The sequence below is a fragment of the Macaca thibetana genome, chromosome 9, assembly GCF_024542745.1.
Source record: "Macaca thibetana thibetana isolate TM-01 chromosome 9, ASM2454274v1, whole genome shotgun sequence".
NCBI classification, from domain to species: domain Eukaryota; kingdom Metazoa; phylum Chordata; class Mammalia; order Primates; family Cercopithecidae; genus Macaca; species Macaca thibetana.
The window spans coordinates 53,185,928-53,307,823 of NC_065586.1; the positions used below are offsets into that span (position 1 = coordinate 53,185,928).

A 121,896-nucleotide genomic window follows, 5' to 3' on the forward strand; every position below is an offset into this window, starting at 1 on the left:
ACACAGAGACACACAGTCACAGGTACACAGACACACACAGACACAGACACACACACAGAGACACACAGACACACACACACGGAGTCACACAGATACAGAGACACACACACAGACACATACACAGACAGACACACAGACACACATACACAGAGACACACAGACACAGACACACACAGACACAGACACGCATAACAGAGACACACAGACACAGACACACACAGACACAGACATGCAGACACAGAGACACACAGACACAGACACACACACACGGAGACACACAGACACACACAGACACAGACACGCAGACACAGAGACACACAGACACAGGTACACAGACACACACAGACACAGACACACACACATGGAGACACATAGACATAAACACACAGACACACAAAGAGACACACAGACACAGATACACACAGACACACACACAAAGAGACACACAGACACAGACACACGGAGACACACAGACATAAACACACAGACACACAAAGAGACACACAGACACAGACACACACACGGAGACACACAGACATAAACACACAGACACACAAAGAGACACACAGACACAGATACACACACACAGACACACACAGACACAGCACACATACAGAAACACCCGCACAGACACAGACACACACAGAAATGCACACAGAGTTACAGACACACACAGAGAACACAGACACACACAGATATACAGAGACACACACAGATATACAGAGTCACACACAGCAGACACACAGATACAGAGACACACACATACACAGAGGCATATACACAGGCACAGACACCCAAACACATAAAGACACACAGACACACACACAGGCACAGACACACAGACCTACACACCGATACACACACATTGACACAGATACACACACAAACACATGTACAGACACACCTACACAGATACACACACAGGCACACACAGATACACACAAAGAACACACACTGACACACAGACACACAGATATACACAAAGAACACACACACACAGAGACACACACAGGCACAGATACACAAAAACATAGACACACAGACATACACACAGGCACAGATAGACACACAGAGAGACACACAAACAAATACACAAATACACAGACACAGACACACAGATATACAAACACACAGATACACAAACACAGAGATACACACACACAGATATACACAGACACAGATACAGACACACACAGACAGGCACACTGACACACACACATATACACACATACACACAGCCACAGATATGCACACAAGCACACATACACACAGCACACACACACGTATATACACACAGGCAGACAGACATAGATACACACAGAGATAGACACACACAGAGACACACAGACATGGAGACAAACAGAGACACACACAAATGCAAACACAGACACATGCATACTTCCTAATTTTTGCCTAAGACTCCCCCATTCAGAAATCTAGACATGAAGCACGCATCAGTAATGTTGTTACAAGGCAACAAGAGAACCTGTGGATCAAATTCTTAACCTTTTTGAAATTTTTCTCAAACTTTTTTTTTAACCATAGAAAATTTCTAACACATACACAAGTAGACTTAAGTGTCACGAACCCCCAAGTACACATCGCCGAGCTTCACAATTACCAATGCACAGTTGGGCTTTAAGGTCAAAGGCTTGTAGTCCAAGTGTAAACGACCTGTTTAGAAGACCACAAATTAGAAGAAACCAGTTCACCCTTGCCCACTGCAACTCTTGGGCTAGAAAGAGACCCTCCAAGTTGGCAAATGAAAAAGAACTGGAGAAGAGAACAAGATAGTTATATTCTGCTGTACAGAGCCAAAAGGAGCCTGCACCTGGAGCCCTGCAGGGTGAGCCCTGAGAAGGGCATGCACACCCAGCTTGGCTGGGGTTCTCAGGGTAGACAGCAAGCCCGCCCACATCCCCCACATCAAAGCAGAGGAGGGAAGCCCACGTGGAGGTACCCAAAGTACCTGTTCTCCCAAGGCAGTCCCCATACATCTGGATGGAGACAGTCCAGAAAGAAGACAAGCCCTTTCCTGGATGTCTTTGAAAGAGAGCATACCTGGAGGGTTTTGAAGCTGTGATGAGACTATGGGCTGGTACTGTGTGAATCCTATGGCTGAGAGCTATGAGGGGAAACCTCTGCCAGGGTCCATCAGGGAAGCAGGATAGAACCCAAGGATCAGTGGATGGTGAGTAGGATAGAGTATCTCCTGAAAGGAAGACACTTAGCCCCATCACATGCCAAGATAAGTCGTGAATCCCCCAGTGCAGTAAATCCACCTTAGGAAGAGGAGGGGATAACAAATTGGCTGATGTTAACCTGAAATAACCAAATTTTATTCTCAGCAAAATGGGAAATTGATATAAATCGGGTTCAAAAATCAAAGTTGCATTTTTTGCACAGCTTCCATAGTTTTGATGATTAAATGCCATAATCCTCACAAAGACATCACCCTATTCTCACTATCCAGTGCCCCACAGAAGAGGGCACTTAACCTTGGAAACATAGACACCCTATTTCCTTAAAATACACCAAGGCAGAGGCCCACCCCACATCAATGGTATCAGCATCTCTTGACTCAGAACACAGTTGTTTGTTTGTTTGGATTATTCTAATGTGAGTACAACTAGAAACTGCTTTAGATCTTCCTGTTCACACCTGGCATGTAATCCTGCAATGTACCAGCTACACAGACATAAGCAGACAACTGAAGATCTTTTACCTCTTTGCGAGATTGTGTTCCATCCTTCTGTTCTTGCAAAGGTTCAAATGTGGCCATATCAGACTCAGCCTGAAACCCCAACTATAGTTAAACTTCACCTCTCCCTTCTAATTTGCCAGAAATCACCTTAGGAGTTTCATCTCATGCTCCAATTAGCCAGTTAGGAAATGACAACAGTCATTTTGAATGGCTATCTCCTACTTCTGCAGAAACCATAAAACAACTACATGGAGAAACTGGACAGAGCTTTCTGGTAGGTGAAACCCAAAGTCTACATGTTCTCCTATCAGCAGAGCCCCAACTTCCAGCCTGGATGGACTCGGGCAGAGACCCAGAACTCCAGGTTCAGTTAAAGAACCACTAGGGAGGCCAAGACAAGAGAGCTCAGAGTGTGCTGACTTCAATTATGTCCTTTTCTGAGGAATCTCAAAAGTCTGTTGTTTACTTGGTCTCTGGAGACACCAAAAAGGAAAGAATCTACTCACTCCATAGGGAGAGTGGCGGAAGCTGGAAGAAATGGAATCAACCTTTAATTAGAGACTATTCAAATGATCACAGCTAGAACAGAAATGTACCAAGAATGAGTTCATTGCTAAAAATGAAACGAAGTGGGATACAAAGAAATGGATCAAAAGCAACATATCAAAGGGCGTCATAATGGATGAGGTAGCATGTCATCCCAGGGTTCAGTGACCACTGCCATGTCTGTCTCCCCAGGTATGGAGGGAAAGGTGAAGGTCACTTCCTGGTGGGGTCACGTAGACTCCACAGCAAAGTTTAGATGCTGGAGTTTGGTGTGAGCTATGGATTCTGCCTTAAAAGCAAGAGAAAGAGGCATATTAACTGATGTTCTGAGGAGAACTGGAAAGGTGACTGTGGTGGATGAAACAGGAGAATAGGCAGAGACACAACCTCTTGAGTATCTGAGAGTACTCAAGTTTGGCAAGACAAGTTGGGACGCTGTGATATTATGATATAATGAGAAATATATATTTGGTCTCTGCCCCCAGTTCCTGAGACAGTGCTCCTAAACCTTTGTAGACAGCGATGCTAGGAAGAATCTTTTATCTAATATTTGGTCTCTGATGAGGGTTCCTGACACAGAGCTCCAAAGACCTTTGTAATTTCCTGGATGATAGGAGTACCTTTTGTTCTAACTCTTGGTGGGTTCCTGAATAGCCTCAGCATGGGGGCTGGTTGCCAGCAGAACCCACCATGTGATTAGAGGGTTGGAAATTTCCGTCCTACCTCTCAACCTCTGGGGAGGGAGAGGGGTTAAATATTGAGCTGATCACCAATGGCCAACAATATAATCAATTCATGCCTATGTAATGAAGCCTCCATAAAAATCCAAAAGGACAAGGTTCAAAGAGCTCCTGGAGTGATGAACACATGGAGGTACCTGGAGGGTGGAACACCCAGAGAAAGCAGGGAATCTCCATGCCCCCTCCCACATGTCTTACTCTGTGCATCTCTTCTATCTGGCTGTTCATCAAGTAGTTTACGATAAACTAGTAAGGAAGTGTCTCCCTGAGGTCTATGAGCTCAACCCAAGGAGAGTGTCGTGGAAACCCTGATTTACAGCTGGTTGGTCTGAAGTACAGGCAACAACCTGGGGCCTTGTGACTGGCATCTCTGCAGTGGAGGCAGTATTGTGGGGCTGAGCCCTTAACCTGCAGAGTCTGACTCTAATTCCAGGCAGTGTCAGAACTGAATCAAATTATAGGATATCCAGCTGGTGTCTGCTGTAGAATTGGTTGTTGGTGGGGAAAAATATCCCACACCTTTTGGTGATGAGAGGTCAAGTGTTCAGTGCTATATGTTGTATGTGAGTAGGAACAACTGGGGATTTTTGCATTTCTTACAGAATCACCATAGGACTAAGCTCGCCCCCCCCTCCCCGCCCCCTGCCCGCCAACAAGATGTATTGTTCTTCTTTCTCTGCTTACCTGTATAGATTATGCCAAGAGTTCCTAACCCTATGGCCTTAGGCTGCTTCAGCCCATGAGAGCCCAGCAGAGATTAGAAGGAAGGAAGAAGGTGAGGTTTGGTACTTCTTTATTGCCTGGCTGCCTCACTGCAAGGTTGGCTCAGGCTGGCTTTGTCCCTGGACACAGTCCCGCCCTGCCCTTCCAAAATGGCCAACTCTGTGTGCGTCTCTCTTCTCATCTAAACTGTTTCCTCCTTTGTTGTTATGGGCCAGGTGGGTAAAGGCTGGGGTGCTACTAAGCCCTGGGTCACTAGGTTTCCCACTGTGACTCTCCTGTACCCCAACTTTCTAAATGAACCCTCCTTAAGCGACCCTTTTTTAGGCTCCCCCCTCTTTCCTATAAGGGCTGTAACTAGTACGGACACCAGCAGCTCTGGATCTTCTCTTCCCAGCCATCCTCAGGGGTCTGTGGAAAAAGACAAATTACTATTCAGTGGAACCGAAGAATGATTCCACCCGAAGAAAAGAAACAGTGACAAGAGAAGCAGCTTGCAAAGGTCTACGAAATGTGTCTCTAACTTCTCCTCTTTGAGTCACCATCGTACTTTTGAGTACAATTAGTTAAAAATTAATGTTCACGGGCTTTTTAAATTGTTTGGAGTAATGGTGTCTCCCTTAGACCAATAATTGAATTGCTTAATTGGGAACATAAATCTCCATTGTGAATACTGACATTTTCTCTTTAACAGCTATGTGCGTTCTATCCACTAGCCTGGGCCTCATTGTTTCTATATATGTGTCAGGTAAATGCTTTTAACACACAGCATTCCTCCCTTGGTAGGTACTAAGTAATAAAGGTTAAGTTGTTCTGAAAATGATTTTACATTTCTGTTTCAGCTATGAGTTAGTGTCTGCTTCTAAAATTAAGAATGATTCTAACGCAGAACATCATTAATTAGTTTTCCAATGGCCCATTTGCTCAGGGATTCCATGCCTCTTGAACAAATTGCTCAGTTGTTCACAGAAAATTATATCTTGTTAGGTAGACTCAGGGAGGTGTCTGATTAATTCCTAAAATAGTGTGCTAGAGGAAGACTCTGGGCTATTAGCTCACAGATTTTTTTTAAATGAATTTAGTTATATATTAGAATACTAATTTTTTAAATTGTGGTATAATATTTTGGTTGTTCTGTTTATTTTCTTTGCCATAAGTTTTTCCAACTTTCCATAAATTAGAAACTAGAAATAAGGGAAGAGGCATAATCATCCCAAATAACTTTCTGTGGTTCTATTCAACAACCAGCTACCAATTGAAATATGAAGCTGGGTCGGGCACAGTGGCTCACGCCTGTAATCCCAGCACTTTGGGAGGCCGAGGCAAGCAGATTGCTTGTGCTCACTCAGGAGTTCGACCCCAGCCTGGCAAACATGATGAAACCCGTCTCTACAAAAAATACAAAAATTAGGGGTCGTGGCGGTGCACACCTATAGTCTAAACTACTCAGGAGGCTGAGGTGGATCACTTAAGCCCGGGAGATCGAGGCTGCAGTGAGCTGAGATCACACCACTGCACTCAGCCTGGGTGACAGAGCTAGACCCTGTCTCAAAAAAAAAAAATAAAAATGCTTATGTTTTTAAAATATAAAGATATTTAAAAATTTTAAAAAGAAAATAAGAAATATGAGGCTGAAAAGCACACATGTGCCCAACATAAGGGGTTGGGTTCCCCCGCCTTATCAAATTGCCCAGCAGCTGCCCAAGAAAAAAAGAATTGTTAATGACAGAATGAAAAGCAATAATTGCAGCCAATCTGAATAAGCCAAATATAAAAACCCATGAAGATGTAAGAATAAGCGGGAAATTAACCAGAGGCTTGTGAGCATAAGGACATAAAAGGTAGTTAACAACATACAATAGTGATTAAAAGAGTCAGGGAAAGGCAGATGAGGAACAAATCAAGTTACGGAAGGTCTAGGCTAAATTTTTGGCCAATAACCAAGTTATTAGTACAAACTGCTCTTGCCCCATAGGTTGCAGAAGTGTCCAAAACCCTTGGCTCTTGCAGAAGTGTCCAAAACCCTTGGCTCCTGGCTGAGAATCTGGACAGAATGTCTCCCTTATGAAGAATTTGGTTGTGCAAATGTTTAGTTTCTGCAATCAGGGATGGGTATAGTGTATAAAAAGCCCATTTCAGGCCGGGCACAGTGGCTCACACTTGTAATCCCAGCACTTTGGGAGGCCGAGGCAATTGGATTACTTCAGGTCAGGAGTTCGAGACCAGCCTGTCTACCATAGTGAAACCCCATCTCTACTAAAAAATATAAAAAGTTAGCCAGGTGTGGTGGCAGGCGCCTGTAATCCCAGCTACTCAGGGGGCTGAGGCAGGAGAATCGCTTGAACATAGGAGGCAGAGGTTGCAGTGACCCAAGGTCGCAACCACTGTACTCCATCCTGGGCAATAGAGCGACACTCCGTCTCAAAAAAAAAAAAAAAAAAGCCCATTTCAGGCCTACATTCATACACACACACACAGTTTCATGACTCCAGATCTTTGCTAATCCCAATTGTTTCTTCTTCCTGGAAGCATCTTCCCTTCTTCCTCTGCCATTTAAATTCAGATTTATATTGATGACCCCCAAGAACTACTCTTCCTTCTATACTCTGTTGTCTACTCCTAACTGGGGGTGAGGAAGCAGCAGGAGATGTCCACAAATAGCAGAGGCCTCTTGGCGAACAGGTCATGGGTGCGCTATGAACAAGCTCTGCTAGCCTCCACATTCTACAGGGGATGAGTTCTCCCCCAGCCTCCTCCTCCTCAGCTTCTCTCCAGGGGGTACCTATGACTGAGTGACGTCTGACACTCGGTGCCTCCAGGGTAAGAAAGTTCCCTTCAGAAGAGCAGCTAGCACAGCCATTATTGAGTCTGTCTCTGCCTCTACCGCCTCACGCCACTTCAGTCTCCTGAGATGAGCTCATAAGCCCGGCAAGACCGTGAGCTCATCTTGAGATGAGGATATAAATGGACAGAAGACTCCACTCACAGCAGGGCTTTCACAGCTGCTATCCAGCACGGTCAGCCAAGAGAAGGCACGGAGTCTTACTGAGTGTCTCTTACGGACAGCATGCTTCACAGATAATGTCTGTCTTCTTAAAGCCTATCAGCTAACGCCTACTAGCAGTACACACACAGCCAAATTTAGGGTTATTAACTTGTTGCAGCAAGAGAGCACGTATGCAAGAGGAATCGTGGAACATGAAAAGGTGAAAGTTAGGAAAGCGTACTTACTAAGACGGGGGAGCTGGAGTTAAAGGTTCTTGGCAGGGATTGTTCAGAATCTGGAAACTAGGAAGTTGCTGGAACTGTCAGTCATTTTATCTACAGAACGCCAAAGTCATGAGATGTACACCCATGTTCATGGCCACACTATTCCTAATAGCCAAAAGGCAGAACCAATCCAAGTGTCCATTGACAGATGAATGGATAAATAACATGTGATGTATACATACTATGGAATATTATTCAGCCTTAAAAAGGCACGCATGCTACACATGAATGAATCTTGCAGACATTATGCTAAGCAAAATAAACCAGACACAAAAAAAGACAAATTCTGTATTATTCCACTTACGTGAGGTACCTAGAGTAGCCAAACTCATAGAGACAGAAAGTAGAATGGTGATTGCCAGGGGCTTGGAGGAGGGGAGAATGGGGAGTTATGTTTAATGGGTACAGAGTTTTGTTTTGGTAAGATGAAAAGTTTTCTGTGGATGGATAGCGGTGGCAGTTGAGTAACAATGTGAATGGACTCAGTGCCACTGAACCGTATACTTAAAAATGGTTAAAATGGTAAATTTCATGTTATGTATATTTTACTACAATTTTTTTTAAAAAGTCACGTGGAATGACTGTTAGATCAGTTTGTCTGATGTCCTCTAAAAAAAATGGGTCTGCATGTGCTGGTTAGTGTTTGAGTTTAGATACTTTCTCCTGTATGCTGTGGCTTGGCTTGGTTTAACTGTTTTGCAAGTCACAGAGCATATTTGCAATATGTGATTTGTGTTTTAATTCTCAGTTCCCCCATCTCAGACTAGCTGTCAGCAGAGCTGTTTTTCACTTTCTCAATCTCATTTAGTTGTTTGCTTGTTTGTTTATTCGTCTTAACAACTGAAAGCAGTACTAGATTCAAGATTCCAACCCAAAGCTGCCAGAATTCTCACCGTGGACTTTTCTATCATACGGGTCCTCTAAAGGTTAAAACGGCTCATTGAAATATGCACAATCTGTCTGTTCCTAACACATAACAGATTTAAATCCATATCAACTATGCCAGGAACCCTAAAATACTCAGATAAATATGGCATTGCCTGATTTCCAGGACCTCACAGACTGCAGGGCAAAACATAAATACATAGTTATGTGTAAGAAATATAATAAATCTAGAAGGTAAATGATCATATGCCCATGTTAAATATCTACATAATTGTGATACTACTCACTTACATTTGGTTAGAATCCTTTCACAAAGAAGAGAATCTCCTTTTTCTAGAGATGAGATTCAAAATTAAAATGGAACACTACTAGAAAATTTAACACATTCACTTAGATTTCTCTGAAGCATAAACGATGGTGTTAAAAGAGTAGATTTAGATAAAGCAGAGAAAGAAAGCAGAGTAATTCCTAACAGATGCATCATAATTTAAAGCAGGAATCGGCAATTTTTTTCTGTAAAGGGCCAGAAAGTAAATATTTAAGGCCTTACAGGCCATATGCGGCCAAAGACAATATGTAAACAAATGAGTATGGCTGAATTCCAATAAAACTTTATTTATGAAGCTGAAATTTGAATTTAATGTAATTTTCACAGGTCATAAAATATTCTTCTTTTTTCCAAACATTTAAAAATGTAAAAGCCATTTTTATCTCTCAGGCTGTAGAAACACGAGCAGCAGGCTGAATTTGGCCTGCAGCTATAATTTGCCAACTCCTGCTTTCAAGCCTGACTTCTCCAAGTGTAACCCAGTCTGGCAGCATCAGCAACACCCAGGAGCTTGTCAGAAATACAGAACCTCATGCCCAATCCCAGATCTGCTGAAGGAGAACTTACATTTTCAACAACCATCATGTGTTTGTTTACGCAGTTTAAGGTCCACTCAGGTTGATACATGACTGTGGTCAATCCCTGTGCTTCCCAAGGAAGTGACCTTACCTTGGGAATGTTCTGAACCTCTGTGCCTCAGTTTCCCCATGTACAAGATAAAGATGATAGCATTTCCTCCCTTAAGCATGGCTGTGAGAATTCGCACGCGCGTACACACACACGCACACACATGGCTTAAAACAATGTTTGTCATTACCATAACAAAATCTTCTGTTATTTTCATAGCCACTCTCTGAAACAGGCAATGTTGAACTAATTTGACAGAAGAAACTGTAGTCCAAAAAATACAGAAATTCACCTAGGATCACAATTTAGTCCTGAGAATAATGATCAAAGGGACAAAAGGGGGACAAATGCCCCAGGCTCCCAGGTCTTCAAGCCCATGTGCCCCTCTCGGGGAACACTCTCCATAACCTCTCAGCTCATGCCCCTTAGATGATCCCTAAAAATACTTCGGATCTCCCCAAATCTGTACCCCAAGTTACCCTTTCATTCCTTGAAATTTATTTTCCATTAAGTCGCATAGTGTTTTTTTTACAACTTCTCTTTCTAGTTATAGATTGTAAATTTTTCCTTTGCTGAGTCTTGGAACTGACCAACTGTTTTTTATTATATTTGTAGGGCTCAGGGGAAAAAAAAAGGCAATTCCTTTATTTGAGAATCCTGACATTTATTAGCATAATAAAACTCTCAAGATGAAATTGCAGTTTTCCAGACAGTAATTTCATTTGCAGGACAACTTACAAGGGATTTATTTTAAAGCCAGGTAAAAAGGTAAAACCTAAAATATATGAGACATGCAGAAATTGCAGGGCCCAAATAAAATGAAATAAATGTGTTAGGGATGGAAAACCCAGCTGTTGTCTCTCTCATATTAATTAGGGGTGACAGGAACAACAGCCCAGGGATTCAGGGCCTCAACCCATCTTGGTCTGCTTTCAAAGCTGCTGTTAGTTCTTGGAACAAAAGTTTCTTCCAACACCTTGAAAATCATCACATCATATCCCCCGACACATCATGGCTAAGGACTAAATTGTTGTTGTTATCGTGGTTGTTGTTAGAAATACCTTTTTCATTTGGACAGAGCTTTCATGTTTATCATTTAACTGACCTGCAAAAAAACCTAGTGACGGCCATACAGAAAATTCCCTTTTCAGTCATACTGAGGTTTACTGAAGTTAAATGACTTGGACAAAGTCACATAGTTGGTAAATCATCAGAGAGCCAAAACTAAAACATCATTCCTCTGCGTCCATAGAAATAAGGCAATTTTAATGATAATTTTAATGATAATCAATTAAGGCACATTAGAGTTCAGAAAGGAGGTTCCTTCCATCATTTCACTGTATGCATGCAGTGAGACAGGCAGACCTGGGAAAGCCACGGAGCTGAGTTGCAAAATTGATATTATTGAACACTTCTCTATGATGGGTTCTTATCCTGGATTCCCCAAAAGGTAGAGCCAGTGGCAAAAGCCTACAAGCTGCTACTTCATTCAGAAGTGCAATCCCAGAGCAACAGGAGAGAGCAGGGCAAGGCAGAGAAGAAGGAACAAACAGGAGCAGGGGGGTGTCATACTGATCCAGCCACCACTTGGTTTCATCGTGACTGGTTGCCCGATCTTGCAGGACCGTCTTCTAAAAGACCATTCAAACAGATGCCTCTCAGAATAGTTCCTCCAGGAGGAAGAACGGGGAAAAAGTGATCTACCAGCCTGTGACTCCCATTCATCCCAGATTCACCACATGGGGCATTCACTTCCCATCTCTTCTGTCTTATGCCTCTGCAGCAACGGGAGACAGGACATGTGGCAAGCTACCACTGGCTTATGCTCACATGACACTGATCAACATAGGGAGGAAGAGCAGAACTCATGCAAAACTGGTTACAGTGCTGGTGGCTTGTGGTAGAGAAGTGACCAAGAATCTAAGGAACAGGTGAGGCAAGAGAAGAAGAGGGGCATAGGAGATGTTTGATACAGCCATCAAGTAAAATAAATTGTTCCCTAACATCCCTAGGGTCCCTTCATTCGTTCCCTCTCACCAAACACAATGCTGCAAGCATTATAATGCTAATAAGTTCCAGGGTGAGGATCTGAACCCGAGTTTTCTTGACTGTAAAGACTGTAATCTTCTCTTCATAATATACTACCTCTGTGTATATGGCTATAACTGTGGAACACAAGTATGCACCAATAGACACCATCACTGAGAGTTACTGAGGAGTTATTGGGTGAGTCTTCTTGTTAATATAAGGAACATACTGAGATTAAGTTGACAAGGGAATTAAAAGGACAATGAGGACAGAGCTCATCATTGGAGTAACCTGCATAAAGAGGGCCATATCCCAGACAGCAGAGCCACATTAGATTTCTCAAAACCATTCTTGCATTTATAACTCACCCCAGGTCTTGAAGACATCTGTAGGATTACATAAAACCATTGCAAAACCAGGGCCAAGATATGATTCAAAGATAGAGGAGAGTGACAAAAGAAGAGGCCAAATAAGGAAGTCAGGACAGTGTCAATCAGCTGCCCTGGAAACTTGGGCTCGCCTTAGATAATTCCAATGATAACATCAATAAGGGTAATAATGGAGATTATGAAAGATGCAGCATTTATGTTCTCCATAGAAATCCTTCATAATCTTCCATTATCACCATGATTTTATAGAGCGGCAAGTAGGAAATAATTTACGAGAAACCACTGCTAATTTGTGTTGGAAAACTTTTAGAAGATGTGCATTCATTAACAAACATTTACTGAATGTCTACCATATGTTAAATTTAGGGTTCGGCACTGGAATTATTTTGGATTATTAAAACATGGTCCACACACTGTAAAAGCTCAGTTTCTGGAAGCCATAACAAACAGGCTTTGTCTTCTAAGGTCATATAGCTAAGCTCTTCATGAAAGAGTTGCATGAGCTATTAGCAATTTCTGTCCTGATCACTGGGATGAGACCAGTAGCCCTATGCCATAGATGTCATATCCCTTGAGACATATTAATCTACTTTTTCCTCTGGATAGTGGTGGATCTTCCAGAAGGCCATAGAATTCGAGTTGAGAAGTTCTTAAGCTCAGTTCAAAAACAGGATGCCCAAAGGAATCCAACTGATAAGGAAAAAAAATATTATTCAAACAATGGATGGTAGTCTGGTGGGCTGTCCCTCTGTCCACAGGGTTCCTGAAGTAACTCTCCTCCTGAAACAGTGATAATTTCCTCCTAAAAGAGAAAAAAAGGAAAATCCATTTATCATCAAGACAGGGAAATACACATCTATGAGAGAGAGAGTGTGGTTCAAGACAGAGAAACTAATATGCATCTGTCTCCCCTCATTCAGATTGCTAGAAATGACATTTAAAAAATCTGCCTTTAAAAAGAAATGAATTCATAAAAAGTACTGGAAAATTAAAAAATGCCATTGACAAAGTGAAACATATTGAAGAATCCTTGAAAAACAAAAGACATGCAGGAGGGGCTTGTCAGAGGAGTCAATGTGGGACACCAGTTACAGCAAGTTGAGGAAGGGTTGAGGGACTCCAGTAGGTGTTTGCCTCAAGCAGGTCGGGGAATGAGGAGATGCACACAGTTCCTTGGAAGCCCCAAGAGTTCCAAAAAGTTCAGACAGTCCCATGCCCAAAAGATGAGCCACTCACAGTCAGCTCCAACTCCTACAGCATGAAGACACTGGATTTGGGAAACAAAACTATATTCACTCATGATAGACAGAAAATTCAAAGTTGGACTATCACTTCATAGCCTAAAATTTATAGGCATTTAAGCAAAATTATAACCATAAAAGAAAGATGCTGAACTCAACAATAGAAATGATTTCCAGGAAAATATCAAGTCTATAAAGCAAACAGAAAAGGCTTTAAGAGATGTACATTAATCTCTCCTCAGCGGAATAAGAAATAAGTCATCCATGAAACGAGAATGGGCATTATAAAAAAAAAAAAAAGAACCAATTAAAGAACCTAGAAACCAAAAGCATGACCATTTAAATTAAAAGGAAAAAATTTCAGAAGAACTGAATAGCAGAACGCTCATAACTAAAGAGCAATTCAGCAGCTGAAAGAAATGTCACATCAAAAAGAAAGAGACATCCTAATAGAAAAATGGACAAAGGATATGAAAGGACGACTCACAGAAGAAATCTAAGTGGTCATGAAACGTGTGAAAAGATCCTCAGCATCAGTGGTAATCAGACAAATGCAAACTAAACCACAGTAGATTCAGTGTCTGCCCATCTGATGAGAAAAATGAAATGATTGATAGGCCCCAGTGTTGGCAGCAGTGCAGGGAAACAGCCTCACATAGTTTTGGCAGGAGACTGAACTGGCGCCACATTTTTGGAGGGCAATCTGGCAGATCTTTCCTAATTAAAATGTGCATACTCTTCTCTCCAGCAATTCCAGTTCCAAGACCCATCCTAGAGAAATACTGCACATGTATCCATAGTGACAAACACAGGGAAGTCTCTGCAGCACTGTTCAAGATCATGAAAAATCGGAAGCCAGATAAGAGTGGTCATCAAAAGGAGAATGGGTAATTAAACTGTAATATGCATCCATACCATGGAATACCACACAGCATTTACAAGGTTTGGTATACAGATTAACATAGGAAGAGCTCATAGAAATATTTGAATGACAGTCAGCATGTCCTGAAATTACAAGTGTTAGATATATTGTTTCAGCACTTCACAGAGTGATGTTTCATTAAAACTTTACAGTGACCTGAAGAGTTGAGTGCTACTATTAAACTCACTTCACTAAGATGGAAACTAAGGTGCAAAAGCTAAATAGTCGTCCAAAGTCAAACACATAAGTTAGAATTTAAAACTCAGCAGCCTCATTTTAGGGACCATGCTTTTTAAAACTGCATTCAATTATTTAGTAAGCATGTTAAAAAATCAAGTCACTCATTTATATGTAAGGAAATATGCAACTCGGGCTGGTGTGGTGGTGCATGCCTGTAGTCCCAGCTACTAGGGAAGCTGAGTGGGAGGATCACTTGAGCCCAGGATCTTGGGGTTACAGTGAGCTATGATCGCACCACTGCACTCCAGCCTAAGCAACAGAGTAAGACCTTGTCTCAAAAAAGGCTACACAACTTATGTGAAAAATAACAAAACTATATATTTCCTTATGTACATAAGTTTTTATGTTGCTGCTCAGGAGATATTTAGATAAGATACATGGCAAACTGATAAAGTGGAGGATGGAGACAGAGATTTGAAACGAATGAGGCTTTCACTTTGTATTGTGCTTAATTTTTCTTAGAATGTAATCATGAATTAATTGTATAATTAAAATTTTAATTTGTAGACGTTGGCCACCAGATCTCCACATTGGCATAAATGATATCTCTCCTTAGTGTTAGAAATGAAATTGTGAGTCTCAAAGGTTTTGATCTGGAAGAGAATAAAGATCTTCAGATATCTCTGGTTTAGCCTTTCTCTGGAACCTGAACTGAGTGAAGGGCATTTATCCTTTGCTTGAAACACTTCCAGGGACAAGGAACTCATCATTGCTAAAGCAGCTCCTATTATACAGGAAAAGCACACAATGTGGTTTAGTGGAAAAAGTACATTCTTTAGAGGCAAACAGTCTGAGGCTTAACTCTTGGTCCTAACCATGAAAACTTAGCCCTGGTTTCCTAATCTGTGGAATGGGGCTAAGATGCCTCCCTCAGGCGTCTGCCACTGCTGAGGCTTGAGTAGGTAAACAAAGTGGATGGGAAAGCTGGAACTGGGCAGAGCCCCCTGCAACTCAGCAAGGCCTGCTGCCTCTGTAGAGTCCACCTCTGCGGGCAGGGCATAGCTGAACAAAAAGCAGCAGAAACTTCTGGAGACTTAAACGTCCCTGTCTGACAGCTCTGAAGAGAGCAGTGGTTCTCCCAGCATGGTGCTTGAGCTCTGAGAATGGACAGACTGCCTCCTCAAGTGGAAGCCTGACCCCGTGTAGCCTAACTGGAAGATACCTCCCAGTAGGGGCTGACTGACACCTCATACAGGCGGGTGCGCCTCTGGGACAAAGCTTCCAGAGGAAGGATCATACAGCAATATTTACTGTTCTGCAGCCTCCGCTGGTGATATTCAGGTAAACAGGGTCTGGAGTGGACCTCCAGCAAACTCCAACAGACCTGCAACTGAGGGACCCGACTGTCAGAAGAAAAACTAACAAACAGAAAGGAATAGCATCAACATCAACAAAAAGGACATCCACACCAAAACCCCATCTGTAGGTCACCAATATCAAAGACCAAAGGTAGATAAAACCACAAAGATGGGGAGAAACCAGAGCAGAAAAGCTGAAAATTCTAAAAACCAGAGCACTTCTTCTCCTCCAAAGGATTGCAGCCCCTTACCAGCAACAGAACAAAGCTGGACAGAGAATGATTTTGACAATCTGACAGAAGTAGGCTTCAGAAGGTCGGTAATAACAAACTTCTCCAAGCTAAAGGAGGATGTTTGAACCCATCGCAAGGAAGCAAAAAACCTTGAAAAAAGATTATAGATGAATGGCTAAGTAGAATAGTGTAGAGAAAACCTTAAATGACCTGATGGAGCTGAAACCTATGGCAGGAGAACTATGTGACACATGCGCAAGCTTTCAATAGCCAATTTGATCAAGTGGAAGAAAGCGTATGAGTGATTGAGGATCAAATGAATGAAATGAAGCAAGAAGAGAAATCTAAAGAAAAAAGAAGAAAAAGAAATGAACAAAACCTGCAAGAAGTATGGGATTACGTAAAAAGACCAAATCTACGTCTGATTAGGGTGCCTGAAAGTGAGGGGGAAAATGGAACCAAGTTGGAAAACACTCTTCAGGATATCATCCAGGAGAACTTCCCCAACCTAGCAAGGCAGGCCAACATTCAAATTCAGGAAATACAGAGAATGCCACAAAGACACTCCTCATGAAGAGCAACACCAAGACACATAATTGTCAAATTCACCGAGGCTGAAATGAAGAAAAATGTTAAGGGCAGCCAGACAGAAAGGTCGGGTTACCCACAAAGGGAAGCCCATCAGACTAATAGCAGATCTCTCAGCAGAAACTCTACAAGCCAGAAGAGAGTGGGGGCCAATATTCAACATTCTTAAAGAAAAGAATTTTCAACCCAGAATCTCATATCCAGACAAACTAAGCTTCATAAGTGAAGAAGAAAAAAACTCCTTTACAGACAAGCAAATGCTGAGAGATTTTGTCACCACCAGGCCTGCCCTACAAGAGCTCCTGAAGGAAGCACTAAACATGGAAAGGAACAACCAGTACTAGTCACTGCAAAACCATGCCAAATTGTAAAGACCATCGATGCTAGGAAGAAACTGCATCAACTAATGAGCAAAATAACCAGCAAACATCATAATGACAGGATCAAATTCAAACATAACAGTATTAATCTTAAATGTAAATGGGCTAAATGCCCCAATTAAAAGACACAGACTGGCAAATTGGATAAAGAGTCAAGACCCATCCGCGTGCTGTATTCAGGAGACCCATCTCACGTGCAGAGACACACATAGGCTCAAAATAAAGGGATGGAGGAAGATATACCAAGCAAATGGAAAGCAAAAAAAAAAAAAAGCAGGGGTTGCAGTCCTAGTCTCTGATAACACAGACTTTAAACCAACAAAGATCAAAAGAGACAAAGAAGGCCATTACGTAATAGTAAAGGGATCAATTCCACAAAAAGAGCTAACTATCCTAAATATATATGCACCCAATATGGGAGCACGCAGATTCATAAGGCAAGTCCTTAGAGATCTACAAAGAACTTAGGCTCCCACACAATAATAATGGGAGACTTTAACACCCCACTGTCAACATTAGACAGATCAACGAGACAGAAGGTTAACAAGGATATCCAGGACTTGAACTCAGCTCTGCACCAAGCAGACCTAACAGACATCTACAGAACTCTCCACCCCAAATCAACAGAATATACATTCTTCTCAGCACCACATCACACTTATTCCAAAATTGACCACATAGGGAAGTAAAGCACTCATCAGCAAACATAAAAGAACAGAAATCACAACAAACTGTCTCTCAGACCACAGTGCAATCAAATTAGAATCAAGACTAAGAAACTCACTCAAAACTGCACAACTACATGGAAACTGAACAACCTGCTCCTGAATGACTACTGGGTAAATAATGAAATGAAGGAAGAAATAAAGATGTTCTCTGAAACCAATGAGAACAAAGACACAACATACCAGAATCTCTGGGACGCATTTAAAGCAGTGTGTAGAGGGAAATTTATAGCACTAAATGCCCACAAGAGAAAGCAGAAAAGATCTAAAACCAACACCCTAACATCACAACTAAAAGAACTAGAGAAGCAGGAGCAAACAAATTCTAAAGCTGGCAGAAGGCAAGAAATAACTAAGATCAGAGCAGAACTGAAGGAGATAGAGACACAAAAAACCCTTCAAAAAATCAATGAATCCAGGAGCTGGTTTTTTGAAAAGATGAACAAAATTGATAGACCGCTAGCAGAACTAATAAAGAAGAAAAGAGAGAAGAATCAAATAGATGCAATAAAAAATGATAAAAGGGGTATCACCACCGATCCCACAGAAACACAAACGACCATCAGAGAATACTATAAACACCTCTATGCAAATGAACTAGAACATCTAGAAGAAATGGATAAACTCCTGGACACATACACCCTCCCAAGACTAAACCAGGAAGAGGATGAATCTCTGAATAGACCAGTAACAGGTTCTGAAGTTGAGGCAATAATTAATAGCCTACCAACCAAAAAAAGTCCAGGACCAGGCAGATTAACAGCTGAATTGTACCAGAGGTACAAAGAGGAGGAGTGGTACCATTCCTTCTGAAACTATTCCAATCAACAAAAAAAGAGGGAATCCTCCCTAACTCATTTTATGAGGCCAACGTCATCCTGATACCAAAGCCTGGCACAGACACAACAAAAAAAGAGAATTTTAGACCAATATTCCTGATGAACATCGATGCGAAAATCCTCAATAAAATACTGGCAAACTGAATCCAGCAGCACATCAAAAAGCTTATTCACCACGATCAAGTCAGCTTCATCCCTGGGATGCAAGGCTTGTTCAACATATGTAAATCAATAAATGTAATCCATCACATAAACAGAACCGATGACAAAAACCACATGATTATCTCAATTGATGCAGAAAAGGCCTTTGACAAAATTCAGCAGCCCTTCATGCTGAAAACTCTCAATAAACTAGGTACTGATAGAACATATCTCAAAATAATAAGAGCTATTTATGACAAATCCACAGCCAGTATCATACTGAATGGGCAAAAACTGGAAGCATTCCCTTTGAAAACTGGCACAAGACAGGGATGCCCTCTCTCACCACTCCTATTCAACATAGTGTTGGAAGTTCTGGCCAGGGCAATCAGGCAAGAGAAAGAAATAAAGGGTATTCAATTAGGAAAAGAGGAAGTCAAATTGTCCCTGTTTGCAGATGACATGACTGTATATTTAGGAAAAAAACCCCATCGTCTCAGCTCAAAAGCTCCTTAAGTTGATTAGCAACTTCAGCAAAGTCTCAGGATACAAAATCAATGTGCAAAAATCACAAGCATTCCTACACACCAACAACAGACAAAACAGAGAGCCAAATCATGAGTGAACTCTCATTCACAATTGCTTCAAATAGAATAAAATGCCTAGGAATCCAACTTACAAGGGATGTGAAGGACCTCTTCAAGGAGACTACAAACCACTGCTCAACGAAATAAAAGAGGACACAAATGGAAGAACATTCCATGCTTATGGATAGGAAGAATCAATATCATGAAAATGGCCAGACTGCCCAAGGTAATTTATAGATTCAATGCCATCCCCATCAAGCTACCAATGACTTTCTTCACAGAATTGGAAAAAACTACTTTAAAGTTCACATGGAACCAAAAAAGAGCCTGCATTGCCAAGACAATCCTAAGCAAAAGAACAAAGCTGGAGGCATCACGCTACCTGACTTCAAACTATACCACAAGGCTACAGTAACCAAAACTGCATGGTGCTGGTACCAAAACAGAGATATAGACAAACAGAACAGAACAAAGGCCTCAGAAATAACACAACACATCTACAACCATCTGATCTTTGACAAACCTGACAAAAACAAGAAATGAGGAAAGGATTCCCTATTTAATAAACGGTGCTGGGAAAACTGGCAAGCCATTATGTAGAAAGCTAAAACTGGATCCCTTCCTTACACCTTACATAAAAATTAATTCAAGATGGATTAAAGACTTAAATGTTAGACCTAAAACCATAAAAACCCTAGAAGAAAACCTAGGCAATACCACTCAGGACATAGGCATGGGCAAGGACTTCATGACTAAAACACCAAAAGCAATGGCAACAAAAGCCAAAATAGACAAATGGGATCTAATTAAACATAAGAGCTTCTGCATAGCAAAAAAAAACTACCATCAGAGTTAACAGACAACCTACAGAATGTGAGAAAAATTTTGCAATCTACCCATCTGACAAATGGCTAATATCCAGAATCCACAAAGAACTTAAACAAATTTACAAGAAAAAAACAACCCCATCAAAAAGTGGGCAAAGGATATGAACAGACACTTCTCAAAAGAAGACATTTATGCAGCCAACAGACACATGAAAAAATGCTCATCATCACTAGTCATCAGAGAAATGCAAATCAATACCACAATGAGATACCATCTCACACCAGTTAGAATGGTGATCATTAAAAAGTCAGGAAACAACAGATGCTGGAGGGGATGTGGAGAAATAGGAACGCTTCTACACTGTTGGTGGTAGCGTAAACTAGTTCAACCATTGTGGAAGACAGTGTGGCAGTTCCTCAGGGATCTAGAACTAGAAATACCATTTGACCCAGCAATCCTATTACTGGGTATATACCCAAAGGACTATAAACCATGCTACTATGAAGACACATGCATATGTATGTTTATTGCAGCACTATTCAACAATAGCAAAGACTTGGAACCAACCCAAATGTCCATCAATGATAGACTATATTAAGAAAATGTGGCACATATACACCATGGAATACTATGCAACCATAAAAAAGGATGAGTTCATTTACTTTGCAGGGATATGGATGAAGCTGGAAATCATCATTCTCAGCAAACTATCGCAAGGACAGAAAACCAAACACTGCATGTTCTCACTCATAGGTGGGAATTGAACAATGAGAACACTTGGACACAGGACAGGGAACATCACACACCGGGGCCTGTTGTGGGGTGGGGGGCAGGGGTAGGGATAGCATTAGGAGAAATACCTAATGTAAATGACGAGTTAATGGGTGCAGCAAACCTACATGGCACATGTATACCTATGTAACAAACCTGCATGTTCTGCACATATATCCTAAAACTTAACGTATAAGAAATAAAATAAATAAATAAAAAGATGCCTCCCTCACAGATCTATTGGTAAGATTAAATAAGAGCATGGATGTAGAGCAACAGGGTCAGTACTTGACACAGAGAACGTGCCAATGTCCTCACATCCCCTCCCTTTCTCTTTCCTCTGTTTGTTAGAAGGCTCTTCCCAACACGTAGAAATCAACCTTGATCCTGGTTAGTCCAGTTTCCAGGCAGTACTCCACACCCAGTGCCCGAGTATCTGTGAATGGGTGATTCTCCATGGGTATTATTCATAAGGTCCAGGGCTGTCCCTGAAGTTCTAGGGACCTCCATGAAGAGACGAAGAAAAAGCAATACAAACCTAAGAGTCCCTATTATAGCAAAACCCCAGTGAGACCGTCAAGTCATTCTGTGAAACTATCTACACCCGCAAAACTTGGTTAGATGTCGGACGCCTGAGCTACCACCACTCTGCCCCTCGGAATCCTTCGTCCTGCCGTTCCAGGTCACTGAGTTCCACCTCCAGCTTTCTCCCAGTTACTAATGATGCCAACCGCCACACGAACATAAACGTTGCTTCTTACTACATACACTGCTTGGAAGACAACATCTTTCCCAATATAGGGTCCATGGCGGGAGGACAAATAACAAAAAGAATGCCGAGAAACAACACTTTCCATAAGCACTTCACAGTCACAAAGTGCTGCTACATACTTGACTTCATTTAATGCTCACAAGGTCCAAGCTAAAGTATTATTTACATCCATTTGACTGGCTAGGACACTGATGCTTGGTGAGCCTAAGGTGCTGGCTGAAGGTCACACGTGTACTAAGTAAGTGGTTAAGCTGGAGTTCAAATAAGAGACATGGTAACTCCACCACTACAAAAGCTTCTCTAATCACAGGGTTGCCTACTGCACTTCTGCTAACTCTCAGAAGCTGCTAAAGGCCTGGCTTGGAGGTCTTCATGAGAGACGTTCTAGGGAATGAGTTGGAGATGAGACCCAGGCTTGGAGAAAGGGATGATCATCCAGTCCTTGTGTTAACAGGAGGGAGCACTCAGGTACCCAAGGTGAGAAGAGGCCTGAGGACCAGGGTAAGAGGTGCCCGCATGCCCCAGAGAGTGAAACAAAGAGCAGAACAGTGGGCCCTAGGGCCTGGTGGGAACAACCTCTGGTCCCTTCTGCCCTAATACTCTACATCTCTGAGACCCTCCAGCCCCACAGCCCAGAGCCAGCAAGCAGCCTTGCTTCTCTTGCTCTAGCTCTCTCTTCAGCTCGAGTTTCCACCAGTTTCGCCCCACCACCCACCCCGATTGGTATCCCTATGAGGGATACCTTATGGAAATCAATGAGATCCGTGAGCGTTGCATGGCGATTGGGGTCCACTCCCAGGAAGCTGTAAAAATCCCCAGAGGCATCCACAAGAAAGTGCTTGAACCCTTTCTGCAGGCGGTAGGAGAGGGTGTAACCCCAGATTTTCTCACTGACCCGGACCAGGAATGCTCCCTCAGTCATGTTCTCCAGGAGATCTTCTGCATCTTCTCGGCTAATAATTCCTGATTTAAAATAGGAAGAAAAAAAAAACACAGCAGGTTCTGCAACTGCCTCCCCATGATCCTCCACTCCTCCCTGCCCCGCACGCTGTGGCTCAGTGCACATGCCATCCACACAGTCCAGGATGCCAGGAAGAAAAGAGCCCCAAGGGCTGGCCAAGCACATGCCTCCTTCCATAGAGAGGGCGTCTTGGCCCAGCGCCACCCGCCGTGAGCCTGGCGGCAGAGTTTCTATTAGGACCTGAGTTGAGCACACTTTCCTCCACATTGAGCCATGCTGATTTGGATTAATTAAGCAATGAATTAGTAGTGAGCTGTGATTATAGCATTATTGATTATAAATATAAGTCAACAGGCTTGTGAAAAGCCTTAAGAGGCCTGCTTTAAAGACTAGTCCAGAATGGCTGCTGATGACTAACTCACTTATTTCTCTAGTACCATAAATGAGCACCTAAAAACAGGGTTTTCCCTTAAAAAGTAAAAAGATTTCTTCCAAATACCTGTGAACACCAGGCAAAAAGTTTCTTAATAGGGGTATAGAATCAAGCTTCACTTCAGCTCAACGATCAAAACTTTCTAAGGACTTGCAGTCCTACACAATGTGGTTTCATCACAGTTTGGAAGTCTGGCTGGCCTTGGAGTCATTGATATGCTGGGTAGCAATCCCCTGAAATGCTCTCAGGGAGCTGCTGTCATCTGGGTGATGAAAGAGCAGTGATGTAGAGCAGGTTCCAGAGGCAGGTAGGTGGGAAGAGGAGGGGAAGCCAGAAGACCTGGGTTACCCCCACCCCCTACCTCTGCCGACCTGGCTATGGAATTTTCAGCCAAGCCCTCAACATCTCCAATGTCCTTTGACATTTACATGATCATAACCCAAATACTTAAAAGGTATGTTATGACTTTCAAGTTGAATAAAGGACTCAAACTCATTTCATACACGGAGAATAGCTGTGGAGATGATGGATCCTGTTGTCATCGGTTATTCCGGAGGAGAGGTGAATTGTAACACATTGTCCCTTTGCTCACCCATGGACTTACCCTTTCCACACTGTCAGTGATAGGCATGGGGATAGAGTGGCCGAGCTGCCTATCTCCACAACCCTGAGAGGCTCTGCACACCTGTGACTTCTCCCCAGTACCCAATGCCACTCCCGAGCCAGTCACAGTCAGGCTCCCCTCCCATCAATCTCCGGCCTCACAGGGCATGCTCGAGACTTCCCTTGGGCCCAAGGCAGAGGACACAGAGGCAACCACACTGCCAAATGATCTACCCTTTAAAGACAGTTAGCGCAATCAGAGGCCACCTATTTCCTTCTTGCCCAGGACTTACAGCGAGAGGCATCCAAGCCAGTCACCCCTCCCCAGCCAAGCTCTAGAAGCAGAAAAGGAGGAAGAGTAAGAGAAGGACGGAGGTGAGGAGCCCTTTCGCAACAGGGTGCCTGAAAAATAAACACTGTCCCATGCAAGAGGGAGGATGTGCCCCAGTGCTGCCCCCCAGAAGGTCTTGGGGGCTTCATGCAGAAAAGCTGGACAGCCAAAAGAAGACCGAAAGGGAAAGTCCAGGATCCCTCAAAACTTGGCCCTGTCCTTCACCTACCTCCCTGCCCCAACACCAGAACACCTGGGCCCTAAAAGAGGCTGCGGTAGGGAGATAAGTAAGGGGAGCCAGAGGCAGGGCCAGGGCCTGGGAGGAAGAAGGACCAGAAGACATAACCCTCATCCCCACTCCAAGCACCTCAAGCTGAGGCACAGGCGGGGCTAGGGTTGGAGAGGAAGGGAGTATTACTAGGGTGGGAAACTACAGTCAAATTAAATACGATTCAACTTTTTTTTCTTTTAAACAAGTGTCTTTATTGTAATGTTTATTACTTTTTCACTGATAAATAAAAATTGTATATATTTATGGTATACATGACATTTTGATATATGTATGCACTGTGGGATGGCTAAATCAATCTATTTAAGATTAACATATGCATTATCTCACATACTTACTTTTTGTGGCGAAGACATTTAAAAATCTACCCTCTTGGCTGGGTATAATAACTCATGCCTATAATCTCAGCACTTTGGGAGACCGAGGTGGAAGGATCACTTGAGCCCAGTAGTTCAAGACCAGCCTGGGCAACATAGCCACAATTGTTGTCTCCACACTTTTTGTGGAGACAACCATCTCCACAAAAAATTTAAAAATAATTTGGGCATGATGATGCACACTTACTTGGGAAACTGAGGCAAGAGGACCATTTGCAACCAGGAGTTCAAGGCTGCAGTGATCTGTGATCATACCACTACACTCTAGCCTGGGTGACAGAGCAAGACTCTGCCTCAAACAAACAAACAAAAGCTGTCTTGGCAATTTTCAAGTATACAATATATCATTAATTGTAGTTAACATGCTGTACAATAGATCTCTTGAACTTATTCCTTCCGTCTAAATGAAATTTTATGTCCTTTGACCAACATCTCCCCAGTGCCTGCCTCTCCCAGCCCCTGGTAACCACCATTCCACTTTCTGCTTCTGGAAGTTCAACGTTTTCAGATTCCACATATAGGTGAGATCATGAGGTAGTTGTCTTTCTGGGCCTGACTTACTTCACTTAGCATAATGTCCTCTAGGTTCATCCACGTTGTCACAAATGACAGGATTTCATTCTTTTTAAAGGCCAAATACTATTCCATTGCGCTCATATACCACATCTCTTTATCCATTCAACTGTTAATAGACACTTAGGTTGGGCCTGGTGTGGTAGTTCAGGCCTATAATACCAGCACTTTAGGAGGCCAAGGTGGGAGGATCGCTTGAGCCCAGGAATTCAAAACCAGCCTGCGCAACATAGCAAGGCCCTGAATCTATAAAAATTAGGCTGGGCATGGTGGCACATGCTTGTGGTCCCAGCTATCAGGAGGCTGGGGTGAGAGAATCACATGAGCCTGGGAATTCAAGGCTGCAGGGAGCTACGATCATGCCACTACACTCTAGCCTGGACAACAGAGTAAGGCCCTATCTCAAAAATAAATAAACAAACAAACAAACAAATACTTCCCTTGATTCTCTATCTTGGCTATTGTGAATAATGCTACAATCAACATGGCAGTATAGATATGTCTTCGACATACTGATTTCATATCCTTTGGATAAATATCCAGTAATGGGGTTGCTGAGATGATAGGGTACTTCTACTTTAATTTTTAAGTATTTTCATACCTTAAGAGAATGTGCAAAGGGTCTCTTTCCTCCAACACTTGCCAACACATGTTATTTTGGGGACTTGACTTTTTAACATACCAAAATGACCAGTAATACCAAAGTGACGATGTCATGTGTCTCATCCACCTAAAACCCTTGAGCAGCTTCCCCCGACTTCCAGCAGAGCCCAAGCTCAGGCACAGCAGACAGCAGGCTCTATGCCCCGCCTCAACCTACCCCTCTGGGCTCATTGCACTGTTAGGTACTGGCTGCTTCCCACAAGCCGACCTTGGACTGAGGCCACAACCCAGCCCCCTTCACTCCAGCTGACCCTGATTCCTCATCAAAAGCCCCATCCTCTTCTCTCCCCAGAATCATGGGCCATGGGCAGCCTACATTCTACCTTTGTGCAAGTTAGGAAAAGATGACCTTCTGAGTAATTGAATTAGAAAAACATGCCTCTCTGGGCCAAACCCACAAAGCCTACAGCTTGACTGAGAAAGGCGGTGCCTGCACATCAATCCTCTGTTCTCCCCAACTATCCCCACCCCTCAGGTCCCCCTGTTCAGTGTGCAACCTGCTCAGCTGACCAGGAAATCCTTTATCTCCCAGGAGATTCTCTTGGATATCTCATATTTGGGTTTTTGTAACATCCTACCAAAACCTTACAGTAGATTAGTAAATAGGCTGTGAGCAGCTCAAGGCTGGGGCCTGTGGCTGCCATGGGAGCAAGCTGCCTAGGCCTCCCTCCAAGACAGAGACCTGTTGCTGGGAGCAGCATCATGCCCGTCAGGATCCTCCATGGGGTCATGCTCTCCCCAGGGTGCTTCCAGCCAAGGGCAGGGCACAGGGGTGCTAGAGCCACCATTCCTACCCAAGGCAGGACTCCTCGAGCAGGCAGTCTTTGCTCTGGGGCTCTCAAACAGCCTGGCCAAGATTTTTCTCTGAGCTGCACTCCAGGAGCAGGCTCCCTTACCAGTCATCCTTCTTCCCTCTCTCCCTCCACAGGTGTCAGATGTGTACCATGTTCTGAAGACTCTCCCTACCTTCTCCCACACCCTCCCCTCTTTGTCTCTCACAGGCATTTCCTCCAATCAATCTCTTCCTCTTCTGCTTCACGGAAGACCTGATGGACACAGACACCTCATCTTTACATCCTCCATGCCTGGGACATTGGCAGGGATTCTGGAACAGTGATCAAGAGCACGGACACAAATCATAGCCCAGGGACATACTCCATGGGTGGTCTTAAGAGCAGGTGACTTCAACCTCTCTGAAACCAAGTTTGACGTCCCATCTATTAAGTGTTAGTGATACAACAGCTACATCTTAAGGCTGTTTGAGAATTAATAAGTTAATACATGAATATGTTTAGTACAGTGCTTAAAAATCACAATAAATATCTAATACAATATAACTAGCTGCACTGGATGCACTAAGTATTCTACACATGTGTTAGTGTTACACACTGCCTGGTGCTGGTAGCTGCAATGGTCATAGGACTGTCAGGCTGTGTCCCCCCTGCCCCACAACCCCTGACACACACACAGTCAATTCTCTCAAACATGGGCTGCTGAAGGTGACTTCCTCCTAGGGGGCCCAAGCCTGTGCCATAAACTTAGCTGGGCCATTTCTGGGAGACTGTCCAGGTCTCTGTGAATTCTGCCTCCTCTTTGATATTGCTGATATAGTTTGAATGTGTGTCCTCTCTCAATCTCATGTTGAATTGTAATCTGCAGTGTCGGAGGTGGGGCTAGTGGGAGGTGATTTCTCATGAATGGTTTAGCACCATCCCCTTGATGCTATCCTCAGGATAGTGAGTGAGTTCTTGTGAGATCTGGTTGTTTAAAAGTCTGTAGGATCTTCCCCCTCACTCTCTCTCTCTTGCTCCCCGTCTCGCCATGTGATATGCCGGCTTCCCCTTTGCCTTCCACCATGGATTTGAAGCTTCCTGAGGCCTCACTGCAAGCCAAGCAGATGCTAGGGCCATACTTCCTGTACAGCCTATAGAACTGGGAGCCTATTAAAACTCTTTTCTATATATTAATAAATTACCCAGTCTTGGGTATTTCTTTTTTTTTTTTGAGACAGAGTCTCGCTCTGTCACCCAGGCTGGGGTGTAGTGGCGCGATCTCGACTCACTGCAACCTCCGCCTTCCAGGTTCAAGCAATGCTCCTGCCTTAGGCTCCTGAGTAGCTGGGATTACAGGCGTGCACCACCATACCTGGCTAATTTTTGTATTTTTTGTAGAGACAGAGTTTCACCATGTTGGTCAAGCTGGTCTCAAACTCCTGACCTCATAATCCACCTGCCTCAGCCTCCCAAAGTGCTGGGATTACAGGCATGAGCCACTGTGCCCGGCAGGGTATTTATTTATAGCAATGCAAGAATGGCCTAACACATTTGCCTGGAAATCAAAATTGCAATTTGGCACAAAGCCAAAGGTAATATAACCTCATAGTTCAGGATAGCAAACAGCATTCCGTAGAAAACCCAACCCCTCTAGAGAATTAGTGTAGGATGCTTGCAAGGAGAAGCTATGTTTTCCTTCCCCATTTACTTTGCCCTCTGTATGAGTCCATTTTCACACCCCCGATAAAGACATATCTGAGACTAGTCAAATTAAAAAAGCTTATCGAACTTACAGTTCCACATGGCTGGGGAGGCCTCACAATCATGGCGGAAGGCAAGGAGGAACTCACATCTTATGTGGATGGCAGCAGGCAAAGAGAGGAGCTTCTGTAGGGAACCTCCCCCTTATAATACCGTCAGATCTCATAAGACTTATTTGCTATCACGAGAATAGCACAGGAAAGACCTGCTTCCATTATTCAGTTACCTCCCACTGGGTCCCTCCTGAACACGTGGGAATTCAAGATGAAATTTGGGTGGGGACACTGCCAAACCATATCACCCTCTCATCTCTCTCTCCCCCTGGATTGCCTCTCAGCCAACTGCAGAGTGTCTGGGAAATAAGCATGAATCATCACCCACCTCTGCTTCTTCTGAGCACTCTACAACCTCCTGGCTGAGGAAACAGGGGAGGGCCCCACCTCACCCCTTCCAGCTAGGGAGCTAACATACTGTCAGAGTCCTTGAAACTTTCTCACTACTAACGAGTGGGCCTGGCTAAGGGATGCAGCCTAACCAGCCAACGCTCCAGGGTGACAATTTTAGAATGAATATTGGAGAATGCAACTGAAGATGGATTCTGAGCCAGTTCTCATTCCCAGACAATGGTAAACATTGTTTCTCCTATAGTTTCCAGGAACATTTTCTCTCCCCACTTCCTTCCTTTTCTTCCTTTTCTCCTTCCTCTCTTTAATAAATATGTATGAAGTGCCGTCTAGAAGCCGGGCCCCAAGCTGGGCACCTGGGAGTCAGCAGTGAATGAGAAACAGTTCTTGCCTTCCAGAAGCTCTGACTCTGGACAGAAATGAAGACTGATGGGAATTTTTTAATATAAAAATAAAAGATTAACTGTAAGCAATGGTGATAAAGGCCACATAAGCTATTGAATCAGGCACTGTGGCTGCACCTAGGGGAGGCGCCCCACCCAGTTCTGGAGCCCAGGGGCAGAAGTGATGGTTAGACTGAGTCCAGAAAGGGACAAGAGTAGGCAAGGCAAGGAGGGAAGATTGTAAAAGTCATTAGCACATGGCTCTTTGTGGCTGGAGCGGGGGGTTAGGTGGGAGCTGGGCAGCGGCCAGAGGTGTAGGATAGGCAGCAGTCAAGCTCCAAAGGGCTCTCCACACCACTGAAAGGATTAATTCTGAAGGCAGTGGACAGCCACTGATGTTTCCTATACAGAAGAAAGATACAAGAATGTTCAAGTGTGGAATATAGATTGAAGGATTATGGTTCAGAGCCAAGGATTTCAGCTCAGTGAGGGCTTCCTCACTTAAGAATTGCTTCATGGCTACATTTCACAGTGTACCATTGATATCTGGCTCTCTGACGCCTACCCTCCCAGAAATGGCTTCCATTTTGAGGCACAGAGGTAAAGGGACACACTGAAGCTCCTGTGAGACGCTTATGTCACAGCCAGCACTGGGCACCATCTGGGGCCTCTGTGACCCTTCTCCTTTGGTCTTCCTACCAACCCTCATCACCAGTTCACAACTGAGGACACTGAATGTCAAGAAAAGAAGGGATTCACCCAAATTCACAGAGCTTAATATTCACAGAGAATCTATTAAGTGGTGGAGGCAGATTTGAACACAGGTCCTCAGATTCCAAGTCCAGTGCTCTCTCTGCTCTATACCATGTTGTCTCATGCAAAGGATGGTAAATGCTGTGAAATAAACAAGAAGGAAGAGGTTGAGAAATCAGGGAAGGCTCTGTGGAGGCACTGAACAGGAATGTGAGGTGGGCCTTGAAGGTCGGATAGATTCTGTGTAAAGTAAGGACTAGTAATGAGGTGTGAGGGAGAAGAAGGGACCAGATGAGTGAAAAGTCAGAGTGAGGACCAGAAATGACACATCCATGGGGCATTTATATAAATCTAACACGAGAGAAGCTTAATTTAAATCTCAGGAGGTTAAGACACATGGCAGATGGAATGGAAAGTCTAACATATATAGAATCCGAGCCCCACAGGAGAGGAGAGGAGGCAATATTTTAAGAGTGAATAGTTAACAATTTTCACAGACACATACTATAAAACTAGGCAAAGATATTCAATTCTTCTTTTGTCAACCAGAGAGAAAATGCAAATCACTACAAAGAATAAATAATTAGCCTTACAGCAGACTTCTCAGTTGCAACCATAAAAGCCAGAGAACAATGGAATAAAAGTTTCAGTATGCTGAGAGAAAAATAACTGTGTTTAATGAAACTACCTTTCAAAGAAAAGGAAAAAATAAAAAAAACTTCAGAAAATAATTTGAGCTGGTTGATTTCTAAAGGAAATTCTAAAGGATGTAGTTCAGGAAGAAAAAAAATTATCCTGGATAGAAAATCTAAGATACCAGAACAAATGATGAGCACAGATACTGTAGGTCAATCTAAAAAAGTTGACTTACAAGACAATAATAATAATGGATAATTTGAGGTTTTGAAAAAGATGGAACCATAATACAGATGATATCTTAGCAGTAGGGAGTAGGAGTTTCAAAATTCTGTTTAGGGAGAGGGTAAAGATATATAGAGTCAGCCCTCCCTTTCTGTGGGCTCTGCATCTGCAGATTCAACCAAGTGCAGATCAAAAATACTCAAAAACAGGCCGGGCATGGCAGCTTACACCTGTAATCCCAGCACTTTGGGAGGCTGAGGTGGGCAGATCACTTGAGGTCAGGAGATTGAGACCAGCCTGGCCAACATGGTGAAACCCCGTCTTTGCTAAAAAAAATACAAAAATTAGCCAGGCGTGGTGGTGCAGGCCTGTTGTCCCAGCTACCCAGGAGACTGAGACAGGAGAATCGCTTGAACCCAGGAGGTGGAGATTGCAGTGAGCCAAGATCACACCACTGCACTCCAGCCTGGGTGTCAGAGTGAGACTCTGTCTCAAAAAAAAAAAAAAAAAAAAAAAAAAAAAAAAAAAATTCAAAACCAAAAATGAATTAAAAACAAGAAAACAATTTTAAAAATACAAATAAAAAGAATACATTACAACAACTATTTACATAGCATTTACATCATATTAGGTATTATAAGTCATCTATAAATAATTTAAAGTGTAGGAGGATGCACCTACATTATATGCAAATGTTATGGCATTTTACATAAAGAACTTAAGTATCTGCATATCTTGGTATCCACAGGGGTTCCTGGAACCAATCCCCCAAAGAAACCAAGGGACAACCACATTAACTTTAGAATCTGTTAAGTGTACATATTAAATCGTCTAAATTAACTACTGGAAGATAGACATTGAGAGTGGTAAAATCTCCAAATAATAGAGGTGGAAAAATGGAAGGAGAAAAAAAATGTTTTCAATGAAGCATGAAAAAAGCAAATAACTGAAAAATAAATACACTGTGACTCCATTTATATGAGGTTGAAAAGCTCACAATGCTAAACATTTGGAGATTAATATATAGCAATAAATGAAGCAAAGAAATAATGGACAAAATATTCAGCATAGGCATCATATCTGTTAAAGAGAGAAGGTTACAATGGAGAGAAGCACACAGGTGAGGGATTTAGGATTTGGTGCTATTCCCACTTAAGCTTTATTTATGCCCTTCACATATGTATATATATATATGGTAAATATTCAATATTTAATATTAAAAATAACTTAATATTGTTGCTCTGCAGCTTCTCACACATTACTGCTATAGCATTCATTCAAAATTGGTCAATGTCCTTTGGAGGCAGGGCAGGTTACCACCTAGAACAACAACAGAGTCACTAATGAGTTTTCAATTTCCATGCTGGCTGTCTTGTGTCCCTGAAATATGGTTCTCAGCCTTGGCTGATGCCCAGGTCCCACCTAGAGCGAGTTTGGTTAATTTATTTGGGCTACATCAAGCAGTGGTATGGCTAAAAATATTCTCAGTTGATTCTAATATGTAGCCAGATTTGAGACTCTGGGCTAGAAAGTCAGTAGTCTTGCAAGCCAGGAATGGCAGAAATATAAAAAGTGACTCTCACATTCTAGAAACTCCCTCTATATTCAGAGCAATACTTGGAGATCTGAACATAGAGTTTTATAGACCTATTCTAGAGGGGATATAGGATAGGTCCTATGAAAGTCCCTGCCAGACAGGAAAGAGAAGGAAAGAGCTTTTTCTAGACTACAGTTGGGAAGAGGTACAGAAGAACTGGAGGAACTGTCCTTAATCCCTCTTTGGCAACCCACACGCCAGAGAGTCTGAGAAGGTAGCTGAAAGCAGGATGTCCTGTACCCCAGTTTCTGCTGGAGAGTCTATCAGTTACCCTGTGCCTGCATAATGTAGCCACAGCTAAACAGAAATGGTATGTGTAGAGAGAGGTCTAAGGATGGTGATTCCCAGCCTCACCAAGTTCCAGTGAGGAATGGTGGGGATCAGGAGTTCTACCACATTCTAGTGTGGGATTTGCAGCATACAGGTAGAGCAACCCTCATATATGGCTGGAGGAGTGGAAACTAGATCAGCCTTCCAGAGAGCCATCAGCCCCGCCTAGTTAAATAAAGTGCACATGCACCCTCCAGCCCAACAGCTCCACTGCTGAAAGATACTGCACAAGTTCATAAGGATCCAGTGAAAGGAACTCAATGATTAATTGTGGGCAATCTGAGTATCTATGACTTGGGGAGTCAATCAGTGAAATTAGGCCGATACACCCAGTGGAGTACTGTGCAGCAGTTGGAAATAACAGAGCCACACACAGTATGCGTCTAACTGTATGGTGCTTAGTGAGATAAGGAAACACAAATGATATTTAAAGCACCTCACTGTTCATGTAAACATAGGTAAGTATGGGGTAAGGGGAGTAGATTCTGCGAAGATATCTGCAGGGGCAGCAACATCATTTTAAAATCTCTGCAAATCTCCAAATAAGAACAGGCAGTGCAACTAAAGAACAAAACCCGAAGTCCATGGACTAGGTTTACAACAAAACTAGTCATGTGGTATCCTCATGAGCCTTGCTATGGTCTATGTCCATCAAAATTCGTATGTTGACATTTAATCACCAATGCGATGGTATTAACAGAAGGGGTCTTTAGGAGATGATTAAGTGGTGAGGGTGGAGGCCTTATAGATGGAATTAGACCCCTTATGAAGGAGGAGGTTCATTCTCTTCTACCTTTATGTGGTAAGGGAACACAGCATTCAAGGTGCCATCTTTGAAGTGGGGACTGAGCCCTCAGAGATACCAAACCTGCCTAAGCCTTGATCTTGGACTTTCCAGCCTCCAGAACCGTAAGGCAATAAATTTCTGTTCTTTATAAATTATCCAGTTGGCGTGGCGGCTCACGCCTATAATCCCAACACTCTGGGAGGCTGAGGCAGGCGGATTGCCTGAAGTCAGGAATTCGACACCAGCCTGGCCAACATGGCAAAAACGCGTCTCTACTAAAAATACAAAAATTAGCTGGGTGTGGTGGCACATGCCTGTAATCCCAGCTACTCGAGAGGCTGAGGCAGGAGAATCACTTGAACCCGGGAGATGGAGGTTGCAGTGACATGAGATCACGCCACTGCACTCCAACCTGGGCGACAGAGTGAGACTCCATCTCAAAAATAAATAAACATAAATAAATAAAATAAATTATCCAGTCTCAGGTATTTTGCTATAACAGCTCAAATGGGCTGAGAAAACCCCAAATAATAATGGTGGTGGGAATAAACCACTAACACAAGACCTTCATGATACCAGTGTCTACCCAGGAGAAAGAAGAAATAAACAACAAGGGTGGCTAATGGATCCAAGAGCAGTCAACAGAATTCACTGGAAAGCAGGAGACCAACTGAGAGTAGCTGCGAAAACTCGGAAGAGTTCTGCCCTCCCCAACCCTGGGTGAGTGCAAGGGGCCCACTGTGAGACCCCCTAGGGCCACCTGCCACCACTGTGAGTGAAATCCAAATTGAGCAAAATACAGGCAAATAGAGGAAAGAAAAAGTTTAGACCCATGGGGAAGGGACAGAGCCTGGAGACTCCAGAAAGCAAGCTGCCCTATTTGTGAACACCACATAAAAACAACAGAAGCAGCAGCACCATGGAGTTAGAAATGCTTCCCTGGCCCTCGTTTTACTGGAAAAACTCAAGAAAACTAATTTCATGTAAAAATTAGCCACAGAAAACATCAAGGTCAAATCACATACATCATCATCATGTGAAAAAGAAAGGAGCAGAACAACTTCCCTGTGGGTGATATATACACAATGCATATGTAAGAACCCTTTCAACAGATACACATGAAGCCTATCACAACGGCTGCTTATTAGAGAGGAAAGGGAATGAAAATGAAGGAGAATAAGTAAATTAATAAGGAACAGCCTGTGTCTTCTGACGATAATAAGCCATGGGTGTGGGCAGGGGAGAGATGGCCAATAAACTCAACTCTCAGCACTTAGGACTTCTTAAGAGGTAGAAATAATTTAAATGGTCCAGCTCCCCAAGGGGCCACCAAGAAAAGAGGCAAGACTCGGCTGGGTGCAGTGGCTCACACCTGTAATCCCAGCACTTTGGGAGGCTGAGGTGGGCAGATTACGAGGTCAGGAGATTGAGACCAGCCTGACCAACATGGTGAAACCCCGTCTCTACTAAAAATACAAAAATTAGCCAGGCCTCGTGGTACGTGCCTGTAATCCCAGCTATATAGCAAAGAGACCCCAGGAGGAGTCAAGGTAGGGTCAGGTAATGTTTAGGGGATGATTAGTGCAGAGAAGGGGACCCTCAGACCCCTGCTGTACTGGAGATCAGACCATCCTTCCACCAGCTGTGGACCATCAGCAGTAGATGTGCTAAAACAGGACACGGCTCAGAGATGAGCCACTGACCAGGGCCTTTCTCTGGCATCCTCCCAAGGCTGTGAGCTTTCCCTGTACCCAGACAACATTTGACGAAGGGAAATGACATTGGAGAGACCCATCAAGCAAGGAGAAGCAGAACGCTGAGCTTAAAATGATTGAATATTTGCTAGAAAACCACAGTTAAACTGAGACTCTTACACCAGACATAGGATTATCTTTAATTGGAAATTTTAAGTTATTTATTTTTAGTCATCAACAGGAAATGTAGGTCCAAAGTAAGATGAGATCACTTATAAAAACAAGTAAATAAGAAGCTCCATCTGTTACACTTCCTCCTAGAAAAAAATTTAAGTCTGAGGGAGATGCAGATAAAAATACAGACATAGTTTCCCAACACTGCTGACATTTTGCCCGTCCCAGGGGCTGCCTTGTGCACTGCAGGATGTTTAGCAGCATTTCTGGCCTTTACCCACTAGATGCCAAAAGCACGTCCCGGTTATGATAATCAAATGTGTCCTCAGATACTGTCAAATGTCCCCTGGTAGCACAGTCACCCTGTTGAGAATCACTTACATGGACATGACCAGAAATCTCTTTAATACGTTGACAACTGAATAAAAAGAAAAGTTGTAGAACAAGAAAACTATAGTGTGTGGTATAATTTATGCAAGAAACATGGCTTCCATAAGAGTTTATTTTAAAATTATCAAAATTTTGCAAACACAAGGTCTATGAGAACAAGAATTTTGTGGGTGTTCCCCCTACTACATTTTCATGTCTAGAACAGTGTCTGGAACGTAGACCTTCAATAAAGAGTGTTGAATAAATCACTGAGTAATTAAAATTACAATCCCATAACTAGCATTTATGGAATCCTAGCATTATGTTAACCACTGTGCTGAGAGTGTGATAAGCACTAGCTCACTCAATCCTCATAACAATCCTTTGAGATAGATACTTTTATTCTCCCCATTTTTGTAAAGTGGAAAATCAGGCTAAGAGAGATTGAGTTACTTGCCAAGGTCTCGTAGCTAATAAATGGCAGAGCTGGGATGGGGTGCAGCATTTTTTTTTAAGTCAGTCATATTCACAAGGCTTGTACTCTTATTAGACTGTAAGCAACCTGTCCTCCCCATACCCACATCCAGATTCCACATCCAGAGCCTTTGTACTGATCCATTCTCACACTACTATAAAGACTACCTGAGAATGGGTAACTTATGAAGAAAAGAGGTTTAATTGACTCACAATTCCACAGGCTGTACAGGAAGCATGGCCATTTTCCATGACCTTCACGGCTGGGAGGCCTCAGGAAACTTACAATCATGGCGGAAGGGTGAAGGGGAAGCAAGCACATCTCACATGGGGGCAGGAGAGAGTGAAAACGAAGATGCCACACATTTTTAAACAACCAGATCTCATGAGAACTCACTCATTATCATGAGAACAGCAAGGGGGAACCGTCCCCATGATCCAATCACCTTCTACCAGGTCCCTCTCCCAACACTGGGAATTACAATTCAACATGAGATTTGGGTGGGAACACAGAGCCCAACGATATCAGCCTTCCATACACGATGTCCTGGAGAATGTGTGGGCAAGGTGTGGATTTGTATAACCTGCTCCTGCCACAAAGCCTACTGAAGTCTCTGAGCAGACTGCTGTTTTGGATGAGCCAAGATAGCACTTCCAAGCCCTGACCAATTTTAAGGCTGACCACAGTTCAAGAAGCAATGCCTAAAGAAGCCTGATGTGGAGGGTAAGGAGTGGCTGCAAACATCTCAAAACAGAAGTGTGCCCAGACTCCAGGACAGGGTCTTTTCAGTTTGGGTAAATCCATCCCCAAGGACTAAGAGATGAAGTACACTATCCTGTTGAAAGCTGGTGCTAAAGCCAAACAAAGCAGTTTCCAATCATCTCTCTGCCACTACGGCCTGATCTTGAACACGTAAACCTCTCTTAAGCAGTCAGATGGAATTGCATTAGTATCACCCACAGTTATTGGCCATATTAAGTGAAACAATCTCAGGTGGATAATGGATGATAGGACCACAGTGGCTGCTGCAGCCAGGCCTTGGCCTAAGCCACAAAGTCCAAAGTCAGTGGCAGAAGTGAACAGAGTTATAATTAAGGGAAATGAGGCAGAAGCCCAGCATTTAGATTGGGGGCCTCGATGGAGACTTCAGGAGAGACGCATTTGGGCCCATCTGCAGGTGTCCAGAGCTCCCCCGGGCCCAAGCACCTGAGGCTGCCATACTGACCATAGCACTCCCAGTTGGGCCTCTACAGAATAGGACAGGGCTGTGACACAGGGACAGAGATCCTTCAGGGTAGCTACCCTCTCTCCCATGGTTACAGGTTGCAGTAAGTAAAGATGAGAAGGCAGGGAATGCAGAAGAGCAGAGGAACACTGGCCTGACAAACAAGTCTAGGCTTGCTTTCACCCTTCCTGTGCCAGCACTGACTATCACAGGCAGGCCACTGCAGCCCCGGTGGCCCCATCAGCGCCTAACTCCTCTTTTACTGTGCCCTGAGCACAAATCCCGGTGCATCTTTCCTGACACCTCCCCTATTTGTCTCCCTGGATTCCATACAGACGTTCTCAGAGAGCGCCAACAACTTCACGTTCACTATTACAATATTTACTTCATCAGCACTAATCAGCAGCACCCTGGGAAAGGAAAGGCATTGTAAGTATACTTTCAGAAAACACTCTGCAATAATAGAGCCATAAATCCATAAGTTAGCAAATCCTCAAAGCCAACCCAGAATTCTGTCCCCAGCCCCCCCACCTCCATTCCATTCCCTGAAATTATTAGCTCAGAATTGAACCTGAGTAACCAAATGAGCTCTTTTTATTTCTCAGTTAGGACTTCACCCTCAAAAGAAAGAAACGCAGGCAGGCCAGCCACGACGTTTCACTTTTTATGGATCTCAATTTATCTCACGTGCATATTTCTTAAAGCTTTCACCGCAGCTACACCTCAACGGCTGACAACACCTCCATTACCACTTAGCTATTTCTCATTCATTTTTGTGACTTTCCTTTCTTACCGCCATACTTTCCAGACGATATCATTAAGGAGGCTGGAATTATTAAGCTCTTCATTCTCAACAGTATCTCAAAGCATCCTAAAGCCACAGAGATTATGATGAATGAGCTCAAATGCCTTCATTTTTTTATAACGCCAAATGAAATTTAACCATGGCTAACTGCTGAGACAAGGGTTTCACTAGACGAGCTTCTTGGTCCCAGATATATTTATGCACAAGAGGCAATATCCATGCCTATGAATGTCTGCTCCAAGCTGACCTGCCAGGTTCTAATCACCAATGCTGCTGTTCATGAGAGAATGGTATCACCCAGGAAAATGACTTCTGAAACTGGCTACAGCAAGATCCTGTATAATACTGACCTCCATTGGATGTATAAATTGATGGCATGATTGTTTAATGTCAGTCTCACTGACTAGACTGACAGCTTCGCTAGAACAGAAGCCAGGTAATTTTTCCCTCTGTGGTGGACATAGATTGGTCTTGCCTGCCCAGTATCATTCAGTGGCTGTCTTCTGGCAAGGGAACTGTGACCTTTTGGGAAGCCACATACTCTCAGTCTATGCAGTTCCAATAGGGTGTTCTCCATCTACCTACTCTAGGCATGACCATACGACCCAGGGCTAGCTAATCAAGGCAGATCACCTGCCTGACCACAGTGATTGGTCCAGAAGTGAACATGTGACCAACCCAGACCCAACAAGGCAGACTACTGGGACTAGTACTGGGGCTGTTGAGACAGAAGCAGTCCCTTTCTTCTGCTGGATTTGAGCCTGGGAGAATGCAGGCATGCAACCTCAGGCTTGGGAATGAAAACAACATAGAAAACAACAGAGCTGAGAGATGGGGAGAGGCTGGTTGCCGAAAAGCCTAAGCTCCCTGGATCAAGCAAAGCCTGAAGCTAGACCTATCTGTGGGGTTTTCCGTCTTATGAGCTGAAAATTCCCTTTCAGGTTACATCAGTTTGAATTTTTTGTTGTTGTTTCTCACAAGTGAATGTGAGTTCCATGAGGGTAGGGAAGGCATCAGTTTTGTTCATTACCACACACCCTGTACTTAGCACTCAACACAAGCTTGACAGTAATAATCAACAAATTATTTACATGCCTTTACTCAGTGAGTCTGCCTTCTCTTGCCCCTGTCTAGGTAACAACAATCTGAAACACTCAATTCCCTGTTTTGCCCTAATTATTGCATAAGGACTTTGCAGACTGTATAGGAACTCAGATGGCACTCTTCAGCAATTCTATGAGGGTGGCACCGGCCTCAGGAGGAGCAGACACTTTCCTGGTTAGCAGTAAGGCAGGGCAGTGTTGGCTCCACAGCCCAGAGACAGCTGGGCACCTCCTAAAGAAAATGGCCACCTCTCCATCCTCAAGGAGACCGCCTGGACTAAAAAAGTACTGATTCCCCAGAGCACCGTGTACCCTGGAACAGCTACTGAACCTTCCCCTCAGCTGTGAGATGGCAGCAAGGCTGCACTGCATCACAGGTAAGAGCATGGATTCTGAACCCAGATCACCCGGGTTTGAATCCCACCTCCCCCACTTACTAAAAACATAACCATGGGCAACTGACTTCACCTCTCTGTGCCTCAGCTTCCTCATTTGTGAAATGGGGCTAATGCTAGTAGCAAGTGCCTGGTGATGTCACATAGGATTAAATAAATGAACATATGAGAAATGTTTAGAAGAGCGTCAGCATACTGTAAGCACTATGTACATAATGGCCACCATTGTTACCCAGTCCAGAGAGTTGTTTGGGAAGTAAGTGAAATACTGGATGTTCAAGGTTTACTTGACACAAGGCCAGTGCAAAGTAAGTGTTCCCAAATTACTAGTTAAAACACAAAAAGCCGGTGTGATCCCACAGGTGAGGCTAACCACCACATCCCATAGATACCAGTCAATGTACACCTGACAAGAAGTAAAAAGTCCGATGTCCTCTGCCCAGGGATGCCACTGATCCAAAAGGTACTTTCGTGGACCAGACAGACACAGCCCCATACAGGATGTGGGGCTTGGAAGCAGAGTGGACACTGGAACTACAGACAGCTGATAGGAAAGGGTTAAAATCTCAGGAACGCCATTACAATCTACGCTTTCCTAAAGCAAAAATAGCTTCATTCTTCTTTGTAGTCTCTTCTTGAGACTAGATAGCCAGCACACACTTGAAAAAAAAGGAAGGAAAATATTCCTTTATTTTTTAGTTGGAACCGCTAAAGCAAGAACTTAACAGGAAAGTGGGTCAGCTGACCTACTTTTTCTTCTCCTCTAGAAAGTTTTGCATTTGAGATCAGAGTTGGTAGAAAATTTCCATTCTAAATTCTGCCCAAGAGAGGAAAATTAGCAATCTCGCTTGCCATGATGGATTGTGACATGCTAACCAACCTTCCAAATGGCCCCTGCGTTACACCTAATGACTTTTTAAAAATGTTTCAAGATGGGTATCATACTCATAATAGAAGAAAATTCAGACTTGCACTGTTTTTTGGAAGGCTAAATCATTGTCATCTTTCTTTTGTGCACAGGTCTTTTTCTTTATTTCTGAGTTTTAGCAGTGACATAACTTTGTATGCCATAAAGAGATGAACGACCTTGCATGTGCCTCGGTTCCTGATGTGCCACGTTTGTCTATTCCATATAACAAACCAAAGCATTTATTGCATGACACCATGTTCTAAACACTTAAAAATGTTGATACATTTAATCCTCACAACACCACAAAATAATAACTGGGTGTTATTATTTTCTCCACTCCTGGTGTCTTCAGCAATTCCTTGCTAAACGTGAATTTTAGTGCCTGAGTCCACACTGCCAAGATCCCGAAAACTCTATCTTAACTCCCACCTCTCAACAGATTCCAAATCTTCACCAGCATTTCCTGTCTTCCCACTAATCCTAGAAGCCAAGAACAGGGGTTTGGACTGGCACACTCTCTCCCTCTTAGCTCCAGAAATTCTAGTTCCTGGGAGTAATCCCAAAGACCAAACAGGGCATTCCCAGATTTTCCCTCAAGCTGGGTCAGGAAACCAGTGCCAGCTCTGATTGCCAAGGTCAGGAATGAAGGAGAGGTGAGATTTAAAATAAAGAACCCAGGCCGAGCCTAAAAGAAGTTCACCAAATATATAGTAAGGGATTGTAAATGCACAGAGGGCACTTTTCTGTCCCAGTTTCCATCCCTGGATGGCAGTATATGCAAAGACAGAGCCAGAATGGAATAGGTAAAACTAAGAGCCAGAAACTCTGTTTCTCATCCCAGCTTCCCTGCTGACTGCTGGACAAATGTGGGATAGTTTCTCAAGCTCTCTGGTCCTCAGTGGGGTCACCTGTGAAGGGCTAACCACAACCAGCTCATGCAGTAATTGGCAGTGCCATGGGATGCAGGACTGCGTGGCAGCATCATGCCCAAGGATGGCAAAGGTCAGCAGCAGCCAGCCTGTCCAACCCCTTCGTACTCCGTGCAGCTCAGAGAGGTGACCTCCCTCCCAGTGCATGCAGTCAGAGGGGCCAAGCCCCCAACTCCATTCCCACTCAGCTACTGCCTCCCAGGACACAGTCCTTTCCACCTCTCTGGGGGCTGCCTCCCTGCAGGACAGCCAGTGGGTTTGCCCCTCATCCACAGGGCTCCTGGGAGGATTATCCAGGAGGGGATCACCATTGCTTACACCTCAGTTTCTACACCATGAACACATCAACAGAGAAATGAGCAAGGTGAAGTCCGACAGTCACAGGGTGGAGAATATCCTCAGTCCTCAGTCCACAGACTCCCAGGCACCCACCCTGTGGCCAGCCCCAGGCCCTGGCCAACCTTTCCAACGTTCATGACAACCTGAGCAAACTTCAGTGGCTTGGCAGGGGCAGGGCCAGCAGTCGTGGAGCAATGTCAGCAGTGTTTGCCCTTAGAACCACACTGCACGGCAGAGGCCAGGAGCAGAGGGTATAAAGGCCCTCCACTCCCCATTCTGGGGGCAGTCCCCATCAAGACTGCCCAATAGCAAGCTGCAGCCATCAAAAATGTTCTTTCTTCTACTAAAGTGAAATGTGTTTCTTCAGAATCCCCATCCATCCCCAGTGATATGGTTTGGATATCTGTCCCCCGCAAATCTCATGTTGAAGCGTGATCCCCAGTGTTGGAGGTGGGGCCTGGTGAGAGATGTTTGGGTCATGGGGGCAGATTCCTCATGGCCTGGTGCAGTCCTGACCACAGTGAGTGAGTTCTCATGAGATGCGGTTGTTTAAAAGTGTGTGGCCCCTACCACTACCCACCTTCCTCCCACTCTTGCCACGTGACGTGCCTGCTCCAGCTTCGCCTTCTGCCATGAGTAAAAGCTCCCTGAGGCCTCCCCAGAAGCCAAGCAGATGCCGGTGCTACTTCCTGTGCAGCCTGCAGAACTGTGAGTCCATTAAACCACCTTTCTTTATACATTACCCAGCCTCGGGTATTTGTTTACAGCAACACAAAAACAACCTCACACACCTAGAGCCCAGTTCTGACCTTCTCAGTAGTCCCCCTTTCTCAACACAGAGCTCCAGAGACTGAGCGGGTGGTTCTGTTCCTCTACCCATTCCTCCCCACAGCTTCTCCTTTCCAAGATAAACATTCCCGAAGTAATCATTAAAATGACTTCTGTGATTTATATTTCCTTCCCTTCCCTCAAACACAGCAATGTTTTGTTTGTGTGCTGTCATCCGAACAGCAATCCGGACGAGTCTGAAGATGTGGGGCCCATTCTAGACCCCAGCAGCTCTGTGACCTTCAGCATTCTTCTCTGAATAGATTCTGAGGTCGCAGTGGAAGCAGGTGGGAAGAAGTGTCCATTCTACTTTGGAACTCTCGCATCTCACAGGAAAGGTGCCCCTCACTGCTGGGATCCCTGAACTGTCTACATGGCTAGGGAGTGCCTCCTCCCAGGTGGGGTCCCCCCTTTGTGCTTGCTCACGAAGAAGCATGCCACTAACACCCCACAGAGGATAGCCAAAGGCCCACCCAAGCCCAGGTGAGGCCACATGTGAGATCTACTCCCAGCACCTGAGCAGGGTCACATGGAGATAATTTACCAATGCCAACGACATCACCCACCGGGTAGTCCCATTCTGTGCCAAGCCTTCCTAAGGGCAAGCAGCAAGGCAGCCAATAGGTTGTCGCCCAGACAATAAATCATAGACCACATTGTGACTGTTTTTGTAGAAGTAAAGCTCAGGAAGAGAAATGGGTTCTGACTGAGCCAATGTTCTGACAGAAAACATTCTTAATAATTGTAGATACATGTCAAATTTCGAAAATAGATTTTTTTCCCCCAAAGCCAAGCTTGTATGTACTGGCACTTCTCGCAAGTAGTTATAACTACAAATCTCTCTCACAATTCCTGGAACATAACAATGAACAAAGGAGAAACAAGGAGTTACCATCACTCTTTGTAACCCAGGAGACTTTACCTAGAACCCTGTGGTCCCAGAGAAAAGCCTGTTGCCAGTGCCCTCTCACTCTGCCCTCTGAGCCCATTTCCCCAAACCTGATTTCCCAAAGGAGGTAGAGCCTCTGGTGGTTGACCCCAGACCCCAGGAAACATCAGGAAACACACTGGCGTGGCTTTTTATGGTGGACAAAGCACTGCTGTTGGCTCAGTCTTCCTAAGTGTCCTGTGAAGTAGATGTTACAACGCCAGTTTCACAGATGGGGAATTTAAAGGACACATCCAAGGACACAGAGCTGCTAAGTTCTAGAATGGACCCCATATCTTCAGATTCTCTGTCTACTTGCTGTTTGGATAACACTGGCACAAATCCACATGTGTTTGAGGAAAGGGAAGGAAATCATCCGAGTAGTCATGTTTAACCTGCATCTGAAATCTAACTAAATTAACTAAGACTCTTCTATCCAGGAAAGAAAAGACTTGTATTGGGATTCTGACAGATTACATTATTGGCTCAAATTCTTCTTCCCTCCCTGTTGCCACACCCTTTGACATAGGACTCTGCAGTTCCTTGTAAGAAAAAGACAGAATATATTTTCCCATTCCTCAGTTCTGTGAGGTATTAAGGCAAAGCGACAAGGTGCTGGCTCTAAGACTAGGGCTCAAGAGCCTGGCATGCTTCCAATTGCTCTCTGATGTCTGTCCTGTCACCATGAGAAGAGCACGCCTGAGCTGGCCCACTGGTCCCAGGAAGAGCGTAAGAGTTCCATGGTACAGAGATGCCCCAGCTGAGATGCCCAACCAAGCCCAGCGAGAGCCAGGTCCCCTGCCAACTTGCAGCAAAAACTCCTTAACAATTAGACTGGTGCAGGCCACCTGCCCCTGTAGGAATTGGTACAGAGGAACTCCTAACCCCTCCATCAGGGAATTCCTATATTGAAAGAGAAGTTGGAACACACTCACTGTTCCAGACTTCGGGATTTTACGAGTGAGTAAAGTTGGAAAAAAAAAAAAAAAAAAAAAAAAAGCAGCGGTGGGGGAGGTCCTGGGTTGCTAACTTTTTGCTTTTTCAAGCAAAGGCAATATATAAAATTAACCATGACTTACTATCACCGTCAATTCATAAAAGATAGGACATTTTAACACTAAAACTGAGGAAAGGATATAATCTTAGAATATGACACAATCCTTTCTAAGCAAAGTTACTTGGCCACCCTCCATATGTGAGCCTTTTTCTTTCCTTCTGTCACAGATCAATGAAAATTCTGTCACCAAATAGCTCCAGCCTGTGTAACAGCAACTTTTCTGCACGCTTTATGGTAGAACTGTCAGAAGAACATGAAATTAGCTACATAAATTATGAGACTTAAATCTTGGTTCTGTTGGTTCTGTGACAACATAAAAGTTACCTTAAAAAAAAAAAAAGTCAAAGAAGAAAACAAAGCTAAAAATAAATTTGAGCACCTCGGTCGTACCTTCTCCACTGGCTACCAAAGGCAGTTGGAGCACCCGGCACAGCTGCCCACCCTCACCCACGTGCCACTCCTGAGTGACACTCCGCAGCTCCCTAAGATGCCAGTGCTGCTCTTCCGTGACCATAGTAACGTCTGAATAAAAAGCACAGTGGTGACTTAAATGGAAGCTCTACCGGGGCTACAGGGACACATAACTGGGATAGAAGGGAGGAGGCAGAGAATCCCCAGCACCAGCTCCAGGGACACACGGCTCAGTCAGCCATGAGTGCTGTCTTCTCTCTGAGCCCTAAAGAGCCAGTCCAACCTTCTTCCAGACGTGTGGTGACCTGGGAGAAGAAAGAGGTCTGAAAGTGGACGGTGGTCACAACAGACTAGATTATCCTTCAAAACTATCCACTGTAACATGGACGCCACTTTGGCTCTGGCTAACAGAATGTGAGCGACAACCTCACGTCAGTGCCCTACAAAAGCTTTAGGAGCCAATGTGTGGTTCTCCAAGTCCCTCATTTCCCTCTGTCGTGAGATCATCACCGTTTTCTTTTTTCCTTTTTTTTTTTTTTTTTTTGAGACGGAGTCTCACTCTTATTGCCCAGGCTGGAGTGCAATGTTGCAATCTCGGCTCACTGCAACCTCTGCCTCCCAGATTCAAGCAATTCTCCTGCCTCAGCCTCCTGAGTACCTGGGATTACGGGGGTCTGCCACCACGCTCAGCTAATTTTTTTTATATTTTAGTAGAGATAAGGTTTCACCACGTTACCCAGGCTGGTTTCAAACTCCTGACCTCAAGTGATCCTCCCGCCTCAGCCTCCCAAAGTGCTAGGATTACAGGCATGAGCCACCGCACCCGACCGACCATCAGCATTTTCAATAGAGGCAGCTCCTTCAGGCTGAGGCCCAGACTAAAGTCTGTAACCAACTCCTAAAGGGCATGTAACATGGGTAAGAAATAAACCTTGACTGGTGGGGGTCACTGAGACTTCAGAAGCATTTGTGACCGAGGCATATCCAATCTGACCTACGTGACATGGATGCTATTCACTGGGTTGGAGAGCTCAACAGCAGTGGCAACAGGGGAAGGTGGCGAGCTCGTCTTGGAGGTATTTCTGTACTTGGTCCCTGGGGGAGAGGCAGGGGTGTGGGTTGAATACAGAGATGCCTAAGACATAAGGTCCCTGACCTCACCAAGCCTAAGACCGGTTGGGAAGGCTAGCCTGACCCTCACATGTGTGGCTCTAGATTTTCAATGCAGAGAAGCAAGGGCTGTTCTTTGGAACTGGAAAGCGTGGGATCTAATCCCAACCCAGACATTTTCTTCCCACCTTCATCCATTCTTCCCATGGATACTTACTAAGCCAGGGACCGGGAAAACAAACAAGGTCCTTAACCTCACAGGCTCACATTCAGGTGGGAGGATAGACAATAAGAAAATCTGATAAATACCAACTGGGTACACTCTCTCCAGGAAATGAGCAGGGTGAGCTGAGGGACACTGGGGAAGGCTGATGTAGGTAAGAAAGTTCAGGAAAGGCCTTTCTGAGGAGGGGGATGTTTGAGATGGAAAATGAGAATGTGTCAGCCATGCAAAGAGCTGCCGAAGAACAGAAAACGTGAGTAGAGCCACAGCAAGCACAAAGCGTCTGAGACGGGAAAGAGGATGGCTTGTTTGAGGAACAGAAAAAAGGCCAGAGTTTTGGAAACAAGGTGGGCAAGGAGGGGCTTTCAGGGAGCCACCCTGCCCTAATAGTCTATGTTTAGGTGATGCTGACCTCTTCATTCAGCCATCTGTCATCTAATCAACTAGCACGTATCCGGAGCCTATAGTGTGACAGGCTGTGGCCAGGATCCGGGGATGGGGGTCCTGCACACCAGGAACTCATGCAACTCTCAGGGCTCACTGTCTTATGACCACAAAGAAGATGCCTCTGAGGAGCCCTTGATGGCTACGGAGGCTGCGAGGTGACGGCAGTGGGCAAGAGCCATGGTCATCCCTTCCCAGAAGAATTGGGAGTGCTCGTTCAGCATCCCTGGGGCCTGCAGCCTCCTGGACTCCCGCTGGGAGATATCGGGGGCAGAATGGAGATTGCATGAAGTCCTCTGTCCCCTGATTATAACAGTCCTTCAGCACCCCTCCCAACCCCAGAGAGAGGCAAGGATGTGGAAATCATCTGGCACAGGGCCCAGAAAAATGGTCCTACCATGGAACCAGGGGGCGATGAACTTGGTGTTCCTCTCGAAGCCAGCTCCTCGAGGCAGCTGCTCCTCCTTAAACCAGCGGACGATGACATCTCTGGAGACTGGGCGCAGCGGGCGCTCCCAGGTCCTGCTGAAGAGAGAGAAAGTGGGGAGGGCAGAAGATTAAGGAGGGAGAAAGGGCAGAGGGAGAGGAAAGAAGAGGGGAAGGAAGGAAAGAGGAAGGGGAGAGGAAGGTAAAAGGAGGAGGAGGAAGGGGGGTGGAAGAAGGGGCAGGAGAGAGCCATGAGAGAATGAATAAGCACGGTGCCCACATCCATGCCTACAAAGAGGATTAAAACAGCCCAAGTACTTGAAGGCATTTTGCAGATTATAATGTACCACCTGTTATTGTTTATTTAAAAGAAAACTGTTACCGATTGCTTCAAAAAACAGCCACACAGTTGGGAATGAAAAGAGGCTAGGAGGGGGTGTCTGAGGGAAAGAAAAGGCACATTTTCCCTCAAGCATGGCCAGGGCATAAATACCAGCATGGATGAAGGAGGCTCCTGATGGAAAGTAACTGAGTGTGTCCCATCCCCTTCTCTCCCTCAGAAAGAATTCTGGGTCTTATCCCCTCCTTACCTCTCCCTCCCCGCCCTCTGAGGGGATGCCTGCCTTTGCCACAACTCCTGTGCTTTTGTAAGGCAGAACCAGGACAGTGAACAGAGAGAGAAACCAGAGAACCTCAATTTGCTCTGGAAATGGCTGAGATTCCCTGCCCAGAAAATAAAAAGTATATGACAGAGGAAACGGAGGCAGAAGGAAACAAAACTGCACATTGGTTACTACGGATGGAATGGATGAGGGACTGAAGGCATGGAGGGCAGGAAGAGGGGCACGGGAAGAGTTCAGACGAGGGAGTAGATACGTTTTAAAGTTCTCACAGGTGAGCCAAGATCGTCACTGTTTTCGTGTCTGAACTGCGGTTCCCAGATGCGTACACAGACTGTGGCGAAATGAGACCCCACTGCACTCGGGCTACACTGAAAGCATAGTAAGAACTGGCAGCACACGACACGTGACAGGCACCCACAACTATGTGGTGAAATACAATGCAGTAACACCACGGTGCATGAAATCATGGCACAAAAGTACAGCATCTGGGCCAGGCGCGGTGGCTCACACCCGTAACCCCAGCACTTTGAGAGGTCGAGACCAGTCTGGCCTGGTCTACTCCCTCGTCTAAATTCTTCCCGTGCCCCTCCTCCTCCTGCCCTCCATGCCCTCAGTCCCTTACCCATTCCATCCGTAGTTACCAATGTGCTGTTTTGTTTCCTTCCGCCTCTGTTTCCTGTGTCATACTTTTTATTTGCTGGGCAGGGAATCTCAGCCATTTCCAGAGCAAATTGAGGTTCTCCGGTTTCTCTCTCTGTTCACTGTCCTGGTGCTGCCTTACAAAAGCGCAGGAGTGGCGGTGAAACCCCATCTCTACTAAAAATACAAAAATTAGCCGGGCGTGGTGGGAGACACCTGTAATCCCAGCTACTCAAGAGGCTGAGGCAGGGGAATCGCTTGAACCCAGGAGGCAGTGAGCTGAGATCGTGCCACTGCACTCCAGCCTGGGCAACAGAGTGAGACTCTGTCTCAAAATAATAATAATAATAATAATAATAATAATAATAATAATATAGCATCTGAGGAACAAGGCAACAGCCCACCTTGAACAACCACAGCCTCTTCGCCATTTCCAACTGAGTGACAGGGGCCTGGTAAATTCTTATTTTGTTGTTGTTATCCACCTAATAGTACTGGCATTTAGAATTCACGGTTATCCTTGTTTTTTATAAAATCAATGTCAGCTGTCCTCTCATGTGATCTCCGTATTTGCCCTGTACCCACACTTTGACACTGTGCTCAGCGTACCTCCTTACAAGCCCAGAATAAATCCACAGGGCATTTCTTTACTCGCCCTAAACTGAATACACTCACACATGCACACGCATGCACACACACAGTAGCAGACACTGTAGATTTGAGAAAAGATGTCAGAAGGACAGAGGGTGAGGTTACATCGCAGCTTACAGCCGTCATCGGTAGAGTTGGCCTCCACACCCTGTCTTCCCACTCACTGCCACTCTGGACTTTCCTTTACCCTCTACAGCCCTACAGCCAGCCGGCCTATGTTCCCAGTCCTCACACTCTTCCTTCTCAGTAAGTTCAAATGTCTTTCTTCTTCATTAAGCAGTGCAGGGCAGCCTGCTTCACCCAGCCTCTTCCTCCACATTTGCATCCCCCAAAAAATAGCTGTGCTTGGTGGGGAAAAACTCCTCCAGTTTCTAGGACTCGCTTTCCTTAGAAGGCAATAGGAAGTTATATATAACAGCAAAAAATAAATTCACACACTCTTGTCCCTCTGTTTCTAAGCAGTCGATTTGAATTCGTTTCTAAGCAGGGAATCTGACTCCCCCAGAACATAAATGCTACATTTATATACCTTAAAATTTTGATCATTCTATATAAATTAGATAGTTTGCACTTCTTCTTTTTTCTTTTTCAGCTAATCTATGGCGTTTCCCCTGTTATAAAGCCTTCAAAGAAGTCACTTTTAGTTCCACAAAACATTCCAATGAATTGACTTAACCCAAATTCACTTTAAACAATTACATTGCTTCTGACTTTTTGCCATTATTAATAATGCTATGATAATCATCTTTGCACTTTTTCCAATTTGCAGATAATTTCCTTAGCATAGATTCTAGCAGTGAAATTACTAGCCAAAGTCATACCAGCAGTAAAGAGTAGGGCCTGGGTAAAAAGATATGTGAACAGCTTGTGTATTGGTCCACAAGAGCTGACTGTTAAATTTTCAGGAATTTTCTAAGCCAGTTAAACATAGCCATCATTAAAAGTTAAATGTAATAGGCCAGGCACAGTGACTAATGCCTGTAATCCCAGCACTTTGGAAGGCTGAGGTGGGCAGATCACCTGAGGTCAGGAGTTCGAGACCAGCCTGGTCAACATGGTCAAACCCTGTCTCTACTAAAAATACAAAAAATTAGCCAGGTGTGATGGTGCGCACCTGCAATCCCAGCTACTTGGGAGGCTGACGCAGGAGAATCACTTGAACCTGGGAGGCAGAGATTGCAGTGAGCTGGGATCGGACCGCCACTGCACTCCAGCCTGGGTGACAGAGCAAGACTCGGTCTCAAATTTTGTTTAAAAAAATTTAAATCTAATAAATATACAATTAAATAAATTTTATTAAAATAAGGATAATAAATACTCAAAACTCAAAACAAAAAAAGCATATAAATACTAGATGTGTATTCTAGGAGGCCACTTGGCCCAAAGCCTCACTCCTGAATCTGAACCTGTCCTCCCATCAGCGGCACGCATCTGCCCTCAGCACAGACAGACGAGGTGTGCTGGCAGGCACCAGAGAGGTGAGAGCAGTGAGGCCATAGGGACCCATCCCATGGGGCCGCCACAGGACAGAGGCTGGTAGGAGGACCTTCTCACTGCCTGGGCCTGCTGCCCTGTGTGCACAGCTGCTTGTCCCCTTTGAGGCTCACTCGGGAGTGAGGCCACTGCTCCCCTATTGGCTGCACACAGCCAGCCCAGAGCCAGGCTGCACCATGGTCCATGTGGCTCCATCAAATGGGCCTGAGGGAAAATTTCTAGGTTTGTTTTAAAAAGCGTAGATGGGGAGAAGGCTTTTCTAACTATGCCCTCAAATTTAGAAAATATAAAAGAGGCCAGGAGCAAGTGGCTCACACCTGTAATCCCAGCACTTTGGGAGGCCAAGGCAGGTGGGTCACCTGAGGTCAGGAGTTTGAGACCAGCCTGACCAATATGGTGAAACCCTGTCTCTACTAAAAATACAAAAATTAGCTGGACATGGTGGTGCGTGCCTGTAATCCCAGCTACTCAGGAGGCTGAGGCAGGAGAATCGCTTGAACCTGGGAGGCAGAGGTTGCAGTGACCCAAGATGGCGCCATTGCACTCCAGTCTGGGAGACAGAGTGAGACTCTGTCTCAAAAAAAAAGAAAATATACAAGAAAATTTGACCTTGTAACAATCAAGAATTCCTGCACAACAAAAAATTTCATCATGAAAATCAAAAAATAAGTGCCAAACTGAGAAAATATGTTTATCACAGACAAAAGAATCCTCTTCCCTAATCTTACGTAAGAAGTTATTAGATATCAATAAGGAAAAGACAACACAATAAAAAGATAATTTACAACACACTGTGCAGTAGAATACTATGCACCTGTAAAAAAAAAACCAAAAAAAAACCCTAAATAGATAATGTAAGAATTGATACGAAAAGCCTTCCTAAAAACTAGTTAAATGAGGGAAAGCAATCAAAGTATAGAACTCCATGCATAAAATGCCAATTTTTCTCCAAAAAAAAAAAAAAAGGAGGAATAAGGCCTTTCATGACGGTAACTGCAAAAATAAAGTGAGCGGATACATAAAAAACTAAGAACAGTAGTGACCTCTGGAAGACGGGGGAACAGAGTAGACGGAGGGGGAGAGGGAGGCAGCCATTTCTCAGTACACCTTTTTAAACCTTCTGGTTTGGGAATCTTATACTTGACAAGAAAGGAAAGGGTGAGAAGGTGGGAGGGAAGAAATGAAGACATCATCAACTGTCCCTACACTGTAGGCAGAGGGAAAATAAAGTTATGAGTAACTCAGACACCCCTTCATTATCTGGGGGTGACTGGACTCTTCTGCAGATTACTGAGGTTAAGGGAGCCGGCAGGTGCTCACCACCCAGCCTCTGGCCCTCCTGGGGACAGTGGTTGTTCAGCAATGATCTGGGGACCGGAGCACCCAAGAGGAGAGAGGCCAAACCTTGGTGCTGGCCTAAGGTGGGGGCGGGTAGAGGGAAGAGAGGCTCCCTGCAACCTCTTAACCTTTGGTCCTGGCAATTTCGGACAGTCATCTAAGTGCCCTTGCAAACCCTTAGGGGACACAAATGTGTGTGAGGACCCGCCGGCATCCAACCATGCTAAACTGCAAACCTACTATTCCACTTAGAGAAAAACCGGCTTGCCTGCGACTCAGAGTCATCAAGCCCTGTGTCCAGGCTGCCCGGCCATGCTTCACCCATCTGAGGGCTCATTACAAGTTCTTAGCCTGGGGCCCTTAGAGTCTCAAACTGTATGCAAACATTCTAGGTCTTTATATCTGCAAATTTGAGGGGGAAGAAGGTACACAGCTTTCTTCAGATTCTCAAAGGAATCCTTGACGTTAAAAAGGTCAAAGCTCCTAGGGGTGCGATGGCTCAGGCCTGTAATCCCAGTACTTTGGGAGGCCGAGGCGACCGGATCACGAGGTCAGGAGATCGAGACCATCCCGGTTAACACGGTGAAACCCCGTCTCCACTAAAAAATACAAAAAAATTAGCCGGGCGTGGTGGCGGGCACCTGTAGTCCCAGCTACTCCGTAGGCTGAGGCAGGAGAATGGCGTGAACCTGGGAGGCAGAGGTTGCAGTGAGCCGAGATTGCAACATTGCACTCCAGCCTGGGCGACAGAGCAAGAGTCCGTCTCAAAAAAAAAAAAAGGTCAAAGCTCTCAGAACTCCAAAGTTATTACAAATCTCCAACTCCCACACCTCTCCTCCCTCTCCTACCCCAGACTAGGGCTGAGGTCCAGAGGGGAAATGCTAGCCCCAAACTACACAGCAAATCTGGGGCAGAACCGGGACTGGGACCCCGGTGCCCCATGCCCTAATCCAAGGCCCTTGCCCCAACCACGCCAACGCGGAGCCTCGACCCACCTGACCGGCAGGGCGAGGGGCTGCGGCGGACCCGGCCCGGGGAGGTTGTGGTAGAGTCTTGCCTCCTGCTCATGGCTCTGGCCGAGCTCCCGGAACATGGAGCTGAGGCCGGCGACCGTGCCCTTCTGGATAGCACGGAGCGAGTGGCGTCGGTACTCGTCTCGGGCGCGCTGGGCTCGGCGGCTCCTCTCCTCATCAGCCGCCTTTGACCGGCGCACTGGAAACAGGAAGACAGCGCGTTAGCCCAGATCCGCAGCCCAGGCAGTGCACTAGGCCAGCTGGGACAGGATGTATTTCGGTTGGTGCAAAAGTAATTGCAATGTAGTGGCAAAAAATCGCGGTGACTTTTGCACCAACCTAATAGTCCAAGAACCTGAGGATTCACCTGGCTGCAAGGAAGCTCAGAACCCAGAATCACAGGCAGGCCCCGCCCAGCCCTAGCAGCAGCCCTAGAGCAAGCCTGTCCCTACAGAGGTAAAGATACCCTGACAGTTTAGGGTTGTCTAGTTGTTCCTGTGACGCCATTCTAGAATGGCCAAGCCACCTTGGAGTGGAAATTTCCATCTCCCTGTGTATTTCTTCCTGGGAGTGTCCTGCTCAGAGCAGCTCCTCAAATCCTCTGCCCACTCAGCTCACCTGTCAAGGTGGCCAGCATCTCCAGACACCACCACCGTCACCCTCATTGACAGTGCCAAGCCCTGGGTTTGGTGCCTTCCCTGCATTATCTAAGGGACTTCCCCCAACCACCCAGGGAGGGCACATCACTATTTCTGCTTTATGGGTGAGGAAACCAGCCTCTGAGAGGTTAAGTAACTTGCCCAAAGTAAATCAGCTAATAAGGAGCAGAACCTGGACAGAAACCCAGGTGTGCCCGGCTCTAAAACCCACACAGTTCTTTCCCCCCTCCATGGCCCCATCACTCAAGCAGCTACCTTCGATTTAAAACCCTGTGTATCTGACACCAGAGCTCTTTCCTACTAAAAAACAAAGAAGCATTGAAAGACCATCTGGCCCAACCTCCTCATGTTATTCATGTGGAAACTGAGGCCCAAGGAAGGACAGCAATTTGCCCAACTGGGTAAGCGGACCAGGCCAGGAACCATCCTTCCTCCTACTGCAAGATGAGTTGTTGGAAACACTAGTGTCCCAGTTCTGGAGCCCTTTCTTGGTTTCCCATGACCTTGACAGCTGGTAGGTGAGTGTATGGGTGGGGAGGGGGAAGAGGATCTTTTGATAACTCCAACAGCTTACAAGACTCCAAGACACCCAGCTCTCTAGCCCTCTGTATTCACATATACATGTATTAATATAAGTATATATATTCATTTTCTTGAGATAAAGTCTCATTCTGTTACCCAGGCTGGAGGGCAGTGGTGCGATCACAGCTCACTGCAACCTCGACCTCCTAGGCTCAAGCAATCCTCCCACCTCAGCCTCCTGAGTAGCTGAGACTACAGGTGTGCGCCACTATGCCCATCTAATTTTTTAAATTTTTTGTAGAGACAGGGCTTCACTATATTACCCAGCCTAGTCTTGAACTCTTGTTCCCACCTAGGCCTCCCCAAAGTACTGGGGTTATAAGAGTGAACCACCATGCACGACCTCTTCCATCTTTTTGTGCTCCTCAAGGAAGGGTCCTGTCTCAGCCAAGTGGCCTTGAAAAGACATCTGTGCTTCTAAATCTCAAAGGGAGGTCTGGGACCAGGAAAATGTGGGACAGGGAACAAAACCCATTACAGGCAAATGCTGGAATTAAAACCAATTATTTTGTAGTCTCATTGCATCTTGGCAGGCCCCTATCTGCCTCTAAAATCCAACTATTTTGCAAAAACCTCTTGCTGGCTTTGTTCTTCTAATTGTACCAGGCTAATGCCCCAGCCCCAGTGGGTCACCTTCTCTTCTCAGAGTAAAATCTTAGTCTGTTTCTACTCCAATGCCACTCAACACATGCATAGCAGGCACCTACCAAGAACTGCGCTGTTAGTATTCACAGGATAAAGGTCAGTTGCCCTGTTCCTGAAAGAAAGCATTTCTACTTCACAAGTTGTCAAAGAACGCTTTCTGGGAACAAAACATCTCCCAGATCTGAGGAAGGCAGCATGAAGTCTGTCCCTCAGAAGGTATTTATGGAAGTGGCCCCATGGGTGTCCCATGCAGAATATCCACTAGGCTGTGAACTCCACGAGGGCAGGTGGAGAGTCTGCTTTGGTCTATTCATTGCTGTATTCTAGTAACACGGTCGGCAGGTGATACATATTTTTGTATGACTGATGGAACTCAATTAAGTATTTAGCGCTGCACTAGGCCCTGAGTTGGATACAGAGATAATAGTGAAGGAAATCCTTCTTTCAACGCACTCAGAGGCAAGCTGGGAAAATAAGACCAACAAATATCTCTAGCATAATGAGGAAAGTAGTGAGCAGCATTTAAAAAAGAGACCAATGAAGTACTGTCAAGAGTTTAGGGGCAGCAGCAGCCTCGCATGCTACTAGGGAGCCAGCAGACATCATAGGAAATAATTTGACTGGGTGTGGGAAGATCAATAAGAGTTTTCCAGAGAAAGAAAAGGCAGGAGGCCGTTCCAGAGAGAAAACTGAGGTTTCAGTGGTTTGTCACTCCTTATGTTACAAGACTCCCAGACACCCCTCCTTCTGGCCTTCCATTTTTTTGTGTTCTTCAAGGAAGGGTCTTGTGTCTGCCAAGTGGCCCTGAGAAGACATCCATATGTTGTGGCTTCTGAAACTCAAAAGGGAGGTCTGTGAGTTCCAGACCCTAAGAACACCATGATACCTGCCTTGTATTGTGACGAAAGGCTCCAACAAGGTCAGGGGGCCCCGGGATGGGCTTTGCAGACATTTGACTGCAGACTAAAAACTAGAAGCTCGTGCCCTACAAGGACCATGACTTTTGGAAGATTACAGCCCCTGAGAGACAGTGACATTCAGTGACAGACAGGCAGGCAGGTTGCAGAAGGAAATTATATGCAGACTAGGGAGCCGGGTTTTTGGAATTCAGACAGGTGGGGCCCTGAGCCATTTGTCACACAAAGACTAAACCCATTCTCCTAAAGCCCAGCTCTAATCTTACCACTTTCTTCCTCAAAAGCCTTCAGTGGCTCCCACTGCACACAGAATAAAATACAAACACCTTGGCCTGCCAGGTAAGACCCTGAGAAGTGCCCTGCCTACTTTCCTTACTTTCTCAGCTCAGTGGGCTCCTTCCCCAGCACACACAAACACACACACACATCCCCCCACACATCATTCTGCACTGTAGCTCCACCACACTCCCACCAAGCTACAAGCCTGCCTCTGTGCAGCCGTGTTCACCAACTCAGACCAACCGGGTCAGCTCAGAGGTCTCAGGCCCACCCTACTCCCCTGCCCAGACCGAAAAAGCTCAGTGTCCTACAGAATTCAGATGATCCAGTTACATCCTGCAGAAAAACTCCATGCTTCAAAGCAACATTAATTTGTAGTAATCCCTTGTGTGAATAGAACAATGTCCCTGAAAATTAATGAATAATCCTATAATATGGGGAAAGGCATCAGTAAAGATTTGAATTGTATGTGAATGTGAATGTATTTAAATTCTGCTCCGTGTGATCTTGGGCAACCTGAATTACCTTATCTACACCTTCTTTCCTTGCCTATAAAGTGGGGGCCTGACTGAGTTGCTCTGAGACGTACATGGGACAGTACATAGCAGGCTTGAAAAGCCCTGGCATGGGCTAGGTTTATTAAATATTGTCTGTTATTGTCGTGTTTGCTGTGAGATAAAGAGGCTGAAATGGCGCCTTTAGAAAGAGTCCGTCCCTGGGTGGAGGTGGGGAAGTGATGTGAGAGCGGAGGGGATGTGTGGAGTCACAGGCTCCTGTCAGAGAATGGAAAAAACAAGTACGAGTAGGAAAAGCCTCAGACCCCTGGGGAGGGAAAACAGGCAGCCGAGGTGCTGAAGGGAATCACACAGGCCTTTTGTGACTCGGCCTGCTGGAGCCATGGTCCCTTGGTGGAAGAATGGGCTTGGCACTCAAGATGAGGTAAGCAAAGTTCGACCACAGCTAAACTTGGGCCTAGAGATAGGGCTCTCTCAACCCTTATCTGAGGCTTCTGAGGTCGGCAGCCAACCACTCCTGTGGTCCTGAACCCTGCGAGCAATGCCTGATGGCTGCCAACAGTGACCCCCTGTGGCCTCCAGGAGCCACTGCAGGAGTTCCTTAAGACCAGAGCACTTCACACCCCTATGAATGTTGTAATGACCGAGCTTGGGGAACCATAAAGCCCCCAGAGATTCCTGAGCAATTCAAGAGGAAAGAGGACCCTAAGCAGGACACGAATCGGCCACATGGCAGCTCAGGCTAGCATTATTCCAAGTTATAATACCAAAAATATGTGCCACCTAGAGTTTAAGGAGCACTTCAAGCCAGCTATGTCCAAGGAGAAACTGCACGATGTCCCATTCCCATGAAGGGATAGAGAAAGCCTTTCGTCTGTCTTCTCCTTCAGCTGTCCTCCCAGCCCAAAATTCTACTGTGCCCACTCCACTCCCAGTCCAGACTCTACCCCTATAAGCCCCTTCCAGCTCTACCTGTCTCAAGCCTACAGCAGTTTAGTATCACTGACCCCGACTCTGGTGCACACTCTTAAGAGGAAAGGGAATGGAACCCACATCACTGGACCCCAAGCTGGGCCTGAGCCCACATTTCCCACTCCGCTCTGTCAACAACCTGGCAAGAAGCGAGACAACCAGTGTGCAGATTGTTGGTTAAAGGCCACAACCAGAATGACACAGGTCAAGGAGGCAGAGGTGAACACAAGTCCCTCTAATGACTCCAAAATCCTGCTTAATCTAACCTAGTATCCTATCCAAAATCCTCCAAAATCTAACCTAGTAACTGCAGCAATGACAAATGTCCAGTTTTTACAAATAATATCATTTCTCAAGTCAGGCTGGCTCATCTCTAAATCTCTGGGCAACTAGATGTTATCTAACTCCACACTCCTACAAGTTCACAGTTGAAAAACTATGAAATGAATTTCTCTGCCTGATGTATTCAGAGTCTCAGAAGCCAGAGCTCTGCTGAATAACTGACTGAATTCTCTGTTGAACTGAATAACTAACGGTATTCAAGTGATACTAAATGGGATAATTTCCTTTTTTTCTAACTTGGAGAATTTAATTTGGATGTTTTATCAAAAACTGCTGCTCCCCCATAGATTAATGGCCCACTATATCTTTCATATTAAATTAATTGAGTGCAGAATGGTTTTGTTGGATTTGAATGACAGGCTCTGGAGTTTAACTCATCATTCTTTCAGAAAGGCTAAGGTGAGGAACTAAAACCACGGGGCCTGAATGATCACATCTTCTTTGTTTTTCAGAGGCTTTCCCATTTTCAGTTGCCACACAGAACATTAATGCGCAATCAAGCAGCTCCTGGGCCAGACGATTTCCATTCTCCATCCCTAATGGGAAACCAGCCCCGCTCTTAACTTTCCATCCCATTGTGTAGCTAAAACAGAAGAGCACTTCATGAACACAGACGTTTACAACTTAGAAAGCACCGTTACTTCCTCTCTCTCATTTCACCCTCCCAAAAGTCCTCAGCTCAACATAATTAACCCCATTTTACAAATGAGGAAACTGAGCAATGGAGCAAGAGTTTGCTCAAGGTCACACTAGTAAGTGGGCAGAGCTAGGACAGGACTCCCAGTCCAGTGCTCCTTCCCACACACTGCAGTAGCCTCTGGTGACCGCTTTGTAATGGTTCATGATTTTTTGTCAGTATAAACCTTTGCTCTGCCTCCTCTTTCCATCTGCCTCTTCTTTTGTCCTGAATTTAAATGAATGAATTCTTTTTTAACTTTCTCATCTTATCTTTCTAGCCTCATTTTTCATCACTGGAACCCCAGGCTGCCACCACACTGCAACACGTACCATGACCTATGCACACAATGACCTTGCTTTGCTCTGCTATGACACCCTGTCCCACCTTCTTCGCCCACCCATTTTCCCTGAACCAAATGCCATTTCCTCTGCAGAGCCTTTCCAAATGCTCTCCCTTCAGAAAGGGATTCACTCTCTCCCCATATATTTTATTTTATTTTATTTATTTTTGAGATGGAGTCTCGCTCTGTTGCCCAGGTTGGGGTACGATGGCACAATCTCAGCTCACCACAACCTCCACCTCCCGGGCTCAAGCAATTCTCCTGCCTCAGCCTCCCGAGTAGCTGGGATTGCAAGTGCACACAGCCACACCTGGCTAATTTTTGTATTTTTAGTACAGATGGAGTTTCACCATGTTGGCCAGGCTGGTCTCGAACTCCTGACCTCAGGTGATCTGCCTGCCTCAACCTCCCAAAGTCGTGGCATTACAGGGATGAGTCATTGTGCCCAGCCTCCCCATGTATTTTATACAAACCTATGTTGGCACATCTACCTATTGAACTGTAACTCAGGCATGTAAGGCTCTTCTTCCAGGCTGAGATTTTTGAGGGGAGGAAATATGTCTAACACAATGGTTGGCATACAGTAGGAGCTCAACTGATGTATAGTTGTCCCTCGGCATCCTCAGGGGATTGGTTCAAGGAAACCCCTCCTCCATTCCCCATCTCTCATGAATACCAAAATCTGCGAATGCTTGAGCCCCTTTTATAAAATGGTGTAGTGTTTGCCTATAGCCTAGGCACACCCTCCCATATACTTTAAATCAGCTCTGGATTACTTATCATACTTAATACAATATGAATGCTATGTAAATAGTTTCTATGCTGTATTTTTATTTTTGTTTTTATTGTCATGTTGTTATTGTTGGTTTTTTCCAAATATTTGCTGTCAAAGGTTGAGTGAATCTGCAGATGCAGAACCCAAGGATACCCAAGGCCAAGCATATACTTTTGCTCCTCAGTCTTACTGGGTGCAAATGACAAGCATATCCCCCAAGCGGCAGGAGGAAGCATTGCAGGGAAACGTTCAGTGAGTAAGATCAATGTTGAGCTACCACCAGCACTGAGCTTCAGTAAAGATAGAGCCTCCATCTGCCTTTATTCTGTCATTTCAAACAAACTTGTTATAGAATGTAATGTCTGCTTAGTGTTCCCGCAACCTCAGCCACCCCTCGGCAGTCCTGGGAATGCCCAGCAGTATGTTTAAGAGACTCCACAGGACGGAACCCATGAAGAACTTCCTGTGCATGGACCACCGGAGGCCTGTGAGGCCGATGACCAAAGACATCCCTCCTACAGGCTGCTTTTCGAGATACCTAAGCTGCAGGCCAGAACACTAGGCCAAAAGTAAGGAAAAAGAAAAGCCTTCATTTGTGCCTGATGCCCCGACCTCCCTACTGAGTCTGAGCCTGAGTTTCCTTATCAATACAATAGGAATGCCAATGCTCTGCTGTGAGGCTGTTCCCGGCTCATGAGAATGAATGTCCTAAGGCTTTGTGAACTCTCAGGGTTTGGGGCATTCAGATGAATTTAGTGAGGGCACAGTTTTTAGCAATATTTGGCAATTCTTAAAACAACTCCAACCTACGTGTGAATGGGCATGAAACAGTTCAACAGCAGCTGCCCAGCCGTTATCAATAAGCAAGGGGAACATTCTCTCCTGAGCATATGCCCCTGAGGCATCGCCTAGGAGCCTGCCCCAGACAAAAAATGAGCTTTGACCACAATGTTGCACTTGTATAATTTTAACTCCCAAAGGAAGAAGTAACAGTGAAACAGGTCCCAAGGCTGGAAGTAGTCAACAGAGAAAAGGAGGCATGGTCCTGAATACAAACAGACCCCACCCACATTTCCACTCCCCAGCCCAAGGGCACGCCAATACCCAAGTAACAAGGAATTGAGACTTAAAAGCAAAATCCCACTGTAATTTCAACTGCATACACATGCTTTCCATAGTGTGATTCCATTCTTGTTCCAAATAGAGGGAACCAATCATTTTGCACCTCCCACAAACCAACGACAGTACTACTCCCTGAACACGCTATTAAGCAGAAATTGAAGAACTGGGTGGACTCGCCACTCTGGTGCTCCAGGAGGAGAGGACAGAGGAGTCTGGCCCCCGCTTACACTGCTGGGGTGGGCCTGAGATTTGGCTCTATGTGGATAGCACAATCTCTTAGGCTTTCATAGATTCAAAGAGCTTCTGAGTGCAGCAGTCACTCAGGTAGGAAGGGAACTGTCCTTAATAGAAAAAAAATTCTCAAGCTAAAGGCAGCCACTAGGCCAGGGCAATAGTGTTGAAAATATATTACACACAGCCCAAAGGGTTTCACAGAGGGGTCCCTGAAGCCACAGGATGTGGGGAGGATTCAGGGGGCCAGGGACCATGGGCCCCTCACTCTCCTCACCTGAGCCAGCTGCTCACACCTTCTTTACCCGATGGGCTTCAGCATAAACATGTGTGAAAACAACAGCCATAAGGGAGTTTGGAGAGCAAAGACAGCCCAGTTTTCAAGCTCTTTTGTAAATACAACAGTAAGTCCCTAGGAGAGAGAAACAGAAGGCCTGGTTGAGAGATGAAGTTTGCACTGCACTGTGCTGGCATTGCTACTCTGAGACATCTACATACAGGATAATCTCTGCTCTGGGCTTGGGCACACAGCCTTCTGTCTGCCAGGGCCCAAGAGACCTAGGAAAATCTGACTGAGGACATCAATGCTGAGAAGCAAAAGGAACACTGGTGTCTTAAAATTTGCAACTGCCTCATGGTGCAAAAATTGTACAAAATAAAAATTAAATTTTAAATTTTAATTTTTTTTTTAGATTCTGTTTGGTTTATTCCTTTTCCAGCATTTGATTACATGCTAGGTCACTTGGAATAAAAAAAGATTCAACACAAAATTAAATACTTTCCACCCATGCACCTTCCCAACTGCCCAGTTATGGCCCCAAATTTGTCCCAGAAGTTCTGGGTGTTTTAGGACTGGCACCAAATTAATTATATGTCAACTTAAAAACGTATCAGTGGAAAAGGTGAATTAAGGACCTCTGAAAATCCTCTCCACCATAAAACAATGAAAACACTGGAAAATCCTCAGAACCAACTTTCTCAGATTGTTAGAAATTAACCAAAGGCTTACAGGAATTCAAGAAGCATTTATTCAAGAGAAAAAGGTTCATAACAAGTGAAGAGACTAAATTCGTAATCAAAAAAAATTCCCACAAAGAAACCCGAAGCGTAAGATGTCTTCACTAGTGAGTTATACTAAATGTTTCAAGGAAAATTAATTCCTCTTTACAAGTTCATCATGAGAAATAGAAGAGGAATGAACACTTTCCAACTTGTGCTTTCCAACTTGTGCTTTCCAGCTTGTGCTAGTATTACCCTGATACCACAACCAGACAAAAACATCAAAGAAAATAAAACTGCAGACCAATATCCCTTATGAATACAGATGCAAAAATCCTCAACAAAATAGTAGCAAATGGAATCTAGCAACATATAAACAGGATTATACGCTATAAAGAAGTGGGATTTATCCCAGGAATGTGAGACTAGCTCAGTATATGAAACTCAGCCATGGCATGCACCGTGTTAATAGAATAAAGAACAAAAAACATATGATCATCTCAACAGATGCAGAACAAGCATTTGACAAAATCCAACACCTTTCATCATGAAAACACCCAACAATCTAAGAAAGCATGGAACTTCCTCAACCCAAGGTTCTGTATGAAAACCCACAGCTAACATCATATTAAATGGTAGCTAACATCTGTAATCCCAGAACTTTGGGAGGTCGAGGTGGACAGACTTCTTGAGCTCAGGAGTTTAAGACCAGCCTGGGCAACATGGCAAAACCCCATCACTAAAAAAATATAAAAATTAGCCAGATGTGGTGGTGTGCATCTATAGTTTCAGCTACTCAGGAAACTGAGGTAGGAGGATCACTTGAGCCCAGGCAGTTGAGGCTGCACTAAGCTAAGATAATGCCACTGCACTCCAGCCTGAGTGACAAAGTGAGATCTTGTCTCAAAAAAACAAAACAAAACAAAATAGTGAAAGACTAAAAATTTACTTCTAAGATCAGAAACAAGAGAGGGATGCCTTTTGCAACTTCCATTCAACATAGTATTGGAAGTTCTAGCCAGAGCAATTAGGTAAGAAAACAAAATAAAAGGAATCCAGACTGGAAAGGAAGAACTATCTCTATCTGCACATGAAATTATCCTGTATGTAGAAAATCATAAGGAACACAAAAATATACATTCCAGCTAATAAACAAGGTTAGTAAGGTTACAGGATACAAGATCAATATACAAAAGTCAATTGCATTTCTGTGCACTAGCAATAAATAACCCAAAAATGAAACTAAGAAAACTATTCTATTTACAATAGCATCAGAAGGAATATGCAATTAGGAATAAACTTAGCAAAACAAAGGCAAGGCTTCTACACCGAAAACCATAAAATATTATTGAAAACGATTTTTACACCGGGCGTGGTGGCTCACGCCTGTAATCCCAGCACTTTGGGAGGCCGAGGTGGGCGGATCATGAGGTCAGGAGATCGAGACCATCCTGGCTAACACAGTGAAACCCAGTCTCTATTAAAAATGCAAAAAAATTAACTGGATGTGGTGGTGGATGCCTGTAGTCCCAGCTACTAGGGAGGCTGAAGCAGGAGAATGGCGTGAACCCGGGAGGCAGACCTTGCAGTGAGCCGAGATTGCAGCACTGGACTCCAGCCTGTGCGACAAAGCGAGAGTCGGTCTCAAAATAAATAAATAAATAAATAAATTTTTAAAGACTTGGATAAATGGAAAGACATTCTGTGATCATGAATTGGAAGACTGCATATTGTTAAGATGGCAATATTCTCCAAATTGGTCTACAGATTTAATGTAATCACTATCAAAATTCCAGCTACCTTTATTGCAACAATTGACAAGCTGATTCTAAAATGGAAATGGAAATACAAAGGACTCAGAATAACCAAAATAATCGTGAAAAAGAAGAACAAACACGGAGGTCTAATAACTGCCCAATTTCAAAATGTACAACAAAGCTACAGTAATCAAGACTATGTCATACTGGCATAAGAAACAGACATATAAATCAATGGAACAGAATTGAGAGTACAGAAACAGGCCAGGCACGGTGGCTGACGCCTGTAATGCCAGCACTTAGGGAGGCCAAGGCAGGCAGATTGCTTGAGCTCAGGAGTTCGAGACCAGACTAGGCAACATGGCAAGACCCTGTCTCTAATAAAAATACGAAAAAAAAAACAAACCCGGGCATGGTGGTGCATGCCTGTGGTCCAGCTACTCAGGAGGCTGAAGTGGGAGTGAAAGGAGCTGGGCACATTCCTCAGCCCCGGGCTAAAAACTCCCTGAGCCTAGCACAAACACATCCCATCCTCCCATCCCACCACCATATATCTCTCAAACTCCCTGAGCCCAGTACAAACACCACCTGGAAAGTCTCCGATAAGGGGACAGCCGTTCAAGGTTACTGAAAGCGCAGGAGCCAAAAGAATTTCTTTGTTCCCCTGCAACTTTCGGGCTATAAAAAGCAAACGCTCGCATTGTTCGGGGCCCTCTTGTATACTGTGTAAAGGAGGGACCAGGTTCGAACTTGTAGTAAAGATCCTTGCCGCTTGGCTTTGACTCTGGACTCTGGTGGTCTTCTTTGGGGAACAAACAGTCTGGGCATAACAGGAGGATAGACATTTGAGCCCATGGGGCAGAGGTTGCAGTGAGCTGAGATCACACCACTGTACTCCAGCCTCGGTGACAGAGTGAGACCCTGTCTCAAAAAAAAAAAAAAAAAAAAGAGAGAGCGAGAGAGTACAGAAACAGACATATTTTTGGTGAATTGATTTTCAACAAGAGTTCCAATACCATCCAATGGAGAAAGAATAGTCTGTCCAACAGATGGTGCTTGAACTTGGATGGCGATATGAAAAAAAATTAAGTAGGAAACCTACCTCACATAAAAATTAACTCAGAATGGATCAAAGACCTAAATGTAAGGGCTAGAACTATAAATCTCTTAGAACAAAGAGAGGTGCAAGCCAGTGTGACCTTCCTTGGATTAGGCAATAGTTTCCTAGATAAGACACAAATCATAAACAACCAAAAAAATGGATAAATTGAACTTCATCAAAATTAAAAATTTTTGTACTTCAAAGGACTATCAAGAAAGTGAAAAGACAGCCCAAAGAATAGGAGAAAATATTTATAAACCATATCTCTGACAAGAAATTAATATCCAAAATATACAATGAACTCTTGCAACTCAACAACAAAAATTCAAAAATGGGTAAAGAATTGGAATAGACATTTCTCCAAAGATGATATATAAACAGCCATAAAGCACATTTTTTAAATGTTCAACATCATTAGTCATTAGGGAAATGCAAATAAAAACCACAATGAGATGTCACTTCACACACACTAGAAAGGCTTTCATAATAAAAAATACAAAAGATTACAAGGGTTGTCAAGGATGCCGAGGAATTAGATCCCTCATACATTGCTGGTAAGGACATAAAATGGTGCAGTCACTTTGGAAAACAGCGTGGCAGTTAAGAGGTGAGACCTTTAAGAGATGATTGGATAATGAGGACTCTGCCTTCAAGAATGGATTAATCCTTTCATGGATTAATGTATTAATGGGTTATCATGGGAGTTGGTTAGCTATCAAGAGAGCAGGCCTATATAAAAGCCGGTTTGGGCCGGGCATGGTGGCTTACACCTGTAATCCCAACATTTTAGGGAGGCCGAGGCAGGTGGATCACCTGAGGTCAGGAGTTCCAGACCAGCCTGACCAACATGATGAAACCCTGTCTCCACTAAAATTACATAAATTAGCCAGGTGTGGTGGCACCCACCTGTAATCCCAGCTACTAGGGAGGCTGAGGCAGGAGAATCGCTTGAGCCTGGGAGAGAGAGGTTGCAGTGAGTTGAGATCACGCCACTGCACTCCAGTCTGGGTGACGAGCAAGACCCCGACTCAGAAAAAAAAAAAAGCCAGTTTGGCTGTTAGTGTACCTTCCATCTCCATGTGATGCCCTCCACTGCCTCAGGACTCTGAAGAGTCGCCACTAGCAGGAAGGCCCTTACCAGATGCAGCCCCTCAACCTCGGACTTCCCAGCCTCCAGAACCATAAGAAATAAATTTATTTTCTTTGTAAGTCACTCAGTCTCAGATACTCAGTTATAGAAATAGAAGAGTAAGATACCATATGACCCAGAAATTCCACTCCTAGGCATATAGGTAATACTCAAGAGAATTGAAAATATATGTTCACACAAAAACTTTTTTTTTTTTTTTTTTTTTTTTTTTTTGAGACGGAGTCTTGCTCTGTAGCCCGGGCTGGAGTGCAGTGGCCGGATCTCAGCTCATTGCAAGCTCCGCCTCCCGGGTTTACGCCATTCTCCTGCCTCAGCCTCCGGAGTAGCTGGGACTACAGGCGCCCGCCACCTCGCCCGGCTAGTTTTTTTTTTTTTTTTTTTTTTTGTATTTTTAGTAGAGACGGGGTTTCACCGTGTTAGCCAGGATGGTCTCGATCTCCTGACCGCGTGATCCGCCCGTCTCGGCCTCCCAAAGTGCTGGGATTACAGGCTTGAGCCACCGCGCCCGGCCCACACAAAAACTTGTACACAAATGTTCATAGCAACATTATTCAAAATAGCCAAAAAGTGAAAACCACCCAAATGTTCAACTGTTAAGTGGATGAACAACAATGTGGTATATGCGTACATTAGAATATTATTAACCATGAAACGGAAGGAATGATATCTGCTACAACATGAATGGACCTTGAAAACATTGCGCTAAGGGAAGTCAGATATCAAAAGCTACATAATGTATGATGCTATTTATATAAAATGTCCATCATAGGCAAATCTAGAGACAGAAATTGATGAGTAACTTCCAGGGATATGGTGGGGGGAGGAGTAACTGCTAATCGATACAGAGTTTCTTTTTGAAGTGATAGAAATATTCTGGAATTAGATAGTGGCAATGATTGCACAACTTTTTGAGTATACTAAAAACCACTAGTATACTCTTGTACACTTTAAAAGGCTAAATTTTATGGCATGTAAGTTGTATCTCCATTTTCAAGTCTATTTAATGAATCTGGCATAAGATAGGACCAGAAGGCTGGCCAGTAGAAGACACCTCACATCTCTGCTCTCCCCGTATGGCCCCAGTTGCAATCATCACTCAAGCGTACCATCACAACAGCCTCCTTGCTCTCTTCCCAAAACCCTGCCAGATCATGTCACTCGCCTTTGGGAGTTTCCCACTGTCCACGTGTATTAATCATGCCTTTTCATTTTCTGTATTTTCTGATTTTTTGACATCTGAGGCCTTTCTGATTCTGGAGAGATTGCCCCTCCCAGGAATAGCCAATTCCTAGGGACAGTAAAGGGCTTGCCTGCAAGTGCACCTTCATATGCAAACCATTCAATCGGAAGCCCATCCCACAACTACCTCCCTTGTTGGGCTTTCACACTCTGAGCCACTGTCTCCCTGCCTTAATCACCCCACAGCCAGGTGATGCAAAACTAGAGATAGCCCCTACACCCAAGAGCTCACTTTAGTTATTTACACTGGACAATCCTAAGCCTGCCTAGCCTGCCTCCCCTTCCCCTTCCCCAGGAAATCACAGTAAACACTCTTGCCCATGTTTTTGCCCATGTTTTCCCCCACTCCCTCTGCCTCCTGACCCACCCTGGCGCTTCCCCATGTGGCCCTGCATGGCCTGCCGTGTCTCCTGTCTCTAGGGACCTGTGAGTAAAAACATCTTCCTTTACAAGCCTCATTTCTGGGCCTGCATACCCAAATAAAACAAATCCCAGGCACATAAGCACCGCCCTCTAAACTTAGCTCCACCTCCCCTTTCCCACCTAGCTTCTCACCAACCTGACACTCCCCAAACTCTCACCACCCCACACTTCCTAGGCATGACATGTTCCTTTGTCACCAAGCCTTTGCCCATGCTGGAGCCTCCACCTAAGTCCCCTTCCCAGTCTTTTTGCTTATTCCTGTGTCACCAGCAAGCCTCACTTCATGACACCCCTTCTGGAGACCCACTAGGACAACCACGTTGTATGTGCCACGTCCTCCCTCCAAGCCCTTAGTCTATGTATCTGTCTGCTGCTCTTCTTGATGAGTTTCTACAGGATGAGGACTGTGATTCCTCATCCCTGGATCCCCAGGGCTTAGCACAGAGCCAGGAAATTATTGGCAACTCAGTAAAGGTAGAATATGAGACAAGGTCACATCCTGTTACCCAGGCTGCAGTGCTGTGGCACAATCATGGCTCACCGCAGCCTCAACCTCCTGGGCTCAAGCAATCCTCCCACCTCAGCCTCCCGAGTAGCCAGAACTACAGGTGCATGCCACCACCATGCCTAGCTAATACTTTTTATTTTTTTGTAGTGACAGGGTCTCATATTGCCCAGGCTAGGCTTTTATTTTTTTAATACAAGAAATATCCCTGGCCAGGCGTGGTGGCTCACGCCTGTAATCCCAATACTTTGGGAGGCCAAGGTGGGTGGATCACCTGAGGTCAGGAGTTTGAGATCAGCCTGGTCACCAGTAGAGACTGGTGAAACCCCGTCTCTGCTAAAAATACGAAAATTAGCTGGGCATGGTGGCGGGCACCTGGAATCCCAGCTACTCGGGAGGCTGAGGCAGGGGAATCACTTGAACCTGGGAGGCGGAACGTGCAGTGAGCCAAGATCTCACCATTGCACTCCAGCCTGGGTGACAGGGCAAGACTCTGTCTCAAAAAAGAACAGCAACAACAAAAAAAGAAATATCCCGAACAGGCAGGTAAGCTCTTCAAGGATGAAGCCTAACTTACCCTCTAAATTCTTAGCAGGACTGAGCACACAGACGGGCCCCAGTAAAGGCTGATGGGGTGGCTGAGTGAACAGAAATGACGACTGAGCAAATCAGCAGTGGGAGGAGGTAGGTGGGGAGGCACAACTGGTCTCCCTGCCTGAGGCACAAGCTCTACTCACACTGTTCTTCCCACTCTCGCTCCTCTTTCTCACTGGCTTGGCAATGCAGCTGAGCCTGCTTCAGGGTCCAGTAGAGCTCCTTTGCCCTCTGCTCTTCCTGGAGGCGAATCTGCTCTTCTCCTCGCTTCCTCTCCTCTTCCTCTTTCCTCTGAAATGTCATGGGGACAGAACAACACGAGATGACCACAACATTTCAGAAAAACAAGAAAGAAATACCTCTGGGATTCTGCAGTGGGTGGGGTTGAGAGTGCAGCAGTGGCCTCTCCAGCCTCAGTCCCTACATGTATGAAATTGAAATTACCCAGTAGTCCCATAGACAGTTGTTTTGGATAAACACATAAATTGTCCCTTCTGGTCTTAAAGCTTGAAATTTCTATTTGTTTTATTTGAATTGCTTCCTCAGGAAAGGATCCCTCAGGCCTCCCAAAAAGTATCAAATTACTGAAACTCACCAGATCACCACAACCAGACTATGAGACGCCTGACCCCTCAATGAGATGATTGCTTCCTAGCTCCTCTCTAGTTCCTGTTTTTGTACACATTGTTACATTTCTTACCTGCTACATAAACCCCTAGTTTTAGTCAGTTAGGGAGATAGAGATGGATTTGAGGCTAAGCTCCCATCTCCTGTGCTGCAGCACCTGATTAAAGCCTTCCTCCTGGGCAATACTCATCATCTAGGTGATTGACTTTCTGTGCCGCAAGCAGCAAGACCTGGATGGAACCCTGGTGTTTTAGTAATAAAGTGGTGGTGATCATGCCACCTAACTGACAAGGTGGTGGTGATCATGCCACCTAACTGACAAGGTGGTGGTGAGGAGAAAATGGGTGGAAACAGGTGGAATGCCACAGAATACTACACAGCCATAAAACAGAATGAAGTCACGTCCTCTGCAGTAACATAGATGCATCTGGAGGCCGTTACAGTAAGTGAAAGAACACAGAAACAGAAAACCAAACACTGCATGTTCTCACTTATAAGTGGAAGCTAAACACTGGGTACTCATGGACATAAAGATGGGAATGACAGACACTGGGTATTACTGTAAGTGGGAGAGAGGGAGAAGGGGAATGACTGAAAAAGTGCCTATTGGGTACTATGCTCACTACCTGGGTCATGGGTTCAATCATAACCCATACTTCAGCATCACACAACATACCGTTGTAACAAACCTGCACATGCACCTCTGGAATCTAAAATAAAAGTTAAAAAAGAAAAAAAAAAAGGCTGAGCACAGTGGCTCACACCTGTAATCCCAGGACTTTGGGAGGCCGAGGCGGGCGGATCACCTGAGGTCAGGAGTTCAAGACCAGCCTGACCAACATGGAGAAACCCCATCTCTACTAAAAATACAAAATTAGCCAGGCGTAGTGGCGCTTGCTTGTAATTCCAGCTACTAGGGAGGCTGAGGTAGGAGAATCACTTGAACCCGGGAGGAGGAGGTTGCAGTGAGCTGAGATCGTGCCATTGAACTCCAGCCTGGGCAACGAGAGCAAAATTCCGTCTCAAAAAAACAAACAAACAAACAAAAAACAAACAAAAAAACAAGACCCAGTTAACTCAGGAAGCACAAGAATGGCTTGAACCCAGGAGGCAGAGGTTGCAGTGAGCCGAAATGGTGCCACTGCACTCCAGCCTGGGAAGGAAGGAAGGAAGGAAAGGACGGAAAGGACAGAAAGGACGGAAAGGAAGGAAGGAAGGAAGAAAGGAAAGGAAGGAAGGAAGGAAGAAGGAAAGAAGGAATGAAAGGAAAGAAAGAAATGTGGAACAATGTGTTAACTCCACATCTTACTGCAGAGGTAAGAGGACTCTGTGCCAGCCTGGCTGGGTGCGGGGGCTCACGCCTGTAACCCCAGCACTTTGGGAGGCCAAGGCGGGCGGATCACCTGAGGTCAGGAGTTTGAGACCAGCTGGCCAACATGGTGAAACCCCGTCTCTACTAAGAAATACAAAAATACAAAAAATACAAAAATACAAAAATTAGCCGGGCATGGTGGCATGCACCTGCAATCTGAGCCACTCAGGAGGCTGAGGCAGGAGAATTGCTTGAACCCGAGAGGTGGAGGTTGCAGTGAGCTGAGATCGCACCATTGCACTCCAGCCTGGGTGACAGTGCGAGACTCCATCTTGTAAAAAAAAAAAGAAAGAAAAAAGAAAGAAAGAAAAAGAGGACTCCATGCCATCCTTAGGTGTACTTTCATTTTGGAGGAAGAGGGAGGAAGGACACAGTGAGGGGCGCCTGGTCTCTTCCTGAAAGCCCGTGAAGCAGAGTATGATTATGTCTTAACCTTAAGTCTGGATAAAGTATCTTAAAGAGAGAGTAGATTTGAGGGCCCTAAATCTCCCATTTCTGTCCCACTCCTGAGCTCTAAAAAGGTTGTGTCTGTGTGTATTTTCTTCTACCTTTGTTTACATCAAAGTAATATGTATGTGCTAAATGTGCATTATGGACCACAGGCTGCTAATGAAAATCAGCAGTCTCTAAATAACTTCACCAGAACCCAATCCAACCAACCTTAAACCAATGCTGGAGGCCACCATTTTCAACTATGTTAGCTGTTCCTTTGTTGGGCTATGTCCATATGTCTGATTAATGCTGCTAATCCTTGATTTATCAATTTATCAATCTAGATGTTAAATCTTGCCTTTCTTTTTTGGCACATGCATATTTAGCACTTACATTTCCCACAGGTGAACACCCATACTCCATACTTTTTCTCTCCTCAGCCTCACAATAAATTTGCCTCATAATTTGTGGTTAAATCAATAATCAGCATCAAAATAGTTTGCTGCAAAGCCAAATAGCATGCTATTTTCATCAATTCCAAAAAGTACATTTTTTTTTAACTTTGTAACATCTCTGAAATTTGGATGTGTTTTACAAGTTACAGCTTGCTTTTTAATAAGCAACAATTTTTTCCTCTTAAATAATTATATGTTTTGCTATTAATGGTAACTTAAATTCAGTAAAATATGCTAGGTATGGAAGCCTTTTCTTTCCAGTCCTTTTTTCTGGTTTTTCCTGGGTTAATACATCTCGAAGCTGAATATTGAATTTTCCCAAATTTTTCCCAGATATAGTAAGTCATTCTCTGTGTTTAACCAAGTGCTTTTTCTTATAACAGACAATACAAAAGTTATTTTTCCAAGGGACACGCCACCCTGGGTGCCATCTTTTTTTCTCCCATCTGCACTGGTTACCACCTAAGCCTCCTCTCCATCCACCCACCACCGACACACCTCTCAACCTTCCTTGAGTTGGAGCCCCTGCTTCTTTCTTGAACACTCCGCCATTTTGCAGCAACATTTAGCACTTCTCAGCTAAGAATGCATAGAGACACTTTCTGAGTCTTGTCTGAAAATGTCTATATGCCACATTTACATGTAACTGCCAATTTAGCTGAGCACAGAATTTGATTAAAAATAATTTTCCTGCAGAATTTTAAAGACTTCTTTGTCTTCTATCATCCAGAACTACCACTCTGATTCTCATTCTTCTGCACAAGGCATTTATTTTTCTCTCTGGAAGCCCCTGGGGTCTCTTTAACACCGATGTTCTGAACTTTTTAATATGATGTGCCTTGGTGTGGATTTTCTTGCACTGATTGTGTTGGACACTTGGGGGTACTTTCAGTCTGTAGCTTCTTATCTTTCCAGTCTAATTCATCTTTGCTTAGGATTTCTTTGATAATTTCTTCTCTTCTCATTTCTTGTTTTTCCTTATAGAGCTCCTATTTGTCAAATAATGGTCTTCTTGAGTTGATCTTCTAACTGCCTTATCGTTTTCCTCTCTTGCTTTCCATCTGTTGTCTTTTTTTACTTCTTCTTCTTCTTTTTTTGAGATGGAGTCTCACTGTCACCCAGGCTGGAGTGCAGTGGCACAATTTTGGCTCACTGTAACCTCCACCTCCCAGGTTCAAGCAATTCTCATGCCTTAACCTCCCGAGTAGCTGGAATTATAGGCACATGCCACCACACCTGGCTAATTTTTGTATTTTTAGGGAGACGGGGTTTCACCACATTGGCCAGGCTGGTCTCGAACTCCCGAACTCAGATGATCCGCCCACCTCAGCCTCCTAAAGTTCTGGGATTATAGGCGTGAGCCACTGTGTCCAGCTCCATCTGCTGTCTTTTTTGTTCTACTTCCTGGTTGATTTCATTGACCTTATCTTCCAAACCTTCTACTGAGTTTTTTATTTCAGCTATCACATGTGTAATTTCCAAGCTCTCATTCTTATTCTTTGGTTGTTCTTTTCTCTTCATTGCATCTTGCACTTGTTTTATGAATGTGATAACTCATTTCTCTGAGGATTTTAGAGCTTTTTCTTCCCACGTACTCTGATTTAGGTCTGTTTCCTCTGTGTGCGCGTGTGGTTTTTTTAAGTTTGTTTGATTTGGTGCCTGTCATACATGTGAAAGGTTTTCCTCAGCTGTCTGATGTTCCCTGACTATTCATATTCAAGAGAGAAGTAAATATCTGAATAGGAAACTCAGAGAGCATGCTCCAGGCTTCATTGGGAGGAGGACTTTGCTCTAGGGCAATCGTAGGAGGAACCAGCCATGTTGCAGGACTCTCAGATGCAAGTATCTAGAGGCCCTTTCTCTGAGATTATTCAGTGTCTTCTCCTCTGTCCTTCCTGGGTGGTATCATCTGCAGCATTCCAGGAATTGGAGGGGAGCAGGCTGCAGGCAGTACTGCCCGCAGCAAGCAGGGCTCCTGGCCTAAGCCCGATGCTTCACAGAAACCCATGCTTTAAAGCACCTTCTTGTAAATTTCCTCCTCAAGTCTCCCCTCAGGACTGGCCAGAAATAGACCCCCAGGAATGGTAAGGGCAGGTGGTGGTGTCCAGCTAAGGTGCCCTAGGCCCAGAATAGGTTCTACATGAGCCTGACTCCCTGTTTCTTTCCTTCAGGGTGCTCTCTGATCATCTCCCTTATCAAGGGATTGAGCAGATGTCCCAAAGAACTCCAGGATTCCTATTTATGAAGTCATCCTGGGCCCCAGTGTGGGGGTCCTGGTTCCAGAAGGGTAGCCTAGCAAACAGATGAATCCTGCAGGCCAGCACAGTATTTTTAGCACAGGATCACATGAGATTGGGTCACCAGAATAGTGCTAAAAGGCTGATTTTATGTGACTCAGATTTTTAATATAAACAAAGACTACAAAGGGTAATATTTGCCAGCTCTGTACACCCTAGGGGCAACCCTGGCTGCAGGTCCCACCATTCAGAGTTCAGACCTCTCCTTAATCTCCCCATTTCCCTCCTGCTCCCTTTATTCTGCCTGATACCCCAACACCCCAACGTTTCCCTTTCAACTTTCCCTCTTCTTCTGGCCAGAGGGAGGGAGGTGGTAGCCTGGAAAAAACAGATGAAAAAGTATTTGGTGAACAATTAGAAGAAGTCACTTACCTTCTTTAGCCCTTAATTCCCAGCTCTTAGATAGTGGATCATAAGGAAGTCAGAATTTTGTCTATTTTTAGCATTAAAAAATTAATCATTGAATTGGAGAAAAGTCCCCAGTCTATGTCATGTCAGAAGGAACAAAAATCTTGTCATTTTTAAAACAACGGAGTAAAAATGCATAGTTATCTCTTTTTATCTGCTTGTTGATCCAATTAAATATACCAAAGGACCCACCCTTGACCCGCTGGGGTCTTCCAGGCAGAAGCAGATCTCAGGGAAAATACAGTCAAGGCCTGTCAGAGCCAGAGAGACGTCAACTGCGTGCTGCCACTGCCTTGTGCAGATAAGGTACGTATCCATTTGCTCAGGCCACCATAACGAAGTACCACAGATTGAGGGGGCTTAAAAACGACAGAACTCTATTTCCTCAATCATGGCAGCTACAATCCAAAGTCAAGGTGTGGCAGGGTTGGCTTCATGCTGAGGACCTTTTCCCTGGCTGGCTGCCTTCTTGCTGTGTCACTCACAGCCTTCCCTCTGAGTGTGTGCCCGTCTGTGTCCAAATCTCCCTTTTTGTAAGGACAGCAGTCACATTGGAGTAGGGTCTAACCCACTCGATCTCATTTTAACTTAATTACCTGTGTACATACCTTATCTCCAAATATAGTTACATTCTGAGGTCCCAGGCGTTAGGACTTCAACATATGGATTTTAGCGGGGACATAACTCAGCCCATAACAAGGAGATAGGAGCCCAGGAAATGACTGGCATACAGTGGGGAAGTGTATGACTGGTATATGGCGGATGAGTGGCCCTTAGCCACCTCAGATTACAATGCAGTGGTCCTACTTCAACTGGCTGTGACTAACAGGAATCAGCAAGTTAAATGGTAGGGCCACATTCAATCAGTTCTTCTTCACCTGGAGAGTAGGACACCACCCAGGGAACCAGAGGCCTACAGCAACCGCCCGTCTCAGAGGAAAATGACTGGTCATTTACTGGGATAAAGGCAAGCTCTTCACAAGGATGGGGATGACAAAGGAAAACATTTTGCAACTACAAATAAACAGCATTACATGTGGTCTTGCTAAAATAACGCTCAAAGCTGAAATTGCCTAAAAATTCTCATTGTTGTTGCAACTATCAGAATTCTCCGACCCATCGGATACCACTGAAAGAAAAGTCCATTTTTCTGAGGTTTAGCAGCCAAAAGGCCAGATATGCAAACACTCCCCTTCTGCCTGGGAATTAATCGCCTTGCTCTGGCTGCCCAAAGCCCTCTGAGCTGTCCAGCTTATTCAATCTCCCTTCTCCTCATAACCCATCAGTAACAGCACACCACAGGAACCCACAGAGGCCAGGGTCTGCCACAGTCCTGTGGAAAATGTCATCAAGACAAAGGCCTTTTCTGGAAGATGAAAAAAAATTTAAAAATCCTAAGCCCCCTAAAGCAACTGAACAGACCTTTTCTTGGCCAAGGGGACCCCTGAGAAACTTTAAAAACTGAGTTCACAGCCATGATGGGAGAGGAGGTCAGACTTGCCTCTGTAACCACCCATTAGGCTTTCTTCCCTAAGGATTAAACAGAAACCAGCCCTTTTGAAAGACTGATATCAACCAACAGCCTGATGCTGCCCTCCCTTTTCATGGTTTTGACACAACAACTGACCAGCCTTCCTTCCTGATAAGAGACCACCAACCACAGAGTGGTTCTGGCCAGTCTACAGAGGATGCATCCTGAGGGCCTTCATGCCCTCTGCTTTGCCTTTCGATGTATAGGGCCTAATTGTAATATGTAGACTCAGCTAACCTGGTCAGCATAAACTCCTGTCTCATTCTTCCCTGCCTCAGAGTGCCTGCTACCAGCTTCTGACCAGAAGCTGCGCTTCCCAGCCTCTCCGAATAGCCACCTGCAGGCTGCAACCCTTTATGAGAAGTAAAGCTCCCCTTTCCAAATTTATGAACCTCATCATTTTTCAGGTGATAAAGGCATCCTCATTTTGTTGTTAGTCTGGCCCCAATAACACCACAGTGTTATCATAGGCAGAACCAAGCCTATGCTGTTCATTCCTCCATTGCCAGCTCACAGCACAGGACACAGCAGATATCAGGTGCTCCATAAATGCTGACCAGACAAGTGCATGAGTTATCAATCAGGTAAAGAGAAGACAGGGTTTGTGATGATCCCCAGGAGGGACTGGGTACACCACATCATGTTGTTTTGTCGGCGTCAGCCTTGCCTAGAGAAGTTTTGGTAAAGTCTAAACTTTTCAAGAGAAAATTGAGAAGTAGAAAATTTTCCCATCACTTCTAATCTTATTGGAAATAAAGCAGTAATCGATTTTAAAGTTGTATAGGAGTTCATTAAGTGGCCAAAATGAACTCCAAACTTAAAGGAGAAAAAAAAAAAAAAAGAGAGTGGCCTTGAATAGAAAATGGAAAAATATATATATACAACTGAACAGTATCAACCACGTCTGTTCCTTAAGAGTAAAACCGGGAAGAGGTAGGCGTGGGAGGAGGGAGGGAGATTAAAAGCAGAGAAGGAAGGTCACAGGACCCCGGGTGGAAGGAGAGCACAGGATGTCTACTGAGCTGTGTTCTGTGGTCTTGAACAGAGGAGAAATGTCCAGAAGCAATTTTAGGAGTTAAGAAAGCATGGGGGAAAGAAATGCAAATTTTATCTGGCCTCAGGATCTCCTTTTTTCTAAAGGAACACTTTTATATGCACGTAAATTACATTCAAATGGCACCAGCCACAGCAGAATGGTTTTTAAAAACTGGTTTCCAGCTGTCTCCATCTTCAGAGTTCCCTCTGTAACCCAATACAAAAATTCCGGAATTTTTTTTTTCCATTTTCGAATGCAGTTGTCATTATTACCTTTTCCATGACCTGGAGAATTAGCAGAACCTGCCTACATCCTCAACATGAGCTGCCGAAACTGAGCCCAGCCCATCTCTCTCCATCACCCAGCTTCTCACCCAAGCTGTCACCTCTCCTCAAGCCTCCACCTATCTCCCTTCTCTGTGGGGTAAAAATCCCTCAGTGGAGCCAGTCTAAGCATTTTCTCCTTCCTGCAAACCTGCACACCCTCCCCAGCTCCCCATGGTGGGAGGATACTGCCATCTCCCCATCTCCCAGCCTGGGACTTGGATGCCTTGGCATTTTGCTTTCCCTCACCCCAACATCTAATTGATGCCAAGCCCTACTGATTTCACCACCACCATTTTGCTATATCCATCCCCTTCTCTCCTTCCTCATTGTCATAGATTTTGTCCAGACCCTCGCTCATTGGCCTTGACCATTGCAAAAATCTCCTAACTAGTCTCCTTGCCTGAAAACTCATCACTTGAATCACATAATTGCCATCAGTTGTGCTCCTAAAACTTGATCTGACCACACCCTTCTCTGTATCAAGATACTGCTTTGCCCACAGAGTAAAGTCCACCCCCTTAATGTAGCAGTTAAGAGCTCCACACCCTACTTCCTTTCCAGGCTTATGTCTGGCTCCATCCATCATGAAATTTTTCTCTCTCCCTCCAGCAGACCATTCATCATTCTACAGCTCTCCTTTCTGTCTCTTGTGCTTGCTCATGCCCAGACCTCTAAAGTTACTCCTTTGCCCTCCATTATACTCCCCGGGGGGGTGGTTGGGACTAAGCGTTGCTCATGGAGTTGTCTCTCTCTCCCCTGGCACCCTGTAAGCTTTTGAGAGCCGGTAGTTTATTTCTCCCCTCTTCCCCCACAACAAACAGCCTCCCCTTACATTCTCAGGAAAAAAGAAAGTATTAAATGAAGGTTGTTGGTACATTCCTACAAGCAAAACTCAGAATGTTAGAACCTTACTGTTGAAAGACACAATAAAAATCTCACTTTGGGAAGTTGAGATGGGTGGATTGCTTGAGCTCAGAAATTCCAAATGAGCCTGGGCAACATGGTGAAACCCCATCGCTACAAAAATTACAAAAATTAGCCAGGCATGGTGGTGCATGCCTGTAGTCCCAGCTACTTGGGAGGCTGAAGTGGGAGGATGGCTTGAGTCCAAGAGACGGAGGTTGCAGTGAGCTGAGATTGCGTCACTGCACTCTGGCCAGGGTGACAGAGCCGGACCCTATGTGGAAAAAAAAAAAAAAAAAAAAAAAAGGAAGGAAGGAGGAAAGGAAGGTTGGTTATCTAAGCCAATCTCTAACCCATGCATAAATCCCTTGGTGAAGCTGTTTTTGGTTGTCTACTGCTGAATAACAAATTACCAGAAAATTCAGTGGTCTAAGGCCGGGCATGGTGGCTCACACCTGTAATCTCAGCACTTTGGGAGGCTGAGGTGGACAGATCATGAGGTCAGGAGATCAAGACTATCCTGGCTAACACGGTGAAATCCCGTCTCTACTAAAAATACAAAAAATTAGCCGGGCATGGTGGCAGGTGCCTGTAGTCCCAGCTACTCAGGAGGCTGAGGCAGGAGAATGGCGTGAACCCGGGAGGCGGAGTGTCTGCAGTGAGCGGAGATGGCACCACTGCACTCCAGCCTGGGCAACAGACCAAGACTCAGTCTCAAAAAAAAAAAAAAAAAAAATTTAGCCGGGCATGGTGGCGGGCACCTGTAGTCCCAGCTACTCGAGAGGCTGAGGCAGGAGAATGGCATGAACCCGGGAGGTGGAGCTTGCAGTGAGCCAAGATTGCACCACTGCACTCCAGCCTGGGTGACAGAGTGAAACTCCGTCTCAAAAAAAAGAAAATTCAGTGGTCTAAAACAACTACCATTTATTTGTGTATGATTCTGCAGGTTAATAATTCAGGAAGGGCTTGGTTGGATGGCTCTTCTGCACCATGTGGTATCAGTTGAGGTCAATTACTTGGTTGGGGTCATTCACTGGAATGGGCTGGCAGAACCAAGGCTTCGCTCATGTGTCTGGTGCATCAGTGCCCCTCCATGTAGTCTCTTCTTCTCTGCGTGGCTAGCTTGGGTTTCCCTACATTATGTAGTCTAGGGTAGTAGGGATTCTTATAGGACAGCTTCCAAAAGTGAGCATCACAAGAGAGGGAAAAGTAGAAACTGCAGCTCTCTTATAGTCTTTCTTCAAAAGTTATATCAGTCCGGGCGCAGTGGCTCATGCCTGTAATCCCAACTCTTTGGGAGGCTGAGGCAGGCAGATCACTTGAGGTCAGGAGTTTGAGACCAACTTGGCTAACATGGTGAAACCTGTCTCTACTAAAAATACAAAAAATAGCTGTTGTGTGGGTGTGCACCTGTAATCACAGCTACCTGGGAGGCTGAAGCAGGAGAATCACTTGAACCCAGGAGGCAGAGGTTTCAGTGAGCCAAGATCATGCCACTGCACTCCAGCCTGGGCAACAGAGTGAGACTCCATCTCGGATTAAAAAATAAAAAAGTTGTATCAGTCATTACTACTGCATTCTACACATCACAGCTAGTCATAAGGCTGGCGCAGCCAAAAGGGGAGGGGGACTAGATCCCACCTCTCAAAGGGAGGAGGGGCAAACAATTTGCCACAAATCCCGTTTAACCTACCACAGAAACCTTTCAGATCATGTTTCAGCCTAGGCTTAACTATTTCCTGTGATGAAGAGTTCCACACAGCAAAAGGGCAGTGCACTTACAGCCAGAGCGAACAGAAAATACCTCCGCTCATGAACCTGGACCATTCAACTGCACAGTGCTTGTTCTAATGTTGTTAACACTGCCCTAATGAGCTTCTCCAAGGCATTTCTGAGGCTCTTCAAAATGAAGACATACCAAATCAGGATCACTATTTCTAATAAAGTTTAAACATTCACATTTAGCAAATTAATATTTGAACCAAAACAAACACATAATACTCATAACCTTCCTTGGCAATAACATCCACAGCCTGTGGTTGAGACCCTCAGTGAACCTGAGAGTCTGGCCAGATGGCCCTAGTGATCCTTCGTGAGCCCCAGCATAGAACATCCCACAATTTCTCACCCACTCTGTCACTGAGGTTCTCAAGGAGACCACTGAGCAGAAAACCTCCACGCATACCTTAATCCCTTCATGATCTCCTCGTGAGCTGAGCCCCAGGACTCCAGCTCCACAGAGCCACTCTTCCAGTATTTGGAGCTCAGCCCCCATCTGGGGAAGAGGAAGGCCAGAAATTAGAGCAGGTGCTCTCATGGTTAGGAAAGAGATAAAAATAATTGCTTTTCTTCCCCAGCAGACTTAAATAATCATATGCAAAACCCAGCAACATAAACTAAGTATCTCTCCACTGTGGGTTGGATTTGAAATACTATCATGGAGTTATTGTTCATTTCAATAGGTGTGATAATGACTTTTGTGGCTGTGGAGGGAAATGTCCTTCTTCATAGGAGATGCATGCTGAACTTCTTAGGTTTTGATCAGGAATCTGCAAACTAAGGCTCCCAGGGCTGGAGTGCAGTGGCTCAGTCTCCACTCACTGCAACCTCTGCCTCTCGGGTTCAAGCGATTCTCCTGCCTCAGCCTCATGAGTAGCTGGGATTACAGGCCTGGCTAATTTTTGTATTTTTACTATTTTGTATTTTTAGTAGTTTCACCATGTCAGCTCCTGACCTCAAGTGATCCACCCGCTTCAGCCTCCCAAAGTGCTGGGATTACAGGTGTGAGCCACCGTGCCCAGCCCACATCCTTTTGTTTCTATATTGTCGGTAGCTGCTATTGTGCTACAACAGCAGAGTTGAGTAGTTGTGTGACAGAGACAGCTGGCTCCCAAAGCCTAAAATATTTACTATCTGGGCCTTTACAGAAAATAGTTTGCCAACCCCTGGGTTAGAGTATCATCATCCATGACTTCCATTAAAATTGTTTAGTAAAACAATAGCAACAACAAAGTGTATATGAGTATGAGTATATAAATATTCTCCATTTAAATTCACTAATTATTAACATTTTACCACATTTGCCCGAGAGAGAAGGCAAATGTGTTAAAATGTTAATATTGGTGAATTTAAACAGAGAATATGTGAGTATTCATTTTATTTTTTCTTTCAACTTTTCTTCATGTTTGAAATTTTAAAAAAATAAAATGTGTGGAGGGTAAATACTGTTTCCAAATACTGTTTTCCACATTATACTCCATTTAAAAAACTCACAAGAGGCCGGGCGCGGTGGCTCAAGCCTGTAATCCCAGCACTTTGGGAGGCCGAGATGGGCGGATCACGAGGTCAGGAGATCGAGACCATCCTGGCTAACACGGTGAAACCCCGTCTCTATTAAAAAATACAAAAAACTAGCCGGGCGAGGTGGCGGGCACCTATAGTCCCAGCTACTCGGGAGGCTGAGGCAAGAGAATGGCATAAACCCGGGAGGCAGAGCTTGCAGTGAGCTGAGATCCAGCCACTGCACTCCAGCCTGGGCGACAGAGCGAGACTCCGTCTCAAAAAACAAAACAAAACAAAACAAAACTCACAAGAGGCCAGGCACGGTGGCTTATGCCTGTAATCCCAGTACTTTGGGAGGCCAAGGTAGGTGGATCACTTGGGGTCTGGAGTTCAAGACCAGCCTGACCAATATGTGAAAGCCCATCTCTACTAAAGATACAAAAATTAACTGGGCGTGGTGGTGGGTGCCTGCAATCCCAGCTACTTGAGAGGCTGAGGCAGGAGAATCACTTGAACCTGAGAGGTAGAGGTTGCAGCGAGCCGAGATTGCACCACTGCACTCCAGCCTGGGGACAAGAGCGAAACTCCATCTCAAACAAATTAATTAATTAATTAATAATAAAAACTCAGGAAAATCTGCTAAAAAATTTACAACTCATGGGAAAATTAAACAAGGAGAATAATAACACTCATGGTGGATCACTAGGCCATCTGGCCAGACTCTCAGGTTCACTGAGGGTCTCAACCACAGGCTGTGGATCCAAACATATAACTAGCAAGTGCAATAGGTTTAAAAATAATGGGTACAATCTCATTCACAATAGCAACAACGAACATTAAACCTAAAATTTAACTAAAAAAGAAATGTATAGCTAGGCGTGGTGGCTCACACCTATAATCCCAGCACTTTGGGAGGCCAAGGTAGGTGGTTGGCTTGAGCTCAGGAGTTCAAGACCAGCTGGGCAACATGGTGAAATCCTGTCTCTACAAAAAACACAAAAAATAGTTGAGTGTGATGGTGGTGCATGCCTGCAGTTCCAGCTACTTGGGAGGCTGAGGTGAGAGGATCACTTGAGCCCAGACAGGGGTTACAGTGAGCTGAGATTGTGCCACTGCACTCCAGCCTGGGCAACAGAGTGAGACCCTATCTCAAAGAAAAATAGCATTTAAAGAAAATAAATTTTACCAAGGTCCAAAAAGTAGAAGCATATGGGTATATAGATAAAAGTTATTGAAAAAGTTTGGGATTAGGTGGTCAGCACCTTTAAAGGTGTTTTAAAAAATTAGCAAAGACAAAAAGAAGCTTTGAATAACATATCATACTTCTGAACAAGAAGATTCAATGATTCAGTAGTGTAAAAATGTCCATTTTTCACAAAGACAGCTATAAATTGATGCAATTCTAATGAAAGTCACCGAGGTCTTTGTTGTTAAGAGGGTGGGAGATAATGACAAAATAATTCAAGTTTCCCTGGCAGAAAAAAAAAAAAAAAATGGGTGAGATTAGCCAAGGACATTTTGGAAATGAAGAGTAATGGTAGGGTTCTTACCTTAACAGATGTTAAAATTTATTTTAAAGCTACAAGAATTAAACAATTAAGTCTGGCTCAGGAATAATAAATCAGAGAAGAAAAATCCACAAAAAGGCCCACAAGTAAGTAAAAAGTAAGAATCCAATCAAGGCAGCAGCAAGTCAAATGAGAAGGGAAAAGACAGATTACATAATAAATAATATGGGAACTACTGGCTCACCATTTGGAAGAAAATAAAGTAAGAGCCCTCTATTACAATACCCTCCAAAGCGAAGGAAAACTAGTTGGAGAGAAATAAAATCAGGAAAGACATATAAACAATGTAGATTTTTAAAAGCTTGTGATGTCACAGATCCTTCTAAGCATGAAGCAAATAATGAAAGAAAACTAGACTGATAGATTTAGCCAATTAAAAGTTTAATCCTATGTACATCTGAAAATACTAAAACCAAATTTAAGAAAAAAACAACGCTGATAAAAATATTTGCAACATACATGATTTGAAAAGGCCAACGTTGGCCAGGCATGGTGGCTCATGCCTGTAATCCCAGCACTTTGGGAGGCCGAGGCAGGCAGATCACAAGGTCAGGAGTTTGAGAACAGCCTGGCCAACCTGGTGAAATCCCGTCTCTACTAAAAATACAAAAATTAGCTGGGAGCGGTGGCGCACGCCTGTGCTCCCAGTTACTCGGGAGGCTGAGGCAGAAGAATCACTTGAAACCGGGAGGCAGAGGTTGCAGTGAGCCAAGATTGTGCCATTGCACTCCAGCCCGGGCAACAAAGCGAGACTCCGTCTCAAAAAAAAAAAAAAAAGAAGAAAGAAAGAAAGAAAAGAAAAGGCCAATGTCCTCACTATCTAATTAGTATGGGGGCAAAACAAAGTTTTAAAATTTTTTAAATGGGAAAATGCCATGAGTATATTGACAGCTGCATGACTCTCTGCACACAGGTAACAACTCCATCAAACTCTGGCCATGGCTTCTAGCAGTATAAGGTCATGTCCCTAGGATGACTCTAGACCTCCATTAAAAAACTCAATGTTGACCGGGGCGTGGTGGCTCACGCCTGTAATCAAGCACTTTGGGAGGCTGAGGTGGGTGGATCATGAGGTCAGGAGATCGAGACCATCCTGGCTAACACGGTGAAACCCCGTCTCTACTAAAAATACAAAAAATTATCTGGGTGTGGTTGCGGGCGCCTGTAGTCCCAGCTACTGGGGAGGCTGAGGTGGGAGAATGGCGTGAACCTGGTAGGCGGAGCTTGCAGTGCTGCAAGCGGAGATAGGGCCACTGCACTCCAGCCTGGGCGACAGAACGAGACTCCGTCTCAAAAAAAAACCAAAAAAGCTCAATGTTACCAGAAAACCTACTATTTGTTCTAACCAGCACCTGTCAATAGACCAATAACTCCTTATCCTAGACCACAAAATGTGACTATATCATCTCCTTGAATCCTCATAAATATTTCCAGAAGAGTGTTATTATTACCTGAATATTACAAACAAGGCCTCATTTCTGGACCAGTGGTTTGGGATGCAAAAGTCCCCAGTTCTGATCCTGACTCTATCCCTAACCACTACTACCTGTGAACTTGGCCAAGTCTCTTCTGTCTGACCCTCAGTTTCCTCATCTGTAAAATAAGAAGTGGATTGGCCCAAATGGTATGTCAATGTCCTTCCTGCTCAGACATGACAGATTTCTATTCTCATAAAGCACCCAGTACCAACAAATGGCCAAGGATTGATCCAAACCAGAGGCCAGTCCCAGTGGTCTCGGGGCTAATCAGTTGGCCGCACACAGGGGCCCTATGCGCTGGCCCACCTTGAATTCCTCCTGGATGCGTTCCTCCAAGACTTTGGCTGCCTTGCGGTCTTCCATCTCCACTTTCCACTTCTCTGCCAAGATCCGGGCTTTCTCGTTGGCCAGAGCATCCCGGAACTTCTTGGTGATCTCTGCCTCCTTCTGTCTCCTACCAAGAGAGCACCACAGGTATAAGCTTGTGTGAAAAACTGAAGGACCACATGACAATAGAACTTGAAATAAAAACAATGAGCAATTTTTCCTTGGTCTATCAGAATCCAACGTTGGCAAAGACGGGGAGAAACAGGCAGTCTCAAGCATGGGAGTGTAAATCGGCACAATTGTTCTGGAAGCCAGGAAAACTATGCTAGAAACCCCGTTTCCTAGATTTTCTACACTCACGCAAGTGTACAAGGATGCATGTAGGTCAGGCATGGTGGTGCGTGCCTGTAATCCCAACATTTTGGGAGGCAGTGGCAGGAGGATCGCTTGAAGCCAGTTCAAGCCCAGCCTGGGCAACATAGTGAGACACCATCTCTACTAAAAATTTAAAAAATTAGCCATGTCTGGTGGCATGCACCTGTGTCCCACACACTCAGAAGGCTGAGGAGGGAGGCTCACCTGAGCCCAGGAGATCAAGGTTGCAGTGAGCCTTGATCATGACACTGCACTCCAACCTGGGAAACAAAGTGAGACCCTGTCTCAAAAAAACAAAACAAAATGATAAATAAATAATAAATTTATAATAAAACAAAGATGCATGTAAAGGATGCTTGCCAGAGGATTTTTATAATATAAAAAATGGTAAACAATCCAAATGTCCATCAATAAGATCAATAAGTTGGGTTTCTCATATCATATAATAAATACCTGTACCATATAGTAATCTTAAGTTGCGTTTTGGATCTATAAGTCAATTTGTCAAGGTGTGAATAAAACAATTTACAAAGCATGTATTAACTAAACATTCACTGTGGTTACCTTAGGGGGTGGGTGTGAATTGTTCTTTATTTTGTATAGTTTTCAGTGTTGTTTACATGATTTTAGAATTTCTCAATTAAAATACCATCATTAAGACCAGGCGCAGTGGCTCACGCCTGTAATCCCAGCACTTTGGGAGGCCAAGGCAGGTGGATCACCTGAGGTCAGGAGTTTGAGACCAGCCTGGCCAACATGATGAAACTCTGTCTCTACTAAAAATACAAGAATTAGCCGTGTATGGGGCTAAGCATAGCTTCCATGCCCAGGCCCCACCCAACACCCCATAGCACCCCTCACCAGAGCTCCTCAGCTTCCCTCTGTGCCTGCAGCCGCGCCCTCTCTGCAATCAGCTCCTCAGAGATCGCTTCGTAGGGCTTGTCACCAGGGCCTTCTCCCATGATCCAGACCCAGACCTCGCCATCTGCCCCTAGGAGCCATTGGATGTGCTTGTCACTTGCTGCTTCACAATAGAAGGAAGAAGAAACAGGTTTGATTTCCAATCAGTAAGGAATGACCTAAGCTGCCGAGTGGTACACAACCATCACATCACACTACAGAACACTGTCATCTACAAAAAGAATGCCAGTGAGACACTGGCCTGCTGGCAGGTCCACAACCATCTCCCACTCCCTATTCCTCTAGAGAGAAATGCAAGAGCCACACCACCCTGCAGGGGTGGGCATCCAAGACTGAGCTCTCTTTCTATCTCCAGCAGAGAGAATGTACAGTGAAAAGGAGGCCGAGGATGACTAGCTCCAATTTACTCCTAACCTCCCGGCCCCGGGCAGCGATATCTTTTAGGTTAACTGCTTTTGCTTACCTCCACACATAGGCCGAGCTAACAATGGGAGGAATTTAGTGTATAGTTTAAAGCATGGATGATAATAGCCCCTCCCCAAAACGAAGCCCTCAAGAGACAAAGAGGGTGTACATACAAGTAACAATGTCATGTTAAAAATTTATAAGAGCATTGTGACCTGATTAAGGACAAAGAAGTTTACCCTCGCTGCCACCCAGATGTCCACAGTCATTACTCACCCTTCCATCTCAACCCCCTACCTCTTCCCCCTTCCCTTAACATAAAAGAAACCCAAAATTCATATTAGCTTAGGAGGTTCTTTAGGACACTAGTTGCCATCTTCTCGGTTTGCTGGGTCTCCGAAATAAAGTTGCTTTCCTTGCCCCACACCTTGTCTCTCAACTTATTGGCTGTTGTGCTGTGAGCAGTACAAGCTTTGGACTTTGCTACAAGAACATCAAGGGACATTGCAGCACTCTCTGGAGGAAGAAACTTGTGTCACTCCCTGGCCAAGGCAGTTAGGAGATAGTGGGCCCGCTCTGCACTCTCTCCTTCACGTCCACTGGCTAGAAACAAGGAATCAGGTGGTGGAGTGAGATGACGCAGCCTGGGGCCCTGAGTCTCCCTGGCCCACAACAGACTGTAACACTAGCAAGAAATAAGAATGTGTTAAATTCAGCCACTGAGATTTCTCAGTTTGCCTATTGCAGCAGATTCCACTGATTACAGGACTAAAATGAAAATGTATCCCAAAAGCAGGGTGCTGCTGAAACAGAAATATAAACTGTGTTACTGCCTTAGCAGTTGGGTGGTGAGTGATATTTAACAGGCTAGAGATCCATGTTATGCAGCAGCAAAACATTCACTTAAAAAGCTAGACACTGTAACTTCAAAGGCAGACGCCATGCTTTCTGAACTTTTCATTCTAAGGGAGGAGGTTGAAAAATAGAACATGAGGAATAAGTGTTGGTTGCTAGTGACTGTGTTTGGCAAGATGTTAAGAGAAAGAAACGAATTCAAGAAAGAACTGAGTGCTTTGCAAGCTGAAATGAAAAGGGAATAGAGCAAATACAGAAATTTGAGATGTTGTAGGATTGGAAAAAGCATCTCATCATATAGCAGGACCCACATTGCAAGAGATGGAATTTTTAAAGGTTTTGCATGACAGAGCACAGGAAAATTCTAAAGTGAATAAAGTGATGAAGGGCACATAGCACCTGCAGGTCAGGCTCTGTGAAGTTCTTGTGGTGACCATGAGGATGTGCTCCGTCCACCTTCAACCACAGGGAGCATCACTGACTAAGCCCCGCAACTCCTGTGCCCTTGCGTTTACCCAAGGCCCTGCTTCCCAGAGGCTGCTCAGCCTTTTATTGAAGATGCTAGGCTCATTCCCAGGAGACGCCCACCTCCTTGCCAAAAGATCGCTTTCCCTGGACTGCACAACCACCTATAACACCTCCACCCACCGTCCCTTGCCCTCTCCTTCACTCAAGGTCAAGCTTGCAATGATTCCCTCAGCCTCCTCCAGTTCCCTGCCCTTTTTCTCTCCCAGACATTTCCCTTAATAAAACCTTGTATGATTAATCCCATCCTGTCTCTACTCCTCGGAGAAACCAGACTGACACAGCCACATTAAGAATGTGATCTCTCATTGCACCACTGCACTCCAGCCTGGGCGACAGAGTGAGACTCTGTCTCACAAAAAAAAAAAAAAAGTGTGATCTCTCACACTTATTTTTAGAAAAAGCTTCAAGGAAGATGTCCTTCAGGTGAAACTGAGAGGCGCAAAGGTGAAGGGGCAAAGGAAGAACGTCAAGTTGAGAAATATGTCTAGAAAAGAATTTTAGATGCCGTTACTGGGACATGGAAGCAAACAGAAGCCACCTAAGTTTCTGAGCCTGGATTAAAAAATCTTTGGTTGTTCATGTCTTAAATGGCCCTTGGGCATCCAAGTCTGATGACCAGCAGGCAGGTTTCAAAGGCTTCACTGGTCTAGAGGGTGTGATCCTCAACACTCACTTCAGAGGAGGCCAAGGGGAATTATAGACAAAAAGCCTCATCCAGGCTGGAGTCAATGTTCACTCAAGGAGTTATCTTCACTGCAAGGCAGGGAAACTTCATGGTCCTGACCTGTAGGACTTCAGAAATGCTACAGACTGGAGACTGTGACTTTCACGTTCTCCACTTCTCCAGGTGGCATTTCCTTAGTGGGTATTCTGACCCTGCTCCAATACTGTGTACAGTGCCTTAGGGGGGACAGGTGTTTAAATGATGTCCCCTCAGCACATTCAGACCTGATGGAGACGAGTGCAGAACCCCAGAGACAGTGGACTTCGAGCTGGATGCAGTGACTGGCTGGGACCTGAAGGTGTCCCCTGTAAGAGGTGGTGAGTGTATTTTAGAGGCAGGAGAAGAATGAAATGTGTGGATGGCCAGAATGACAATTTAGGACAGTGACAATGCAATGTCCACCACCCCATGTCTCTTCCTCAGCCCACAGATGACTGATTACATTCCTCAGCTTCCCTTCAGTTCTGTGGGGCCACGTGATTGAATTCTAGTCTACGGAATGTCAGGGAAGGGATTTGTTGTGCCATTTTCAGGCTAAGACAGTTAGCAGCTGGTGTGCCTTCACATTTTCACTGTTGTCCACCCAGCTGGAAATAAATGGTGGAATTTCAAGGAAAAAGCAGCCTGATCCATGAGCCAATGTTTGAAAGCAAGTTACACAGAAGAAATACCCAACCCACATCAAACCGTGAAATAGTTAAGTAATAAACCTTCATCATATTAATCTACTGAAATTTCAGGCTTTTCTATATGCGCATGGCAGCAGTAATTCTCCAGATATATATAGGAGTACATTGCTATTTTTAAGTATGTTACGAGCAATATAGTAGCAAAGAAACAGCGATTTAATTGTGACTGATAGAAACAGAGAGGCAATCACTACTTAGAATTATAAAACTTTCAAATTAATAGTGGGTAAAAATAAATGATAAGAGGATTACCAATCCTGCTAAGCAAGGGGAAAAGGTAAAGCAACAAAAAATGGGTAGCTATTACAGCAGATACTGCCAATTAACTACCCACCCTCCATGCTTGCCTCACCACAGAACCCCAAGTGGTTCAGGGAGCAGCAGAGATCCCCCCCTATTTTAGGAAAAGTGAGTTTTGACCCCAGCCTCAAAGGACAAATAACAATTGATCTGGCAGGGCACAGTGGCTCACGCCTGTAAACCCAGCACTTTGGGAGGCCAAAATGGGCAGATCACCTGAGGTCAGGAGTTCGAGACCAGCTTGGCCAATATGATGAAACCTCATCTCTACTAAAACTACAAAAATTAGCTGGGCATGGTGGCGCATGCCTGTAATCCCAGCTACTCGGGAGGCTGAGCTGGGAGAATCGCTTCAACCTAGGAGGCAGAGGTTGCAGTGAGCCAAGATCATGCCACTGCACTCCGGCCTGGGTGATAGAGTGAGACTCCATCTCAAAAAAAAAAAAATTGATCTAATCCCATCAGGTAATATTATTCTCATTGGCAAGTGATTCATCTATGAGTGACAAGATGTCCCCATTTCTGACAAAGAAGATATAAGCAGATGTTCCAGTGAAGGGTTCTTCTTCTCCAAACAAATGGATAAGTCTTAGGAGAAACCTCTTTACTCTTCACTCTTTTTTGTTTTGTTTTTTTGGGGGTTTTTTTGCTTTTTTTTTTAGACGGAGCCTGGCTCTGTCGCCCAGGCTGGAGTACAGTGGCATGATCTTGGCTTACTGCAACCTCTGCCTCCCGGGTTCACGCCATTCTCCTACCTCAGCCTCCCGAGCAGCTGGGACTACAGGTGCCACTACCAGGCTGGGCTAATTTTTTTGTATTTTTAGTAGACACAGGGTTTCACCATGTTAGCCAGGATGGTCTTGATCTCTTGACATAGTGATCCACCCGCCTCGGCCTCCCAAAGTGCTAGGATTACAGGCATGAGCCACCGTGCCCGGCCCACTCTTCATTCTTTTACCCCACCTTCTTCTTCCTGCCGGTAATGAAGCAATGGTTCCTGGAGCCCCTGGAAAACTTTTGCAACCCTGAGGATAAAAGCCACATGCTAAGGATGGGGAGGCAAAAGATAGAAGGGAAGGGATACTTCGTGATCTTATTGAGCAGCTAAACTAATATTACCCATTGCAGCACATCTCATCTCCAGATTTCTTGTCATCTGAGAGAAATAAGGAACTTTAAGAAATAAAGTTCTTCAGTTGGGCGTGGTGGTGCATGCCTCTAGTCCCAGCTAGTAGGGAGGGTGAAGCAGGAAGATGCCCTGAGCCCAGGAGCTGGAAACTGCAGTGAGCTGTAATTGCACCACTGCACTCACTCCAGCCTGGGTAAGAGGGCAAGAACATGTCTCTTTAAAAGAAAAAAAAAAAGGAAAAGAAATAAAGTTCTTCATGGAGATAGAGGATAGAATGATGGTTACCAGAGGCTGGGAAGGGTAGTAGGGCTGGGGGTGGGGGTAGTGGGGATGGTTAATGGGTACAAAAATATAGTTAAATAGTGTGAAAGTAAACTAAAAATGGTCTGAGAAGGACTCTGTTGCTCTCTATTTGAGTCCTTGTGGACGAACCATAATCTAACTTAATAGGTATACAAGATTGAAACCCTAACTTAAGAGTATGAGCCTGTAACAACAGGGGAGTCATGGCCAATCCCAGCAGCCATACTTCAGCCACTCATAGACTGCTGAGTGTTCAAACTGTGCTCAAATAAGGCAAACGCCAACCTGTGACCAATCCACCTGTTTCTGCACCTCACTTCCAATTTCCCTTTTTTTGTCTATAAATTTGTTCTGACCACAAGACATCCCTGGAGCCTCTCTATATTTGCTGTGATTCTGAGTGCTGCCCGATTGGCAAATCATTCATTCCTCAATTAAATTCCTTTAATTTAATTCAGCTGAAGTTTTCCTTTTAACAATAGAAAGAATGTTTTTGGTTTAAGACACAAAATTAATGGTTATGTTACTGAAATGGAGAACATGGGAAAAAGAGGCTGGAGATATCAATATTCTGTTTTGGCCAAATTAAGTTTGACATGCTTATTAGACATTCAACAGGCAGTTGAATAAAATAGGATTCAGGGGAAAGGATGGAACTAAGAAATAAACTTTTTGAGTTATCAGTGTACAGATGATATTTAAAGCCAAGGAAATGGATGGGATCAGCTAGAGAGTGAGAAGTGGTAGAAAACAGAAGACGCCCAAGGACATTGTCCCAGAAGAGACACTCCAATACTTAAAGAGGAGGAAGACCCAAAGGAGATCTGGACAGAGAGGCCTGTGAGGCAGGAGAACAAACTGTGAGTGCAGTATCCCAAGCCAGGTGTAGAAACAATTTCAGGAAGCAAGAAGAAAGGAAACTTGCAAGTGCAGCTAATGGGTAGATGAGGTGAGGGCTGAGAATTGGACACTGAATTCAGCAACATGGAGGTCACTGGTGATCCTGACATGAGTGGTTTCCTAAGCCTGTGAAAAAGAAGACTTGGAAATATGAAAACATTTAGAGAAAGATATAAAAGCATATCGTTATAACTTTGGGGAAGGGAAGAATTTGTTCTACAAGACATAAAAAGAATAAGCTGCAAGATACAATGTTGATAAATTTGAATACAGATTAAAGTTTAAAATTTCTACACACAAAAAACATATCATAAAGACAATTAAAAATCAAAACACCTGGAGAGGGGCACCAAGATAGCCGAATAGGAACAGCTTCAGCTTCCAGCTCCCAGCGTGAGTGACACAGAAGACAGCTGACTTCTACATTTCCAACTGAGGTACCAGGTTCATCTCACTGGGGCGTGCCAGACAGTCGGTGCAGGACAGTGGGTGCAGCCCAACGAGTGAGAGCTGAAGCAGGGTGAGGCATCACCTCACCCAGGAAGTGCAAGGGGGAAGGGAATTACTTTTCCTAGCCAAGGGAAACCATGACACACAACACCTGGAAAATCGGGTCACTCCCAACCTAACACTGCGCTTTACTAACGGTATTAGCAAACGGCAAGCCAGGAGATTATATCCCATGTCTGGCTTGGAGGGTCCCACGCCCAAAGAGCCTCCCTCATTGCTAGCACAGCAGTCTGAGATCTAACTGCAAGGCGCAGCGAGGCTGGGGGAGGGGCACCCGCCATTGCTGAGGCTTAAGTAGGTAAACAAAGCTGCCAGGAAGTCTGAACTGGGTGGAGCCCACCACAGTGCAAGGAGGCCTGCCTCCTTCTGTAGACTCCACCTCTGAGGACAGGGCATAGCTAAACAAAAAGCAGCAGAAACCTCTGCAGATGTAAATGTCCCCATCTGACAGCTTTGAAGAGAGTAGTGATTCTCCCAGCACAGAGGTTGAGATCTGAGAACGGACAGACTGCCTGCTCAAGTGGGTCCCTGACCCCCGAGTAGCCTAACTGGGAGAGCCTAACTGTGAGTAGCCTAACTGGAGTGGATCTCAAGCAAACTCCAACAGACCTGCAGCTGAGGGCCCTGACTGTTAGAAAGAAAACTAACAAAGAGAAAGGACATCCACACCAAAACCCCATCTGCACATCACCATCATCAAAGACCAAAGGTAGATAAAACCACAAAGATGGGGAAAAAGCAGTGCACAAAAGCTCAAAACTGAAAAAATCAGAGTGCCTCTCCCCCTCCAAAGGAACGCAGCTTCTCGCCAGCAATGGAACAAAGCTGGATGGAGAATGACCTTGATGAGTTAAGAGAAGAAGGCTTCAGTCAATCAAACTTCTCAGAGCTAAAGGAGGAATGACGAACCTAGCGCAAAGAAACTAAAAACCTTGAAAAAAGATTTGATGAATGGATAACTAGAATAACCAATGCAGAGAAGTCAATAAACAACCTAACAGAGACGAAAACCATGACATGAGCACTACGTGACAAATGCAGAAGCTTCAGTAACCAACTCGATCAACTGGAAGAAAGAGTATCAGAGATTGAAGATCAAATTAATGAAATGAAGTGAGAAGAAAAGCTTAGAGAAAAAAGAGTAAAAAGAAATGAACAAAGCCTCCAAGAAATATGAGATTATGTGCAAAGACCAAATCTACATCTGATTGGTGTACCTGAAAGTGATGGGGAGAATGGAACCAAGTTGGAAAACACTCTGCAGGATATTATCCAGGAGAACTTCCCCAACCTAGCAAGGCAGACCAACATACAAATTCAGGAAATACAGAGGACACCACAAAGATACTCCTCGAAAAGAGCAACTCCAAGACACATAATTGTCAGATTCACCAAAGTTGAAATAAAGGAAAAAATTTTATGGGCAGCCAGAGAGAAAGGTCGGGTTACCCACAAAGGGAAGCCCATCAGACTAACAGCGGATCTCTTGGCAGAAAAACTACAAGCTAGAAGAGAGTGGGGGCCAATATTCAACATTCTTAAAGAAAAGAATTTTCAACCCAGAATCTCATATCCAGACAAACTAAGCTTCATAAGTGAAGGAGAAATAAAATCCTTTACAGACAAGCAAATGCTGAGAGATTTTGTCACCACCAGGCCTGCCCTACAAGAGCTCCTGAAGGAAGCACTAAACATGGAAAGGAACAACTGGTACCAGCCATTGCAAAAACATGCCAAAATGTAAAGATTATCAATGCTAGGAAGAAACTGCACCAACTAACGAGCAAAATAACCAGCTAACATCATAATGACAGGATCAAATTCACACATAACAATATTAACCTTAAATGTAAATGGGCTAAGTGGTCCAGTTAAAAGACACAGACTGGCAAATTGGATAAAGAGTCAAGACCCATCAGTTTGCTGTATTCAGAAGACCAATCTCATGTGCAGAGACACACATAGGTACAAAATAAAAGGATGGAGGAAGATCTACCAAGCAAATGGAAAACAAAAAAAGGCAGGGGTTACAATCCTAGTCTCTGATAACACAGACTTTAAACCAACAAAGATCAAAAGAGACAAAAAAGGCCATTACATAATGGTAAAGGGATCAATTCAACAAGAAGAGCTAACTATCCTAAATATATATGCACCCAATACAGGAGCACCCAGATTCATAAAGCAAGTCCTTAGAGACTTACAAAGAGACTTAGACTCCCACACAATAATAATGGGAGACTTTAACACCCCACTGTCAACATTAGACAGATCAACAAGACAGAAAGTTAACAAGGATATCCAGGAATTGAACTCAACTCTGCACCAAGCAGACCTAATAGACATCTACAGAACTCTCCACCCAAATCAACAGAATATACATTCTTCTCAGCACCACATCTCACTTATTCCAAAATTGACCACATAGTTGGAAGTAAAGCACTCCTCAGCAAATGTAAAAGAATGGAAATTATAACAAACTGTCTCTCAGACCACAGTGCAATCAAACTAGAACTCAGGACTAAGAAACTCAATCAAAACCGCTCAATTACATGGAAACTGAACAACCTGCTCCTGAATGACTACTGGGTACATAACGAAATGAAGGCAGAAATAAAGATGTTCCTTGAAACCAATGAGAACAAAGATACAACATACCAGAATCTCTGGGACACATTTAAAGCAGTGTGTAGAGGGAAATTTATAGCACTAAATGCCCACAAAAGAAAGCAGGAAAGATCTAAAATTGACACCCTAACATCACAATTAAAAGAACTAGAGAAGCAAGAGCAAACACATTCAAAAGCTAGCAGAAGGCAAGAAATAACTAAGATCATAGCAGATAGAGACACAAAAAACCCTTCAAAAAAATCAATGAATCCAGGAGCTGGTTTTTTGAAAAGATCAACGAAATTGATAGACTGCTAGCAAGACTAACAAAGAAGAAAAGAGAGAAGAATCAAATAGACACAATAAAAAATGATACAGGGGATATCACCACTGACCCCATAGAAATACAACCTACCATCGGAGAATACTATAAACACCTCTATGCAAATAAGCTAGAAAACCTAAAAGAAATGGATAAATTCCTGGACACATACACTCTCCCAAGACTAAACCAGGAAGAAGTTGAATCCCTGAATAGACCAATAGCAGGCTCTGAAATTGAGGCAATAATTAATTGCCTACCAACCAAAAACAGTCCAAGACCAGACGGATTCACAGCTCAATTCTACCAGAGGTACAAGGAGAAGCTGGTACATTCCTTCTGAAACTATTCCAATCAATAGAAAAAGAGGGAATCCTCCCTAACTCATTTTATGAGGCCAACACCACCCTAATACCAAAGGCTAGCAGAGACACAACAAAAAAAGAATTTTAGACCAATATCCCTGATGAACATCGATGCAAAAATCCTCAATAAAATACTGGCAAACCGAATCCAGCAGCACATCAAAAAACTTATCCACCATGATCAAGTGGGCTTCATCCCTGGGATGCAAGGCTGATTCAACATACACAAATCAATAAACGTAATCCAGCATATAAACAGAACCAAAGACAAAACCCACATGATTATCTCAATAGATGCAGAAAAGGCCTTTGACAAAATTCAACACCCCTTCATGCTAAAAACGCTCAATAAATTCGGTATTGATGGAACGTATCTCAAAATAATAAGAACTATTCATGACAAACCCACAGCCAATATCATACTGAATGGGCAAAAACTGGAAGTATTCCCCTTAAAAACTGGCACAAGACAGGGATGCCCTCTCTCACCACTCCTATTCAACATAGTGTTGGAAGTTCTGGCCAGGGCAATCAGGCAGGAGAAAGAAATAAAGGGCATTCAATTAGGAAAAGAAGTAGTCAAATTGTCCCTGTTTGCAGATGACATAATTGTCTATTTAGAAAACCCGACCATCTCAGCCCAAAATCTCCTGAAGCTGATAAGCAACTTCAGCAAAGTCTCAGGATACAAAATCAATGTGCAAAAATCACAAGCATTCTTATACACCAATAACAGAAAAACAGAGAGCCAAATCATGTATGAACTCCCATTCACAATTGCTTCAAAAAGAATAAAATACCTAGGAATCCAACTTACGAGGGATGTGAAGGACCTCTTCAAGGAGAACTACAAACAACTGCTCAATGAAATAAAAGAGGACACAAACAAATGGAAGAATATTCCATGCTCATGGATAGGAAGAATCAATATCGTGAAAATGGCCATACTGCCTAAGGTAATTTATAGATTCAATGTCATCCCCATCAAGCTACCAATGACTTTCTTCACAGAATTGGAAAAAGCTACTTTAAAGTTCATATGGAACCAAAAAAGAGCCTGCATTGCCAAAACAATCCTAAGTCAGAAGAACAAGGCTGGAGGCATCACGCTACCTGATTTCAAACTATACTACAAGGTTGCAGTAATCAAAACAGCATGGTACTGGTACCAAAACAGAGACATAGACCAATGGAACAGAACAGAGCCCTCAGAAATAATACCACACATCTACAACCATCTGATCTTTGACAAACCTGACAAAAACAAGAAATGGGGAAAGAATTCCCTATTTAATAAACGGGGCTGGGAAAACTGGCTAGCCATAAGTAGAAAGCTGAAATTGGATCCCTTCCTTACTCCTTACACAAAAATTAATTCAAGATGGATTAGAGACTTAAATGTTAGACCTAAAACCATAAAAACCCTAGAAGAAAATTTAGGCAATACCATTCAGGACATAGGCATGGGCAAGGACTTCATGTCTAAAACACCACAAGCAATGGCAACGAAAGCCAAAATAGACAAATGGGATCTAATTAAACTAAAGAGCTTCTGCACAGCAAAAGAAACTACCATCAGAGTGAACAGGCAACCTACAGAATGGGAGAAAAGTTTTGCAATCTACTCATCTGTCAAAGGGCTAATACCCAGAACCTACAAAGAACTGAAACAAATGTACAAGAAAAAAACAAACAACCCCATCAAAAAGTGGGCAAAGGATATGAATAGACACTTCTCAAAAGAAGACATTTATGCAGACAACAGACATATGAAAAAATGCTCATCATCACTTGCCATCAGAGAAATGCAAATCAAAACCACAATGAGATACCATCTCACACCAGTTAGAATGGCAATCATTAAAAATTCAGGACACAACAGGTGCTGGAGAGGATGTGAAGAAATAGGAACACTTTTGCACTGTTGGTGGGACTGTAAACTAGTTCAACCTTTGTGGAAGACAGTGTGGCGATTCCTCAAGGATCTAGAACTAGAAATACCATTTGACCCAGCCATCCCATTACTGGGTATAAACCCAAAGGATTATAAATCATGCTGCTATAAAGACACATGCACACGTATGTTTACTGCAGCACTATTCACAATAGCAAATACTTGGAACCAACCCAAATGTCCATCAATGACAGACCGGATTAAGAAAACGTGGCACATGTACACCATGGAATACTATGCAGCCATAAAAAAGGATGAGTTCGTGTCCTTTGTAGGGACATGGATGAAGCTGGAAACCATCATTCTCAGCAAACTATCGCAAGAACAGAAAACCAAATACCACATGTTCTCGCTCATAGGTGGGAACTGAACAATGAGATCACTTGGACACAGGAAGGGGAACTTCACATACCGGGGCCTGTTGTGGGGTGGAGGGACGGGGAAGGACAGCATTAGGAGATATACCTAATATGAATGACGAGTTAATGGGTGCAGCACACCAACATGGCATGTGTATACATATGTAACAAACCTGCACGTTGTGCACATGTACCCTAGGACATAAAGTATAATAAAATAAATTTTTAAAAAATCAAAACACCAAATGAGAGAAAACATTTAAATACCTGTAACCATCAAATGATCACAACTATTAATAAAACTAATAATAACAGCAAACATGTATAGAGGGCTTAGCTACTAACTGCAGTTCAACATATTTTATATGTACCAACATATGGAAATCCAGTACAATTTTTCTCGACTGGGGTTCTGTAAGAGAAATAAGCCCTATGAAACATAATTTGAATGATGACTTTTCTCAATTTTCCTAAGGATGATATATAGATAGTACCAACCTATATGCCTTGTGGAAGAGTTAACTCAGCACATATAATGCATCCTTTAGGACAAGAGTTATCAAATAATTAGCTCTTAGAGCCTCTATACACTCTTTAAAAATACTGAGTATCACAAAGAGCTTCTGTTGTTGTGGGTTATATCTATCAATATTTCCCCTAATTAAAACTGAGAAAATTTTAAATATTTATTTCAAATAATGATAAATCATCATATATTAACATATACTGCATAATATTTAATTAAAAATAATGATGCATTCTAAAACAAATATGTAATTGAAAAACAGGGTAAAAACACCATGGCATTGATCTGGGCAATTATTTTTTGGATATAAACTCAAAAGCACATGCAACAACAGTAAAAATAGACAAATGGGATAATGTCAAACTACAAAGCTTCTGCACAGCCAAGGAAACAATTAACAGAGTAAAGAGATACTCTACAGAATGGAAGAAAATATGTGCGAACCATACATCTGATAAAGGGTTAATATCCAAAATATATAAGGACTCTAACAACGCAACAGAAGAAAACAAATAAACCAATTTTTAAAAATGGGCAAAAGACTAGAATAGATAATTCTCAAAGGAAGGCATACAAATAGCCAACAGGTATATAAAAAACTGTTCAGCATCACAGGTCATCAGAGAAATGCAAATTAAAACCACATTGAGATATCACCTCATACCTGTAAGAATGGTTATGACCAAAAAGATGAAAGGTACCAAATGTGGAAGAGGATGTTGAGAAAAGGGAGCCTTTTACACTGTTGGCAGGAGCATAAATTAGTACAGCTATTGTGGAAAATAGTATGAAGGTTCCTGAAAAAAATTACAAAAAGAAGTATCCTATGATCCAGTGATCCCACTACTAGATAAATATCCAGAGAAAATGAAACCTGTATGCTGAAGAGTTATCTGAACTTCCATGTTCACTGCAGCATTATGCACAATAGCCAAGATATGGAATCAACCTAAGTGATTATAAACAGATAAATAGAGAAAATGTGGCACATATTCAGTAAGTCCTCATGTAACGTCATTGATAGGTTCTTGGAAACTGCAACTGTAAGCAGAACAACATACAGCCAGTCTTTTAAATAATGTCATTTCGTTCAATGTCATTTTGTTAAAAAGTTCATGAGAAAAAATTGATTTTGTTATTCGTCATTTCACTTAAAGTCACAGTTTCCAAGAATCTATCAGTGATGTTAAGTGAGGACTTACTTGTACACAGTGGAGTATTATTCAGCCTTTGAAGGTAATTCTGTCATTTGCAACAACATGGATGAACCTGGAGGATATTATGTTAAGTGAAATGAGCCACACACAGAAAGACAAACACCACATTATCTCACATGTGGAATTTTTTAAAGTTGTTACTAGGGGATGGGGGCTGTGGGCAGGGAGGAGGATTAGGAGATTTTGGAATTTACGTGTGTGTGTGTGTGTGTGTGTGTGTGTAATTGGAAGAGTGGCCTTGCTTTACATTTTTGCAAATCTATTCAATGCCCAGCTTAATAGAACGCAGGTGGACTACTCATATCTGCTTCTGCATTCAGTCTGTTGCAAAATGTAATTTTGGATGAAGTATATTTTGAAAAATTGGACTTCATCCAGTTATGTATATAGAAAAAAGAAAAGGGAATTAATCATTTTTTCAGATAATCTCTGATACTACATCAAAATTCAAACAAGTAGTAATTTCTTAAATGTTAGTTGCAATGCAGTATCTGAAACCATATCAATGAATTTATTGTATTTTATTGTATTAATATTTATTAGCCATGTTAATTTCTTAGTTTGATCAGGGTACCTTAGTGACATAATGTGTTACCATAAAAGGAAGCTGAGTATATGGGAATTCTTTGAACTACTTTGCAACTCTTCTGTAAGTCTAAAGTTAATTCAAAATAAAAAGTTTAATATTTAAAAAGCAAAATAAGTTGAAAATCCATTGGTTTATTTTTCATTTTGAATGAATCTTTTACCCATGCATAATTTTGCAACATTACTCATTGGTTCTTTGAAGAATATTGGTTCATTGAGTCAAGCAGATCTTCCAAACACTGACTTATTTTATTTTGCAACATCTGAAAAGTCACATTTGTAAATATCACCATGAATCTTACAAGAAAAGTCATTGTGTATTTGGAAACTAATAAGCCCATTGTGGCAGACACAAGTTTTCAAAAACTTTAATTTTTGCTTTAAAGCTGAATTTTTATCATTGGCATGAATTCTATCAGTTGTTTTCCTTGAAGTGACAGATTCACTTTATTTTCAAAAACCCAAGTCTGAAAAAAATATATATAGCTCGTCTGTCAGTGTTCCTTCAAGTAAAAATGGTGTTCCACAAATAAAGAGGCTAATTCAGCAAGTAACTTGAACAATCACACGTGCTTTTCTCAAGACACTCATCATACGTCAGTTTGCAACAGAAACGGTTCATGCATACTTCCCATTTTGTTACACAATACAAAGTTTACTGTTTCACCAAGGAGTGAAACCATCATTGATTTTATTGTGAGTGTGTGATGGTGAGAAATACAATGACTACCACCAAAGATTCACTCACTATTGATTTTGCATTATTAGTACAAATGTAAAAAAAAAAAAGTAAGTAAATAACCTCGTAGTGTTATTGTGAAAATAGTGTTGACCTTGAAGACCTCCAGGAAAAGCGTCACAGACCCCAGGAATTCATGAACAACACTTTGAGAATCACCGCCAGTGTATCGGAGCTTAATTTTCTTACAAAATCCAAAAATAAAAAATAAAAATAAAAAGTAAACTTGGCCAGGAACAATGGTTCAGGCCTATAATTCCAGCATTTTGAGAGGCTAAGGCAGGAGAATTGCTCAAAGCCAGGAGTTCGAGACGAGCCTGGGTCACAAAGCAAGACCCCTTGTCTCTAAAAAAGTAAAAAAAATTAGCCAGGTGTGGCGGTGTGCACCTATAGTCCCAGCTACTTGGAAGGCTGAGGCTGGAGAATGGCTTGAGCCCAGGAGTTCAGGGCTGCAGTGGGCTATAACCATGCCATTGTACCCCAGCCTGGGTGACCAAACGAGACTCTGTCTCAAAAAAAAAAAAAATCTAAGAATAAATAAATAATTCCTATACATTAATTGAAAAATGAATAGCCTTATTTAAAAAAAAATAAAAATAAATTAAAAATTTAAAAAGCCGGGTGCGGTGGCTCAAGCCTGTAATCCCAGCACTTTGGGAGGCCGAGACGGGCGGATCACGAGGTCAGGAGATTGAGATCATCCTGGCTAACATGGTGAAACCCCGTCTCTACTAAAAAATACAAAAAAATAGGCGGGCGACGTGGCGGGCACCTGTAGTCCCAGCTACTCGGGAGGCTGAGGCAGGAGAATGGCGTCAACCCGGGGGGCGGAGCTTGCAGTGAGCTGAGATCCGGCCACTGCACTCCAGCCTGGGCGACAGAGCGAGACTCCGTCTCAAAAAAAAAAAAAAAAAAAAAAAAAAAAAAATTTTAAAAAGCTGCAGCCGGGCGCGGTGACTCACACCTGTAATCCCAGCACTTTGGGAGGCCACGGCAGGCGGATCATGAGATCAGGAGATTGAGACCATCCTGGCTAACACGGTGAAAACCCGTCTCTACTAAAAATACAAAAAAATTAGCTGGGCATGGTGGCGGGCGCCGGTAGTCCCAGCTACTCCGAAGGCTGAGGCAGGAGAATGGCGTGAACTAGGGAGGCAGAGCTTGCAGTGAGCCGAGATCCCGCCACTGCACTCCAGCCTGGACGACAGTGCAAGACTCTGTCTGGAAAAAAAAAAAAAAGGCGCAACAGATATCGTGGCAAATGCTGTTAGTTACCTACCTGTTACCCCTCCCTCCACTGCCTCCTTGCTACTGGTACTCTGAGTTTAATCAAGACAGCAATATGCCTCGTTAAAATTCTAATTTTCTCAGTCGGCCAGATAAGGGTGGCCAATGAATGTAAATAGGTTACCAGGGAGTTGTGGGAAACTTTTTGCTGTCCTGATATCGACACCACCCTGGCTTTCTTTCTCCTCTTCTTCATACCAAAGAGAAGATGTGATGTCAGGAAGCACAATAGCCACTGCAGACCCAAAATGCTAAGCCAATCAGAGGATCATGAAAGAAGAGCCAGAGATATTAATATCATAGAACCACTAAGCTGGCCCAGGTCTGTCTATTTCCAAATTCTTTTTCTAGGTGGGGGAAAAAAATCCTACTTATGGAAATTCTTGGTGATTCGATTTTCTGTTGTTTGCAGCATAACACATTCCTGTCAGATTATTGATATAAACAAGCATCACAGAAAACATAGTTAATACGTTAAAAGATACTTAATGTCACCACTAATTAAAGATATGCATATTAAAACAAGTGTACACACTCCTACAAGATTGGAAAGAATGAGTAAGTCTGATGGTCCTAAGTGTCAGAGAAGATCTAGAGCAACACTAATTCTTATAAACTGCTGATAAGGGAAGGTACTGATAAAACCACTTTGGAAATATTTGGCCATATCTAGTAGAGTTGAAAATGCTTTTAATTATTACTAAGGAATAGCAGTTTTGGGCAAATAATTTAATGACTCTTACAAATTTGCCTAGAGAAGCCTGAATAAGAAGGTTAATAAATACATTGTTCAAAATATAAAAAACTGGAAACCAGATAAATATCCAACAAGTAAAAACAGAAAAATAAAGCATGGTTTTTTTTTAAATATAGTACTATATAGCAAGAAAGTAGGTTTGAACAATATAGTTACATCTCTTTTACAAATATATCTCTTTAAAAAAAATTTAATGGTATATTTTGGGTAGGGGGCAAGGGGAGGGAGAGCATTAGGACAAACACCTAATGTACACAGGACTTAAAACATAGATAATGGGTTGATAGATGCAGCAAACCACCATGGCACATGCATACCTATGTAACAAACCTGCACGTTCTGCACATGTATCCCAGAACTTAAAGCAAAAATTTTAAATTTTTTAAAATTTTTTAAAAATAGAAAACCTGAGCTAAAGTGATGACTTTGAGTGTACCAGTCTATTTACGGTTGCTTGCAATGACTTCAAATAAATACTACATTGTGGTATTAAATACAATTTTTCGGCCGGGCGCGGTGGCTCAAGCCTGTAATCCCAGCACTTTGGGAGGCCGAGACGGGCGGATCACGAGGCCAGGAGATCGAGACTATCCTGGCTAACACGGTGAAACCCCGTCTCTACTAAAAAATACAAAAAAACTAGCCGGGCGAGGTGGCGGGCGCCTGTAGTCCCAGCTACTCGGGAGGCTGAGGCAGGAGAACGGCGTAAACCCGGGAGGCGGAGCTTGCAGTGAGCTGAGATCCGGCCACTGCACTCCAGCCTGGGTGACAGAGCAAGACTCCGTCTCAAAAAAAAAAAAAAAAAAAAAAAAAATACAATTTTTAAAATGGTATATTTTTGGGCCAGGGGCAGTGGCTCACTCCTGTAATCCCAGCACTTTGGGAGGCTGAGGTGGGTGGATCACGAGGTCAGAAGATAGAGACCATCCTGGCTAACACAGTGAAACCCCGTCTCTACTAAAAATACCAAAAATTAGCCGGGCGGGCGCCTGTAGTCCCAGCTACTTGGGAGGCTGACGCAGGAGAATGGCGTGAACCTGGGAGGTGGAGCTTGCAGTGAGCTGAGATGGCGTCATTGCACTCCAGCCTGGGTGACAGAGCCAGACTCTGTTGCAACAACAAAAAAAAAAAGGTGTATTTTTAAAAATACGGTACTATATAGCAAGAAAATAGGTTTCAACAACATAGTTACAACTCTTTTGAAAATGCAGAACCTCTTTGGGGGAGCAAAGGTGGGAGGATCACTTGAGCCCCGGAGTTTGAGACCAGCCTAGGAACACAGTGAGACCCCATTCCTGCAAAATGTAAAAAAATTAGCCTGACGTGATGGTGCACGCCTGTGGTTCCAGCTACTCAGGAGGCTTAGGCAGGAGGATCCTTTGAGCCCAGGAGGTCGAGGCTACAGTGAGCCATGATCATACCACTACACTACAGCCTGGGTAACAGAGCGAGACCCTGTCTCGAAAAAGAAAAAAATGCAGAACCACAAAATTAAATTCAGATTATCATAGTATAATCATATAATGCCATTTATATAATGATTAAACAACATATTACTTATGGACAAAGTCTATATTACAGTAAGAAACAGATATAAGCATGATAAACATTGAATTTGCAACAAAGGTTGCATAAGAGATAGGGAGCAAGATTGTAGAAAGGCACCAAAGTAAGTCTCAACTGAATCTGAATTGTTTAAATAAAAACAAGGCACTAACATTAACATTTGATAAATATACTATGGGCCCATGGGTATTTATAATATTATTTTCTATTGTGCCTGTTCATTCAAATGTTTTATAATGAGAAATTTTAAAAGCAGTGTAAAAAAGATATAATGTGAATAAACTAATTTTTAATCTAAGATATTAGAAAAAGAACAATAAAATAAGATAAAAGAGAGTAGGAAGAAGAAACAAATGAAGACAAAAGCTAAGATTAGTAAAATACAAAGCATATATAGTATAAATACAACTAAACATTTGTTCTTTGGAAAATGTAATAAAATAAGAAACTGCCTGGCATACCTAAGTAAAAATTAAATAAAACAAAAATATATACCATTAGAAATTAAAAGACAATATAAAAAACAAGTGATTATAAAAGAATATTATGTGCTACTCTATCTTAACAACTTGGAAAATACATAGATATAAGCATAAATCTTCATAGTAAGGTTAGACCTTCATGACCTCAGAAACAACGGTTTCTTAAATATGACAGTAAAAGTACAAGCAACAAATGGTTTCACACATCTATGAACATAATAAAAAGTGTTAAATTGTATGCTTTCAGTCCATGACTTAAGGCTGGGTGCAGCAGCTCACACCTATAATCCTAGCACTTTGGGGAGCCAAGTTGGACAGATTGCTTGAGCCCAGGAGTTCAAGACCAGCCTTGACCACATGGCAAATCCCTGTCGCTACCAAAAAACAAACAAAAAAAATTAGCTGGGTGTGTGGTGGTACCCACCTGCAGTTCCAGCAATTGAAAGGCTGAGGTGGGAGAATCACTTGAGCCCAGAAGATGGAGGTTGCAGTAACCCAAGACTGAACCACTGCACTCTAGTCTGGGTGACAAAGTGAGACTCTGTCTCAATAAATAAATAAATGCATGATTATTATATGGCATATTAATTACATATCAATAAAGCTGCTTTTTTAAAAAGAGTTTCTTCTGGTGATTAACAGGATAAGTAGGAAAAATTAAGCTACAGAAGATCTAAACAGCGTTATCAAGCAACTTAATTGACATTTATGGAACACTTCACATGACAGCCGAACACTTTCTCTTTCAAGTACATACAGAACATTCACCAAGATAGATAGGATTCTCAGCTATTGAAAAATAATCAACAAGCATAAAATATTTGAAATCATGTATGTTATGTTCTCTGACCACAGTGGAATCAATGTAGAAATCAATGACAAAAAGATACTTGAAAAAATTTCTTTCAAATATTCAGAAACTAAACAACACAATTCTAAGTAGCCCATGGATTTAAAAAAAAAATCACAAGATGAATTATGAAATATTTTAATTGAAGAAATATTTTAAATAACATGTAAAAATTCATGTGATGTAGTTAAAGCAGGGCTCTGACATTTATAGCATCAAATGCTTTTATTCAGAAAGAAATGTTTCAAATCAGTGGTCTAAGCTTCCACCCTAATAAACTTGAAAATAAGAACAAATTAAATCCAAAAGTAAAAGTAAGAAAGAAATAAAAAAAAAATGGCAGAAACTGATAAAATGGAAAACAGAGAAACAAAAAGAAACCACAATAAAACAAATGAAAATTAGTTTTTGAAGCCATTAGTGAAACTGAAAAATTTCTCAGCAGACCAATCAACATAGTAAGAGAGAAGACACGACTTTTAGGCATGAAAGAGAGGTCATCACTAAAGATCCTACAGACAAGGGAATTTTATGAGCAACGTTATGTCAATAAGTTGATAACTTAGATAACATAAGCAAATTATTTGAAAGATGCAAATATACAACAGTTCACTAAAGAAGAAACATACTCCCTGAATAGCTCTATGTACACTAAAGAACTTGAATTTATATGTTAAAATCTGCCCACAATGAAAGACATTACTGGTACATTCCATCAAACATTTAAGGAAGAAGTAATACCAAATGCATACAAACACAGAAAATGGAAGAGGAGAGAATATGTTCCAACATATTTCTTCAGGTTGATCTTACCCTGATATTAAACTAAATACATTTCAAGAAAAGTACAGAACAGTATCGATCACACAGATTTTTTAAAATCTTAATAAAGTATTAACAAATTAAATTCAGAAATATATAAAATGGATAAAGCATCATGACCATATATGATTTTATCACAGGAATTTAAGGTTGGTTCAACGTTCAAAAATCAATCCAAATAATCCTATCAGCAGACTAAAAAAGAAAAAAATATGATCATCTCAATAGTTACAGAAAAACATTTGACAAATTCAATATCCATTCCTAGTAAAGATCCTCAGCAAACTAGAAATAGAGGGTAATTCCTCACTCTGATAAATGCATCTGTGAAAACCTACAGTTAACATCATACTTAATGACCAGAGAATCCTGCAAGGAAGTGGCTGCCCAACAGCAATGTGTTCTCTTAACACAGATGCCTTCTGTTCTAAGCTGTAAACTTTGATCTTCTGGAACTTCAGTCTTCTGGAAAAGTTCTTCTAGAACTCCACTAAGTACAGAAGGAATGTGCTCTGCTAATGTTTAGCAAGTATTTCCAACACACCCTGCTTCACTGGGACCATCATTTCGTCTTCCTCACAAATCTGGGATGCAGAACTTATCATCATCATCTCCAGTTTAGGCAAGAGGAATCTGAGGCTCAGAGAGTCATGAGTATCTTACCAAAGTCAAATTAGTAAGTGGGAATCAGCCAGTTAGAAAGTGGGTAGCCAAATTTGGAACCCAGACACTCTTACCGTCATACATGCCTCTGGCACAAAGAAGGCAAAAGCCTAGCACTCTGTGGGCACAGGGGCTGCTGCCAATAGTGCCAGGCTGTTTGATGTTGTATTCAGCACTGCCTTGCTGTGTATGAGCAACACAAACATGGGGCTGGTCACACTAAGCCACCACCATCATGCCCTCCAACCTTGTAACTGTGGAATGGCACCCCCCTACCCCAGCTCAAGGCCACACCTCCTATGAAGCCTGGACCCTCTCTTGCTAGAACAAGAACAAATCCAAGAACAGCTCTCACCAGGGCCTTGATGCCCCACGTGTAGTAGGACTTGCTGTAACTATCACTGGGAAATCCACAATGCCCCACCTCCAACCCCTACTCCCTGTCTGCAGTTCATTCAATACAGAGACATAGCAGAATCAATGTGTCAATGAGGAGCCCAGACCCTGCTCTCAGTCCTGTTCCTTAAAAGCTCTGAGATCCAAATCACTTAATCTGTAAAATGAGGTAGCTGCACATGTCCTGGGGACAGGGACAGGACATCCCAAATCTTTAGCATCTCAGAGTTTGAGAATGAGAACCCTACCATGGTGCCCAGAAAAAAAGCACACCAGTGAAATAATAGGATAGAAATAAATGATGCCTGCCAGGCACGGTGGCTCACACCTGTAATCCCAACACTTTGGGAGGCCACGGTGGGTGGATCACCTGAGCTAAGGAGTGCAAAACCAGCCTGGCCAACAGGGTGAAACCCTGACTCTACTAAAAATACAAAAAATTAGCCAGGCGTGGTGGCGAGCACCTGTAAGCCCAGCTTCTCGGAAGGCTGAGGCAGGAAAATCACTTGAATCCGGGAGATGTAGGTTGCAGTGAGCCAAGATTGTGCCATTGTACTCCAGCCTGGGCAGCAAGAGTAAAACACCGTCTCAAAAAATAAATAAATAATGCCTAAAGCCTAGGATGATGTAATTCTAACAGGACATGGGGTAAATACACATGAAAACGAACCCAAAGAATTTAGACCGCAACATCTAAGGCAAAATCTGTTTCCAAATGGGAAAACCATAGGAAGCTTTGCTGATTCTTGGGTGAGAAAAACCTGGAAAGCAGTAATGCTAGCCACTCTGAGAGATAGCAGAGGGACAGGTAGTCTACAACCTGCTTCCACCCAGCTCCTCTGAGCTGGAGTGAGAACTGGGGTTTGAGTTACAGGGAGTGCCAAGATAAGCAACTGGTGGCCTGTCTCGGGAGCTGCCCCTGCTGTCCTCCAGGCTGAAAGTGGAAGCAGGGAGGTGCAGAGATGGGGAAGCAGGGAGGGGACAGCATTAGCATCCTGAAATGAGGGGACAGAAAAGAATCCTAGGGAAGAGGGAGGAAGCCAGGGCCGCTCAGGTCAGCATCCCCCAGCTGGAGCCCTGAAACAGTGCAGGAGAGGCACCTCCCTCCATGCAAAGTGGAGCAAAAGTCAGTCCTGTTCAAACAGTCCCTGGGCTTTTGGCAGCAGCTGGGAGAAGGGAAGGAAAGGGAAACTGCACCGAAACTCAGGCTCCCTGCTGGTCCACTGATCACTGACCAGCTGTGTGACCCTGGGCATGAGCCTCTGTTCTCTAAAAATGGTCTGAAAGTCTGAATGTCTGTGTACCCCTGCAATTCACACATTGAAACCCTAGTCCCAATGTAATGGCATTAGGAGGTATGGCCTTTGGGAGGTAATTAGGGCAAGAGGTAATTAAGTCAACAGAATGGAACTTTCATGAATGGGATTAGCGCCTTTATAAGAAGAGACCAGAGAGCTAGCACACTTTCTTTCCACCATGTAAGGATACAGGAGAAGTCAGCCATCCGCATCCAGGAAGAGGGCTCTCACCAGACCCCTGACCATGCTGGCTCCCTGACCTCAGACATCCAGAGTCCAGGGCTGTGAGAAACGTTTGCTGTTTAAACTACTCAGTGTGTGATAATTTCTTGTAGTAGCCTGGACTAAGACACCGCCACCCCATCCTCATCTGCCCAAGTTCTTCGGGAACCTGCAGAAGCATTGGAAAGGGACAGGCACTCGCTGTGTGTCTCACCCCTTGAAGTGTGGGAAAGAATCTCTTTCCCTGGGTCCTCATTAATATGGCTACTCTTAGACTCTTCTAACTCTTGCTAATCTGATTGCTTTAATTTACATGGAGGTGGTTTATTAGTGAAGTTGAATGTCTTTTTGCATCTTCATTGTGATTTGAAATTTCCCTCCTGTGAATTGCTTGTTCATTTATTTCTTCATTTTTCTATTGGTTATTTGTCTTTTGCTAACTGATTTGGAGCACTTCATTATGTTTTCTGGATATTAATTATTTGCCTGTTATATATGTTGCAAATATTTTTCTATTTAAATCCAGTTTCATTCTTTTTTTAAGTTTGGCATCTGTTAAGATTTTAAAAAATCAAGTCATGTTGGCCAGGAGTGGTGGCTCACACCTGCAATCCCAGCACTTTGGGAGGCTGAGGCGGGTGGATCATGAGGTTAGGAGATGGAGACCATCCTGGCTAACATGGTGAAACCCCCTGTCTACTAAAAATACAAAAAATATTAGCTGGGCGTAGTGGTGGGCGTCTGTAGTCCCAGCTACTCGGGAGGCTGAGGCAGGAGAATGGCGTGAACCCAGGAGGCAGAGCTTACAGTGAGCCAAAATCGCGCCACTGCACTCCAGCCTGGGTGACAGAGCGAGACTCTGTCTCAAATAAAATAAAATAAAATAAAATAAAAATCAAGTCATGTTTCTTTTACTTTTACTTTTCCTTGTTGTGCTTTATTCTTTCTTTTTTTTTTTTTTTTTTTTTTTTTTTTTGAGACGGAGTCTTGCTCTGTTGCCCAGGCTGGAGTGCAGTGGTGCAATCTCAGCTCACTGCAAGCTCCACCTCCCGGGTTCACGCCATTCTCCTGCCTCAGCCTCCCAAATAGCTGGGACTACAGGAGCCCGCCACCACATCCGGCTAATTTTTATGTATTTTTAGTAGAGGTGGGGTTTCACTGTGTTAGCCAGGATGGTCTCGATCTCCTGACCTCGTGATCCGCCCGCCTCAGCCTCCCAAAGTGCTGGGATTACAGGTGTGAGCCACCGTGCCCAGCCAAGGGTGTGTCTTTCAATCAAGCACTCTTAGGTTTTATGAAATGCATAGGGGTGCATCTTCCAGGTCACTGAGGGGTAAGATAAGCTGAGGCCCTTAAAGAGCCTAGCACAGGCCTGACAGGCCCTCCATCTGGAGGAGTTCACCTTCATATTACAGCATGCAGCTGCCTTTAGGTCTTGCTTTGCCACCCGACCCATCCTCCTTAGCTTCCAGGGTCCCCTTTGCCCCCTAGCTCCCCACCAAAAGCCCTTAGCTGACTAAGGCTGCAAGTTCTTTCCTTGTGGACACAGATTACTCAAAGCTGACAATTAAGGGCTCCACATATTAATCTTTCTCTACAACCACAAAAACCACCCTCACCCCTGGGGATGCCCAAACCTGCCAGGTGCCAAGTGCCGTCGCCACCGGTGACTATGGGTGACTCCATGCCTGCTCACAGCGGCCTCTGCTCTGGCTCCTCTCACTGCCCACCTGGTAAGCTGAGGTTTTGCAGCTTTGGAAAGCACTGGTGTGAAAGACGGGGAGCAGTGGGCCCTGGTAGCCTTTGCAGGTGGAGCTGCCTCACTAAGAACCTCACTGCTGGGCCTGAGGAAGGCAGAAAGGAAACAAGAGCAAGGTGGCAGGCTGCAAAGGAACCAGAAGCCCTCGGCAGGTGCTGTGCACACCGGGTGGACTTCAGGCAGTTTGCACACGGCTCACTCAATCCCCACAACCTCCCCTGGAGGGAGGTGGTTTCAGTAAAGCCCGTGCCCATTACAGATGAAGGGTCTGAGCTCCAAGGGGGATGCTGAGACTACACCCCTGAGGAGCTCACTCATCCATGCAGCTGTCTCACCTTTCTGGTTGCCATCTGGAGGCAGAACAGGAGGCTGGGAGCCAGAAAGTGAGGCCCCACCAATGTCAAGGCCACAAACATGGCTGGGGCACCCACTGCACGGCAGGGCCATACTGGATCTCATGGTTCAGGCAAATGGAACAGAAAGGTCTGGCCCCAGCATCTCTCTCCATGCCCCAAATGCCAGCAGAACACAAGCCAAACTCACACACACACACACACACACACACACACACACACACACACACACCCCAAGTCCCATCACAGCTCTCAGAGATCCCTAGTCTTTGTTCCACTGGCTGGCTCAGGAGGGAGCCCTGTGTTTAGCCACACAATCACAATCAGAGAGTCCCAGGCCACACGCTGTGCCGACAGTTACCAGCAGATCACAGCAATTCTCCGTGGGCTCTTCCTGCACCCACCATGATGCCTCATCTTTACATCATTCATCTGAAAAGCTCATCAGCATCCCAAGAATCAAGAGTGACCCTTCATTGGAAAAACTGAATTTCTTCCAATATATCCTAAAAAGTAAAAGTACACTTGTAAAGTACACAAGGGTTGATGATCTGAGACTCACAGGAAAGACCTCACTCCCTAAGTCACCCCCCCCCCATTGCTGAGACTCCAGAAAAACTGAGTTTGGCTAGGCAGTGATGTGGCTGGTCCCATAGACTAGGGCAAGCGATGGAGCACTCAGGAAGAGGCCCAGACTAATTCCAAGGGGATCTGCCAGCAGAGCCAAGAAAGGAAGGAGACGAACACGACCTGGCTCTTAGGTGTCTACATGGTGGCAGAAGCTGCCCCCTTGTTGAAGAAGCATTTTTAATTCTCCCAAAAACTGTCAGGAAAGAGTTGTTATTCTCATTGCATGGATGACTTTCCAAAGCCACCCCAGTGGAATCAGGATGAAATTGAGTTGCCTGGATCCATCCACCATGCTATAGGCATTTTGAAAGTAGCATCAAGCCCACCCAAGGGTGGAAAAATGAGGCCGGACGCGGTGGCTCACACCTGTAATCCCAGCACTTTGGGAGGCTGAGGTGGGCGGATTACGTGAGGTCAGGAGTTTGAGACCAGTCTGGGCAGCATAGTGAAACTCCATCTCTGCTAAAAATACAAAAATTAGCTGGGCATGGTGGCGTGCACCTTAATCTCAGCTACGAGGAGGCTGAGGCAGGAGAATCACTTGAACCTGGGAGGTGGAGGTTGCAGTGAGCTGAGATCACATCAGTGCACTCCAGCCTGGGCGACAGAGCGAGATTCTGTCTAAGAAAAAAGAAAAATGATCCATGACACTATTTCCCACCGTAGAATCCCTCAGAAAATGAGCTAAGGGAGCATCCCTTGGGTGGGAAGTCTGGAAGAGTGTCAGGGTCTGCTTGCCTTCCAAATACCCACCCGAGCTTCAAGAGGTACCTACCTACAGGTGACAGGTGATAGGACATCCCTCTGGGGTCAGGTGGACGGCCCTGTGTCACCATAAATCCACTTCTAATGATTTTCTTCTTGTTTGATTTTGGGGCTCCCCTTCAGAAACTGACAATATCTCATTCACCACCTGCTGCCTTAACTGGTCTCTCAGACCCACACTTAGCCCCAACTTCCCAACTCTCATGGCACAAGAGGCTTGTTACTTCTTGTCTTCCTGGAAATAATTAGTGTCCTCCATAGGGCTCTGGACACTGTCCCTCACCTCTAGACACCTCATTTTCTCTCCTTATACACACGTGATCAAGTATTTCCTCCAGAGAATTGTTCCTTGAATATTTGCATGGTGACAGGAAATGTTTTCTTAACAAAAGAAATGGGGCACTAATGGTAAATAAACATCACTAAGAGACACCAGGGAGGAGATTCTGTCAGTCACCTCCCTAACCCCTTCCTCCCTCTCCCAGCGCTGTCCTAGAATCACTGTCCCCAGTGTCCAGGAAAGGGGTTGTGAACAACAGCTACAAAGAGCTACGGTCCAGATATCCAGGACATGTGCTCTACTGACTTCCCAGTGTTCCTGTGCAGCATGGCTCCCTAGATAGTCCAAGGGAATCAACCAAAAAGCTGTTGGAACTAACAAAATAAACTGAAGAAGGAGGTTGAGGAAAATCAGCATGCCAAAATCAATGGTGTCCCGAGAACATATTATGACAGCAAGAATAGGGATGGGGCGCAAGGCAGCTTTAAGCAAGAATTTCTCATGGTGTTTAGTGACTTCAGTGTAATGTGCTAAGAATCCCAACAGTGAGGGGTGCACTGCTTGATTGGACAAATCATTTGCACAGTGGGGCAAAGGGGAAATAAAGCATTTATCACTGCCCCTCAGAGAGAAAACATGTAGGGAGCAATGAAACCAGACAAAGTGTAGTTAACATCCAAATAACTATTGTTATTGGGATTTCATTATAAAACCTCTACTATGAGCATAAAAAATAAATTTTGAGAGATGAAATACATAATGTAAACAAAATCAACTACTGATTTACCATCCTTGATTACACCAATGAAATCATGGGGAAGAATATAAAAATAGGCTTATGTTTCTCATCTTCAGTAGACCATGTTTCATTCCTGATAAAAATAATGGGCTTGAATACATTTATAAAAGTAAGCTTTAAAATACCGTATGCTATTTAATATACATTTTCCAAGAGAGTCTCCTAAAACAAAATGGCATCGAAAGGCCGCAGTGGGAGATACAGGCAAATATGCACCAAGTAAATGCAAAGAAAAAAAGGAGCATTGGTCAGGCTAAAACCCAAGTTCAAATCCTAAAACAAGAAATGTAAATTGAATGAGTGGCCAGCGCAGTAGCTCACGCCTACAATCCCAGCACTTTAGGAGGCCCAGGCTGGTGGATTGCTTGAGCCCAGGAGTTTGAGAGCAGTCTAGGCAACATGCTGGAACCCTCTCTCTACAAAAAACACAAAAATTAGCCGTGCATGGTGGCACATGCCTGTAGTCCCAGCTACTCGGGAGGCTGAGGTGTGAGGATTACTTGAACCTGGGAAGCAGAGGTTGCAGTGAGCTGAGATTGTGTCACTGCACTGCAGCCTGGATGACACAGCAAGATCTTGTCTCAAGAAAAAATAAAAAATAGGCCGGGCGCGGTGGCTCAAGCCTGTAATCCCAGCACTTTGGGAGGCCGAGACGGGCGGATCACGAGGTCAGGAGATCGAGACCATCCTGGCTAACACGGTGAAACCCCGTCTCTACTAAAAAAAAATACAAAAAACTAGCCGGGCGAGGTGGCGGGCGCCTGTAGTCCCAGCTACTCGGGAGGCTGAGGCAGGAGAATGGCGTAAACCCGGGAGGTGGAGCTTGCAGTGAGCTGAGATCCGGCCACTGCACTCCAGCCTGGGCGACAGAGCAGACTCCGTCTCAAAAAATAAATAAATAAATAAATAAATAAAAATAAAAAATAAAAAATATTTCTTTTTAAAAAGTATTTCTTTTTAAAATTTCTTTTTAAAAAAAGAAAGAGAGAAAAAATAAAAAGAAAATAGAATGAGAGATAAGTAAAAGTGAAAAGGTGACAGATTTGTCATTACTTATACATATATTATTATATATCAGCCTCTACAACAAATCCCAAGGAACACATATATTCTGATTTCTATACTTTCAGAGAGGATTTTTGATGTGTAGTGGGGTGGAGGGGTCACAATGTGCAGCACACAGCCTTTCACTCAAAAAAGCAATCCTTTAGCATCTGTGTCCCCAGTCAAACCCCTGCCACAGCACACATGTAAGCACCTTAGCCGCTACTCACCCACGCACACTCCAACTCTGCCCCAGGCCTTGTTCTCGATGCTGGGATAGAAACTGGAACAATGCAAGCAACATCCATGGTCTCATGGCACTTTCAGGCTAATGGAGGAGATGGACCGTAAACAAGCAAACAGATACGTGGAGCAAGAGGAGGAAGAAGAAGAAAAGGAGAAGTGGAGGAGAAAAGAAAGGAGGAGAGGAAGAAGAAGAAAAGGGAGAAGAGAGGGAGGAGAAAAAGGAGAAGAAGAAAAGGGAGAGGAGGAGAGAAAGGAGAAGAAGAAAGAGAGGAGAAAGTAAGAGAAAGAGGAGAGGAGGAGGAGGAGCAAAAGAAGGAGAAGAAGGAGAGGAACAAGAGGAAGAAAGAGAAGGAGAAGGAAGAGGAATAAGAGGCAACTTCACAGAGACAGAAAGCAGATCAGTGGTGGTCAGGGCCTGAGCACGGGGGGGATAGGAAAGGACCATTCATGGCTATGGGGTTTGTTTTTGAAGTGAGAAAAATGTTCTGGAACTAGACAGTGGTGATAGTTGGACAACATTCTGAATGTACTAAGTGTCACTGGATTACACACTTTAAATGGCTAAAATGGTAAATTTCATGTATTTTACCATAATTTTTTAAAGACACTTGCAGACATGCTAAGTGCTAGGAAGAAAAGTAGGCAGGTGTTCAAAGAGAGAGATTGGGATGCGGCTCATTGAGAGTGGGTGGCCAGTGAAGAACTCTGCATTCAACCGAGATGAATAATGACCCAGAAGAGCCTCATGAGGATCTGGGGAAACAGCATTCCACGCAGTGGGATGCACATGGTGGAAATTAGCTTGAAGAGGTGGGCAGGTGCCAGCAAAGACCTGTGCCTTTCATGAGTGCCATGAAAGCCACCGAGGCAGGGGGATAAGTGAGCTAACTCGTGTGTCCAAAGGTCTGCGGCTGCTGTGGGAAGGAAATGTAGGGATGAGCTTGAGGCAGGGACTGCACTGAGATCAAGGCCACCATGGGAATGTTGGCAGGCAGGTGCAGGGCTCCGTGCAGGGGTCTAGGCAGGGCTGGCATGCAAGGTCGGGACTTCCATGCCTGGAAAGAGGACACATGGAGGCCAGGAGGGCCCAAGCCCAGCAGGCAAGGTTGCTGTGGTTACCGGATGGGCCCAGGAAACAGGGAAGCCAGATGCCTAGTGAGAAGGATGGTGTCACACACCTCCCATGAGGGCAGTGGGAGTGACTTGATGCTGAGGAATAAAGAGGATGCTAAAGAGGATGAGCCCTTTAGGCCCCAGGTCAGGACTGCATCTGGGAGCACATCCTGAGCCCAGCTGTGGAAAATGGAGGCAGTGGAGGCTGGAGCCCCACTGGGCTCAGAGCACTCCACTGGCTGGAATGAGGGCAAGCCAGGGAGCAGGCACAGGAAAGCTGGCTGCCTGGTAGGAAACCCAAAGGAAAGAAGCAGCTTCCTGAGTGTGCAGACTTGGTTCACAAACAGGAGAGTGGGAAGAGTAGGAGGGAAAGACGTCTGGCTCCCAGGCAAAAGCATCCAGAAGGATGAGGAGGCGGTCACAGAGGAACCAATTTAACAGTGGCAGAAACTGTCAATCAAGATAAAACTGACAGGGCCAGGCACAGTGGCTCGTGCCTGTAATCCCAGCATTTTGGGAGGCCCAGGCAGGTGGATCACCTGAGGTCAAGAATTCAAGACCAGCCTGGCCAACATGATGAAATCATGTCTCTATTAAAGGCAAAAATTAGCTGGGTGTGGTTGTGGGCACCTGTAATCCCAGCTACTTGGGAGACTGAGACAGGAGAATCTCTTGAACCTGGGAGGCAGAGGTAGCAGTGAGCCAAGATCACGCCACTGCACTCCAGCCTGGGCAACAGAGCAAGACTCCGTCTAAAAAAAAAAAAATATATATATATATATAGAACTGACAGGTCCAAACAGGGAAGCTTCCTTGGTCAGTAGTGTGGACATGTGTCCCCAGGTCACATCCAGCTCTGGCCCCAAGAACCTAGGATGACTGAGTAAGCAGAGAGGAGTCCACAGGGTTGTGAAGTTCATAATTCCTAACACAGGGTGTGCGTTCCTGAGGTGGCCACGCAGAATGAGGAGAGGACGAGATTGCACAGGTCGTGGCCATGCTAGAGGGGTTTGACTTAAGTCTTGCTGGGACATAATGTGATAACATGCCTTCTCTGAGTCTCAATACACTCAACATACTGGACAACAAACTGTCAGAAATGCGATAGAGCAATAAACATGATGTTAGATTAAAAAAAACCTACCAAGCTGAGGGGTCCACACCATCCACAACAGTATAGAACATCAGAGGGTTCTTGCCAAAGCATAAAGTGAAAACAAAAGAAATGCCATGTGCTCAGAGGAGTGACGTGTCCAGCCACGCCCTCGTCTCCTCTCCTTCCTACCTTTCACAGTCCACCTCTAAGCTTTCACCCCAGCTTACTCCTGTGGGTTCCAAATGTGGATCCCAGAATCAAGAAAACCTCCTAGGTTCTGTAAACGAGAATGATTCACATCACCAGTGTTTACTTGCGCCCTCACCAGGCACAACTCCGGGGCTGTGAGGTCCTCGGGCACAAGGCACACCTTGTCCTGCCTGCCTGTCTGTAGGGCCACGGGGAGAGTTACTTGAGCCCAATGGATGGCAAAGCCAGGCTTGCCAGGGGCGAGGAATATTCCCAGAAAAGAGGGGAGAAGGGAAGCTTTAGAGCACTGGGGATGATGGCCCAGAGGAGGCCCAGTGTCACTCTACGCTGATCAGGACTGAGCCAGGTCGTGCTCAGGGATCCCAAGGGGCCGGCAAACAGCTCAGCAGGGCCACAGCAGGTGCTTCCTTCAGAACAAATGTGTGGGGAGGGGACCAGGAAAGAGGGTGCCTGTCAATACAAGCCTGTCGAGACAAGAATAGCACTGGGTGGTCACAGGAGCATGGAAAACCCAAACAACCGCGTAAACAAGAACAAGACAAAGAAACAACAAGAGAGCAGGAAACCGAAAGGAAGAGAGCAAAAACGGCTGAAATCCCACTCAGGGTGACTTGTCCATGGCTCTTCGGGCAAACCCAAAGAAGGGAGGAAGGAGACAGTAACCCAAGGGGTTCCCTGAAATCTCCTCCTCTTCCAGAACACCTAAGAATTGTTCCATCCCCGAATTAAAGAAACGCCCATAAAATTAGAAACCCAGATTCTGCTGGGCGTGACACACTCTCATGAGCACGCCCGCACTTCTCTTTCAAACGTGTACTTTCGCTTCTCACTAGCAGTTTCTTGCCTTTCCTATCATTCTGACTCATTCCTGAGTTCTTTCTCAAGACAGTGTCAAGAGCCTGGACATCAGCTGGGGGCTGGGGTCTCACAAGCATCTGGAGAACCTTCTGAGTCCTCTGGCAACATCAAGGGAAGGAAAGGAAGATTCCTCCGTGGAGCCCGTCCCCGCACACTTCCCGCCCTGGGACACGGCACGGCTGCTTTGCACCAAGCCTCATCCTTGGCACTCGAGTTGGCTGTGTTCCCTATGATCCATCTACCCGCTGTCTCCAGGACAAGCACTGTCCCATTCACAGAAGTCAGCACATAGTAATGCTGGATAAGCGAATGAATTAGTGAATGAGTGAACAAGTGAATGTGTGTACAGCTCATTTGTTTAATTGGAGTCCCGAGATTGGAAGTGAATGAATGGAAAAAAAATCAGTCACCAGACCCCAGGTCCAAGTCATGAGATGTAGCAGCTGGGTGACCTTGGATGTAGCGCATCACTTCTCTGAGCCTCACCTTCCTTAACTGAAATGAAATCAGGGAACTTGCCCTGCCACCCTGCAGGGATATGGGAGCAGCAAGGGCTGGGTAGGCACCCAGTCAATGTAAAGCTCACAGGCTGTTGCCACCCTTCATCACAATCCCAGGACATGAAGCAGATCCTGTACATCCTGGACCCTCCAGCTGAAAGCTCTTCGGGCTCCTGGGTGGGGCCAGCCCCCAGGCTCCGCAGTGGCATGCCCAGACAGTTCCAGAAGGCAGGACCAAAGCAAAGAGCCGGGATCCGAGTGGGATCCTGACCTGGGATACACACATTCCTCAGCGTGCTTCCCTGCTTTTCCATTCTTTATAAATCAGAAAATTAATTACCAGAAAAAGGATCTTCTGCACCAGAAACTCAAATGAGTTTAATGTATAATTTATACATGAAAATGTAGATGTCAATGTGTGACAAATCTCTGTACAAATATTTTTGCAGTTAAAATTTTAGGCATCCGTCTCCCTCCCAGAAGAGTCATCATGCAGGCAATGCGAGTCCCCAGGGCTCAGGCCGGGTGGGGCTGGCAAGGTGGCTAGACATTCCACCAGTTAGTGATGCAGCTGCCAGCGCAGCCCAGCCCGGAAGGCCCCAGCCTTGGCACCAGCCACCTGCAGCCAAGTCACAGCTCTGACCCAACCTCCCCGGCAGGGTCCTGCTGTGTCTTTAACACCATGTGCCAGCTCTGTGCTGGGCCCAGGGGAGGAAGACAGAGTGGAGTAAGGCCTCACACGCCAGGGCCTTTGAGCCCATTGGAGAGCAGGCAAGCAGATGAGGAATGACAATGACAGGGTGGCAAGTGCCAGGGCAGGGGTGGGTCCTACATGCCAGGCAGCCACAGAGGAGCAAGTACTGCCCTATGCAAGAGCATCCGTGAACATTCCGGGGCAGGGGGCCAGCCCTGATGGAGTCTGTCAGGTGGATGAAGGCAGGACATTCCCAACAGTAAGAGCCACTCACGTGAAGACCAGAGACAAGAGCAAGCAGGTCCAGATGGTGCGAGCATGGCCTGTGGCACCTGGTGGGGAATGGCCAGCAGTGAGTCTGGCATGGAGAAGAGCCAGATCACCAAGAGAGCTGTGTGCTCAGCCCTGAAACAGGACTTTGTCCTGGATTGAAAACTTCAAAAGGCGAAGCCTTGCAAACTGTAAAGTGCATGCAGCATCCACAGAAACTACCATCCCCAGCAGGATTGAGTCCTGTGCCAAGCCAAGCCTCAGCGGCCTGCCAGTTTCTGGCCCAGGGGTCCCAAACGACTTCCTTCACCCCCAGGTGTACCAGTCCATAGGATTTGACTAGCACAAGACTTTGCATACAAAACACCTGAAATGTAGGCTAGGCCCTTGCTTCTCATCTGCAGTTGCCACGACCATTTGGGGATGGTCATTCTCTGTGTGGGATGTTCCCTGATGCCCTCTCTCCGGATGCCCAGTGAGACTCCAGGGACAACCCACGGCATCCTCCCGCCGGAGGACCTGGAGGGAGAGGCACAGTCCACAGATGGGGCCCTAGCCGAGAACTGGTTTGCCACGCCTGCCAAGGAGAGAGGAACTGCATGTCTATACCACACTCTGGCCCAGAACCAATGGCAAGGGTCACAAACATGCCCTCGTTCACCCTACCATTGCCAACCACGTTGGAGCACAATCTGAAGTCTCAGTGGTGTCTTCCCAGAACTCGGGCCTTCCACAACAAGACAAAGCAAGTCCAACTCCCCCACCCCGATAAGGGCCTCTGGGCAGCCTCTGCAGCAGCCTCGAAGCCCTAAGTTCCTGGCCAAAAGACAAAAGCACAGGCTCATGGGACCTGATGCCCCTAGGACAAGGGTTTCAAGCCCCCAGGCCTCATCACCCCAGTGCCCATCTTGAAGAAGGACACAGCCTGGCCCTGCTAATTTTTCTACCTCCTGGGGGACTGGTGGCCCATCCCTCCATGACTCCCAGCCACGTACCTCGCTTGGTCTTCGTAGGCCTGAGACCCTTGTCCTGGGCCAGGGACTCCCAAGTCTCCCGCTCCTTCCAGCGCCTCAGCTGCTCCTCCCGCATCTTGTAGAAGAGGATGTGCTTCTGCACATCACTGAGCTCGGCGAGGAGCTCAGGGTCGATGTACATGTCGTGCAGGATCTGCTGCAGCATGATGCCACCTGGGATGCACTCACCAGAAGGGCAGCCGGCCAGGGAAGCAGGGCCAGGCGGAAGGCCCGAGGGGCTGCTCTGCACTACAGGCTCCTCAATCCGAGGCCACTCTCGGTGTCCCTTCTCTGCGCAGCAGCGTCAGTTGGCCTCAGCTTGCAGCCAGCGACAAACTCATCTCCTCTACCCAGGACAGCAAAAGAGGCCAGGCAACAGGACCCAAAGGGGCAGCTGGGACTCTGCAAGGGGGAGCACCCACTAGGAGCAATCTAGTCCTTCTGCTGGGTC

At 44.4% G+C, this 121,896-nt stretch overlaps 1 protein-coding gene across 2 annotated transcripts; it reads right to left on the reverse strand.

Annotated features, from left to right (window-relative positions):
- Positions 1–10,472: 10,472 nt before the first annotated feature.
- On the reverse strand, positions 10,473–121,611 carry SH2D4B (SH2 domain containing 4B). Of its 2 annotated transcripts, XM_050803585.1 has the most exons (8): positions 121,428–121,611; positions 86,390–86,552; positions 85,133–85,280; positions 69,255–69,402; positions 53,267–53,483; positions 47,498–47,625; positions 22,545–22,765; positions 10,473–13,039 (listed from the first exon to the last, which is right to left on the reverse strand). In XM_050803585.1, the coding sequence occupies exons 1-8, from the start codon at positions 121,609–121,611 to the stop codon at positions 12,947–12,949; spliced, it is 1,302 nt and encodes a 433-aa protein (XP_050659542.1). In that variant the 3' UTR covers positions 10,473–12,946. The 2 variants fall into 2 exon arrangements, with proteins under 2 accessions (XP_050659542.1, XP_050659543.1); XM_050803586.1 differs by lacking the exon at positions 22,545–22,765 and having other exon boundaries at positions 47,498–47,622.
- Between the last annotated feature and the right edge of the window lie 285 nt (positions 121,612–121,896).

What these genes read in the sequence shown, in the direction of transcription:
- SH2D4B (XM_050803585.1), bottom strand. Translation starts at nt 121,611, where the DNA reads ATGCTGCAGCAGATCCTGCACGACATGTACATCGACCCTGAGCTCCTC. An exon ending in AGGGAAGCTGAGGAGCTCTG is followed by an intron (nt 85,281 to 86,389) that starts GTGAGGGGTGCT and finishes CTCTCTTGGTAG; the next exon opens with GAGACAGAAGGAGGCAGAGA. An exon ending in GCATCCAGGAGGAATTCAAG is followed by an intron (nt 69,403 to 85,132) that starts GTGGGCCAGCGC and finishes ATGACATTTCAG; the next exon opens with AGGAAAGAGGAAGAGGAGAG.